This window comes from Lepisosteus platostomus, chromosome 12 (genome assembly GCF_059453375.1).
Source record: "Lepisosteus platostomus isolate fLepPlt1 chromosome 12, fLepPlt1.hap1, whole genome shotgun sequence".
Classification (NCBI taxonomy): Eukaryota; Metazoa; Chordata; class Actinopteri; order Semionotiformes; family Lepisosteidae; genus Lepisosteus; species Lepisosteus platostomus.
Window position 1 is genome coordinate 8,386,773 of NC_142622.1, and position 114,669 is coordinate 8,501,441.

Genomic DNA, 114,669 nt, shown 5'->3' on the forward strand with positions numbered 1-114,669 from the left:
GCTGTGTGCACCAGTGGAATTTCAGCTGTGGGCATAAGACCCCCATAGTGGGGGTTGGGGAGACACAGGGGGGGATTTCCAGTCGCAGTCAGCTAGTGCTGCAGCCCAGACTCGAACCCACAACGCCTGGATCACAGCCGAACCTGTACTCGGGCAAGTGCCTGTACTAGCTGAGCTACCCGAGAACCCTGGGATCATTTTTTCACGGTCATTTCTGTCCAATGTTGGGAAGCTTTCTCTGAAGACCTGGCCCAACTCAGAATAAACATGAGCCGACGGTTGAGGCTCAGTCACTTTCTTTGTATTTTGTGTGTCAGGTGCTTAGTGACAATCATACGTTGACACAGGAACTTGTTCACAATGTTGAGCTTTGCTTGATTGAAATGGGTCTTTTTGCTTTCATTATAACCTAATGACTTATAAACAACCTGATGTTTTTCGCAGCAAAAATGATCAACCATCAGCCATTCAGCAGATGGCATGTTATATAAAAAAAATGCTCTTGATCTCTAGCAAACGTTTGATATAGTTGTTTCTATCCATAATTTTACCAGTTGCGGGATCATATTTCAAATGATGGTTGACATGTAGATCCCTTATTTCTGTGGGGGGAAAGAACTGTAAAAATGAGCTCTACTCTTTCTGCAGACTGCACTGAGCTGTGAAATGGGCGAACGCAGTGCTTCTGCACTCTTCCATGGCAGCTGCCTGTAATTTGCCCGTGAGCAATTACTGCACAGAACAGTTTATAGCCACACAGTGCATGAGCTTCCACTCCATTTGATGATGTGCATGATAACTGCAGGTTTGAACAGTGCACGGAAATAGTTCTGGCCTATTTCTGAAGTCAGGAAATCACAATGGGATCTGGGGGAGGTTTCTTTTTCTCACTTCAATCAGTGATTCTCATTTCTGTTTACTTGGGATTCCCCTGTGCTGGTTTTTGTTCCAGCTTAGCCGTCAATCACCAGTATCGGTGATGCCAATAACTGACCTGCTCGCTGATTCTGTTTCTTTTTTTTTCTGCGCTCAGTCCTTGGTTTCAAAAATGCTCATGCTCAAGTGTGTGATTTCCAAACGCTTCTGCACGCAGAACTTTATGTAGTCTCTCCTCAGCCTTCTAACTAATCCATCCAGATATCCATGTGATCTTTATCCAACCCAGGGTTGCGGGGGAGCCTATCCCAGCAAGCAATGGGCGCACGGCAGGGTACACCCTGGATGGGACACCAGTCCATTGCAGGGCAGACACACAAACGCAAAAAACACACACCAGGGCCAATGATCCCATATGCCAATTACAAATCTCATTCAGATTTTCCAAGAGCCCAAAGAAAATTGAGAGATAAAGACGAACGGAAATAAATCAGCCTGTGATTAAGAACTCAACTGGAGCAAAAATTAGAAGACAAAGGGGGCCTAAATTATGTGTCCTAAAGTTTTGTGTGATTTAGACCTCACACACGCCGCTCACAGCTCCCTCCGTGTTGTGCCAAAAGATGCAACCAGGTCCTATGAAAGCTAAACGCCTAGGCGAGAAGTCACACGTGTTGTTTGTTAGCTGGGCGAAACACCCCTCATCACAATGCAGAACGTTTACCCTGCGTGTAAGTAGAAGAAACAGCCGTGCAGGTAAAGGAATTTCCGGTCGTCATTCCTAGGCTTGCCCGGTGACGAACTACGCGTCTCCCTGATCCCGGTTTAAATCGGCGGTCACGTGTCCCGGGATGTTTGTCAATTACTGCTGAGGAGCTTGCGGCGCCCAGGAGGACTGCGCACAGGAAACATCAAACGGATTGAGGACAGCTCCGCATACATGCCCTGCAGCTGAAGTGGGAGAACCGCCGTTGTCGTTTTTCTACATATACGATTTCTTTAAAAAAAAAAATTCGAATAGATTTTTTTTTTTTACATGAAATAGTTCGTTCCAACGCCCGGTCTTCCATCATGATTTCCCCTTTGGACCGGTGGTACTCCACGAACTGCTGCCTGTGCTGTCATGTTCGGACTGGCACGATTATTCTCGGGATCTGGTACTTGGTGAGTAACCCCCCTCTCTGAGTTTTTATTCCCGAAAACGCCACTGTGTCTCAAAAGATATCGACGTGGAAAACGCGACTTCGCCGTTAACGGGAAAACGGACTGTTTCAACTTTTTCGCTTCAAATACGCAAACTGCGCGTTGTCAATTGAGAAAATCCGTTGTGCGCCCGTTGTTCGAAGTACGTTTGATATCAGCCCTCAAAATGAAATCTTAATGTGCGATACTTCTGTAGCTTCTTCTGATAACGTAAAGTTGCATGCGCAGAGCATATTTGATTACGTCTCGTAACATTTTCAATTATGTCAACTCGGCCAAATTTGTGCCAAGACCCCAAATTGGTCATTTTCCAGGGGTGCTGTCTGGAACATGCGCTCTTCTCTTTAGCTTTTAATTTGCGTAATGGATTTTGACCTGCAGAGAAGGTTATTTAGATATATATGACCTCAAAGATTGCTATAATGTCGTATATTTTGTGCGTTGTGATTCTGTTTTCCCTCACAGACATGCATGGCATTCCTTGAAGTATATGAGCATACGCTGTGGTTAAATATGACCGGACGCTCACTCGTTTATAAATAGAGTTCTTACTGAGATAAACCCTTGGCATTGTTCCTTCTCGGATACTGCAAAACATTTCCACTCACGAACTTGCTCGCTGAAAACAGCCGGGTCCCTGAACTCAAACAATGACAAATGAAAAACATGTAAAAATGAAAATCAAAAACAGTACAGAACTTTCTAAAGGACTTTCTTTTTTTTATCAAATGTGTCAAGAAGACTTTTATATGTGGATCATGTAAAGTAACTTTTTAAATGAGACTCGTGTACCAAGAACTTGGTGTTTTTGCCTTAAAGGTTAATTTTTTCTAGAACCCGCGCTGTGTAGACGGGGTTAATGTCTATTACGTGCTTACACACACACACATAGTCTCTTGAGATTGTATTACCACCATGTAAAAATAAAGCGTTTAGAGCAATTCAATCATTTAATTATTAACGGGTCTGGCTCACCGCATCCTACATCAACTAAATCAAACGTCGTATCGATTCACATTAATATTGACCCTGTCTTGTAAACTGCTTCAGTCTGAACTTGCAGACGCAATACATCTCCTCCAGAGGCATCCATCTATATGTACCATCAATTTCTTTTTCAGCAGACATTTCTTAAAGTACCGGTGTCGCATCTAGTTCGGTATCCCCTGGAAATGTGTGTCCCCCTCCGAAATGCGCAGGCGCCGCCAAATCGGGGATTTATATGCAAAACGTGAAGGCAAAAAGACGCACATCGCCTTTGTGTGCTCGTGTGCCCGCTTTCGGGTCCCCTGTCTTGTGTAGAGATAACTTAAGCTTTTGTTCAGTTAGTGGCGGTTCAAGTTTTGCACAACAGGTTAATTCAGTACACCGAGAAACCGATATAAACACACACAACGTCTTTTTTTTTAATCCATATCGTAACAAGCAAAAGCAAGAGTCGCCTCTATCGTGAAGCATCCAGGAGAGTGCGCATTTCGGAGGGGGTAGAGATTTGCAGGAGATACCGAGTTGGACACGACGCCCGTCATAGCCCTGTTACACGTGTTTATAAAGTAAATTTCAAGTATATGTTCATTCTGTTGCAGCATTCTATCAAGTCCTGACGAAAACCCCGGAGTGCGAGCGCTAAACAGTTAATGAGAGCAACTTTGTGGTGTTTTATTGCGACGGCTTCCAAAAGTTTAAGACCATAGTGCGCTCTGATGATCTCAAAGCATCTTACAAAATTATGTCAAAAAACAAAATTCCCAATTTTAAATAAATAATAAGAAATATTGCATTTTTACACAGACATATCACACACTCGTATGCCTAAGAGCAAGTTGAATTACCTATGATACGTTTACAAATGCGTTAGATCATTCACCAGATATTGTAACTGCAGACATAGGTGTCGATGCCAAAAATGCTTTTCGTTGAAATGGACATGTGTCCTTCCTAAACTATTCTGCGATACTTTGGCAATTAATAATTAACCGAGTTGATGATATTTCCTCCCCCGGCCGCCTTCAACTACTGCATAGCGGTTTGTTGACGCATGTTTAATCCCAACCTCATCTCCAAACTCCTATTGCCTTTAACTCACTCCAGTGAAAGGAAAATACACACAACCTCACCGTTTAAACGTTCGCAGGGAACTATTAAATCGAGTCGTAATGCTGTAATCCGATCTCATTTCCTGAGTACAGGATACGGTTCCACAGGACAATAGCGGATTTTCCATTACCGGCGTTAGTTTTCAGCCGGCGTTTGGAAACGCGCTCGCCGTGCTGCCCGGAGGAGCTGTCCAGCACTTCAGCGACCGGCTGTTGGTTTTCTCTTCGTTTCCCCGCAGTCAGTCCATCTGTCGTCTTCTGCCGATTGTGTTGGAGGCTTGTTAACCTTCCTTTGTTTCCCAATTTGTTCTTGTTTGTCAGCCTCATTGCAGTTCCAGCGGTTAACTAACTCGCTGTGAACGAGCGTTAGGGGCGCATCTCTTTAACATCTGAATTTACCTGTTGTTCCATTTTGTTATATGCGTTCCTGTTCATTTATTCTTTTTATTTATTCCTACTAAACAGTGCAGTAAAATATTTTTCCTGAGCCATTTGAAAGGCTATTCCCAGAGAAGTAGTGTTCCTTAACAGTAAAGCAGTGTGCCTTGAAATCCAAGACACTTTTTTTTTTCCCTGAACATCAGCTTAATCAAATTGGAATTTACATGGAATTCCATCTATCCTTTGTTGTACATAGAATAACTTCCAATACAACATGGAAAAATGATGGATTTCATAATGATGAATGATAATGGCCTGTACATATGTAACTATATCAATTAAATAAATTGTGGATATGTTTTTCTGGTCCAAAGCAGATAAATCTCTGGAATCATGTTGAGGCCCTGATTCAAGTTATATTTTCCTACAATATTTTGAGTAGGTCTGATTGTAATTCAGGATATCGACAAAGAGACGCTGACGTGCCTGTGCTTTCAATAAGCCTTCATTCTGTGCTTCAGCGCCCTTTACTTTCTAGGACAGTCTGACTAACTGAGGACCTGGGAGTTTAATACGTTCCCCTTCTGTCTGAGTGGTGCTATAATTCTTCATTACAGTCATGTATCCAAGGGCTAACAAGGGGAGATTCAAATCCACAGTGATTTATTTGAACATAATAATGAGGCAGCTATAATGGTTTTGCAAATTTCCTTATTATCTCTAATGAGTTTTTTTCAGGGATGTTATAAATACCTTGTGTCTGAAAAGGCATACAGATGTGTTGACACAGTACAGCCTCTGTGCACGGGTGTCCATGTCTCTGTCATATTTGTATTGAGCCCACATAAGGGTAGATACGATTGTGCTTCTTGTTAATGGTGGCCACAGACAGCCCACTGAAAAAGTTTTCTGACTCTGTGTCAGTCTGAGAGTCAGGCCTTCATTTTGTGACTCCCTCCTGAAATGAATAGTGGTTCTGATTTGAAACTAAATAAACGGATAAATTAATACAACAGTTTGGATAAGTTGTTATTGAATTTATACACAGATATTCATGTAAGAAATCTTTGTTAGATGCCATTTTATCTTCATTAGTATTGTCAATTTCTGTACATATACGGCCCAGTCCTTGTGAAATCTCACAGGTTTGTCAGAATAACTCTTTTGGAACAGCAAGTTTAGGATTAAAACACTCATAAAGAGTTATGGAATTAGGACAATGTCTAGCAATCCATTTGTAGCCTCTGGAAGATTATGCTGATAATTCAATCCAGCAAAAGTGCAGCACTGAGCACAATAATTCTGCAACTGTGTGCAGCTTTCTTGTCAGCTGCTGATGCTTTGCTCTCTGTCTGCAGATTATCAATGCGGTGGTCTTGCTCATTCTGCTTACTGCCCTCAGCGACCCAGACCAGTATCACCTGAGCAGCGCTGAGCTGGGGAATGACTTCGATTTCATGGATGACGCAAGTAAGGACAAGTGATGTTTTGTGTGTTAAAACCTTGGAAAAAAGGAGGACTGCCTTCTTTCTGCAGTGTTGCTTGGTATGGTTGCTTGGTACTTTTACTCAATGGTCTCCCTAACACTATTCTCAATATGTCCAAAACTCTGCAGCTAGAGTTTTAACTCACACCAGACTAATTTTCCTGACTTTCTTGGAATCTAAACCTGAAACTCACCTTTTTTACTAGGGCCTATATCTGATTGCCCTGCACTATACTGTATCTGTCTGAATCTGTATATATTTGTTTAATTTATTTTCTTATACTTGTGGTTGTACTTTTTTTGCCTTTCTCTTTATCATAATGTATGATGTATTTGGGTTTGGAGAGGTCCCTAACAAGTAAAATCCATTATTATAATAACAATAACTGAACTAACGGTCATAAAATATTTGTGCAGTAAAGAGAAAGTGCACTTGTGTAGCTCAAACGCAGTGGGAAATTGACAGTGTTTGGCACCCCTTGCAATTTAGAAATTTGAGAGCTGTACAGGAACACCCCTTGATTCAGTTAAAAATACAAAAATCAGGATTCTTGATGAAAGATTAACCATTAACGTCCTCAGGAATACAGACCAATCCATTGTCTGCCCATTTTTCATTTATGCTATAATGTAACTGCATTGAATGCTGAGATGAAGATTCTCTAGGTACAGCTACATATCTGTTTTTTATATTGTCAATGGTTTAGTTGTAAGAAACTGTAACTGTCTCTTGGGCCCCTTAAGAGCATAATTTACTTTGTGCTTTTTTAAAATAAAAATAATAAACAGCACTTCATCCCAAAAGATTCTGACTGAATTGGTCGTCTGTAAACTGCATTTCTGCCACTGGCACTGGTGACATCTATTAAAACCGACTGCCCTGTCCTAATTCTCAAGGATTAACCAGCTTATGGATGTCTGCTGCTGGCTCCTCTTATCTGACGTAAGGCCCCAGCCTGCGAAGGGTGCAGCAGAGCTGCGCACTCGTTGTGAGAGAGCTGTGGAAGCACACGGTGTACAGTGTGGATTTTCCCCAGATGCAGAGGATCCTAGCGTGGGTGTGTTCTGTTTTACAGCACATCTGCCATGATGATTAAACAGTGCAGAGGAAAAAAACGAAAAAACCTGTAACAGATGTGGTTTTGAAATTCAAGAGTGTTTGGTTTTAATATCAAACCTCCAGGCATGTGATGTTAAAATGTTACTTTATTACAATATATTGTATTTAGTAAAGTTGCTCACTTTTGCCTATATTTACCTATGTTTTATAATTTCCTAGGGATATTATCCCTATAGTTATTAGGGAAGAATGGATGATTTGTTCATTAATTTATTTTTCTTAAGGAAAGAAGTTGATCAGAGATTGATGTACAATTTAATCAATTTTAAAAAAAGATGCCAGGAAATTGGATGCAGGCAGCATTTAGTAGAACGTGGAGTCTTGATAGAATATTGCAAGTCTTCCTACCAGGGCTGTCCACTTTCACTGATACGATGTTCACATTGACACCATGTCCGCTAGGAAATATGTTTGATGCCCTACTCAAAAACTCCTTCAATGGTGGAGAAGTGTTGTGCTACCTTTTAACTCACAGAATATTGCTTAGTCGTTAAGATTTTTAATTGGAGCATAAATCGATTTTAATGAATCAGCACGTGGTTGTTATAGTGCCAGTTAAGACCTAACGATGTCACTTCTGCATTCCAATTTTCTTTCAGTCAATGGGACACAATTATCACAGTGCTTTCTTCCTATTATGGCACATTGGCAGTTCCAGAAACTGACCTTTCAAATCATTAATATCTGATGGTCTAGGCCATAAGTGTTATTTTGGGTTTACTCCTTTCAATGAAATGCACTGAAGTGATTATTGGAAAGGAATCTGCCCATTATCAAAGGCAGAGTTTCAGATAAGCCTTCCCTTCTAAAATAAACTGCCACATTAATCAGTTTATAACTTCAAAAATGTTAGAACATATTATAATAAACAAGGTCACTTGCTTGACTGCTCAATTCTGTGGCTTTTCAAGGAGCCGTTCCCCTGCATTTGTTTAACCGTATTTCACAATGTTAAGCCAAAGCAAGATCAGAAAAAAACAATTAGTTTGCTGTCTTAACCTTTATTGGGTTATTTGGAGGCATAATGGTTGCGTGTTAGTTCTCTAAGCAATGTTAAAATTTCACAATATCTAATATTTGGTGTCACTTATTTGCAAAAAAATAATGAAACATTGCAATTTTCAGGAAATCGGCATAACTTTAACATAACTTTAACAATTGTTTCATTTTAAAAGAAGAACATGTGTTTTGGAACTGTTAAGTCTGCCAAATACCATCAGTCATGGAACTAGATTTGTTTCTTTCCTGCAGATATTTTAGATGTTTTCAACGTTCATAGGTATTTTTATAATATAAAAGCTTCAATGTGTTTATGCTTATATTTGTAGTTATATTATTATACTTGTATTTGTTTCTTAAGAAGTACAAATATTTGAATACCCTATCAGAAAACCTGATAGCTGCTTAGACCTGCTGTGCACAGCTGCCCACACTGAAAACTAAGTAACACCATTTGAAAACTTGCAAAAAAATAGGAAACATGGATACACCTTGAGGTAAGGAGAGCCACACTAACTTTAAAATAAACGAGTGTGCATTCTCCATTTTGTATTACCCATTCCTTATAATTTTGCTGCCGGTATGAAACAAGTATGACACTCTCCCACTACTAAACTTTTCCTCTGACACATTCATTCACTACTCTCCAGAACTGCCTGTGATTGTAAGGCAGGAGAAAATTATTCTTCTTTTTAAAGATCATGTGCTTTGAATTGTTTTAGTACACTACCAAACTTAGAAAATAAAGGAGGCTTTTGAATTAGGTGATGAAGCAGGAACTCAGAAGTCATCTTTGTTACTGGGCTCGGCCAGAACCGGTCAAACGTGTCTCCAGAGAGATTCTGGTGGAACGGGGAGTTCAGGTTTCCAATGGTAAAGCAACTGGCAGAGAAAATCGGAGGGGAGCTCTGTGGATCATATCTCAGGGTAGGCTATGATCCGGTGAAACCTCTAGTGTGAGACGGCCAGACCCTTCCATCACTCATGAATTCTTTAAGACATAATGAAAGGAAAAATAAACCTGCAATCGACACTGAAGCTGCATCTCCCATTCGTAAAAGAGTTTTAAAGTAGCAGTCAGCCTATTGCTTGGCGGGAAGAGCAGCCTGCTTTGCACTGATAGAATTTGTGTCTTATTCACATTAAAGGCCTACAGTCTCTCCATCTTTTCCCCCAGTTTGGATTTGTCTTGGTCTCTGACATCATTTAGGAATGACGCATGGTCAGGTCATTAAAGAGTTTTTTGGCCAGATCCTGTCTGATGCTCAAAATCATACCTTGGGCAAGTGCAGCAAAAAAAGAAAGATTCAAAATGTAATTGTCATTTGAACCAAGGCATGGGTGCAGTTACTGTACATGGTGAATTTTCATTCAAGCGAGCTGAACTGAAAAATCAGTCAAGGGGCATTAATAAAACAGACTCTATTTATGGAATAAACTAAATGAACTGAAGTCCTTTTTGTTTGCTCTTTGAAGCTGTGTGTAATTGCACTTAATTGCATATTTTTAGGAGTGTCTTATTTCCTTACAGATATCTGCATTGCCACTGCAATTTCCCTCCTCATGATATTAATATGTGGAATGGCAACATATGGTGCTTACAAGGTAACTGTTTACATTTATTTAAAACATTCCAGTTTTCCATCTTGCAGTGCTCATTGATAGAATCTACTGGGGTATTTTAATTGTATTTTTAGCCATGTTGAGGTTAAGTGGTAATTAAGACCTGTGTTTCTGATCGCATGCCTCAAGGACCTTTGCACATGAAAACACTCCACTCCACCAGGCATTAATCACACTTTTGGAACAACTTAAAAAACAAACCTAACTAGACTTCTTCAGTCTCTCTCAGTAAATACAGCTGGGCAGCTAAGCTATTATCCAGGTCCATAAAACAAGTCTCTCTCCGAGACCAAAAGAAAGTCTCAGTTTTATATCTCTGGGCTTCTTGGTTGGTCATTTCCTTCTGTGCTCCCTTATCCCTCTTATTATGAATTGCATAACAGAGGTTCTGATGGCTTTCTAGAAAGCAGAGTCTATGATCCCTTGGAAGCCTCAACTTCCTGGTTTTAAATGTCACCTGACTAATTGTCTTCCACTAGTTGGTCAGGTGACTGAGAATGCTGGTCATTCCCCTTTGCCTTCTGGGGAATGCAGTTCAAAGAAGAGTCTCCATCTTGTTTGAACCTACCACCCTCTCACAGTGGTCAGTTTAGCCCAGTATATTGCACTGACGATGTTTGCTGTGTATTAATTTACTCCCACCTTTTAAAAACATGCTGCATTGATTACTTGATGTAAAAAATTGATGCCGTTTGAGTGTGCCTTGTAGTGGATTTGAGCCCCATGCAGATTGTAGTTCTGCCTTGCACCATGTGCTTCTGGGATTGGTTCCAGGTTACTGTGATCTTTATCCACAAAAGAGAGTTTTTGATAATGGATGGTGTAATTCAACTCATGAGAGAAGAAAAAGAACTAGAAAAGTAAAAACAAGTTTCACATTTGTCATCAATTTTAAAATATTTAAAAATATAGATTTTCCACAAAGTTGTTTTTTGCATTAGGAAGTGTTTTCTTACCACATCTTCCTGATATAACAAATACTCTGGGGTAGAAATTGTGAGTATTTTAGAACTTGTTTCTTTATTATTTGTGAAGTAAATCCCATCCAGTGGATTAACAACAGACAAAGAGATTCATGCAACTGTTTTTAAGAGCTGAGGAGATGGTCAAGCCCTAATCTCACCCATGTCCAGCTGCCTACATATTAATATCCCTCTTCTTACTTCACTACTCTATTGTGTGTTTGCTTTTCACATCCCTCCCTCCAGTCCAGCTCCCTAGCTTGTCCTTTATTAAAGGGGGGTTCAGATACCCCCATTCTTACAGATGGGGTGTTGTTCTCTAAACCAGGTGAGTAATCCCAATATAGCTCACTATTTGTAACACATTGTTCCACCTTAATTAAGGTTCGTCCAAACTACTGAACCTCTGTGTCTGAAAAACAGCTCTGTGAAGGCTCACCTCTGACGTGAACAGAAGATGGCTTTCTCAAAGGTGATTGTTGTGCTGATGAGCGTTTACACTCTCTCCTCTTGTCTCAACAGCAACATGCCGCTTGGATCATCCCATTCTTCTGCTATCAAATCTTCGACTTTGCTCTTAACACCTTGGTTGCAATTAGTGTTGTTGTTTATCCCAACACCATTCAGGACTACCTCCAGCAGCTGGTAAGTATGGCTTTCACTTTTTGAAAATAAAATCGTTTTGTGAATAAAATGCATGTAAATTCCTATAGTAATCAGAATCATTGAGTGAAAACATCAGCAAGTTCTAAAAAGGATCTATTTCAGATGTTTCCTCTTTAAAGTTCTGTTACCAGTTAGGAGTTTCGAAAATGCAAATGACCGAGCAGATAAATCAATAAGTAAATCAAAGAAACATAACTCCCAATTCGTAAGGGTTTTGCCAAGAATATACCTGAGCAGTTGGTATGATTAGAGGTGCATGCCTTCCTTTTTCTCTGGCACAGCTTTGGTGAGAAGAGTAATAATTCAGACACACTGGGTTAAGTAGTTTAGTGTGTCACGGACATTTTATATATGACACACAACTAAACTACACACAACAAAAACCTACAACACACAAGTTTCACTCTTTTCAAAAATTACAATAAAAATAAGGTGTTGCAGTGGCCATGTTCCAACCATCCAGAAAGACCTCAGACTGCTTCCAAGAATTCGACTCTTAAATGATGCCTACAGAGGCCAAAAGACGGGATAAGCTGCATGCGGCACTAAGCAGAATGCAATCTGTGGTTAACATGGAGTTACGTGGGGAGATAGGTTCACATCCATTTGGCGAATGGCAACCTATCTCCCTATTGTAAAGAGGGATTTGTCACCAAGCGTCTTTCAGGACCCTATGCAGACAGCACAATCCAGAGAGGAGTGAGAAAACATGGGGAAAAAGGCTAGGATAGGGACTGGAAGGAAAACGGGGGGCGTGCCCAAGTTGCGCTGGTGTTCGGGGGGGTGTGTCCGAGGCAAACAAGTCCAAAGGAGTCCATAAGAATGTCCAGAGTGAAGCCAAAGTCCAAAACCGGGTGATCCATCCTGACAAAGACAAATGTAGTTAAAAGCCGGAGCGGGATCCGGTGAAGAGCCAGGAGAATAAAAGGGGGGTATGACCCAGATGGTCAGGATGCCCTTGTGAAGCCTATGCCGTCGATTTGCTCCTGGATTCGCGGGGGGCCGGGCTTCTGGGCATCCATCTTCCAAAGCTGAGCCCAGATAGGCAGGAACGTCTGGCTTTTATAGGATGGGGGCAGGAACCGGAGGCAGGTACAGGTGATCAAGAATAAAACAAGGAAGGGCTGGAGCGTCCTTAAGAGGAGGGGTTTACGATCGTGACAGGATTCTTCACTCAGGAAATCAGTTCCCTAAAACCACAGAATAGCAGGCTCTCTTAGCAAGGTTCAGATACTTAGCTCCAATTGGGTCTTTTTGGTTGATCCGGAACACAGGAAAGGAAGACGCCCAAGGCAAGACCTCCTCCTTCTCATGTCTTGTCCTTTATCTTCTAATACGGTGTCTTTCTGGACTATTGATTGACACTTAAATAATTTCCCCAGAACTTACTTAGCTAAGTTAAACCAAGGTAAACTTTATGATTGCTTTGATCACAGACTCCCTTTGAGAGCTGGAAATGTTTGCAATGCCAGATGTTACACATTTTATCTAGATTATTTGAGGTGCGTCCCTAGTCACCTACAGCTGTAACAATATAGTAAAAAAGTCCTTTGTCAGAAGGTACTGTGTTTTGTGATAGTCAGTATTTGGCAAGGGTCTGTGGAACCTGTTTTTCCCAGTGGGTTAGCTGCTAGGAAGAGCAGGTATTGTAAGCATAAAGTGTGGTGTTCTCGATATCACAAGGGAAGGCTATGTGGAAAAGGCCTGGAATTCGAAGTGGTCCTGCAACATCATGCTCAAGCTCTGTGCGTAGAGGACATTACTTGAGGAGTCCAGCGTGTTTTCGGCAATCAAAAAGACCATCATTCTGGCTTCCACAGGGGGGCTCCACTCCTAGTTTGGATTGACAGTTGCTCTGTGTCTTCTCCTTTCACAGCCAGGGAACTTCCCATACAAGGAGGAGATCATGTCCATGAACGCCATGTGCCTGGTCCTCATTGTGCTCATCTTTATCGGCTGCATTCTGGCCTTCAAGGTAACGTTGGTGGCTATACCTTGTTACAACCCATTCTTCATCCTGTCCAGCCTGGAGCAACATCATCTGAGCAGTGAACAACATAATAGCCAGACTTTAAAGTATAGAATGAGGAAACTTCCACTCTCCATAAAGATGTGTTGATCAATAAGGGCTCTTGAAACTGGAAGTGCTTGTTTAAGACCCATACATTTCAAAGTATAGTGTTTGTAGGACTGTTCGGGGAAAAAAGTTAAGACAAAAATCCATCCATTCTCTAAGCTCTTCATCTAATTCAGGGTCTTGGGGGTGCTGGAGCCTGCCCTGGCAAGCCTGCCCTGGTGCGAGTCCATAGACACAGACATAGACGCAAACACACACACACACACACACACACACACACACACCAGGGTCAGTTTTCCCAGAAGCCAGTTTACCTACCAGTATGTCTTGGGTCTGTGGGGAGAAACCGGAGTATCCAGAAGAAACCTACGGTATGTGAACACGAGGAGAACATGCAACGGACATGCAGATAGCGCCCCAGGTCTGAGCGTGATTCCGGGGCCACAGATCTTCAAACCACGGCACCACCATGCCATCTGTCAAGACACAAAAATCCATGTGACAGATTTTAACTTAGAAGCAAACAACTATTATCATTGCAATTGAAAGATTATGGTGTTCTATAATGCCGAATATATAATATATCATCTAGGAATAGTTATGTATAAACTTCATCCACGCTAGTGTTTTCCACTAGTGTCATCATACATACAAAACTGAAAATGCAAAAATCCTCAGCACTTCTAATTTCAGCAGACCTCCATCCACTCATATGTCTGCAAAGTATGAGAAGAATGTGTTTTCTTTTTAAAAAAATAACATTAGGAGTACAGGCCTAATATAATTTTTACTTTATGATGTATATGCTTCCATTTCCAGTAAAAAAGCATGCATTTGCATTAATTATTCTCCAGAGTGCTTTTTACTATAAATTTTACATTGTCAAAGAAGAGAACCATGGTTGTCTGAAGCATGAGTCAAATTAGTTTTATAATGGAGCTCAGGGGATATTTTCTTAAACTTCAAATGATGTGGCTAGCCCAGAGCCTTTAAAAAGTGAGCTCTTCCAGCACATTTGTTTCTATAAAGCAATAATAGAATCCATTGATAGAGCAGCTCTTTAATGTTGCTTTTGGCTGTTTCAGCACAGGGCTGTCATGTCACCCTGAGAAATGGTCAAACTGCTTAACATCCTACTGTGCAGTTATATTTTTATTTCACAGTGACAACCAGAATATAATTTTAGTGAAGCTTCAAGTTTCAATGAAGGTTCGACCACAATGTTGCTATTGTTTGATTAGCTTGTTGTGTATGCTAAGTAGAAAATATAATAATATTTTATTATTATATTTACGTCCCTTGGAACATTTGCAGTTTTTGTTGTATCAAGTGCAATAACAAAATCAAAGCAACTGATCGTTCCCCTAAAAAAAAGACCAATAGGAACTGTAGACTGGAATTAACAGAAGCGGTATTTTTCATATTTACAGAAATAATACATCTGTCTCTTCTTCCTCTGGTTTATTGTCTTTCGTGGGGATTACTGTAAACATTTGTCTTCCTCTGAATGTCCATAAGGTTCAAATTTACAGCATTTTTAGTAAAATGTTCAGGGTCCGATTACCGGTGAAGATGACAGAGTTTATCATGGGATTGAGTGAAAACAATGTGGTAATGGGAAGCAGACAGAAGAACGTCAGGTAGCTGAGATGTGCAGGGGAAGCAGTCGGATCTGGGCTGGAGACAGGAGGGGATGATGGGTAGTTAGCGAGTGGTAACGTTGCAAACAGGAACCGGAAGGCTATGAATGGGAAAAACTGTAAGTAACTACTGGATTACTATATAATTATCAAGTGAGACTTATTTTGTTATTCCATTGCTATTTCCTTTGTCTCCCTAGGCGTACCTGATTGCCTGTGTGTGGAACTGCTACAGATATGTCAGTGGAAGGGGCTCTGCAGACATTTTGGTGTACGTGACAACTAATGACACTACAGTAAGTCTGCTCCAGAAAGCCTTCATGCAAATGCAAAACTTAAATGGGGAAAAAAACTTTTCCTGTTTGTACAAGCCCTCTGCTGTCTGAATGTATGTTCGGTATGCTTATATGTCATATGTTATTTACTTATTCTTAATCCATTTTTGTTTCTTCTCGGTCTGAAAAACCCAATTGAGTCTTTTTAACCTCAGCTGCAGCTCGCAAATGAGTGAGGAAAAAGCGAGTCTCCTCCAAACCACTGACAAGACCAGTTTGTGCAGGTTTACTTTTCCATGGATACCTGCGTATTTCCAAGAATCTTTTCCTTCACATTTCCAGAGAAAAGTTCTGACGGGCAAAGAGCTTTATGAAAATCACTCATTTACCTAACAGAGAGACAATTATGAAGGGAAAAATCTCTTGGCAGGTTTTTAACAGAAACAACTGGGAAACTGTCATGCTGGAAAAGGAGAGGAAGCACAAAGTCTACAGTTGTTTAAAGACTTTAACCCAGAAGACACACACTGACAGGAACATTAGCTTGGCCAGTTTACGATGACTGCTGAAGACTGCAGGCTTTGCCCTCACCCTTCTAGAGCATAGATTCAGCTTCCCAAAATATTCCTCTGAAATATGCTTTTTGTATACTGCGTGAAACCTCCATAGGAGGCGACATCCATAATCCATTTTCTAACCACTTTATTCAGTATAAATGTATCCACAGTGCAGCCTGAGCCTTTACTGGTAAACTACAGGCACAAGACAGCAGGCACCCTGGATGGGATGCCAGTCCATTGCAGGGCAGACACAGACACAAACGTACGCGTGTTCAGACTCTGGGGTTAGTTTTCCCAGAAGCCAATGAACCTGCCAGCGTGTCTTTGGACTGTGGAGGGGAAACCCACACGAACACGGGGAAGAGAACATACAAACTCCACACAATAGTACCCCAGGAATTGAACCCAGGGTCCCATCACTGCGAGAGAAAAATGCCAACCACAACCACTGGGCAACCATTTCTCGCTAGAGGCTACATAAGATACAACATTCATAACCCTTTATGACTGTTGTTCTGAAAGACATGACAGGTGTTCATTCCATTTGTGAAAGTGCACATTCCAGTATGTTTTAGGTTCAGAACTATGGTTAGGGTTAGAAGTCAGTGTCAGGGTTAGCATTAGGATTTGAGAAATTGTGAAATTTTTTGCAAATATTGTCTTTTGCAAGGCTTATGAACCTTGTTATGACATCTTAGGTATCCACTAAGTAAGTATTGTGAAGGTATTATGCAGGTTCCATAAAGCTTAATTGAGAAATAAGAAACCAGCACAAAGATACCATTCAAACACACATTTTTAACATTACCTCAGTTTGTAATGTGACCATGGCTGTATCAAGCCAGATTGAATGCACCTTAAGAGCAGCAGAAGCCAAACGGGATCTGTTTTATTAATCACGCATAATTGCAGCTCTCTGTATACTCTGAGCAGGCTGTAGCAAATAAATTAAGTACTAAGCTAATGAGAAGCAGTTCAGTGTGTGACAGCAGCAACACTGAACACCTGTCTCTTTTCGGATGGAGTTACAAGGTGCCGTTCACTAGTATCCCATGAGGGTTTGACCTCGGACATGGTTATAGTCCTAATGCGTATGGCACAATGGCAATTTAAGCAGTAAAAAAAAAATACCGACTAGATCCTCACCCAGCACCACCATTACCACCCAGTCAGTAAATCCTATTATATGTGCTCTCTAACTCGGTGTCTTAGGCTGTGTGAGGCACCAGTAGCCCCAGTAGCCTGAAACATCCCAAGAACCCAACCCAAGAAATCCATCTTTATCGCAGTGTGCTTTTTCCCTGTTGCTTCATTGGCGTCCCACCTGCTTGCCTGATTTACTCTTGTTAAGGAAAAATCAGGGTGGCGCTGCGATTGGTGAGCTCCCTGTTGATTTTCTTTTGGCGTTAAACTTACATTCACTAGAATCAGCCATCATAAATCCTTCAAAAGACATCCCACGCTTGTGATGTAACAGATTTCTGCAGCAGGTGTGTCCTTGACAGCGGAAGAGAGTAATAATGGTCTTTCTATAAGCAGCCGTTGACCTCTGTAATCCCTTGCTGATCCCTAGTGTTCTAACTCCCCGCTGCAGAGATCAGTAGCCCAGCCTCTGCCCGGCGAGATCTCCAGCCAGAGTCCAGTCCTCAGGGTATCGCTGGGGCTCTTTGTTTTCTGCCTTTGCTTTCCCCCCCCTCAATAGTACAGAGCTGTCCCATCACAATGATCTTGGAATCCCATGATCTGGCATCAGGAAGCAGGAGTCAGATGAAGCATGTTAAAGAAATAGGCGTCCGATTTTTCTCGTTCAAGTGCGTGGGCACAGCCTTGAGAAGAACAAAACAGAGACACAGAAGTTAGATTTCAGTAGTTGGACTCTCAGAAGCCCAGAATCTCCAGCTGTGAGAACTTAATGATCCCTGGGTGTCATGTGAGGTGAGGCTGTACTGAGAACTGTATGCCCAGACTACCTTTGGAGAAAAGAGAATGAAGTCCATGTGGATTAAATGTATGAGGCGAAAAAATGTTTTTTTCAGCTCAGGCACAAGAAGCACAATAGCAGCACAATTAGTTTAAAGCAGACGTTTGCACTAAATCTTGTTGTACTGTCCAGCAGAGTCCTGGGAAATGGTCTCTTACTTTGCTGCTGTGCATAAGTGTAGAGCTATGGAAAACATCTTTCGGATTTGTATTTTTATATCCCACTAAAGAAGAAAAGTAAGTCACTTTAATATATTATTCCCTGAAGGGCACTGTTCTTCAAAGACGTCTTCACCTTGGAATTCATTTTTACAGTATTGCCATAGGTGTCTACAAAATTCCCCTCAGAACATTTCAGCTTTTCACTACTTTGTGGCAGGAACACGCACTGACCATTGCACACCTATAAAAGGGATTTCCTCAAAATAACTCTCTCCTAATCTTACCTTACGCTCTTCGGACTAAATGCGTTACGTCCTGAATTTGTGACCTGGCACGATTCAGAGCACGTTAACATCTTAGAACTACGAACCTTAATTATACTTCATTCCTTCAGGTTCTAAGGTGGCCAGTCTCGATTGAAATATGTTTTAAAGAATGTTTTCCAGGGCTGTATTTCAAGAAATGACCTTCAAGTCTTTAGGATAGTAACTGTTCGGTGGTTAGTGACCCAGGCTGGTCCAACACATCCACCTCTGAACATAGTGTCGTTAACTGTGATAGATTTGCTGGTAATGAAAACAACGCCTGCAGATGCCTTCTCAAGCTAAGATAACACCGGGACGTTCTCAAGGTTTCAATTACTTTCACTGCTTAACGTAAAGACTTAACGTCTTTACTTAATGCAACATTTTTGATCAACAGAGAAGAATGTCATTAGTAATTTCATTAAGAAAATATAGGTAACACAGTTAAGATAAACATTATTGGCAACCAAAATGAAAATGGCAACCTAATCCATGTGTTATATTGGCTGCTAAGTAGTGTTTATCCACAGGGGTCCCTTATATCTACAAAACAAATGCTGTAATGAATTCTAAGTGTGGTGCGGAAACGTCTTGAATATATGGCCCTTAAGCATTCAGCTGCTTCCGAAAATGCAAATCAAAACAAAAAAACATAGTTTCTCTTCCAGCTCATTGCGTAACATTCCCAATGATTCAGAATCCCTTAATCTGCATTAAGGTGCTTTTCCAGATTTGTAGTTCTGTTAGCTCAAATTTATCTTGAGCCGAAATTAGCATGATCAAAATCTGTAAAACATTTTGGGATATAGATAGATCGATACTTTATTGATCCTGTGAGGGAACTTGCAGAATGCAGTTCTCTATAATGTTTTACTGTATATATTGCTGATAAATACTAGGTGCTAGTGACAATAACTGTATCACTGGGAGTTTTTCCATTTATCTCTGCCTATACACTCCAGTCCCAGATTTATTGCTATCCACTATCTCTTCATGTTGATGTTTGCTAATTCCCCCCAATCTGTGAAAAGCTCTCTCATGTGATCTCCTCTGGGTAAAAATGACCACCTTCTTCCTCTCTTTTACTTGAACTTAGTGTTCATAAAAATTGAAAATATACACCAAGGTACTGTAGATTTGTGGAATTTTTAAGCCTAACTGCAGAAGCAGACGATTATCTGTTGTATAATTCAGGCGTCTTACATAAAAGTAATTATTCTTGGCTCCTTTCCTCAAAATGGTTGAGTAAAGGCAATAGGGGGCATTTGAATGTTTTTATTAAAAAAGACTAGCTACTGTGTGGGTCAACAGCATCATTGTCCATTATTGTGAGCATGAACTTACCACCTCTCTGATGTAAGAAGGCCATATGCAGACTGTCAAATAACTATACCATCTAATATTTGTAAACTACAAGAAATTTCTTAAATCGGAGAACAGGGGTGTTGTGCCAAGCAAAATAACATCTGTGTTTTTGGAAAAACACAGACGGGGAAGAATGGATTTTGAATCGCCCTTTCATGAATGTAAATGTTCAAAATGGCTTTTTTACGTTGCAAAAAAATGGCAAATCAATTTGTAGAGCAGAGGTGGGCAACCCTGGTCTCTGGGGTCCGTGTTTGTTTCTGTTCTTATTCCATTTCAGTCCTTAATGACTTGAAATAATTAATTAGGTGCTTAATTATTAGGTATTAGGTATTAGGTGCTGATTAAAAGGTGCCCTGAAAATCTTTCAGAATCCAGTACCAGAGATCCAGGCTTGTCTCTCCCTGTTGTACAGTTACAAGGGCTGCATTCTCATTCATATTAGACTGGGTTTCAGAAATTGTATGCAATAGTCTGACATCAGGCACAGAAACAAAACAAAAAAAACTTTTAGGGTCAACCATACCAGGCCAAAGCAACCTCTTCTGACTTTGACACTAGCTACTTCCAGAACTAGTCTCCATACCGAGTGGGATGCTGAGATCCCAGAGTGACTCTAATGATCCTTAAACACTCTTGCAGATGGCAGCTATACTACAGAAATGTTTGAATATGGAATTCCACATTATGGATGAAAATAAGAAGCAACGGTCCCAGCAGGCTGTCAAATGAATCAAATCAAACAGTTCATCTGGCTGTTTGTTTTTGAAGGAAGCCAGGCTGTCAGTTTCACCAACGTTGGCTGGGTAGCTTGTTCCATACTCCCACAACCCTTTGGGTAAAGAAATACCTACTGTTCTCAGTTTTAGATGTGCTTCCCTAAGAGAGAATAGATATGAAAAATAACCTTACGAATTAAATAAAATTAAACAGAAAATGGGATTACTTATTTACTTTGTAAGTTGATTTTTTTTACACTTCTCAAAAGTACAAGCTTGCCACATAACCTGAACTTTTAAGGGTTAAATGTTTCCAGTGAGGTAACAGCATGGACAGAACAGCCCTTCCCGCAGAGCTGAGGTGTTGTGAGAAAGGTGTAGAGCTTTTGTCAGAACAAATGGATTCTCTCCTGCAGAGACCACTTGAGGTTTTCGTTGTTTAGTGTGTGGTTCAAGCGCGGACTGTGTCTGAATTAATCTCTTTCCTTGTTCTTTCCCCTTCAAATGTTTTCTTCAGTTGCGCTGAGGTGCAGTCGTTGTACTCTCTGCATTTTGATGTTCACTGTCAATGAGGCACTTTCTAATTAGATTTAGTTATAATAAACACCAGTTCTTGATTTGCATTTTGTTACAGGTTTTTTTTAAAGATAGTTCTAGTTCATTTCTGTCTAGGCAGCAGGGTGAAAGAGTTGTTGGGATTCTGGCTCTGTAAGTAGAAGGTTGTGAGTTCAAATTCCAGGTTAAAGTGCTTCTGCTGTACGCTTGAGCAAGTTGCTTCACTCAGCTTAATACAATACAATAATGCTGCTTTCACATTGACTTACCAATTAGCAACTGAAGTACTTGTGTCTCAGCAGCTGGTAAAACATCTGACTAAGGATCAGCTAATGTCATCTTTACTTGCTCCAGAAGAAAAAGTCAGACATTCAGGCATCTGTTTATGTGAAATTAGTCAGATAATTACACAATGCTTTCTATAGAAGGGATAATATTTCCCTATTATTTTATTATTTTTATTATTTATCTTATTTATAAGATAAGATCATTTTATTAGCCATATACAATTTTTTGCATTAGGAATTTGTCTTCACATACCCCAGCTTAACACTCCATGAGACATAGACAGGGAGAGAAGCTTGGGGTTAGAGTGGAGAGTCAGCCATTGTACAGCGCCCCTGAAGCAGTTGGGGTTAAGGGCCTTGCTCAGGGGCCCAACAGAGTAGGATTCCTCTGCCAGCCACAGGATTTGAACCAGCAACCTTCCAGCCACAGCCACAGTGCCACCACTCCACCCCAGTTTAAGGCCTGAACCTGGCCTCTACTGTCTATACTTACAAAGTTATTCCAAAATGTTTAAGGTGGAAACTGCTTCTGGAGGTCTGTGACACATGGCCATGTTAAAAGGCTAAAGGGGGAACTGCACTATTTTCATATTTTGGGGTTAGATACAATCGGCACTGATGAGTGCGTTTCAAACCAAAATAAAAGTAAAATGTATTCAGTAACTTGTAAAGCCTCCAATTTACACCACAAAATAGACAAACTTTCCAAAATATGCACAGCAACATCTTAAGCGATTCAGAACGAGGCAACAAAACTTCCAGTCTGTCCTGTTGCAGCCCTATGACACTGTAAACAAGCAGGCTTGTGAATACATCTCTTTAAATCCAATAGAAATATTGCAATCGGTTTCAATACGGTTTTGCCGACAAATACTACTTACTTGTTAATTATACATGGGACATTTCTGTGATGAAATGTCTGCTGCACCACTTGTATGTATTTGCTTGTGCATCACATTACATGAGTCATTACAGTGACTAGTGAGCGGGAAGGGCCGAATCACGTCGATATGCGAGTTTGCGACAACATGGCAACTTACGGTACTTTCACAAGATTCACGTTTTTGCGCTCAAATAACGTCAAAGAATTTATCTTGTTGCCGATGTAATAACCAGTCTGAGGATTTGGGACTGCAGTGCTATTTAATTTAAGTGAAAAGTCAAACTTTGGTGTGAATAGAATAATGACCTCTGTGTCCTCGTTCCAGGTTCTGCTCCCACCATACGAGGAGACACTGGGGGGTCCCGAGAAGCACCTGCCTCCTCCCCCCTACGTCTCTGCCTGAGAGGAGGCTCGGCCCTCTCCACTCTCTCCTCCAGCAGCTCATCTGTCATTCCCAGAAAACAGCTCCTGCACTACACTACACTTACTAGACTCGATTCGGCACGTTTGAGAGTTCCAGTCATCTCATTGCTCTTGCTGTGCTCTCCTGGGAGCGTGCTATGGTTAGCTTCATGATGCAAATCCTGCCTGCAGCGTGTGGTAGTGTCCACTTGTTACCTTTCTAGTGTAAGACTGAGTCCGGCAAAGAATCCTGGAAACTGATCATTTAGCAAGGGGCGAAACCTTTTAAATACGAGCACTTTTATAAGTACACTGTCCCCCATACCCGCTGAATGTAACCCTAGGTAAAGGATTTTTATGAACGTTGTGTAAAAATTAAACTTTCACATTGAAAACTTATTTTTTTCCATTCAGAACAGAAGACAAACATCAACCCCTTCAGCAATTCAAAAGCATGCAGACCTTATTATCGCTTTACATTTGAATCCGGTCATGTTCGTGGTCCAATCTTTCTGTTTTTTTATAGATTAGCTCATAAACAGATCAAAGATCAAGATTGCCTTTCCAAACAATTTCTTTTCTGATTGGATGCACTTTATATATGTAGTGTTTCTGAGGCGGGAAATGTTCCAAAGAACCTGCCTGTATCCTGGCTTGATCTGAAAATCACCGAAAATATGTCATCATCATGATATCTCACTTGTAACGTGTCTTGTGTATTTTGCATTATGTTTGCAAGATTGTGTACGTGTTGCCAGTTTCTTTTTCTTATATGTAAAATTGATCTCTCGTGTGTGTAATGGGAAAGGAAAAGCAAAAGAAAGAAATTATTTTGAATTAAAAAAACGTAGTCTGTTTTGCCTGACATTGTCATGTGCCGCCCATTTAAAAAACGGGGCCTGTCCTTAGAGGACATAGGACAAACTGTTTCCTAGTCTAAGTCATAAGTTAATAACTAGTACTATGTCAATGTGATATCATCTTATAGCACTGCCTGTCCTTTTATTTCGCTCTGCATTTGAAATGATCCTGGCGTGGTAAGTTTCATGGGAAGCAGCTGTGTTGTAATACTGTCACCAGACACGTCATGTCCATGTGCCTCCAGAAACAGGCTGGCAGCATGCACTTCCAGTAACAAGATGCCAGTGCGGTTCGGCTTCACTTACTGTAGTTTGTGTTTCATTTCACTGTTCCTATTATCTTACAGGGATCGGGATCTAGTGTTTAGGACTTATTCACACAGTGCACATGCAGTAATTCACCCAGCACCGGGCTTGTTTGTGTGGCTACAAATAATAATAAAAAAAGATAAACCAGCAGTACGAACGGTTTCGTTTACTGTAAGTCAGTGTCGCCCTGTTTGTTTTTCTGTTAGAAATAAAACAGTTTTGGGATCTTCTGAAACATGTCTAAATACAACCAAATTTGTGCATGATGGAATGTTTTAAAGCCCTCTCTACAAAATGAATACTTAAAGACGCATTACCCTGTATAGTTTGCTTTATTATTTGTAATATCAATACAATCTTAATGAGTCTAATAAATCTCTTCATATTTACGGTAATTATTTCGTCTTAAAATTACACCACAACACAAAATAAAAAATGCTGGTATTAACCAGTTGGTATTAACCCATCTTTATGTATAGTGATCCTTGATTATATCATATGCAGACAGCAGAATCCAGAGGGGAGTGAAACAAGAGGACTAGGATCGGGGCTGGAAGAAGAACAGGGGGGCGTGTCGACGGTGTGCTGGTGCTGGGGGGGGGGCGTGGTCCAGGCCAACAAGTCCAAAGGGAGTCCGAAGGGTAATCCAGAATGAGCAAGAGTCCTTGGCCGGGTAATCCATCTAAGACAGGGACATGACAAAGTTAAAAGCTGGAGCGGGATCCAGCGAAGGTTCAGGGGAATAAAAAAGGGGTAAGGGGGCCAGGCACTCCCAGCCCCGGACCCAGATGGTCAGGACGCTGTTGTGAAGCCTATACCGTCAAGCCACTCCTGGACTCACGGGCAGGCGGGCTTCCGGGCGTCCATCTTCCAAAGCTCAGCCTGGAATGGTGGGGGCATCCGGCTTTTGTAGGGAAAGGGCTGAGACAGGAGACAGGTGGAAAAAATCAGGACAAACAAGGAAGAGCCAGAGCGTCCTTTGAGGGAGGGGCTTACGATCGTGACAGCACTGCCATCTTTATCCTTCGGGCAACATAGTCAGTTCTATCAAATCTGTCCTGTGTTTCTACTTTGGCAACAAGAAGTTTCAAACAGTTTCTCCAACATTTATTTTCAGACTTCCTTCAGGACCAAGGAAGTAGAAAAACCACATCAGCATCAATCACCTTTAGAGTAGTTGGTGTGTTTAAAAGGGGCGTCCATCTCCAGTCCACCGTGCAGCAGGTTGTACAGGTCTCTTTAAATCTCCAGCTTCCTAAGAACAAGAACATAAAGCCAAGTAATGAGCTCAATTATGTAATTAAGGGTCCAGGTGGGGAGAAAACCAGACATTTCCTGATCCTCCAGGGCTGGAGTTGTCAGCATCTCCTGTGAGGATGAGGGTTAAGTCACAGAACAGGCAGACAATACTGCATCTGCATGTGTTGTTGCTTAGGGCTTTGGTTTACAATATACTTGCGAGCAGGGCCAGATTCAGTTCGAAAAACACACGGTGTAAAAATGCCACTCTCATGGGCAGTCCTGATCCTGGAATGTCGCCATGTCTGCAGGTTTTCGATTCAATTCACCTCCTAACGAGCTTAATTAGATCATTGTTGACTTAATGGGACCAGTTTCAAGAGCTTCTCCCAGCCCTTCAAGTGCTTCTGCTTTGAGGAGACTAGGAGAATTATTCAAATTCTTCTCCTATGAAGAATTTGAATAAAACATCTGAGGGTATTTACAGTATCGCCCTCCAGTCTCTTTTGGCCTAACCCTGAAGTTAAATGCAGAGGGCAGGATCACCGACAGTCATTTTCGAGATGTGCTGTTTGACTCCGAAAATGTTAGAGCTGCTGTTTGCCGCATTTATTTTTCAGAAATTGATGTGGGCGGCTTCCCCTGAGATACGTGCGAGTTTTTCCAATATTGTATTCCTGAATCAAAAAGCAAATATAGGAAGACAGCCATGTGAGTGGAAGAAACAGGGCCTCTTCGCGCCGACTTGAGCAGCAAAGGCGTGAAACACCGCGATGGCAACCTAAAGAAACAAAATGACACGTAAATTAAAATAAATACTCCCAAAACATATTTCCTCCCCCCCGATTTTAAATACGACATAAATCAAAGAAGAGAACGGAGGAGAATGGCGCGGTAATTAATGAGCGCCCGAGTAATTAACAGTACGTAGTGCAATCTTTGTGGACCGGCACCTGCCCCACTGTCTGCTCTAGGAAGAGCTTTGACTGAGGGGAAACTCAACAGGGAGACAAACGTACCTTCGAAAATATTGGCCATTCCCTCCTGTCCCCAGAACCTGCTACCCCACACTCACTGTGCCCCCTTTTTCACGCTGCCAATAAAATGTTAGGAAAGGTTAAAAACGAGAGGACACCTCTGGACCCATCTAGGACGTTTGTAACAATGTAACGAGACGTGTTCTGCGTTGCGTTTAGATAAATTAGCTGGCATGAACTGGTTAAAGGGATTTCCTAACCCTCCACAGAAATCGGCGGGGAAAAGTCATTGAAGCATACATCACGTGCAATTAAGGTGAAAATAACCCTGAGTGGAAAAACGATAAATTGACGATTGTTTGTTTTGGCCAACGCTACCGGTTAGATCATTATTCCTTTTTTTTTTCCTGTTGGCATATATCACGTTTTATGGTCTTACTGGAAACTAACTGTGCCGTGGCTGGGTGGCTCATAACGTCTTCCTTGTAAGTATTTTCGGAGTAATTAAAGTTGCATGCCTATGTCGTTGGTCTGGCAACAAGACCTTTCCACGGACCTCGGTTTCTCAATTATTTTGAGTTCAGTCTGGAGCTTGGAGCTTGGTACTTGGTACAACGTCAGACTTTCAAGCATAATACTGCCCTTTTAAATTAAGCTGAGCCATCACAGCCTTTGCCAATAGTGCTGTTTATACAGTATAAGTGAGAACAAATACTTTTTAGTCTCATGCATCCATGCAACGGTGAACATTTTAATGCTCGGCGCCTCACCAAGAGTAACTTCAAACAAATAAGATGAAAGAGAGAAATATTCTATATCATTTTGATCCTCATTCTTAGGTTCTCCTGGTTTACAGTAGCAGTCCCTCACCCGTCAGGCGGGAGAGGCTGTTGAATTGGTCCAGTTTAAACCAGGTATTTCAGTTCGTTGGGAGCCAAGATTAAATGTAGACGCGCAGACAGTCTGATTGTCAAAGACCAGGATTGGACACCTCAGACTGTTTTCTTTTCACATTTTTAAAGCAACTATGACATTTGATGATAATAGTTCTCTCATTTAGTTTTACTAAAGTATTTACGTACTTTAATTTTAACCTTTTCATTCGTTGCGTGTTGTTCAAATCCATTCATCCATCCATTCCTAACCACTTCTTCAAATTCGGGGTTGGGGGTGACACAATAACCTATCCCAGAAAGCAACAGGCGCAGGGCAGGGTACACCCCGGACAGGACGCCAGGCCACCGCAGGGCAGACACAGACGGGAACCCACGCTCACCCCTGGGCCGGTTTTCCCAGAAGCCAATTAACCGGTAACCTACCAACTCTGAAGGCCTTCGGCCTGATGGCGAAAACCCACGCGAACACGGGGAGATCACACAAACCCCACGCAGGTAGCACCCCAGGAACCGAACCGAACTCCGTCCTCACGGCTGCGAAACAGCGATGCTGACCGCCCGTCTAAGCGCTGCCTCGGGGGGGAAATCCCCTTCAATCTCGTTACGTTTTGTAAACGAGTCTTCAGATTCACCTGTTTTAAAGTTGACTGCGTTGAACAGACGCGCTCCTGCTGATGGTTTAAACCGCTCTCCCCCCTCGCAGTCAGAAACGCCGGGAAAGCTGTCGAAGGGGGGGAACAAGTGGAATAGTGGAATGGGTGGATGTCTGCCCTGGAAGGGAGGGACGTTACTTCCCCTCCAGCCCCCCGGGAGACTTGTAACTTCTGCGTTTTCAAGTTGACATCAGCCGCTCCAGCAGCACGGTAGGTCGTTGTATCTCTCCAGCAGGTGAGAGTCTTTGCGAACTTTTTTCCGGCCGTATTTTTCTTAAACTTTCCCTCGGTGAAGAGTTTTTTTTTTTTAAATCTCAGGTAAATACTGTTTATTTTATCATGTGATGTTTTTTTAAAGCCAGGGATAGGTTATAAAAATATATTGCATGTATGTGGTGCGTATATACAGTCTTTTAAGTTACTATTGAGTACTTACTATGTATATGTAAGAAAATCTAGACATTTTTAATGAGGAAACTAATTTAATAGGAAACCAATGCAGGTGTCACAATATTTTAAATGAATAGGAAGTTATCCTTATATTCACATATTGCAGTGCTTGCCTTTTCACTGTTCATTTTAAGTATTGTCCAGTGTGAATCGTTACAGTACACACACCGCAAATGATGGCCAGTTAGACTTCACATTGCGCCTTCAACAGAATGGATAAAGTAACACGTCAAATAGCGTTAACAAATTTGCACTCCTTAACAATAAACACTTCTTAAGCGTTTAGTGCGCTCCAATTTTAATACCGAGTTGTTTTCACAGGAGGAGAATCAGATTTTCATTGCTTGAATGTTTCATTCACGAAACTGAGATTTCAGGGCTGCGTGGGCGTTTGTACGGCCCAGTTATATTGACGAAGAGGCGAAGTAATTCTTGGTTAATATGATGTAATTCTCTGTCGGTCTGTGCGAAGCTGCTCAAAATAAGGCCAGATACTGTATCAAGAATTGAAATTAGCAGCACCTCGACTTGTCTCATTGCACTGCTCAAGTAGTGGCTATTTTTTAAAATCACGACGCCTCGGTTGTTTTTGTCCTTGTGTGAACGCTGGGGATTTAATTTGTCACAAAGTGCAATATATAGTATGTTGTTCGCGTTTTCAATGGGAGTCCACGTGTACACGTATTTTAAAATCACTTTGAAGTATACATATTTTTTACAATTACCTGGACATTTTCTTGGAGATTTTGTCCGAGGAAAAGATGGCAACGATTAACACCGTTAAAAAAGGAGAGCGTAACAAGATCCAAATAACCTTACAATATCTTTCTCTCTTGTTTGATCGTCTTGCTATTGTACAGTATTTATTTGCTTGATCAAAGGGGAAAAAACCCATAACGTTCGAGCTTTGGTAAAGGACCGTGGTGTTTTAGCTAGTTTTATGAGTAACCAAGCACCTAAGCAGATGGACTTATAAATCAGGACCGTTCGCTTCATCTGGGTGACAGGGGTCACCGGTGGACGTTAATGTGGCCTTTCTCTGGGTGTAGCGGAGCTATGCGAATTGCCACATTACTCTTGTAAAGTACTCAGCCTGCCAGAGAGACAGAATTGTGTGGGACTAATGGAATTTCTCTTTCCTTCGGACTGAATTATTTTTTTTATAGACCCAGGGTTAACTGTAGCTACTTCTGTTCTGTAAAACTGGCAATAAACCCTGGTAGCACTGGGGCATTGCTGACTGAATCGGAGCCAGAAATGTATTGCTCTCGGAAGGCTGTGCCATTTGGTGGTGAAGTTATTTTTCATGCATTAACAGGTTTAAATCACCGCCAGCAGTCAGCGGTACATTTGTACATTTGAGTTATGATTCCCTTCTTTAACGTCGGCTCATTCACGATAGTTTAGCGTTACCCTGAATGCACGGTATTGTTTCAAGCATTATTAGGTAATGCATAAAAATCTGAGTTCTGTGCTTGTTTTCCAGTATATTGTTTGACAAGAGTCACTTTTAAAAGTGTAAAAAAGATACTCACATTGTAAATTGCACTTAAATAGAGTTAACATTATTTAAGTAGTAATTCTCTCATTTTTACTATATACAGTGCCTTGCGAAAGTATTCGGCCCCCTTGAACTTTTCAACCTTTTGCCACATTTCAGGCTTCAAACATAAAGATATAAATTTTTTATTTTATGTGAAGAATCACCAACAAGTGGGACACAATTGTGAAGTGGAACGAAATCTATTGGATTTTTGAAACTTTTTTAACTAATAAAAAAATGAAAAGTGAGGCGTGCAAAATTATTCGGCCCCTTTACTTTCAGTGCAGCAAACTCACTCCAGAAGTTCAGCGAGGATCTCTGAATGATCCAATGTTGTCCTAAATGACTGATGGTGATAAATAGAATCCACCTGTGTGTAATCAAGTCTCTGTATAAATGCACCTGCTCTGTGATAGTCTCAAGGTTCTGTTGAAAGCGCAGAGAGCATCATGAAGACCAAGGAACACACCAGGCAGGTCCGTAATACTGTTGTGGAGAAGTTTAAAGCCGGATTTGGATACAAAAAGATTTCCCAAGCTTCAAACATCCCAAGGAGCACTGTGCAAGCGATCATCTTGAAATGGAAGGAGTATCAGACCACTGCAAATCTACCAAGACCTGGCCGTCCCTCTAAACTTTCAGCTCAGACAAGGAGAAGACTGATCAGAGATGCAGCCAAGAGGCCCATGATCACTCTGGATGAACTGCAGAGAACTACAGCTGAGGTGGGAGAGTCTGTCCATAGGACAACAATCAGTCTTGCACTGCACAAATCTGGCCTTTATGGAAGAGTGGCAAGAAGAAAGCCATTTCTCAAAGATATCCATAAAAAGTCTCGTCTAAAGTTTGCCACAAGCCACCTGGGAGACACCCCAAACATGTGGAAGAAGGTGCTCTGGTCAGATGAAACCAAAATCGAACTTTTTGGCCACAATGCAAAACGATATGTTTGGCGTAAAAGCAACACAGCTCATCACCCTCAACACACCATCCCCACTGTCAAACATGGTGGTGGCAGCATCATGGTTTGGGCCTGCTTTTCTTCAGCAGGGACAGGGAAGATGGTTAAGATTGAGGGGAAGATGGATGCAGCCAAATACAGGACCATTCTGGATGAAAACCTGTTGGAGTCTGCAAAAGACCTGAAACTGGGACGGAGATTTATCTTCCAACAAGACAATGATCCCAAACATACAGCAAAATCTACAAAGGAATGGTTCACAAATAAACGTATCCAGGTGTTTGAATGGCCAAGTCAAAGTCCAGACCTGAATCCAATCGAGAATCTGTGGAAAGAGCTGAAAACTGCTGTTCACAAACGCTCTCCATCCAACCTCACTGAGCTCAAGCTGTTTTGCAACGAAGAATGGGCAAGAATTTCAGTCTCTCGATGTGCAAAACTGATAGAGACATACCCCAAGCGACTTGCAGCTGTAATCGCAGCAAAAGGTGGCTCTACAAAGTATTAACGCAAGGGGGGCGAATAATTTTGCACGCCCCACTTTTCATTTTTTTTATTAGTTAAAAAAGTTTCAAAAATCCAATAGATTTCGTTCCACTTCACAATTGTGTCCCACTTGTTGGTGATTCTTCACATAAAATAAAAAATTTATATCTTTATGTTTGAAGCCTGAAATGTGGCAAAAGGTTGAAAAGTTCAAGGGGGCCGAATACTTTCGCAAGGCACTGTACTGTAAATTACACAAGCATACACTGAGCGTGTGTGGCTGCAGGGAAACATGGCCTACAGAGGTCCAGACTGGTTGCTGAAAGCATCTGGGTTCTGGTCCTGGGTGGAGGAGCTGCTGTTGTCCCCCTGACCAAGGTCTTTCACTCAGATCGGTCCAGTACAGTGGCCTGATATATGAGTGGGTACTAATGTAAGTTGCCCAGGATAAAAACGTCAACTAAATAAATTGGTAATAACAACATTAGATCTAACTAAATGAAGTAATCTCTTATTGTGAACGTTGTGTGATCTGTAAGGTGACAAGCTGTGAGTCACTGATACCATTCTTTCTCACAGACAGGAAGAGAAAATGAGGTGTGGCTGTCCAACGATGGCCAATCACACACCAGGTGTGAATTCTCTCTGTCTCCGTGGCTCAGAAGCTTGCTGAAGCCTGACGATGTTCACAGCACAGAATTAGGCAAAACGGTGTTTTGGTGAAATCAAAGAAAAACTCCAAATGTTTTTCCTGGTTCTCCACAGAAAATGAAGCAGGAGGTTGGGGTTGTTCGGACCATCAGTGTTTGTGCTTGGGCATTTCCTGCTTAATTTCTAAAACGTAGCATCTGTTACTCAACACCTTGTCTTTTCTGCTGCAGTGCTGTCTGGATATTTTGGTGAAGCCATGCCAGTCATAAACTATATGAAACCTTATGGGCCATGTAGCCTGTTGGGTTGTTAGTAATTATTTGACCCAAGGGTTTCATCAGATTTTTTCTTGAAAGAAGCCAAAGTATTGGCTTCCACAACATGGCTGGGTAACTTGTTCCACATAGTTTCCATTTTGCGTCAAATAAACCTGAGCGTTCTGTTCCTGTTTTGCTGCACAAGACGATAAGTGTCCACACAGTGCAGTGCCACCAGTGGCTGCAACCACAGTCCTGTCTAAACCCTTCAGCTCCAGAAAAGGCATGTTAACATGATTCATTCTGTCCTTACAGAAAAGATATGCTCATTCCTCATCCAGGTCATCTGTGGTCAGGGGTCATGTGGTCTTTGGTTATTCTCGTATCTTTCTGAAAATCAAGGAGTAGAGTCTCCCTTCACCATCGTTGATTTGTTCCAGTGCAATCAGTTGAATTGCTAAGGGGGGTGGTGTGGGTAAACTGGGTCTTGATTGAAGGAAAGGATGGGTGATGGAGAGAATAAGCGTTTCTTGGGGTAGGAAGGTGAAAGGTGGAGGAGGGGTGAGGGAGGAAGCTGTTTGTATTAGTGGCTGGAGAGTGACGAGGAAGGCACAGAGCAGTGTTCACTGGGCGTTCTGCTGTGCCTGGAGAGTCTGGACGTCGTGAACATCCTGACAGGAGCTCTCCTCCCCTCTCCACACAGCCTGGCTTGAGACTTTTCTCTCTCCTCCGGCAGGTTAATCGAGTGGATAGTCGTGGTCTGTCTCCTCGGGAATATGAAGGCCGCTGTGATAAGCCTGATTCCTCTACTCCTTTGTGGAGTGGCCTTGGCAGATTTCCAGGAGAGGCCCCGCTCGAGACCACAGTCAGGAGGAAGGAACGATACAGTCCCGCAGTCCAACTCAGTGGGTAAGCAGGAGGGACACACCACACACTGAGTCACTGACCAAGAAATACACAATCTAGTCTGTCACATACTATTTCTTCTTCATGCACATTCCTCCTCTAGAATATGTGCCCTTGAGCTTGCTGTACCTTGGAGTTGGATTCATTTTCTCACTAACAACAACAGGACTTCTCAAAATAAATTTTTATTGGTCAGGCAGACATCAGGAAGATGGAAGGTGGGCGGGGAATAAAACAGCTTTTCTTAATGAATTACTGACTTTTGTTTCTCATCCAAAGCCATTTGCAAACAGGAATATCAAATTAAAGTTCTTAATTGAAAAGGTTAACTTTAAAAAAAAAACAATTTGTTTAACATGACTAATAATCAGTACAATTTAAGGAATCTTGATTATCAATGATTAACGTACTCAACGTTCTTTTCTTCCGCATTCATCTCCCTTCCTTACAATGATGTTCTGTTTTGTTGAATTCTAAATGAAATATAATCTTTTTGTAAATGTGAATATTTTTAATCAAAACCTGAATACTTAAACTGAAGATGTTTATGGGTTAAAGAAGTTAAATGTCAGCAAAGTCCAAGATGAACAATCAAAAACTACAATTTAAATAGGCACTATATATAGCCTTAGTTATAACCATAATGCCAGATACCAATTCAGAAATAATTGGTAACACAAGCTCCAACACTAACCCTAACATAAGCTGCAATGCTTAACCCACAATAACCTTAAGCCTAGCTCTAACGAAGCTCCAACACTATACTTTAAAGTTTTTGGATTTAACCTTAAATTCCAAAGCTAGTTATAATTCTAATGCTAGGTTCTACTTTAACCCTAGCAATACATTACTTCTAACAATAATCCCAGATGTAAATCCGAATCTCACTCAAACCCTAAATTTAAAACAAGACTGAAACACTAACTCTAATCCTTTCACCCAGCCAAAACTTGATCCCAACTTTCACTCTGACCTAGTCTCCACCTTAACTGAATTTTTAACTAATTTCGACCCAGTTCTTAAACCATTCAGTCACGTAACTTGTTAAAATGAAACCCTAACACTAATGCAAGTCTAACTGGCATTTGTAGTTTTCTAACCCTAACCCTAGCCCAACCCATTATAAAATTGAATGCTCTCAACTGGTCTTTTATTAACACATTTCTGTGGCTATCCTATAACTTATAAGAGATTTATAAAAAGGACTAATGAAGGCAAAGGCTAACTCATTTACTCTGTAACTAATATCCTTTTATGATAATGTGCTGTAGTGATATACTTAAAATTTGGCAAATTCCATAATTTAAACACACTTAATCCAGGATAATTACTTTCTTACATGTATATAAATTAGATTTAGTGATCTGTGGTTTATATGCGGCTGCAGAAAGGGAATCGTTGTTGTTTTACGCCGATGTAACAGCACGTTTATCCATAGACTGTTTATGGACCCTCTGGATCTTGACCGGATACGACCATGAATCGTTTTGGATAAAAGCATCCGCCAAATGAACGAAGTCTTCAAAGTTTAGTGAGAACTTTCTACCTTTGCAGTGCAACTCATTTTTATTGTCATATCCTAGATAATTCTTTCGTTTTGTACACGGATAATTTTCTTAGCTGTGCAGACTGGACAAAGCCTGTCCTTTAAGGAAAGCTTCGGAAGCGAGTACCGTTTAGAGGCCTGGCGAAGCCGCCTCGGATCTCATCCGCTGCTCTTTGCTCTCCCAGAGAGCCCGTGTAGGGGGAAGCCGCTGGACTTCATGTTCGTCATCGACAGCTCCCGCAGCGTCCGCCCCCACGACTACGAGAAGGTCAAGACCTTCATCATCAACATCCTGCGGTTCCTGGACGTGGGCCCAGAGGCCACCAGGGTGGGCCTGATCCAGTACGGCAGCGTCGTGCAGAGCGAGTTCTCCCTGAAGGCCTTCCAGAGGAAGGCGGACGTGGAGGAGGCCGTGCGGAACATGGTCCACTTGGCCACGGGCACCATGACGGGCCTGGCCCTCCAGTACACCATGAACGTGGCCCTCTCCGAGGCCGAGGGGGCGCGGCCCCTGGACATGCACATCCCCCGCATCGCCATGATCGTCACCGACGGCCGGCCCCAGGACACGGTCGCCGACGTGGCCGCCAGGGCCAGGGAGTCGGGCATCCAGATCTTCGCCATCGGTGTTGGCAGGGTCGACATGAGCACGCTGCGCGCCATTGGCAGCGAGCCCCACGACGAGCACGTCTTCCTGGTGGCCAACTTCAGCCAGATCGAGACCTTGACCTCCGTGTTCCAGTCCAAGCTCTGTGGAGGTACGCCGCCGCATTCGGCGCGTTGGTGCAACCGATCGAATGCCTCGCGCTTCATCCCGCTCGCTGTTTATCCCACGGCCTCGGCTTCTCCCTGTGTCACCTTCTCTTAGGGTCGTGTCTTATCTGATCGTCAAAGAGTGGATTGTTTTCAGCTCTCTGTGTGAGTCTACGGCATGTAAGAAAATGAGGATCAATGACTAGATAAGATAAGATTCAGGCATGGTATCCAAGTTCAATAATTCACGTTTTGGATGTGTAATGGTGAAAAATATGATTTATTCTTTGTCACCGGGAAGCACATTTCTCCACAGGATTTGCTTGATTTTTGACCATCTACCCACGACATGGTGTCAAGATGACCTTTTGTAATTTGTATGTAATATGACATGATATCTCCACTGTAACACGGGTGGCACTGTGAAGAGCACCCACCCACCCTTGTGAAGTGGAGTGGCGAAGTGCTCCGATTTCTGCAAATTCTCAGCGAAATGTATAGAAGTGAATTATAATTCATACACCCTCTCTTTGCCCTTGTGCATTGAAATAATGGCATCTCTGTTAATTCATTTATATTCTTAAAATAGTTTACATTTTTTAATATTCATTTTTTTCCCCCCTCAAATTTTGGTGGCCCGTTTAACTTGGCGTCTGCTCCTCCTGGATACGGACAGGCTGCCCATGGTGTCTGCCAGCACGTCTCGCCGCTAACCTAACCTGACTGGTCGTTTCATTTCATGTCTGTTTCGTGCTTACTGGCCGGCACAAATTGCATTATGCGATTCCAGCAGAAATATCAGACTGTAGCTTAGCAAACTTGCACAGACGTCTGCTGTAAACTGGGGCAAAGGCATAAATAGATGATCTTGTTTACCCGGCAGCATAATGAAAATGCATCGGAGGGTTTATACTTAGGTCAGTGATTTCCACAGATCTGCATTGCAATCATAAACTGGGTTCTCCAACTACTGTACACGTGCTCCTAGTAAAGCTTAAATACTTTCACCTTACATATATGCTATTCATATGTAGGTTCAGGTGTCCCTCGTGAGAATAATTCAGGTACTTTCCTGTATTGTTGTTTAATTTGTGTATGAAGAGACGCAGTGCATCTAATTTAATTAATCAAATGACCAACCACCAAAACCTACTGAAAACCTTCCTTCAAGAAATTCCTCGGCAGTATTTGCGCTGCTACGTAAACTCCTTTAAAGCCCATGCGTTGTTTAACACCGTGCTTATCTCTGACCTCTGCAGGTAAAAATCTGTGCGCTGTTACGGATCACAGATGTGAACACATGTGCATCAATACCCCTGGCTCTTACATGTGCAGATGCAAGAAAGGATACACTCTGAACCCCGATGGGAAGACCTGCAAAGGTGAGTCTCCTTTCCTAGACCTCTGTACAGCTCAGGGAGCCCCAGCACACCCTGAAGTCACTAAACGGAATCATAGCATTGTCTCCTTGATTGGGGTAAGACAATTTAAGATAATGGAATACAGGTAAGGGCAGTAGAATGACATAAGGGCAGCAAGGTGGTGTATTGGTTAGCATTACTGTCTCACATCGCTGGAGCCTTGGTTTCAGTTTTGGACCTGAGGTGCTACCCATGTGGAGTTTATATGTTCTCCCCATGTTCATGTGGACTTTCTCCCACAGTCCAAAGACATACTGGTCGGTTAATTGGCTTCTGGAAAAACCAACCCAGGTGTCTGTGTGTGCTGGCGTCCCATCCAAAGTGTATCCTGCCTAGTGCCTGTTGCTTGCCAGGATAGACTCCGGCTCCCCCGCAGCCCTGTCCTGGATAAAGCAGTTTGAGAAGGGATGGATGTGAGGGTGGTTCCAAGGAATTTCAGCTGCATCAGGCGCATAATGGAGTTCTGTTTTCTGCTTCTCCAAACTTACTTTCCACTGTGGTTGTGCTTTAATTTAAAAAAAAACACAACAGTACAAGTATGAGCTGTGTACTGAACACCGGCAAAAGTATGATGGGGTGTGCTACTTAACAGATTTAATTTATTTTGTTCACTGGTCAGTACTGCTCTTTTCACTTAAGCTTGCAATGCTACATGAGAAGAACTGAACCCCTTCTGGGAAGCATTACTGTTGACTATTCCTGTGAAGAACAGATTAGGTACATTCCTGTTATTAAGGTACAGGCAAATATGAAACATTGTACCTAAAGGGTAACAAGCTATCTGCTGGAAACATGCTTGCGTTCCAGAGTTTATATGAAAGTGAAGTTTTATTGACCTCTTCAAACCCCGAGCTGGTCATTTCCATAGCCTGTTTGCTTTAGACCTTCAAGGCTGGTTTACTATTTCGTGAATGGCAGAGAAAACAAAACAACCAGTGCTGTTTCAACAGACATAAGAAGTCGGGGCCCCGAGAAAGTGGGACAGCAGAGGCGGTTCATGCGGTAGTAATGAAAGCGATGGTTTTGAAATCTTCCAGCTCAGGATCTGTGTGCTGTGGTGGACCACGGCTGCCAGCACTACTGCGTCAGCCTCCCTGGCTCGTATGAGTGCCGCTGTCGCGGAGGCTACCAGCTCAGGGAGGATGGGAAGACCTGCAGCAGTAAGTGTTTGAAGCCCTCTTTATTGTCAGGCTGAGGAGAACGATGCTCTTTTTTCTTGGTGTCCACTAACAACATCTTGTACATTCTTCTGCACTGTTTCAGAATGATCTTACAATGGAGATTTTGTTTTTTTCATAGGCTTGCTGTAAAGCTCAAGGCAGCACAACTGTATATTAGGAGAGATTTTGCATGTGTAGTGGTTTTCCTGTTTTGTGGTGGTTTTTTTTGGGTTCGGTAACATACAGTCCCTGTGGTGGCCATTATATTTAATTGTGTGGACCTCATTTCTGATAAGAACCCTTTATTTCGCAATGTTTGTCCTTGAGGCTTCATGTTTGTTTAATGTCATGTCACTAGCCGACTGTGACTGGTAGTGCCGAAGCTGCCTCTCAGGTGCTTGCAGGCATGCAAGGTGTAGGTAAAGGATGTACCTCTCCTCCACTCAGCACCTCCAGTATGGGCTGTGTTGCCTGTGATGCATCAAAAGACAATTGTCTGAAAGGTGGGAGGGATGGAGGAGTCTGTCTTCACTTCATTATCATCCCATCCAGGTGGGATTGTATCCAGACTGGGTGTGTATGACAATAATAACTGGTGATTTTAAAATTGAAAATGCAGTTTTATTCAATTCGAAGGAATGCAACACCCTTGACAACGCTACCTGCTTACAGACTCCAGAAGGCTCGAGCAAAAGGTAGAATGTATTTTTTCCAGTTCTGTATTGATTCGAACTGCATAAATACATACTGTATCAATTGTGGTTAGTTGTGATGCAGTCAGTTTGCCTAAAATGACATAGACTCTCTTTACAATAAGTGTGCCTGTGGTGTATTTTACTGTTTAATGAAGGACGCACATGTTTCTCATTTCACATCTCGGAACAAGTAGCACAGGAGTTCCTCTGGCACAAGTAAAATGTCCTTGAAGCTGAGCTTTTCCTTATGTTTTGTCTTCAGTTCTGGGCTGCTGGATAAGTCACTTGATACTTGTCTCTGTGTCTCTGACACTGGAGTTCAGATCTGATGCAGCACATTTGATTACAGCCTGAATTACACCTGGTCTTGTAAATGTTTACAGAATGAGTTCAGGAGATTTCATTTTGTTTATCTATAACTATGTATAGAGGTCTTAGACATTTTGTTTTTCTAAATCATGAAGTTTTCACTTTTTCACGTAAACCTCTGGTTTTAAACAAGCCCAGGAGCTGTTAGAAAGAGAGCAGGATGGCTAAAGCATGTGTTCTTTTGGAAAGCTCTCCAAGGTGTGAAATTACAGCAGTTAAATTACAAAAGCACAGCTGCTGTATATATACATCTGTATTATTACCACCTGTGTCATTTCATTTACTCCTACAATAACTAGCTTTTGGCTGTAAAATGGATCAAAATAAAAAAGAAAACCATGGCCAAAGGCTTAAAAACACTTTTAGCAATATATCTGTGGCCCAATTGGTGGGAGCATTCCTTGGCATAAGCATGTTACTTACTGTATATGTTATTACAGTTCTGAAATTAAAAAGTGCAGGACGCATATTCTCACAAAATAAATTAGGCTGATCTTCTGTTTATACTTATTCCTATTTGTTTTGTTTTATTTTTTATAGTAGCATTTTTATGAAAGTCTAGAGGACGATTCACAGGAGAAATATGAGCCAAGTGGTTTCCTCTCACATGACCTTTTCCTGTCTTCTTTTGTAAATGATCATGCGGGCAGAAAGCTACTTCATTGTTTTTTAATGCGTGTACACAATGTGTGTGTATGAGACTGAGCGGAGGTGATATTGTGCGCTTTGCATTCCAAGCTCAAAGGGGAGTGCACCATGCAGGACCAGAAACCCATGCAAGATATGGATCACATTTATCATCTTTATACACATTTATATTATATCACATCACCGTGATTACCAGTTTCTTGCTTTTGAACTTTTAAAATCAGTTGTTGTCGGTTTGAGTTTTATTTTGAGTTCTAAACGGGCTGCATTGAATTACTGTTCATTTGTCTTTTATCTAAAAGTGGCTGGCATTTTTCCAGGTTTATGCAGCCGAATATGTATTTTTTTACTGAAGCGATCTGAGTCAAGCAGCCTGCCTGAGGCCAGAGCAAGCTAAAGCAACCTTGCCCTGCAGCCTTTCGGTTATACATCAGCACATGGAACAGACTATGGTAGGAGGTGTGCAGGGTGTGCTATCCACCCCTGGCCTAGTATCTGTCTGCTCACTGGGGTAGGGGGGAGATCCCTCCTGGTCCTCCTGTTTACATTCAAGGATTCCTCTGCCTGCCCCGGGCTTAAGGGTCTTCGATCTGTTGATTTACTGTCTCAACATGTTTAATGGGTGAAAGCCTGGAAACAAGTGTTACAGAGGTATCCCTGGTGGAGTCATTTGATTTAAAGGTCATTCTGCCATTTAAAGCAGCGTGACTTGGTTTTCAGCAAATGGGCTTGTAAACCGGCAGCTGGTCTGCGCCCAGGAAGACACACACAGCTTGTGTTTGTTCTCTCATTGTCTCCTCCTTTTTCAGTGTCATTCACATCCTGTTCTTGCTTCATATTACGAATCTCCTCCACTGGTGTTACTAGGAAATGGAAATGCCTGCGGTTTAACAGCCTTTCCTACTGTGGCATGATTAAAGAATTAAAAAAAACTGATTGACTTGACCAGGTAGCTGATCGACGATCAAAGTGACAGTTTTTACGATCAAGTGAATTTCAAGATTTCTGTAATTGTCTCTGTGACCTTTTTCAACAATGGCATTAAATAAAGTGAGATCTAATGATCCCTCAGAACTGTGCTGAGACTGGAGGGGTTTTTAATGCACTAGGGTATGAGGTTTCCTTTGCCTGCCTGTTGGAGCAGGTCTGCGCTGTTCCTATTACAGCCCACATTTGGAGATTGTGGAGTTTAGGGGCTGGAGCTGGGGGATCTGTCCTAGAGCCTTCCTGTACACCCATGTGGTTTTTACATTGCAGCAGTGATGTCCCGCGGCTGGAGGGGTGGCAGGTTTCAGCTAACGTCTTTTTCCGTCCCTAAGAACTGCACTGGTTTTGCTCACATTGAAGAGCTCGTTTCATACTGGTGGGGAAGATTAATTGTTGAATACAGCAACTAAGCACACATGATCAGGCACTAAACTTTCATTTAAGATTAGGCCAACTTACAAATAATACATAAAGCAAATGCAATAAAGAAATCCTTAACATATTGCAAAAAACAATTACTGTAAAATATTTTTAAGGAAAGATTAAGTAAAAACAGTTGAGGACAAAAACAGTGAGGCTAGTACATGTTATGAGTGCAAAGCCTGTGCAGCACAGTGTACATGGAGGAGTAAACAGTATGTAATAATAATAATTATAATAATTGCTTACACTTATATAGCGCTTTTCTGGACACTCCACTCAAAGCGCTTTACAGGTAATGGGGATCCCCTCCACCACCACCAATGTGCAGCATCCACCTGGCAAGGGGTAGTTGATTATTTCAGTAAAGAAGGGATGCCTTTGAGCAGAGTTCATGGCAGAGTTAGAGAGATCACAGTGGTGGTCTATATTGATGAGACACAAAAGGATGGTCAGGACGGGACTGAGCAGTTTTGATTTCAAAGGGGTGTCCATTCTCCCACTGCAGAGCCAGAGACAGGAAGTCACCTGGAGGAGGGAGGGAATGGAGGGGAGAGGTTGGGAAAGACTAGGTGTCAGAGGTGTTAAGTCAGCGGTCAGTGAAAATAAGCCGCTTTGAAACAGCGGCATGCAGCTACAGTGAGCCAAGGGGGAGACGGGCGGGGCTGGCGGGAGGAAGGTGCAGCAGTCTGTCCAGGTGGGAGAGCAGCCTGAACCTGGAATTGTGCGCACAGGTTTGCGAGGAAGGGGAGGTTCCTTCTCAGGCAGCAATTACTCGAGAAGCAGTAGTGGGCTGGGGCAGACATGTGATGGGAATAGGAGAGAGAGAGCAGTCCAAAGGAACACAGATGGAGAGGTTTGACGGAAAGGGAAGAAAAAATGGAAGGAAGAGAGTGCATCTTGGCGGAGTTGGCTGTAAGACGGGCATTAAGACAAGAGGAGAAAAGGGTACCGGAGGAAAGAACTGAATAAGAAGATCATTTGCATTGAAGTGGTATGAAAAGCCGGGGAGAGGGTCCTGAATGCACATGGTAGGTTTGTGGCCCGGGAACAATGAGGAGATGTCAGTGTTGGAGAGAGGTCTGGAGGAAGAGAACGAGGGAGGGTCGGTGGAGGACTGAGACAGTGGAGGGTGAGTGGGCTGAGGGTGAGGATGGAGGAAGGGATGAAGCGTTTGCAGATGTCAGTGAATGTGGAGGGGATGAGGGCAGCAAAGTCATCAGCTGAGACAGAGGAAGGGGGAGGATGGTTGGAAAGGAATGATAATGTAGAGAAGAGTTTCTGCAGACTGCCAGTGGAAGACTGGGTGATTGGTAATAGGATGATTTGGAAGAAGCGAGAACTGAAGAAAAAGATAAGCGAAGGGAGTGGTAGGGGTCTAAGGCACATAGCAGGTTAGATCTCCTCCATTTACTGTCAGCTGAACGCAGATTGGATCTGGCTGTGAGGAGCAGGCAGGGCAAGAGACAGGTGGACAGAGGGGGTGACGAGATGAGGTGAGCAGCGAGAAGAGACTCCCGGCCAACATTTGCTGTCATTGCAGGGATTGACTACTGTGACCTGGGGACCCATGGCTGTGAGCACGACTGTGTGAACACTGTGGACTCCTACATCTGCAGGTGCCGCAGGGGCTTCATCCTCAACTCCGATGGAAAGACCTGCCGGAGTGAGTGTGGTCAACTCGTGCATGAAGCCCATGCTAACTGTGCCCACAGCAAATACATACTTACTGTCCCACCTTGAGGCGCAGGGTGCAGCAGGCACAGTTTTACACCTGTTGTTGGCATGTTGTATTTAGGTGTTATGAAGTGCATAACAATGCCGTAAACAGCGTGGAATTGTGTTGAGTCATGTCATTAACCATCTGCTAAGATGATGCACGTAGAGCCTGTATCTAATGCACCGCAGTCTAGAAAAGAAGGCTGAGGTCAACTCTTGGTCACCATTTTGGAAGGGTCCACTTTAAAACTCAGAGCCATCCCTTAGGCTGTACATGGTGTTGGAGGAGTTCTTGGCAGGGAAATGGTGGATCAATCCCATATCCAACTGCAAGGAATATTTGTCATGTTCTTGCTCTCCTTTTTATTTAGAACATGATCTTTGAATTTCATGTAGAAGATGTAAAGGCAGTTGCTTGATTGTGGCCATTTCTTTCAAATCCATTTGACCTGTCAAATCTCTGTGACCCTTCATGGGTTTTCCTGACGGACTAATATTACTCTGACACCAGTGGCAGGTTGCAGAGCTGCCTTTCAGTGAGAGGTTGTGTGTGGTGCACAGTGAGGCCAACTCGTGCAACATGATTTGACGTGTATCTGATTCTTCTGATGACTTGACCTGGGTGCTGCCCCTGTTCCCTCACCTTCAGGAGAAGACCTCTGTGCGTTGGGCACCCATGGCTGTGATCACAAGTGCGTTAACACTGCTGACTCCTATGTCTGCCGCTGTCGCCAGGGTTACAGGCTCAATCCAGATGGAAAAACGTGCAAAGGTAATTTTCTACTGCGGGGGATGGGGTGTGTCAGTTGGTTGGAGGAGGGGCAGGTCTGTGCCTTATGCTCACCCACAAAGCATGTGGAATTCCTGAGAAAAAAGCACTGTACCTTATCTCATGAATAACATCATAACATTTTGGGTCCTGAATTAAGCCCAGATTTCTCCATCTTCTATTACAAAAATACTTTTCAATTGAATGTCTATGTTTACTGATTCTCCATTGGTTGCACTACTAGACAAACTTCAGTATCTTCCCAAGGTTCATGTTTCACCGACTTGTAAATTATATCTAGTGCAAGATGGTTAAGAGAATTACAATTCCTATTATACTGAGGTGTTTATTGTAGTTCTATAATAGATTATCAATATATTGAAAAGTAATAAACAAAATTATCCAATGCAAAGAAACCATTGCAATCCACTGAATGGCACTGACCGGGTTTTAATGTTATCTTAAGGAGTGCATTCGAATGTACCTTTCACAGCATCTGCTGACTAATGTTTCCCACTTCAGAGATTGATCACTGTTCTCTGGGCACCCATGGCTGTGATCACGAGTGTGTTAACACTGAAGACTCCTTTGTGTGTAGATGCCATGAAGGCTATGTGCTCAACCCTGATGGCAAAACCTGTAAAAGTAAGTTTTTTAATTGACCACATTTCTGTTCACAACTGTACTGCAGAACACAAGCAATTGTAGCACCGTAACGTGTCAGTAAGTTGCCTGGAGGAGTAGTTTCTCTAAGGCTCCTCATAATTGAATTATACGAGCACTGCCAGAACTTTTGCAGTTCTGTATGAATTTTAACTCAACCATATGATCTTCTCAGAGTCACAGAGTACAAACAATGTCCATTAAAGTGCAAATGCAAAACCCATCCCTAGTGAATCATCCTTACAGTGGTATTAGAGATGAGAAAGCACCAGGTATCCCAGCAACTCTTTCTTTCAACTCAGTCTTTCAGGATGACCCTGGTTGTTCTAATCTTGTACCTAGATTTGAGTTCTTAGTGCTGATTTTGTTTAAAAAAAAACGTCTCATGTGGGGGACTTCTAACAGACCTGATGTTTTGCAAACTATAACAATACCACACAGAGCCTTCAAATGAGAAAACAACGGCCATTCAGGAAGCCCAATATTTTAAACTCATGTATTCGTCCTCTTGCCAAGTGGAGGTAAAAAAGTGGGAGCAGAACATACTAGGCTGTGACCAACACTGGCATACACTCTGCACTTTTATCCCAACACTGCGTGTTACCCTAGGTAATGCATACCTTCAATTAGAGTATCTCAGTAATAATAATAATAATAATAATAATAATTACCACCAATGTGCAGCATCCACCTGGGTGATGCAACGGCAGCCATAGTGCGCCAGAACGCTCACCACACAGCCAGAACGCTCACCACACATCAGCTATCAGTGGGGAGGAGAGCAGAGTAATGAAGCCAATTCATAGATGGGGATTATTAGGAGGCCATGATTGGTAAGGACCAATGGGAAATTTGGCCAGGATGCCAGGGTTACACCCCTACTCTTTTCGAGAAACGCCCTGGGATTTTTAATGACCACAGAGAGTCAGGACCTCGGTTTTACATCTCATCCGAAGGACGGCGCCTGTTTACAGTATAGTGTCCCCGTCACTGTACTGGGGCATTAGGACCCACATGGACTGCAGGGTGAGCGCCCCCTGTTGGCCCCACTAACACCTCTTCCAGCAGCAACCTTAGTTTTTCCCAGGAGGTCTCCTATCCAGGTACTGACCAGGCTCACACCTGCTTAGCTTCGGTGGGTTGCCAGTTGTGAGTTGCAGGGTGATATGGCTGCTTAACCATCATTATCTTAATTATTTTTTAATTCTCTAGTTTCTTTTAGATTGTGCACTATATTCCAATGTGGACATATTACAGGATCAGCACCAGATTACATTCAAGAGTTTTACTGTTTTGTTCTGAATACTAATGCAGTTATACAAGTATGACTATGGGATTTCTTTGAGAATGGTACAGTGCAATGTATTCTATTATTTCATACAAATCCGTTCCAATGGAAGCAGCTGACTCAGTGTAAAGACAGAGATTCACAGTCAATTGCTTTTCATTGAAATATGAAACTGGTTGCTATCAGGTCGTTAATGAAAGTGGTTGGCTGTTGTGAATTACTCTGACTGACTGTTAATTGGCACAGTGGAGTGCCATAACAGAAAATCCATTTCTGTGTTACTGAGGACTTTCATTTCCAGGAGTTATGTGAGGTGATGCGACTGTTGGCAGACTTCCTAAAGCAGATATCTATCCTTAAAATGAAGAGCAAAGCACAAAGAAACCATTAGATCATCTGTTGTACAAGTGGTACTAGTATGCAGATTGCTGCCTTGTCTCTTTAGGTGTGGTTATTCATTTTTACTCTTCAAAACATCAGAAGCTCCACTCCAAAATCTGCAGCCAAGGAGTTTAATCAAGAAAGTTGTGTTTAAATATTAGCTCTCTTCAGTGATGTCATGCTGGGTGAGACAAATATAGATGCTGTTGTTTCTCCAAATGCCACCTGTCCAGTGAAGTCTGGAACAGGAAGATTTCAAGAGTATAAATAAAAGCTGCTTAACATTATGCTAATTGGACATTTTTGGCAGTCCTTTATTTGTGCAGGAGAGCTGTTTAAATATATTAACTATCAAAAACATTCCTAATTTATTAGACTTGGATGTGGTATTTGAATACAAAAAGATACATCTACTGTATGTTAACTTTCACAATGGTCTCGCATTGTTTTCCGAGATGTAGTGTTGAGAAGGTGTAATTATTTCTGTATTTTTACTTACAGATTTTGCTTTTTTTATACCACGTTTATCCTAACGCGCTGCACCATGATTTCACTTCAGTTTGCTTCTCTGATGACATACCATAGGAAATATATGGATGAAAATGAAATTGGAAAACCTTTTCTATTAATCTGGGCATTTCAGAAAATGCCATTTATAACTCGGCAATGATGCTGATTTGCAGTTTCTTGTACTATGTAAATCAAGTGTTTTTTTTCTTTTTGTTCACAATCAAGTCCCGTTAGTTTTGTATTAACACAGATTGGCAGATTCAATCATTTGTGATTTTTACTTATAAAGCTGGATTGTATTCATGCTTTAAGTTGCATTTATCTTCGTTGTTCCTTAACAATTTTAAAGAGGAACCATTAAGTACGCTACTTCTTTTTTAAGTATTAAGTGTTTTAATGTACTTCATGCAACATATACTTCCTATGAGGAGGAGGAAGATTGTGTCAATTAGTGTCACTTACAGTGCAGACAGTGATGCATATAACCAATTACGTTTTGTGTTAAAAAAAGTACAATTAATGGCTTTTACTCTACACAGTTCTGTTCTAACCGAATCAGATAGTTATCCTTGTGACTAGAAGTCACATGTTCTGAACCGCAGCAGACTATATTTATTCCAATGTACACAAAGGATTAAGAGGATTTTACTACAGAGCAAAAGAAGAGGAGAGTGGTTTTAAGGCTGGCTTAATAGGCATGCCAGTCAAGGATATGAAAGTATCCTGTTTTATATCTCATTTTTTTGTTTTAATCTCATTTTCCTAGAACATTTACTGAATGAAAATTTTGTTTAGAATGTTTTTCCTGTCAAATGCGTACAACCTTTGCAATATTTTTAAAACTAAGGTAATTTTAAAAATGGTGTCTTTTTGTCTTAGCAGGAATGTACATTTTAAAACTATCTGGAAATCGATAATATACAGATTACTTTGCAAAATCACCTTTTGGTTTCAATAGCAATATATATAGTATGACTATGTTTAATGGATAAACCTCTTATAAAAAGCAAGGATCACAACATTAGAGCTTTGAGTGGAGTGTCCAGAAAAGAGCTATAGAAGTGTAAGAAATTATTATTATTATTATTCCAATTTGGTGATAGCTTTGATATTTATGTCTAAATGGCAATAATTAGCAGAGATTCTCTTCCTCTGTAATTGCACAATATTACACAGGCTGCCTAGTAATAACTCGGCTTGTCTCTGCTTATTAACTGTGCTGGTAGTAACCATGGCTGTGAGCACTTGTGCCTGAATGCCGACAGTCCTTCGTGTGCCAGTGTTATGAGAGACACCTCTTCAGTGATGAATTAAAAACCTGCAGCACTAAGAGAGAACGTCCCCCAGTAGTCCTGGAACATGGGACATGCTGGGCATGTGAAATGCTGTTATGGACACAGTGCCTAAGTTCTTCAGCACTTTCCTAAATCAACTACTGTGAAAGAAGAGGCTTTCTGGCCTTGTTATCATTGTGCCTCAAATCGGACGGAAAGCCACAAATCCTCCTAGCAAGGGTCTTGGGGAAACAATCACGTTTTTAAAGGATTGTAAATTGTGGAAAATGAGCTGATCTGTTTTTTTTTTTATTTTATTGAAGGATTACCTAAAGCCTCTCTTTCTATAGACTTCATGGGCACAGTGTCTTCCTATATGTTCCTTCAAATTCTTAATCCAGATACCTAATAAAATAATCTATTTTGACTTTTTGATATATAAAGTAGATATATATACTGTACATTTAATAACAAAATGTACTAGTAACATGATTTAAAATAAAATATATTAATTTAACAATCAGATTTTGTGAATTAAAGACATTAATGGACATTAATGACTTGTAATGAATTAAAATGTTTTTTTCCAAATCTTAATTTTGCACTGTGGCAACACTGTAGTAATTAAAGAATTAAGCATCTGTGTGATATTTATGAATACAAAGCAAAGATGAAATGCAAAAACAGAACATGCTTCTGCCTCATTATGAACCAATCGGTAAAGAGTGTAGACTAGAACATACAGATGCTGTAACCAAACAAACATTCTAACAGGATATGACATGAAAAGTGAACAATTAAGGGAAAAGCACAAAGTGTCATTAAAGTTAATAATACTGTATCTTTCCACGGCTACCACAAAAGGCCTTACTTGGCGGGAGAGATGCTTTTGGTGGTATAAAAGGTGAACGGTGATATAAAGATTTTGTAACCTTGGAAGAGGGTCTTTCAGAAATGAAAGTGTAGTTCACATCCACGAATCGGAGAGCAGGGAATGGATCAAAATGGCAGCTTTCAATATGACAGCCACATTATGACTATTATTACAGAGCTATTATTTCTGCAATGTCCAGGTTTTTTTTTCTGTGTCTGCTTTTTAATCTGCTTTGCTAAATGCTTCTGCTTTGGCCCGTAACAACCTCCAAAAGATGTGACTGCTTTTTGCTCTCCCTGGGCTGATGTTACTCTGATGCAGGAATGGATTACTGTGCTACAGTTGCCAATGGCTGTGAGCATTTGTGCTTGAACACGGACAGCTCCTATATCTGCCAGTGCTTTGAGGGCTACACTCTTAATGATGATGGGAAAACTTGCAGAAGTAAGTCACTGTCTTTCACAGACATCATCCATTGAAATTAGTGGTTTTTGAACACTTCAGGTAGTTTTAGAATTAAACATTATTTCCAATGAATTTTTGTACTACTTTTTGTTCACAGTTCTTTGGAAGCTTATTTACAGGTGCATATCCTGTGTATGACTTTAGAATTAAGAAGAGACTGGAATTTGTCTTCCTACTTGCAGATGATCAGAGTGGCTTTGCATTTACAGCATTTTGCAGTTACAGAATTTAACAAAGCAACCATAGATAAAGAATAACAGATAAGAAACTATAATGAATGTTCTAAAGAAGCAAAAAATGAAAATGTTTTTAGTAAATGTACTGAGGGCAATTAAAAGTGCAACAAGTGCTACGCTATTGGTCCCTACACTTGTTTGATGCCGCTGTGCAAAGCTAAGAATACAGCTGTAACATCAAAAAGCCAAATCAAACTTCCAACAAAAGAAGCTGTACATGAAGACATCACATCATTTCACATCAATAACAAGGATCTCAGTAATGTACTGCAGTTGAGTTGAGAATAACAAGGTACTCCAAGTGTGCTGTCTTACTGATAATCTGCATAGGGTAAAAAAGATGTTTGAACTGATGCATGTTTGGGAGTTTTTAGAAACCAGAAATGGCTGTTGCTGACTTGTTTCTTCCAGTCAGGGATGTCTGTCAGACAATTGTCCATGGGTGCGAGCACATTTGTGTCAGCACAGAGGACTCCTACACCTGCAAGTGTTTTGAGGGATACACCCTGGCTGAGGACAGAAAGAGCTGCAGACGTGAGTACCGCCCAGCTCACTTGCCGGTTTGGGACTTGTCCCAGTTTTGCTTCATGCACAACTGTGCTTTTCACTGCTGTCCTTCTACAGCCAGAGGTGTTTCTAAAACACTTGGCATCCTGAGCTTTCTATGACATTGTAGAATATTGCAAAGTACGCATGTTCGTTTTGTGTTTTTTTTTTAAATCCTGCACATGGCTGTAGCCAGGAAGAGCAGAGCATGTTCAGGTAAGAGATTACAAGCCTTGTATAAGTATCCTTAAGCAGACTGGTGCTTTATGTTTTTAGAACTGTGTTTTTTTATTACGCAGTTTGTCAGATGTTACAATCTGTCCTTTATCTCACTCGGCAGATGCTCTTGCCATTTGTCCTTTGCAAGGGTGTTCCATTTTCCTAAAAACATCCCTAGTGCCTTTGATGGTGGCACATATTGCCCTTTGAAGTAAAGTCACAAAGTCACATCTCATAGGTGATTCAGAGCTCAGTGGCTGTCTGGCGAGGACAGATGTGGGCAGACGATCTGTAAGTGCTGAAGTGGTGAACCGTGAGACGGAGACACCCTTCGTGTCAACCAGCCTCTTCTTCCCATCCGCCTCAGGGTGTGCCGAGGGTGTGATCGACCTGGTGTTCGTGATCGATGGCTCCAAGAGCTTGGGCCCCACGAACTTCGAACTGGTGAAGCAGTTCGTCGCCGGGATCGTGGGCTCCCTGGACGTCTCCCCAGCGGCGGCCCGAGTGGGGCTGCTGCAGTACTCCACCAAGGTGCGCACGGAGTTCACCCTGGGCCAGCACCGCTCCGGCCAGGAGGTGAAGGAGGCCGTGTCCCGGGTCAGCTACATGGGCCGGGGCTCCATGACGGGCAGAGCCCTGCGCCACATGTTTGAGAACAGCTTCTCCACCCGAGAGGGGGCGCGGCCGGCGTCGGCACAGGTGCCCAAAGTCAGCATCGTCTTCACAGACGGGCGCTCGCAGGATGACGTCTCGGAATGGGCGGCCAAAGCACAGGAAGCCGGTAACGTCTGGTCGGCATGAGCTTTTCAACAGCTTTTCTACAGATAGCATAACGTCTGCAGAATTATTAATGTTTTCTAACAAAACTTTGCTGGGTTCAGACTACTTGCAGGATTACAATGACTTTCCAATAGCTAGCGCTGTGGCCTCACAGCTCCTGTGCGTCTAAGCCATCAAGGTTACAAGGCCAGAGAGGGGCCTTACCACGGCCCTACTCTCCCTCAGCATGTACACCAACGACAGGAGGCGCTTCTTTACCCAGGGGGCTGTGGGAGTGTGGGACCAGCTGCCCAGCTGTGTGGTTGAAGCCGATTATCCCTGGCTTCTTGCAAGAAAAAGCTGGATGAGATCCTTCCATCAGAACAGGGGACACATTGTGCAAAGGGTTGTGGCAGTATGGACAAGTGACCCCGCCATGTTGTTGTTGCCAATACCAGTTCATGAAACGGCTGGCCAGGATCCCAGCATTGTTGAGCTCCTGACTACCAAATGGGCCAGATGGTCTGAATCCTCCTCTCCTTTGTAACCTTCATGTTCTCGGGTCGGTCTCCCATGCGCTTGCCTGTCCCCTTTAATTTCACCAGGCATCACCATGTACGCAGTAGGAGTTGGCAAGGCCATAGAAGAGGAGCTGAGAGAAATCGCATCGGAGCCCAAGGAGAAGCACCTGTATTATGCGGAAGATTTTGGCCACATGGGTGAAATTGCTGAAAAGCTGAAAGCAAGGATTTGTGAAGGTACCCGTGCATTAAGATGTTAAATGTTAGGTAGCAGGGTTTCTGAAGAACATCAAAGCTAGTGTGTGTCTGAAGTGCTGTTATGCCAAATGAGGCAGAACATAAAGAATTTGTGTGGTGTTTTGAGCTATTGCCCTGACTATGATCTTTCAAACTGAATTTCTTCCACCACTGGTCATTTTAATGTATTAGCTCACACAGGACAAATCTAATTATTTTTTTATTAAGAATTATGGAAAGTAATGAAATCATGACTCATCTTGCTCTATAACTACTGCAACTAAAGAACACAAAACGACATATTTTTAACCATTACAATTTTAAAAAATATTTTGCAAGTTTGTCTTCCATATTCCTTTCCATGTTTTTATTTGGTTTCTTAATGTTGATTTTGTTTTTTTTATTTAACCTGGTAAGTCAATGGTGATCAGATTCTCATTTACAATGACAGCCTTGAGCATTTTACATAAAGCACTTCTCTAAAACACTGTAATAATGCTGTTTTAAAAATCAACACAAATGTTCAGAGGATGCTGAATGGATTATCATCCTGCAGTTTTAAGTTCTGGGGAAAAAAATGCAGTTACTGACAGCTGTTTTTTCAGATAAAAAAAACAAGGTCTGTACATTTGTATCTTTGAGTACTTTTCCATTTGAGATCTCCCGCTTGAAGTTAACGTAATTCTTCTCAAATTCCCAGATTGCTACATACTCTATTTTGCTGCTGAAAACCAGCTTAGCACATGATTTATAGGTGTTCCTGGGGTTCTCAAGAAATGCAGCTCCATTATCTAACAAAATGTTTGTTTCCCCAGTGTCAATCACCCCCGTGTTCTCAGCTGTAGTCCTCTTCTGCCCTCTGCTGGTAAAATATCAAGGCTGAGGGAAAATTGTGCATTTCAGTTACAAACCAATCTTGCGATATTCTGCTGTAATACTAAGTGCTCTTTCTCCGGTTGGCCTAAACATATTTCATTTAAACCTCATTTCTGTTCTCAACTGAATGATACTGCCAGCTATAAAAATATATGTATTCGTAATATTTTCAGTAAGGCATACAGGCATCATGGAAGACCCTGAAATTGTGACTGAAATGTATCCGTTTTAAATCCCATCTCGGGCATCCATCTCTGGGGTTTTCACCCCATAAGATGTGACATAAGTTTCCTCCTATCGGCAGAAGACAATCTGGTCGGGCCTGACCAGTTCTGTCTTCTAAAAGTGTCCCGTTCTACACAGTCCTGGGACAGACTGGCGTCTCCTCTTGGGAGGGCAAGCACACCTGCACTGTCGCGTCTTGGGTATCTACTTGCAGCCAGTGTAAACTGAGTTCTGTAATGTTTGTAGGGTGGTTTTATTTTGTCTGAAGTGTGCTGTTGAGGTAAAAAAAAATACAGTAAAACCAGAATGAGTTCTCTTGCAGGAGTTGGAGAGAGAGGAGAGACTTTGAATGGGGATCCATGCTACATACACCATTATAAACTGCTTTCTTGATCGAGCAGTCCTAAAATATTACTGGTAGCCAGCATTGTATGGGATTGAATCCCGACACTAGGATAAACTGCTTTCTGGAAGCACAGTTTTGCAGTGACAGAGGATCCCCTCTAGTGTAACCTTTATGCTAATTTCTTACTGTTCCTTGGATAACTGCATCTAAAATGAAGCACCCAATTAAAAATGTTAATGATATTAAGATTCACACCAGCAAACTTCAGGATGATTGATAGTATTGAGAAACTATTGCTTTGCCTTCTCTTTTCAATGGGTTGCTTTCAGCACCTCTCAATGTTTTATTTTTGACAGAAAAGCCTTCTGGGGAGGATCAGTGTAAGTGTGACAACTTAATAGCCTTCCAGAACCAGGCCCGTGAGCAAATGCGGAAGCTGACGCAGAGACATATCCTTTAACAGGCAAACAGAGGAATAGGTATCGATTTATTCCTGTTCACCGTATCCCACAAGTAAGTATACTGAGGACTCGGATCTCTAAAGATATTTGCTTAGATTTCAGAAATACACAAGGCAGAGCAGATACTCAATGTGCCTGCAGGCGCCCACATAGAAAACACTTTGCTGACCTGTTCCCATGCAATAGTGCAGACTGACAGACCACAGGTTACCAAGTTTTAGTGCATGAAGCAACAGACTTAGAACACAACCCTGTAAGAAGAGAGCACTTAAGAACAGTATTGCTCTTATGCTTCATTTTTTTGGCCTCAGGGAAGCTGATGTTAGGAGGGAATGAATTGGGGCAAATGGTATGGTCAACCTAAGCTTTATGCCTAATCAAAGTGGGAAATGAAAAACAGAGATGAAGAGCACATGCATGTCTACTTCTCAGTTAGAATTCGAGACTTGAGACTTTAAACTCCTAAAGAGGACAATCAAGATTCAGAAATCAAACCACCTTCCAAAATCTTTGGTACAAGAAAACCAGAGCTGTTTTCTATGAACTTCACATCTTTTGTTACTTAAATTGTATTTTAATTGTTGAAGATGTAAGGTCATCTCCTTAACTCTCTTAATACTGGAGAAGATGATGCAGAGACTGGAATTTTTGGAAAACCGCCTTGGATACAACTAATCCCCAGGAGTAATACAACACTTTTATGCAACATTCAAACATTTCGATGCATTGTCTTGAGAATGTGACCTGCTTACAAGACTTCACGGTTAATCAACTATCCCAGAGATCAAGCTATTTGACAAAAATATGTATACTCCTTAAAGTGCTTTTAGTTATTACAAATTAGCAGGTTTAGGCAACAGCAATGATAAAAGGACTGCATTAACTGCAGCTACTGTAATCCATCTGAAATGTGCTTAAATATATGTAATGTAATTAATATGTGAAATCAATATTGGTACACCTGACAATAAGGAGAAACTCATGACTAATGTATTCCATCCGCACAGGAACCACCAGAATATGTTGGTAGGATAAGTAAAGGCATGTGATTAAATAATGCTGAGGATACTGATCATTTCTTGAAAGTTTTGGGTAATAGTCATTTAACATGCTTAAAAACTGCTTTGTTGATCTAGTAAATGGTTCAGAAACCCCACCTTTCCCAACACTTTGAAGAAGCCTTACAACCCCAAATGGGTAATAATATAAATTCCTCCTCACCATGGTGCTACAATTTTTATCTATATAGACTTGTCCTGAACTTAGTTTACAGCTTAAGCTTCTATTGAAATGTTTCATAGTTTTTGCTCTTAAATGTGGGTTTCCATTGATAGTGAGAATTTCTGAACTATTTTTCATATTGCTATATACAAATAAATATTTTTTTTATATCTACCTGGTGTACTGAGTTCTAACTTATCTAAAAATGCCTGCTTGCTAATTTCTATGTAATTGCCAGTAAAAGTGACAGTATTTAATTATATAAACAGTCTTTAAATCCCCTTTTCTTTCTGTCCTACAAGTGCCCTATTAGCACTTGATCTCACGTCATCAGTTATCCAATTTGGACTGGAATCAAAGATTCCAGTTAAGAACATCACTGGAAATCCACACTCTCCCAAATCAGAACATGGGAAACTAAAGGAATAGTGTGATTACAAAGAGACCAATCTGTCCTGCAGTCTGACCATCTTAGAGTATTTGTAGCAAACTGTACCCAACTTCTTGCACAGAAAGAAACTCACTGTATCCAGAGCTGAAAGGGACTATCCTCATGAAGCATCATCCAATTTGTACCAAACAAAATATTCAGTTTAACAAATCTAAGTCTATCTTGAGTGGCAGCACATTTTTCTCAAATTACCGTTTCAAAATGTAGTTTTTAAATAAAACTCGGCACCTCTTAATCCTACATTAGGATAACTGTTTAATAAAGATGCCTATAAAAAGCTACCTTTTGACATTTTAATTTTTCTGATATGTAATGTGGCCTTTTTACAACCCTCCTAAGCAAACTCCTACTTCAGATATTGGGCATAAAAGAATTAACCGGAGAAGAGCAGATATTAACATCAAATCCAAACCACAATAAAGTTTCTTTCCACTGGTTTTATTTATAACAATTTGGGAAAAGGTGACTTTACTTCTCGCCCTGCTGCTCTGGCATACTTCTGATGATGTCGGAGTCACCTATGAAGAATAAAAGCAAAATTAGGTAAACTGTGACCCAGTGTTTATCCAACTGTTATCTGCTATTATGCACAATAAGTTAAAATCTCTAGCAAAAAAAAGCATTCTAAGGTTTTCAAAAAGTGTACTTTAAAAAATCATGGTTGTATTTTGAAAGAATCATGAAAACAAAAGGACTACATAAAATTTAAAGGATTTTTTTAACATGTAGTGTCCTGTAGTACCTTTTTAAAAGTAAATTATTAAATTATGGTATGCAAATCCACAGCAGTTTATTGCTAAATATATAACTATCGAATATGTCTAGCAAGACTGCACATCTAAATGTAACCAGCAGTACTGAAAACAGAAAAGACACCAAGCCAGTTCTGTGGACACTCTGAAGGTGTTTATATAGCGAATGTCTAGCCCTGATCTGATCACAGACAGACCAAACAGGCGAGAATTATTCGCAGAGAATGGCAATTCCTAATCCAAGTGCAGGTACTGATGAGCTGAAAAATTGCTGAACAATGCTCCTATACTAAATTATTAATTTCATACTTTTAGCCTGTTAAGAGGTTTTGCCAGATTTATATTGGTTTAATCCTTTCTGAATGGCATTTCCATTAGTTGAGAAAGCCTCAACACCAATGAGAAATTTAATCCTCTTTCCTTCTGCTTTAAATTTGCTGCCATCATAACATCAGAGGCATTGGGAATGACAAAACACCTGGTTTAAGAAAATCCAATACCGATATGGCTAAAATTCTAATCAAAATGACAATATAGCCCAGAATTTCTAAATTGCTGCACTGATGGGTGTTGAGCCTACGATAATAGTGCTCTCAAATTATGGAACAGATCTTGTTGGGAAGATTTAAAAAATGAATGCTTTCAAACTTCAGTTTATGATCATATGTTCTTTGAACAGGCTTATAGCACATTTAATACCCTTGATGCATTTCAGCACATTCTAAATGAAGTATATACTTCAATAGCTAAAGTATTGCTGCTAGCTAAAAGCCTCAGCATTCCCACACAGGTCTCATGAGATAGAAAACATGAACTCACCAGGGTCGATGATAGCCAGTGTGCATACTCTGTAGTATTTACCACAGGCTGTGCCAAGTTCAATGTTGTTTCCACTGTAATGATGGACGCCAGTCTTGGCCAACATGGCATAGTACTCAATCTCTGATTTCCTGCAGGGATACAACATTAACATTACAAAACAAGCAAGATTCATGGTAAGAACAAAGCAACTGTAAAAAAAACAGCTCCCTGGGTTCAGTTTTGGCTTTTAAATCTTAGAATAGTGACGTAGAATGGCGTTCATGAAGAATTAAATTACCAAGGCTCAAGCTCTGTGAAGCCACACCAAAAACACTGCAAAAACCTTAAGATCAAGCTTCCTTAAATAACCTCATTAAAGCATTCCAACTTCTGAAGCAACACTATGAGCAGTAATTGAAGTACTAAGAAGATCAACAGGGCAACTCTTTGCTCTACACATCTTATTTTTGCTTTTGTGTGCAAGAAACACAACGACGTGGCCAGCTGTCTGTATTTAGAGCACATCTATCCTCTACCACCATAACTGGTCAGCACTTTCTAGTACAACACCTCTCCCTTTTTTACCTGCTGGAACTTGAGCCCAGCAAGAAAAAAATAATGAGAAGGCTCCACAAGACACAGTTAAATATTAACTGTTAAGAATAAATAAGAACCCCCCCCCCTCCCCATCATCAACTTCAGTTTGACCAGCATTAAAACACAGGAATGGAAACGGACTCCACAGGTCTCAGGCATGTGAGTTTTCAGACTACTACCACTATTCCTGTTCATGCATTCATGCCCTTTTTATATATGTGTCAATGTTAAAACATGACTACAACTAATGACAGTAATGTTGAAAACGACCTACTGCTAATGATCTATATTTGCCTTTCTTACCTGCATTTAACTTTGCTCTATAAATTCAATACCAATGAAAAAGCCAAACCGAAGCCAGATTCCTGGGTTAAACCTAAGTGACTGAGGAAGACTGACAGCCTTCAATCACTACTAGATTTTACCTGAGGGCGGGGCAGTTGTTGGCTAGGATGACCAGCTTGGCTTTGCCCTGGCGGATCATCTTCAGAGTCTGTTTGTACCCCAGCACATATTTACCGCTCTTCATCACCAGCTGGAGCCGGGAGTTGATGGACTCCAGAGACTTTTTCTGTGAGCAGGAAAATGATACATAACGTTCATGAAATCCTCAGGAAATGCAGCAAAGGGACATAAAGGCCATGAGTGAGAGGAAGCCCATCTGCCCCCTGGGTCTATTTCTCTATAGCAGGGGTGTCCAGTGTTTACACTGTGCAGATCATTACTTAAATACTTACCCAACTCATCACTGGCTTAACTGCACCAGGTTAGATTCTCCCAGTTCTTAGGGTGCTGGTCTTTAACAGGGACCTTGAACACCCACAAGGACCAGGACTGGACCTTATACTCTACAGAGTCAGAGGGCTTCTGTTTTTTCCTCCACCTGTGCTCTTAAGCTACCTAACTGAACTCGTCACTGGCCTAAGTGGACAAGATGAAGTTCTTCAAGTAGGGAGGTGCATCGGCTGCAAAGGAACAAGTAAAGGTTTATTCCCTGCTGAAAAGAGAAGGAACAACGTTTCAGCTGTGGAGCCTTCTTCGGGTGCCGGAAGACCCTTCCCATCTGAAGAAGGCTCCACAGCCGAAACGTTGCGTTTCTTTTCTTCTCTCTTCAGCACGGAATAAACCCTTATTTGTTCCTAAGCTGGATATTATTCTAGAGACCACTGAAAGCTGCTGGCCAGCAGCCCCTGAGGTGTCTCGCTCGGCTCCTCGCCAGTACCAGCTGTACTGGGAATGAAGCCCGCTGGAAACCCGCTCTGGGAAGAGGGACACGTTGGTGTGCCCAACCTGCCATCTCCCGAGTGTCCCTGAGAGGTGAGGGAACCAGGGCCCCCGGCAAACACAGGAAGAACATGTACTCTACTGACACTCTCGGACAGCTGAGCTCCGAATCGAACCCAGGGCCCGGAACACTGAGGCCCCAGTAATCAATGTGCTCCTTAAGCCTGACCGCAAGGCATTCCGCGATGATTCAGTAAAAGTACGATGCATTCCGCCAACAAATGACCTAGGTATTTAAACTTCACGCTTAACATGAACAGAATATTAGCACGTCCTTTTTTTCTGGGAATCACTCCTACACTCATAAATATCAAGTACCTTTTGACAAATGTAATTGAGAGATATTACAACAAACCCTTATTAAAGACGTGTAAATAGTAACAACCCATCGGATATCGATTATCCAAAATACGAGCTGGTCACGACATATAACCACACTTATATTTTATTATGTGACAATCTCTATCTTTCCATTAAAAGAACAGGTCCAGAACAAGCAGAAGCAATCCCCTTTACTGAATGTGTGCCTGCAGTCCCAAGGCAGTGTCGGGCACCACCGCAGCTCCGATAGCGAGCAGGCGTGCTCTTCCACAGATACGCAATTAATTGCAAAACATTATGTACTTTCAGTGTTTCAAGCCTTATTAACTCCCCTCGTTATTTCACACTATGTGTTCCACAGTGAAAAAAATAAATTCTAACAGAAAGGACAAACTCCCAATACGTGGCCTAAAGACATCGGCTCCACGTGAAGCGCCAGACATCCCCACCGGCTGCAGCTCTCAAACTCACCGTTTTCTTGGCGGCCACCATTTTCGCGGTTCAGTGCGTTCTGGCCACCCTAAACACAAAACACAAGAGGTAAGAAACTCGTTTTCGCTAAAACGCGGCATCAACCCCTCGGCGGGCTCGAAAATCCATCATAAATTAATAACAAAATCCGGAGCGCAACTTACCGAACTTGCACGTCAAAAATGGCCGCAGAGAGAAAGGAAAGATTTCCCAGCATGCCCAGCCCTTCTGCAGGCTCGCGCCAGCCTCGCGAGAGGGCGAGTCTGAAAGCAGGAAATGGCTCGAGCCACGAGACGTTCCCGACAGGAACTGGGCATCTGATTGGCCAGCATGTCGTGAGTCTCAAAGACGTCAGAGAACGCTTCTTATCCCAAATCCTAACGGAGGCTCAGGGACGCTCTCTGATGTGCATCTGAATTTTACTTTTAACGAAAATTACATAGTCTCTTCGGTTAATGTTGAGGAACAAGTCAAGATGTATTCGATGCTGAGAAGTGAAGAAAAGAAAAAACAGGTTTCGGCTGTGAACAGATTGTTTGTTTAGATTGATGTTTGAGAGTTAATCAGCGAATAGATCCGTGCGTGGAAACGTGCTGTGTATCTGCCGATATTATCAGAGCCAAATACTTGTACAGAAGTGTTCCCAAGTGATTAAGGGAAAAATACATTCCCTTGTGTATAATTACCTTCTGGAATACAAATGTCTTGAATTAAAAAGCCAAGTAATGCACACTTGTAATGTGGACCTTATGTGTCTATTGTATTACCATAGGCTGAAATGACTTTATGTGTTTAATGACTGGAGACGATGGCAGTTAAGAGCATGTTGATCACCTCACAGATCTCTCTGAGAGTCCTCGGATACGTTATTTACATTCATGCCCTAGTGGAGTAGTCATCTTGAGCAAGGTTTCCCAGTCCCGAGGTGCAGACACATTTTCAGCGAAGCTTCATTCTTCATGTCACTCGACAGTGCTTTCACAGCAGTTTTACAGCTTCTCCCAGCTCTGCATGTGCTGCTGTTCCCCACATTTCAGAGACGTATAATAATTGCATTTAGGTAGTGCTTTACATATGAGGGGGCACCCTCTGTATCCAGCACTCCAGTGAAGTAGATGGAATACTTCCTGGGTTGAACAAATCAGACAGGTTGATAGGATGTTCACAGCTCTTTCTTTTCATGGTAGGGGCCTAATAAACCACAAACACATGACCAATAAAGACCTCTGTATGAAGTCTCCATACATTTTGCCCCTTCAAACTAAAGAGTTTCAGTACTTTTGAAATTGGTTCAATTGGCCCAAATGATTACAACTGGATTCCTTCCATCCATTTTCGGCTTTTTCCAAGTCCGGGTCACAGGAGAGACAGCCTGTACAGGACACCAGTCCACCACAGGGCACACACAGACACAAACACACTCACAAAAGGGCCCGTTTTTCCCAAAAGCCAGTTAACCCACCAGTATGTCTTTGGACATCTGGACTGTGGGAAGAACCCATGCAGACAGGAAGAGAACATACAGACTCCACGCAGACAGTACTCCAGGCAGAGAATTGAACCCGGCACCCAAACACTGCAAGGCAGCATGACAACCACTGTGACACAGTGCCACCCAAGAACTGTACTGACCTTATCAAAAATAAAAATAAAAACTTTTGAGTTGTTCTTATCTGTCAGGATTTTCCCGGTATAGACCACACTGTTCCAATACTGTTGGGGGCACTCTTATACAGTATATCCTTTCATTTAGCGGGATACTTGTAAGCAGGTCCTATACTACAGTCCACCAGATGGCGTTATACCGTTTTCAGGTTAGTACACTAAAAAGTGATGATACTCTATTGGGTTGTTGCTCAATAGATTTGTTTTGCATTTGCGTTATGTGAGGTATTAAAAATAAACTGAATAGTGCACTAAAATGCACTGAAATTCTAACTCTTTATTTTCATTAAACAAAAACGTGAGGGTTTTTCAGGTTTTCCTCAATGTGTTCTCAATTTTTTAATTTTAATTTAAGTTCAGTAGGTAGTTACACGTATTTCTTGCTGACTTTGTCGGAATTCTGACCAATACACTCCGAACGGTATTGTCTTTACAGCTTCCCTTGTCTCAGAGAACTCGATTTTGATGTTAAACAGGCTGACAGAAACTGTCTCATGAAAGAGATTTGATATTAAATAGCACGTTATTACGTGACATGGAAAATGGCTGCTTTCAGAACATGACGAAATATAAGAACACGTACACTGATTTTATTCTGCGTTACAGTTGCCAGGAACTAAGGTGGATATGCACAGTACACAGCTCTAACTATATATCCAAAAATATGTTGTTTTTTTTCCTGTCGATTCTGCTGTTTTCCTTGAAGTTGCATTTAAATAAATAAGAAGCCAATTCAAACAGGAAAAAAAATGAAGGAGCCAGATGTTGTTCAGAACAAGACAGGATATTAATAATAACATCACTTTATTAACCCTTTACAAGGTCTTGCATTGAATCTGTCTTTTCACATACTGCAACTTGTGTGTCCATGAGACACACAGACAGGGAGAGAGCAGGGTCAATCATTGTACAGCACCCCTGGAGCAGTTGGGGTTAAGGGCCTTGCTCAGGGGCCCAACAGAGTAGGATTCCTCTGCCAGCTGCAGGATTTGAACCAACAACCTTCTAGCCACAGGTGCAGATCCTTATCCACAGAGCCACCGCATTATAACAAAGTCTTGTATTTATGTGTAGTGTTCCTACCGGCCAGCTCTCACCAAGAAAACAATGTCTGAGCTTTATGGCAATAAAATAGCACCTGTGAACTCTAGGCTGTTCCAAAATTCAGAAAAACTGTTGCAGCAAATTTGACATTAATCATATTTTTTAACAACAGACACAAGATCGCAAGCAGTTAGCCAAAATGAAATAGATGTCATGTATTGCACAGAGGAAATGAAAAAGAATGCCATTTCTAGTGGAACACCACAGCTGGTTTCTCAGAAAATCTGCGGAAATAAATGAGTCCTATAATGTTTGATTTATGTAACAGACTGGGATTTAATAACAACAGTCAGGTTATTTGGGATAACCTAGAAAATAATGAAACCTGTGTCTGCCTGCCTGTATGATATATACTGAAGGGAACGAAAGCAATCATTGTTTTATTTTTACAGCTTAAAAAACATGTTCTATTTTGTTTCCCTTCTTCCATCATGTTCCCCCTCGCTCTCTCTTGCTCTCTGCCATGACGTGCAAAGGGATCTGTTTTCTGCCCATTGCTGCAGTGCACTAATTGTACTGGACAGATGGATCTGACTGCTGGGCTTTAAAGTCTCCTGCTTGTTTGCACTCTTGGTTCACTTCTGTGATCGAAAATGACAGCCTTTGTGCAAAGACAATGAGAGGTATTTGGATGCTAAAAAACTCGGAGCGCCTAGCGTTTCCACACCCAGGTTACTGTCATGTCTGGTTAACATCTGTGCGCTGAGTGCTGCCTCCCGTGAATCCACTCAACAGCCTTTTCGACAGAGCAAATTCCCTGGAAAGGTGCATCTGTCATAAAAAATAACATAGTTGTGGAGCACAAGCTGAAGAGAAATGCCAGCTGTGCATTTATTCTGTGAGAAGTAGGTTTACCTGTTAAGGACCTGATGTGTTTTTCATTCCTTCCTACCACGGAGTTCCTGGAGACCTAGCTTGCTCACTTTGTGAGTTTTTCAGCACAACTCTCAATGCCTGACTCTCCTTAAGTCAGGCATTGAAGACCTGTCCCTCTTCCGTTTGAGAGAGGAGTATTGAGGTGTCCTTGTTGAAGGGGGGGTCCCCTTTGCAGATGGAGCTTGCAGAGCAGCTAAAGGCTTCCCTCACACAGTAGGACAGTGTGTGCTTGTACACACCTAGAGGTATAACTGTATGGTGTGAGAACTGGAACTGAGGAATCACCCCTGGGACAATGGTAACTCATGGGAAAAGGGTGTCAACCTTGCGATTCAAACGACTTTTATACTAAAATGTATGGAGGCTCCTTACAAACTGACACCTGTCAAAACTGTTTGTTTTTCGGTCTGCTTGCACCCTTTGTTGAGTTTCATTTCAGCAGAGTGAAGGCTCGTTAATGAATGAGGGTCGATGACAGTCAACAGCAGGTCCTTGAAAATGTCCACTTGGTGTGAACTGGAGCTGCCTGAGGGACTTGAGGCCTAACGTCTGCTAGGGGTTTGATGGCAACACGACAATCATTTGACACACCAGAGCCCCTCTGCAATCCAAGTGGTGAATGAAGATTGAGCTTTGCATATTATGAAATAAACCATAAGGGACCAATGTTACACTTGCAGCAAATGCAGGGAAAGCAAAAGGCAGGTGGGATTTAGGATCAAGAGGAAGCTCTTTGTTATTTCTAGTTCTATTGACCTCCCCATGGTTGTCAGTCAATAAGACTCATCCCAGGAATCGCGCATGTCTAATCTAATAATAATAATAATAATAATAATTGCTTACACTTATATAGCGCTTTTCCGGACATTCCACCCAAAGCGCTTTACAGGAAATGGGGACCCCCCTCCAACACCACCAGTGCACAGCCCCACTTGGATGGTGTGACTGCAGCCATAGTGCACCAGTACACTCCCCACACACCAGCTCTCAGCGGGGAGGAGAACAGAGTGATGAAGCCAGTTCAGAGATGGGAATTATTAGGAAGCCAGGATTGGTAAAGGTCAGGGGGAAATTTCGCCAGGACACTGGGGTTAAAACCCATACTCTTTTCAAGAAACGCCCGGTTTTAACGGGACTTCGGTTTTACTTCTCATCCAAAGGACGGCACCTTTTTACAGTATAGCGTCCCCGTCATTATACTGGGGCATTAGGACCCACACAGACTGCAGGGTGAGCGCCCCCTGCTGGCCCCACTAACTCCTCTTCCAGCAGCAGCCTTAGTTTTTCCCAGGAGTCTCTATTCCGGGTACAGACCAGGCTCACACCTGCTGAGCTTCAGGGGGCTGCCTGCTGTGAGTTTCAGGGTGACAGACCTGCTGGCAATCTGGTTTCTCAGTGAGAACTAACGCAGAACAACGTGTAAAGACTGGACCTTAAGTATGGAGTTTTGTTTTATCCGGGCATATGTTTGACTTCAGATCAAATAATACTTTTACATTAAAATGATAGGATTGAGAGGATGAATCCAGAATAATTACGCAGTTATTACTTAAGATACACGAGTTGCAACAGTCATCCTGTGAAAAAACTCATTAATAGTGTAATTATTGGTTCAGCCGCGTGATTATGTTCAAATATTGAAAAGTATTGAAAAGTGTAACTACAATGCAGTACCACCAGCAACATGTCACAATGTGGTTACACAAACTTCAAGATATTACACACTTCTAACATAATAATTACATAATCCACTAGCTTATTGGTTATTTGATTTCCATGAAAATACAATACCCTATTTTAAACTGTAAATACCACACAATTACGATCACAGTGTTAATATACTATAAATAATGTACCTGTATTACGAAGAGTGCCCCCTTCTACAATCACCAACGCCAAACTCTACTCCTCAGCGCTGGTTTGCATGCGAGTAGTTGTGAGAAAGCTCTGGTAACCAAACATTTACCACCCAAGGGTTTGAAGTTAAACGGTTTGTAGAAGAGCACGTGTAAAGAGACAGTGGACGCTGGGTCCAGTCCGGGGAGAGTACAGTCCGGGAGCACTACAGAACCGGACCTAAAGAACTACAGAACCGGAGAATAAAGATTAGGTGGCTTTATCAGCGGCTGTAACTGTTAAAAGCTCTGACTGGTCTTAAAACTTCACATTACCTGCACCCTGTTTGAATTATACTTTCGAATAATGACGGGGGGAGGGGGTCGTCACCTATTTAATGACGTATTCAAATATCATATACACCCACCGTGGTCTTTCTCCGTCATCTCACGGGTAACTTGACAAACACGACTTCAAATAATTTCACAGGCTAGCTTCCGCAGGGGGTTGGAATTCAACGCCATACGGTATTAGTTTACAAAACAGCACCACCGGGCGGGTGCTATTGGCCGGCCTCGGGTTCCCTCAGCCCTCTGGGCATTGTGAACTTCTAACTTGGGCTGAATTTGGATACGCCCGCTCGCCGACTCGCTGAATAATGTAAATGTCCTCAGGTTCTCAGAGAGACGCGGCGCAGCTTCCCCTGATCATATGGTAACGGATCGTAGCTATTCGCAGTCCGGAGGATGAGCACGCAGGTCATGCGTAAAGGAAAGGTTAATGGGGAATAAAGATGTTAAGCTTCTGCTAAAAATCGAGTCGAACCGGATGGGTTCGTGAACGTCAGGCTGCCGGCGTGTTTGCGCTAGCCACAGACGACGCTAGTTAACCTCGCTGGAGGTGCAAGTTGTTGAATTTGCTTTTGGTTTGTTGCCTTTTCGCTTCTGCAAAAAAATAAAATGGGATGCTCGTCAAGTACCCAGACCCTGTCGCAAGAAGGGAACAGACCGGGCACGAAAGCCGAAGAAAGTAACGGAGCTAGTAACACAATCGGTAAGTGTGAAAGACGTGCAGCTTATTTGACTGCAGGAAAATGCGTGTTACTTGTTATATGAAAATAGACCAAATATTCCTGTAAGTCTTAGCAAGTCAATTGTGGCATGAAAGAGTGACAGGTCTTATTGTACTTAACTCTTCTGAATTGTACTGACGTTTTATGCCTGGTTGTGGCGTGCTGCTCACCAACATAAAACACGCGTAGACGTCGTTTAAAAAGTTTGTTTTTGAAAAGATCAAATTGCCACATGACTTAGTAGTTACGAAACGGCACGGAAACGTGTGCCGTGTGATTTATGCCAGATCCACGGTATAAACTAGAAATCCAATACTTCAGTTCTCCTGCATTTTAAAATAACCAGGTTGATGGTTATGTTGAATAATTCAGGAAGTTGAACTGCAGGTTCAAAGCTTTTAGACTTAATGCATAATTACTGTAATTTCACCCATGCTTTAGCAGACAGTCTGATTCAGTATATTTTGGAAGAGGGATACATTTGGAAAGGGTCTTCATTCGTCTGGACTTATGGAAGTGTTTTCATAATAAAAGGTGTCAGGGCGTCTTTTTATAAGCCGTCGTGCACAGAAACGTGTTCCCGGTGGGGATGAACCATTAAATGCGTATGTGACCGAAACTTCTAGTTACATTCATTCTCCATCCCATTCGGTTTTAGAAATTATTCTGAAATGTAGGAAACTGATTCTTTAACAATCCAATATATGCGGGCCAGGCGACACAACCTTTTACAGTTTGTTTATTGATTTTTCCACGTTTCTTGAAAAAGATGTAGAAAAAGATGTAGATGACCTTTTGCTACTATTTAGTTTAACGTGCATACTCATAATCTTGATTTATAACCTGTCGATTTCAGTTACTCGTAATGTTATTCATAATTGTGTAGAACGAAGTATTGTGTAGTCTAATTATGAAAAGTTTGCATTACTTGTAAAACCTGTGCAAAGCCATTCATAACTTGATTGAGAAATGTGTAGTTCCTGCAAATTTTAAACCTACATATCGTATATATTTTTATCCGTATCACTTGTATTTTTTTAACTTGTGTAATGCATTATACAGTGAAAGCTGTTAAAAGTTACTTGATGATAGTTTATAGAACAACTGTCGATCTTGTTGTTAGTGTTTGAACATCAAGCCAGAATTCACGGTGCCAAACTCAGTCAGCCAAGCTCACCAGCGGCACCCTTGACTCCGGCCGGCTGGTAGCTGAGCTCAGCTTGACAAGACACCCTTCCAAGTCCTTTTGGTCTTGTCTTGTCTGTGACAGCGTCTATGCAACAGACCCCAGTAGCACACGGAACACCCGACTGAGCTCTCTACAAGCCCCGCCCATTACTGGGCGCGACCCGTTTTGTTAGGCGTGGCTTGGCGTGAAGGGGGCGTGACCGTGTGTCTGGGCGTGACCGGTATGTATGGGCGTGGCCATGCGTGTCTGGGCGTGTTTGGGCGTGGTCGCTGGAACACCGCACCAGCTGCTAGGAGCCAGTCCAGCTTCAAGGAACGCTACTGTATCTGCATGAGCTACAGCTCGTTCAGTACTTTCACACACACAAGTAACTGCAGTAAACATTTTTTAAAATTTAATTCAGAAGCTGTTTATTACAAAAAATGACCAGGAGTTAAGTCGCAGGAATGTAGGGGCTCTTGATTGGGCGTTTTGGAAGTTTTTTAATTTGTATAGTACGTAAAAGGTGCATTTGTTTAGTGTCAAAACGTAACTTTTCTTTGCACCTTGTTTCCTCTCAGTGTTTGAAAGCGTGGTGATGTGTCAGCGCCTAAGGTTTCCACCAGGCTTAGAGTGCGGAAGCATTTTGGAAAGTGTGATGTTAGACTTCACTGCTAACATTAACAAGGATCATCACGTTCACTCACAATAGTAATTGGCCAGGATGAGAGTTATAGAACTTCTTCTTGGATGGTCCAGAGTTTTGTGTATGTGTGCTTCCTTGCTAGTATCCTGAAGGCTGCAGGTCTGGGTTCGAGGCTGTACAGCATACTTGGCAGAGAGGGGTTGAGGCTCAATGTAGTTCTTGGGATGCTGGGCACCCGTGGCCCCAGAGCAAGACTGAGGCTTATCAGAATGAGTTTTGCCTGCCCTTTTGCATCGGTGTCACTGAACACCAGATACCAGCAGTTTAAGGTGTATAATTACAGTGAGTAAATAAAAAAAAACCCACTGTAGATCAAGACTGGGCCTGATGCACAATTCAGCACAAGCATTTAGTATCGTCATGCCTCCCAAGGAGGTGTACAGCTGTATGTACCTGTAACAACAAGTGAAACATTGCAGGGTCTAAAAGGGAATATGACGGCTGATCCTTTATCTGTTTTTTTGACACGAACCAGATGACACAAAATAAAGTTAAGGGGATGTGCATCTTAAAGCTGATAACAGGAGGCACGTTTTATACAAAGTGCTGTGGAAGAAGGTAAACAATCATGTTGTCAAAGCTGATAACCTGGTTTCTTTCAAGACATGGCTGGATGAGATATTCAGGTCAATTAGCTACTAGAAACTGGATGGGCTAATGGGGCCAGATGGCCTAATCAAGTACTGCAAGAAATACTGAATTTTTATCTGCATTAAAACACACACACTGTTATTTAAACAAGCAAATAATGTTTGAGTGATTCAACAGATTTTGTGGTGATTTTCTAAAGTGATGGTAAAACTGCAATTGTGTACTCTAACGTTATGTACAATATGCAGTGAAGGCCCAGTTATATTCTATTTCTGTAGCCCTTTGCATTGTCAGTATGTAAGAGCACTCTGAAAAAGTAGTTGATAAAAATAAAAAGAAAGTTTTAAATTAGTTGAAAAGACCGTGAAATTAAATTGAATAGTAGTTGTTTTTTCATCTTTAGCCTGGACATGTTTATAATGAACTTGCATCAAAACCATTAAAAAATTGTCAGAAAACATGTTCGGGGTAAGAATTGAACATTGGATTAATTAACTAATAATAGCAGTCTAGATAGATGAATGGCCGCCTCCCGTTTATCACCTTATTTTTTGTTTTTGTCCTTATGTTCTTGCATTTTTCAGATTAAAAGAGGGATATTGTAAAGTATTAAGTAAGGTAGTTTGTCTGTTTTGCTGTTTCTGAGAGAAAGTTCGCATAGCCCATTGATGTAAGCCGTTGCCAGAACAAAAAAGCAGTCAGAGCCGATGGAACTCTCCAGCAATACCACAGAAAACATGCTGGTGCTTTAAAAAAACGAGAAGGCTTTATTACGACAGTCTTGTGAAGCAGTTCTTTGGGCCTTACTTTCATACCTAGAAGATTGAGGGTTCAGATTCCACCAAGGGCCTTGTGGAAGTTCACAGGCAGCACAGATACAAATTATTTTGGATAAAAATGTTAAACCAATAAATTAGTAAGGATTGCAAAGAAAATGGAAGAGCAGCCTACTGCTTAAAACCCCTTGTGTGTTAAATGTAAGATCAAGGATTTGGTGTTACACTTATGTGCAGGAGTTACGTGCTCAGTGTGTTCCATTTGTTCAGAGATTCTTTGACACTGGTGGTAACAGGCGTTTCGGTTTCCTTCCCATTATTTCACCACTTTTGGTGTTAATTCATATTAAAACTCCAATCTGTTGATGCGATTTGAAATTCCATCTTATTGGCTTGTGTGTCCAGCAGGCACTTAGATGTGAACCAGGAGTAGTTGGAACAGAAAGTGCTCATTTGGACTGATAAGACAAACAATGACCACACTGAGGTCGCTGGAAGCTCAGGTTGAAGGAAATCAAATGGCAGCTGTTCATGTGAGCTTCTTTGGCCTGCAGGCACCACGCACCGCCTGCAGAATTTGATAGGAAACTGGGTAAGCAAATGCTTCTCAAATGTGTAACTTTTTGTAGCCGATTTTTCTTGTCACATAATCCTGAAAGACTGATAATTCAGTCTCAGATGTAAAATTATTCCCGGTCATTTGCTTAGCTTTGAATACTACTGCTTTCTCCCGGCCACAAGCCAGTATCTACTGAAATTTCCAACACAGGTTTATTGTCCAGTAACGGTAGTGTCCTACATTATCACTCACAATTGAACTTTTCAGGAATCCAACGGGAGGCAAACCGTATTGCCTTTCTGAGTGCAATAGAAATTCAAAGGAAATCTGTCACAAGTTTGCCACTTTCTTCACAGGAGTGCAGGACAGGCAGATGGAAAGCTCACCTGAACAATAGAAAAGGTTTAAAAACCATTGAGTTGCTAGATTAAAGACTTGTGCATACAAGTGAAATCGTCATACTTGTATTTTAGGAAACTGGTAAACGTGAATAGCCTGGGATTTCACACCGCTGCAGAAAACACCCAACCTCTTTTTTGTTTTGGTCAGGTTTTTCTGAGAGTTTCGGGTTGTAACATCTAATTTAGTGGTCTTCTACAGGCACTAGATAAAAGTTCTCTGACCTCAGGATCAGATAGGCAGCACAAAAACATTAAATCCAGGTCTGCCAGCAGAGACAGAGAAAATGCCCCTGCAATTCTACCTTCTAAACAAGGCCTCAATATACTGTATCCTTAATGATATCGGGTGTCAATCCTGGTGAGAAACACGACTGTGGGTTTAACACTTAACTTAGGTCCACTTCTAACCTGCAACCAGTTTAACCCCTGGAGATCATGACTGGTGGATGGGTGATTCATCAATCCCCATTGAGCTTTGCAAGCAGTGCCTTGCAGAGGTAACCAATGTGCGATGTGGGCAGAGAGTCACTCAGACAGACCCGCCGCTGTAATTGTTGGGAGATTTAAAGTTATTTAAACCCATATTTGGTGCTTCCACCAAATATTGAGTTCCTGGGTCTGAATACTCAAGCCTTCATCATATTTCAGTTTTTTTTATCCTTAGGTTTTTGCTGATATTTTCTGTACATTTCTTACCCTTTGAAGTCCTCAGTCTGAGCATTCAGGTTTTGAATAAAATGTTAAGTATAAAAATGTGCACCATTCTCAGGGGGTGGTGTGGTGATGGAGTGGCACATTGGTTTGCACTCTTGCCGTGCAGTGCTGGGGTTGTTGGTTGAATTCCGGCTCTGGGGTACTATCTGCACGGAGTTTGCATGTTCCACCCCTTTCACATGATTACCTCTGGGTGCTCTGGTTTCCTTGTATAGTCCAAAGATGTACTTGTTTTTTTCTGTCACAATAAGCTTTATTTCACAAAATAACATTTCACAATGGGTACGCACTTTAACAAATTATTAAACTGACATCAATTAAAAACTTTCTTAATCAGGTGATTGTCCATGATCAATCAGTGCAAGTGGATGATGAGGCTGGAGTTGCACAATGAAAGAGTCCCTCCAAGCTCTTCCGCTTGCTTTTGTCCCTGCCTTTTCCTTGTCCCATCTCCAAAACTGCGGTCGTCCAGTCCTCCGCAGGAGCTCAGGGAACAGGGATTTTTTCTTTAGTCCCTGTACAGGACCCACAGTCCCTTCCAGCGCTCCCACAAGGTGTGCTTGTAGGTTAAATGGCTCCTGGGAAAATTGTCCCTGCCATGAGTGGGAGTTTGTGCCTGTCTGCCCCGCAGTGGACTGACTCCCGATCCAGGGTGTATCCGTGCCAGGATAGATTCCAGCTCCCTGTGGCCATGAATTGGATAAAGCCATTAGAAAAGGGAGGGATGGACGGGACAATACTTTTGCAAGGAATTGTAACATAATTGTTACAATTGCAATATCGTAACATAATAATCGGTGCATTTGTTTGATTAAAATAAGACAAAAAAATCGATCGCTCATAACAATTCTTCTCTGCGAAAGTGTTTCCACAGACAGGACTGAAGGACATCTCACATACAGGCATTCGTCTGATAAGAGGTCCACACGATAGGAGTGAGGAGCTATCCCTTCTGTCAGGAGTGTCCATTTCTGAAAACGTTTACTTCCAGAAGCAGGGTTTTGTAGCCCCATTCCTGAGTCCTCTCATAATTTGACCAGGTCTACAGCCCCTTCCTTTCTACCTCCAGGAATGATGTATTATATATATTGCCTGCACAGACCATGCACTAAATGAACTGTTTCAGTCATTGCTTTTCTCTGTTTCCTTTCCCACGGTGATGGGGGAGTCTTTGTGCGTTGATTATCCATGGTTGATTATTTTAGTAAGCACAAGGACAGGAGCATGTTGGGATTCTCCTGACATCTCGTTTCCTCTCTTGGAATGGAGGGGGCCTGTGACGTGGTGAGAACAGCTCATGGTTACACTGCAGTAATTAGAAAATTAACGGCATTTGCAGGTCTGTGGGCAGCTGGACAGAAGTGCTTTTTCAGAAGTGCACATGTCACGATAAGTTTTCCCTGCACACCTTGTGTAACAAGTGACACACCACACCTTCCCTTTAGGTGAGAGCCTAGAGGACAGTATGGCTGCCTCTGTTTGAAAGCTTCATTTCGAACATGCCATTTTCACTTACCGTCTTCAAATTCACAATCTGCAGTTGGGCGACTTAAAGTTACATGCATTCTTTTTTTCTGCATGATCTACAGCTTGAAACACAGGATAGGAACACAGTGCAGACTCTCACGCATAATAGATATTTTACATCTCCTGTATATTCCCCTTTGATTTGTTGTATAGAACTATGATTTTTAGGAATAAGGCCGTACCCGGGAGATGACAATGTTTTTCTGAGCGATCCAGATACTGGACTACATCCTGTTCAGACCTCATATTCATCTGGCTTCAGAAGACTTCAGTCATCACAGGCAGACTGGACAGCAAACGCAAAACCAGCTGCTTTTTAGAAAGGAAATACTGGTATTTGACTTTGGAAGACAGCTGAATACCAGCTGTGTATTCAAGAAATAATCACTCATGAAGCTGGGTTTTGGGAAAATGCAACATTTTATTACCAGTAAATGGGAATAAAGGGAAAGGCACTAGAAAGGCTCATCTTCCCTTTCTAAATGCAAAAGCTGACCACAAAGTCAAATTACCTGCTAGTTTTTGTGATACGGCTTTCTGTTCACTATTAACAAGATACCAGACCTCATTTGGCTTCTGACCAGCGAGAGAGATTATGTACTCTGTGTCTGAGCACCCCTGAATGTGGCTGGTAGAATGGAAAACAACATTTGTCCAGAGAGTTGCAGCTATCTGAGGGAGCCTGTGGTGGTTAAAAATTCAAAGTACAGAGTTCATAAGAGCACGACAACGCTTAAAAACAAGAGGTCATTTGGCACTTCTGACCCATTTGGTATTTAGTAGATACGGGGTAACATCCTTAATGGTGACCATTAAACAGGCACATTAGGTAGGAAATTATTTCCTATAAGAATCAATGGAAATGCAGCTTTTTCTTAAAAGACATCCTGGTATCAGCTTCAACCATGTGCCTGGGCAGGCTGTTCCACACTCCCACAACCCTTTGGGTAAAGAACTGCCTCCTTTATGAGGTCACCTATGCCCAATGCCAGAAATCACCTGCTTGGCATTTGGGTTGTTCCTGAGTGGGGGGTTTGACTAGTGCCTCAGGCTTGCACAGCACAAAACTCTTTCAGAAGCACCCAGAACCAACACTGCTCAAATCAGACACAGTGTTAAAGGTCAGTAGCTTACTGCTGTCCCTCTGGGGCCATCTGAATAAGGCATAAGGAAGGTGAGCTGTTGTCATTGTGCTCAGAATGTGCAGTTTGGAACTTAAATACGGATTACGTAAAATGCATTTGAGAACTGTGTTTCAAACGAATCCTTTAAGGGCCTGATACAAACAGCCACATTTTATCTTCCCACTGCATGTTTATTGAGAATCAAATGCTGATTTTTGAAAAAAAAAACAAATAGGAAAATGCTCCCCCAAATAACAGCAAACACTGAGAAACCAATCTTTGTACAGCAAAAACAATTTGGCTGTAACTTTTCCTGGAAACCTGCTAAAAAAAATCATCAAAAAAGGCTTTTCTTTAAGGTCAGGCAAAGTCGTCGTACTTGCTGACAAAAATTAATTCCGCATTCCCCACTGGATTAGCAGTGATCTTTTCTTGCCAGTGCATGAAGAGCAAATGAAATTCAAAAGACCTAGAAAGAATTCAGACTGGGCACATCAAGCAGATAAGCACTTGGCAGACGACATTTAATATAGACACACACAGAATGTTACATGCAAGTAGCAAAAACAGTTCAGATACTACATGGGGAAAGCACTGAGCTTGATGAAGCTGTTGATTCATTATTTTCAGCTCCCAGACACTGAACAGAAGTAATACAAAGGGAAAATTATGGTGTTAACTGTTTACAGTTTAAAGCATTGAATTTATATAAAGGGGTGTTATGTTAAAATTGTACAATGCACAAGTACGCCTTCGTGTAGACTGCTGTGTACAGTTTTGTTACAAAAATGCTGCTGCTGCTCTGAAATCAGTCCCAAAAAGAGCCATTACCCTGCCTCCCACCTGTATGCTCTGGCCCCCCATGACCTTGAATTGGAAGAAGCAGTTAGAAAATGGTTCAAGTGCAGAAACAGAGCATTTGAAGAAAAAAAAAACGTTTTAAATTAGAGTAACTCGAGAGAAAATATTCATATATTAAAAGAGAAGCAAATAACACTACTTTTGTTTTTATATATTGCAGCATGATATGTAGAAAGCTAATTCCACCAATACTATTGAATAAAGTAACCATCTACACCAAAGTGACTGATGTGAGCATTAAAATCAGTTTTTCATTAATTTATTCACAATTGCATAGAGCACCAGCATGTTAGTACATAGCGAGACAGAGTGCTGCCAACAGTGGAACCATGTTTACTGGACATAATATACTGTCAACCTTTCTATTGCTAAAACTATTTCAAAACCCCCACAAGGCTGTTTTTTTCATCCTTTTATTTCACCCTGTAGCTCAACTGAGAACACTTTTATTTACCAGAACGCCCTGGGGACGCACTTACTGGAGCTGTATGAGAAAAAAAACCTCGCGGGGTTACAAACACAAGTGTCTGACACACTTGTAAGGATGTGAACCCGCACCTAGTCCAGAGACCCGACAGCTGCTCCACTCTGCTGTCTTGAAGTAGCGTATATGCTGTAATAAGGTAGTAAATAAGCTAATTTGAAGAATATTTCATGAGCCAGGAGCTAACAATCTGATGTTCCTTTATAAAATGGTAGTAACCTACGCAATTTCTTCCCCCCCCCTCTTTTCCCTGGGGCTGCTTATCCCAACAGTGGCTCAGAATCAGAACAGAGCCAGTGCTGAGGACTGTGAAACTATAGCAGACCAAGTTCCTCTTCCGATCCAGAGTTTCGAGGATATCCCCTGCTCACAGGACCAGCGGCACTGGTTCAGTGCGGAGCCCCCGGGGGCAGTCCCCGAGAGTCCCCATGACACCGAGCCCCCCCAGGATGACACAGCGGCACTGTCTGAGGCCCCCGCAGAACTACAGCTCCTTGCTCCTGCGCCCGCAGCCGCCGAGCAGCAGGCCGAGGCGGAGGAGACGTCCGCTACCCCGGGGGCCGCCGCCGCCGTCGTCTCTTCGGGCTGCGCGACGCCCGACCCAGAGGACGATCCAGACGCGCCCGGCGCTCCAGACGCCGAGCCACCCGGCGAACCCGGGGCTCAGGACGCCGCCTCAGAAGATGACCCCGCGGGAAGGGAGGCGGCAGACGCCAGCGCGGAGGGCAGCGCAGAAGACTCGTCCAGCTGCCCAGCCGGGGAGTCAGAGGTGACACCAGTGGAGGCCGACATGCCCCCCGCCTCCGCTGAGACCGCAGAGGAAACCCAGACCTCAGAGAGCCAGGTCGAAGGTACGAGCAAAGGAAAACGTGTCAGCACCTCTCAGCTAGGTTTCTAGCGGCAGTCGCCCCATTGAATGCATTTAAACCCAAGGTTTGCCAGTACAGAGAGTGAACACCACCAAATCAGGTGCTTTGTATTCAAGATCTGCACTGTTAACGGCGGCCCATTTTGAATCCGTATTTAAAGAAACACACGAAATACTTGTCAAGTAAATGAATACAGCTTTGTAAATCACTTATGTTTAAAAAACCCTCTACACATGCTGTCCGTTTTCTAATAGTTTTGACATTCCAACTCTAATGATGGGAGAATCAAACAATAACGTTTGTTTTTAGCTCAGTGTTGCTTTTTAACTTCATTCCCCAGTTACTGTTTACATTTTACCGTTATTGTGGTTTGAAATGCACTCATCAATGTCTTTCTAACCCTGAAATATAACATATAAAAATAGCATTGCAGCTCCCCTTTAAATGACTATAGTACCATAGAGGAACTGCAACAGTGGAAGAATTCTCCCAGAAGGGAGCCCACAGATGTGTACGGTTCAGTCAACCCCAAGAACCTGTGTAGTACTGGTGCTCTCGTTCCCTCTGCGGTGTGCTTCTAGGCGAGACGGGGGAGAAGGTGGAAGAGGAGACACAGCAGGAGACAAAGCCAGCAGAGCCGGCAGACACGGAGCAGGCAGAGGTGGAGGAGCTAGTGGACACCCTCTCTGGTGAGAAGAGAGCTCTTCCCTGTGCAGGAGATCAAGATGTCACGGCGCAGTTCAGGCTAGTTTTGATGTGAGTGTGTTAGAGAAGGTCGTGCGGAGAGCAAGGAGAGAGAGACCATGTTTTCTGATCTCTCTACTCTAAATCTCAAGCACTTCCAGGTGCGCTTTATATATATGGGGCCAGACACAGCCACCATCAACCACAGAAGTCGCATTTAGGACAAGAACACGGCATGTATTGAAACACAGAATGTAAACGGTCATGGTATAAGAATATTTTAAATACCAAGGCAAAATATAAAAAGGGTTTGAGAATGTCGCACATTCTTTTAGCCCACCACATAAATGTGGTCTGTCCTCTGTCTTGAACATTAAGAGAGCTATGTTTAGACCCAGACACAGACACACTGATTGAACCCGATGATGATCAAACTTGGCACACAAGAGAGCATGTCATTGCTCAGCAATTCCTGACAGGCCTTCTTGCCTCAGCTCCTGCCCAACAGCCATTTGAACAAGACGGGCCTCATCTCGTCTACAGTCGAACTCTCTCGTGACCCCCGGCTCCTATAGGACCCTTTCCATTATCTTAAAGAAACACACCAGTGAGCGTCCGCATTTTAAACCCCAGAGGTTTCAGGCATGATGATCGTTTGTCAGGAGCACTGTCACGTACCTGCATTGGGCCGCAAGATGCTGCTCAAACCTAATGGTATTCGTTATTCAGAAATATAAGAAAAGAATAATTCAGTGACTGATGTGAACGTTCAAGTGGTTTAGTGTCCATTGCCACTGGCCTTCAGTATTAATCTCCAATGAGGATTCCACCTCTGAGCTGTTTTGCTTGTGTTTCAGCTACCAGCGTGGAGTAAAGAAGCGAAGTCCTCCTCACATAACCATCCACTTTTAGTCATCAAGGAGCAGAAGAACCTGTCCTTCAGGAAAAGGAAGCAAAAGGGGCTTTTGGGGACATCGGAACTCCGACAAAGAAATGCAGCAGAGTTAAATGTGATCTTTACCTTTGCCAGTTGCCAAATTGCAAAGCAGCAATTCTCACACGTTTTTGTTACTGAAGACATCACTGTGCCTTTTTTTTGCTGAAAATGGGGGCGAGGGTGTTTTGAATCTTGTACATATCGTTTTTGCTTTATTAGCTGCATAGGTACTGTTTAAAAATGTTCGTGCTATTATTGCTTTTAAAAATCTTATCATTTTGAGAGTTCACATTTTATTTGGAATTAAACCGCCTGATAGGTTAAAGAACAGGGAAGAGGCAACTTAAGGAGCTTTGCTTTAATGTCCCTTCTGAATTAAATTTAAGGCAAAGCACCATCACAGTCATTTAAAAATAAAGAAAGACTGTAAATAGATTGAGTGTCTTTATCATGCTGGATCCACCTGGTTCAATGTACAACCTTTCACAAAGGTGCTTGGTCCCCCTATTATGATGTGAAATAAAATGTAATGTAAAGACAAATCTGAAACACGATAGGTTTTACATTAATATATTTGCATCTTTTATAAGGAGAGATTCCATTTTGAATGTAAGCCACCATGCTCTGTTTGATGTCTGTCTCTTCATGACAAATTAACCAGATCATAATTGGGAAAGTGGAGCTTCTGAAGAAACCATGAATCTTTTCAAACCAGGAACTTCGAGCAAGGAGTTTCAAGTGAGATTGTATTTAGGTCTGCACCTCAGAATATCTGCAGCCAGGCTTTCAGATAAAGAGTTCCACATTGTTAACTTGTGAAAAAAGCCCCTTTCACCTTGCTGTTGGCTGCCTGCTTCCCAGTTAAAAACACTAAAGCTTTGCTATTAGCTGTAACAGTTAGTTTTGGCTCACCAGTCTCTCAAGCTCATGTGAGAGGAGACACTGATCATGCAACATCCTGAGCACATGGGGGATATTGCAGCATGTTTATTTTTCCAGTTTCTGAACAAGATATCCTGATAATAGTCAACACAATGGCAATGTATAATTTTGCAACTCTGATATTTAAAATAAGCACGGTTAATGATGATAAAACATCCGACTTGAATACCAAGAGGGCAATACTTTTTGCTAAGCTGTGATCAAGTGTAGAGGCACTGCAAATCAGAATACTGAAAACAAAGAACACTGTTATTATCCTGGGCTGTTTTTATAATCTCCATGTGCTGCCAGTGCAGTCTGGACTGTCCCATCCACTGTGGTCAAAGGGTCCCAGGGGGACCCAAGGATCTTAGGGTGCAGTTTGCAAGGGGTAACTGATCCCCAGATACAACAACAGGGACCCCATTCACCAGCTGGGTGTCCCCTGTTTCAGCCCAATGCTGAGCCAGTGTCTTTTCCCCGATTTGGTGGCAGTGCTAATCCCTCCCAGTCTGGAACAGAAAAGGCTAATGCACACTTTTATCTTTTTTTCATTATTGGAATTCAGCGCTTGCTGGTGCTCCCAAACACTGATTGAATCTTAACTTACAACAAACTGCATGAAAAGATACCACCAGCAATAACATTCATAACACCACTGCTAAGGATGCTGTTAAGGGGGATGAAGGGTTTGGGTCCTGTAGCAGTGTACCCAGGAGCTAGCTCCCAACACATTTAGACTGGACTCTCATCTTCTTTTAGCTGTGTTCCCAAAACTGCAGGGGACACCGAGAGACCCTGCGGTGTGTTCCGTTGTTCCAGGACAGTGGAGTTATTTTCCAGCCGGTGTCAGAATCGCAAGTCTGTCAGCACTTACAAGTTCCATCTTAACACTCCCTTTTATATTTTAGATTTTAATGTTAATGTGCTGTTTTTAATTGGTGCCTACCAGTCTATATTCTTTTAAAGAGCCTTAAAATACTGTGTTGTGAATGGTGCTGTATATAAAATGATTTTGTCCTTTGCGGGCTCTGTGATAGGGGGCCGCAGGCAGCAAAGCAGGATGAACAATTCCCAACTGGGCGACAGAAGTTTAAATCCAGACATTGAGCAGAATTGGTTCAAGAAAGGTTTCGGAACTGTATTTATACTTAGTATGGTACAAAACAAAAAAAGAAATTCCAGCAGTTGAACCTAGGTTATTGGTCAAAACTGCAAACCATAAAAAATGTGGAATAACCTTGGACAGTGGTCTGGAATTAGCTGTTAACATTTATTCAGCATGAACCCCATAGATTAAATCTGCCATAGCCAGATACCTCCATTCCACACCACTGACGAATTCAGGACTTTCCCAAAAACCAAAACAAAACTTGTGAGCGTTTCTACTTAATTGCTTTTACTTTTTTCACTCCCCTGGTCAATATCAATACTAGGACCACTGATCAAGTGAAGAGTCAGATATAGATGAATAATCTAATATCGAATCTAATAAACTGTAGTGAAACTGAATCATCACTGTCAGTGATTAATTACCATTTCAAAACAGAACCACAACCATCCCCCTCCCCTGCAGTAAGTGTGTTTGCCTTGGATTCTCTCACACACCCATGTCAAGGACACCTGCACCATCCCACTATTCAATCTGACATGAATAATTGAGGCGGTGTTAAAATAATTATCAAGACTATTTAACCCTTTCCCAGCACCTCATTTTGCTGTCCTGCTTGCTGTTGCGTCTCTATGTGAAGGACGCAGGACCTGCTCATGGGTCTATTTTCATTACCATCTCTAACCTGACCGTAATGACATAACGGCTTCCATTTAGTATTACAGTTCAGTTAAGTCCAGCCAGTGCAACGAATATACTGGAACGGACTTTCTTTTCTTCTTTCAATACTGAATTTCCTTCTATTACTTCAGTTTCAATTCCCCAAACTGTATGGATATCCAGGCAAACATCTGAGCAACAGTGGGGACTCCATCAGGTAAATGGAAGGACAGTCTTATTATGATTGTTTTTCAGTAAATGAGAACAGACATTGGATCTTGTGCCTTTACTCGTACTGATGTTCATGATTCAATCCAGTGAGCATGATTAAAAAAATACTACAAAGCCAAAAACAAAACACTGGGATCGGCGTTTGACTTTCTCTTTCTAGCCTTCTGCTCCAAGCTCATAGTCTGTGCAGCTCCTGGCCGGTTTGTCAGGATGAGGCATCTGCAATGGGCCCCAGGACAGCAACCGCCTCGATCTCGACACGGCCACCCTGCCAGAGAGAGACAACCCGTTCAGAGACTGGACTGGCACAGGGCACAGCAAGCACTGGATCACCCCTGCATTACTGCACTGTGGGGCTCGTTCCTCTCTCTTCCCTTCTTCATGCAGAAACCATTTAACCACTGACAGTCTGGACATTTGTTAACAGTTTAGCCTGATAACATCTGTATTTCGAAGTACAAAAGCCATACAGCTTTGTAAAAAAGAATTATGCGTGGTTAATGGCCATCTGACTACCAAAACAATTACAGCGGACTGACAATTGGAATGGATTAGTTACTATAACACTTCCTATTGGCTGCTCCTGTATAGTTTACCTTCAGTTGCCGTGTTGAAGCTTTTTTTTTTAAATGTCCTGTTCCCTAAACTGAGCTGTATCAGTAACAGTCAGGGCTGTTGGAGTGGTAGAAAACACTGGTGGAGCCTTTGAGTAAATAGATGGGGAAGCTGTTGTAAATTGCTCATAGCATTCAGACACCCGCCTAGCAATCCAAGTGGCATCTGTAGAAGAAGCACGTCAGACATTTTAAAGGAAGGACGTGCCAGGCGGTAGCGTAGTCTATACATGTTGCTGCTAGCAGTGTGGAGTTTGTATGCTCCTGTGTTCTTGCACCCACAGTCCACAGACACGCAGGTAGATGGATTGGCTCCTGGGAAAACGGACCCTAGTGTAAGTGTGTGCACGTCCTGCAAAGGACTGACGTCCCATCCTGAGTGTATCCTGCCTGGCACCCAACGCTTGCCAGGATAGGCTCTGGCTCCCCTGCGACCCTGGACTGGATGAAGCCGTCAGGAAATGGGTGGATTGATGGGTATCTGGTGAGACTCGGAGGCTATCAACTTACCCTGGGCAAGGCAGCAACCTGGTATGCAGCTCTTGCTGGGAAATGGCTTCTGAAAACTGGCGAGAAAAAAATGCGAGTGAGCAGTGTGTTACAGTGTAATAACTTTAAGTTGTACCTTCCATAATCCTTTTTCAAACTATTTTGATCACAATCACAATCAAACTGAGATCAGAAGCATTTAGAACATCTGCCATTTTGGAACAAATCAAGGATTAAACTATTCACAGGAACACACCAGCAGAACTTATAATGATCTTCTGTTTGCAGGATTTAGAAATGGCACCTGTGGGTAATGCAACTGGAATGCAATTACTTTTTAACTTTTTGACACAGTTTGCTGCCATGTGTCAGCCAGAGTGGAATTCGTGTGCTGAGAGAGCCCAGGCAATCACAGCACTGCTTGCCTCAAGGATCAACAAGTTCAAACACATCAAAAAAGGCACCAAAAACATCTTTTGTACAGCTTTAGTAATTAACAGCATTTAACAACTGATCAGGGCCGGATTTTTGTGTTCGTAGGCCCTAGGCACTTTCACTCCGAAATGTGCAAAAAGAGGGGTCAACGCCAATTGAATGACGTCGAGGGACACGATGCGCTTTAAACTGTTCTAACGCTAAACCACGCGATTGATGGAGCAAGTCGAGCGACCATCACTTCCATACTTCTAGTGTCTAGAACAGCCACTAGATAGTATGTGATTATTGATCTGGAGCACCTAGAGTCGTTCGCAAGCACGTTGTTTCAGCTCGTTTTTCCATTAGAGTGTTTCCCTCCTTCGTAGGCCCTGATGGGAAATCCGGCACTGCAACCAATCTCCATTAGGGGAACTCCTTTTCCAACAGGGATATTCCTGGCAATCAGAGTCTGTGAGGGTTCTGTCAAGCCTGGTCAGATATTTTAATAATAATGGCACAGGCAAGAAATACCGTAAAACAAGAGCCATCGTGGTGTTAGAAAAAGATAAACGAGTGAAGGTTGGCGCGTGAAGAAACTGGTGAATTCCTAAGCAAAACGGATATAGGTCTAGGAGTGGTCCAAGCTGCTTTCCCCTTTACCATTCCAGGGCAAACTCAAATAACACTAAATTGTGTCCCTTGTCAATACACACAAGGGTTCATGGTCACGCCAGGCAGGCCATTCTCTGCCTGATCACACCACAGCTGTCAAGAAAACCAGTGAGACAGAAGCATGTTTTAGATCTCAAGAAAATGAAGAGGGCACTGCTTTTTGGTTTGGAGAAGATAACTGAAGGGGAACCAATGCTCTGGACAAGGGCTGAAATTCCGGATGTTTCCGTCAACTTCACCGAACCAAACCAGCCATTAGCATTCGACTGAAACTATGCAAAAACAGTGTGGTGCAGTGATTGGTGTTCTGGACTCATAGCTGGGAGGTTGCGGGTTCAAATCCCAGCTGCGACACAGTCGTGAGATGTTGTCATCTGGCATGCAAATATGAGCACAGGGTAGGTAAGCTTGTCTCAAGTAAACTTAGCTACGGTATCAAATCCAAGATCCTGTCCCGTTCTCTCACCAATACTCATCTACTTCAAAAGTACCCATTTTTATTAATAACAATTCGCTGATCTTTAGTTACTGAGTGCCTACACGGGGCTCTATTCATGCCGTAACTGTTCTATGTGCATCAGGTCATGGAGAAGTGCTATTAAACTGGAAGGAAGCACTTCAGCCAGGCTGTCTCAGCAGGGGTCATATTTCCATGCACTTCATGGTGTACCATTTCAGCAGGCAGTGAGGATACTGTTGCATTCCACATTATATTAAAAAGGAAATCCCAAACCAGGCAGATCTGCAGTCTTGCAAACAAATACTTGCGAGGTTACGAAACACATGACTTAGGGCTTTCTGAAGTTCAAACGCAACATTGAGGAGGATCAGCTGTAACTGGTTTCAACCCGATACAAACAAGACTTTTCAAGTAGTAGTGGAAGCAGTTTGCATCACACCCTTCATCAGACAGCAGCTTATTCCTTCTCCAGTTATGCATGGAGGAACTACTTACTCTTCACACTGCACATGGTCAAATGGAATGAGGTTGCAATATTGTGATAGTGATGAGAAAGTTGAATTTGTTCACTTAACCGGTGGGCAATAATTTGGAGGTGTGCTCCAGGCAGTTCTGCTACTGCATTGTCCATCTACACTCAACCTGGAGCTTCTCCAGAGAAGCTGCTGTTGTTTTCTGGCTGAAGTACTGTGGTAAACAAATCCACTGAGCTCTGTCGAGAACACCAGGACCAGAGGATGAACAGCAAACCAAAAACAGCACGTCTTTACAAAACTGATGACACGGCTTTAGAATACTTTCACCTTTTGGTTCTGCAAATTGCATTACCGCTGTGTCGGTCCAATAAAATGGTTTTGATCTGCTTGAAATCTAACTACAAAAAGTCGTCCCATTTGAAACGGGATTTGATTCGTTGCCATGTGGCTAAATTCCTTTCTTTTTATGCGGCCATGGAACTCTGCCACAGACACTGAATTCACGAGGTCAACTCTGAATGGCAGCCTTAAGGACATTGTACCCTCGTGACGTCAAATTGTTTCTTGAAGATTCCCTTTGACTGCTCTCGAGCGAGAGTTAACCTCTGACACGGGCCACGCATTTGAGTCAACGTTGTTTATTTCTTCTTCCTGGCGGTCTAGCAACCATCCCATTAACCCTGAACTACCTAATGGTGCCCAATGTGACAAATTTTAAAAAATATATATATTTTGGCAGCGGTTAATCCTAAACCTGCAGCCTGATTTTGCCCAATTTCAGAAACTGAGCAAGGCTTGGCCTGGTTTCAGACCTCTAAGAAAAGCCAGACTGCTGCTGTAAATGGTGTTGCTGACCTGTAGGTGGCACTCTTCCCTCCGGACACCAGTTTCACAAACCCCTGCACCAGTATGGTGACCAGGTATGCTGTGCTGTAGGTGTAGGAGTCATTGTCCTACAGAATACATGTTAACCCAAGGTCCTGACTACTTTTTCACTAGAGATCCTGTGTCACTTTTGGAAAAAGTAGGGATGTTAGCCCCCAGTGTTCTGGGTAAATCCTGCTCTGGGCTGGCCTATTCAGTGGTAGATGAAGCAGATCCCCTCCTATGACTCCATGTCAAGATCTTCAAGGATAAAAGACAACAAACAAATGCAAGGAATTATTCTCATAACACAGATTTGGACTTTCCCCATTACTCTGTGAAAATCAATTAAAAGCAACTATGGAAAAAAATTGAAGAACGAGCTCCCCAGCTGTGATGCTGAAGCTGATGCCCAGACTGCCCTGGAACAACAGCTGAATGAGATCCTACTAACCATCAAACAGGTTAGATGGGTCAAATGGTTTCCTCTCATCTGTGACCCCCTCCTGTGTTCTTATGATGTGCAGCTGTGTTATCTTTTACTGACAGTTCATCAAGGGTATGAATACAGTGGCACAGGAGCACCGAATAAACAGAAATCAACTAAAAACCCTTTTAGTGTCAATTCCTATAGTTAAAAAAAAGATATAAAATAAGGGATGACATTGGAAAATTCTCCCTGGCTGTTCTCCTTCCATTAAAAAATGCTAGCAATCTTTATTCAGACAAGAGTGACACCTTGTGGCCAACTGTGTGTAAAGGCTGGGATACCCAATACAAGAGTACAGTAACGCTACTCCTGCTTTGTGGGTTTTCATTTCTTCATGATGCAGTAATTCATACCTGATTTTTCATTTAAGAAGCAGATTTTCACCATTACGAACCGGGCTCTAGTAAAGCACCACCAAGATTCTTCTGTCCTCCTGTCCACTCTTTAGTTTTGTCATTTTTTCCCCCCAGAAAGTCAAGAATTTACTTTTTATTTTACTACATTCTTACTTTTTTTGGAATCAGGTCTTGTTTGTGTTAGGTGCATATAGTACAGTACATTACCTAACGTTTATGCGTTTGCTCACGAGTGTAAGAATATAACTACTGCAGTGTAAACGAGCAAGGGTGTTGCTGTTTTATTATTTATTTATGGCTCGGCTGATGATTTTAAGCAGGCTACTCAAATAATTAAGCAGGAATGGTATCGTTTTCATAGTTGGATACAGTTCTGTGTGGTACTCAGCTGAAATCTAGGTTATGAGGAAACACTTTTGAGTTGTAGAACCAATCGGAGATTGTGACACAGGACGCAGGGGTTGCCGTTACACAAGTTTTTGAGGAACACATTAAAACTCAAATATCGAGGGATTACTGCACAGTAAAAAATAAATTACTGACAGGGTATAAACAAGTTTTTTTAAAATAAAACCAGTATGTTCCTCCTTGTGCCTTTAGCACAAGTGCTTTTAGACAATAATATAAACATGAATAATTCTCTGATTCTTGCAAAATTGAAATGGCCAATCACACTCACAAACCCAGATTTTGACAGCAGCCTTCCATTAATACCCCAATTAATAGAAGGACATAGATAAAAATGTGCTACGGACTGCACACATTCACACAACAATCAAGATGTGATGCATCTGAAATCCAGTCTTCAATCTTTAATGTCACAGAACTTTCACTGACAAGCTTATATCCAATTACTTTCTGATACTTGGGCTCTTTAGAAATACATGAGCATTGGTAAGAAAGCAGGACGGGATCCTGGATTTGATGCTGTGACTAAGCATAACTAAGACAGACTTACATCTAAGTGAAAGTCATGTGATAGTAAAATTCAAAACTCATCCAATTCAGAGTCACAGAGGCCTATAGCCTGTCCTGGGAGGCACTGGGTGAAAGAGGGGACCGGAGGCCACCTCATCACAGGGCACACACTCACACCAGGGCCAGTTTTCCCAAAAGCCCACTGACCTACCAGTATGTCTTTGGAGTGTGGGAGGAAACCGGAGCATCCAGGGGAATCCCAAGTGGACACAGGGAGAACACCCAAACTCCACACAGAGAGAAGTGAACACTAAGAATTGAACCCAGAGGCAATGCTAGCCACTGTGCCACTGTACTGCCCATATTTAATATATTCTCATTCAAATCGAGACTGGAGTGGTTCAGTGCAACAGTGCGACGTTGTCGATCCCCAACCACAACTTTTTTCCATCAGCATGTTAGTTTGGAATCGTGGCTTACGTGCGACATTGCTTATCAGTGACTCACGGTACTTACACTGCTTGTAAACGTCATTCACACCATTGAAGTCATTTATGTCTGCCAGAAGAACAGTGGTCTTCACAACTGGAAAACAGAACACAATTCCACGTGTGGCGTCAGCCAACGCAGTGGCTGTTCAGGGAGCTAAAAGACAGGACTGGCAAGAAGTCATTTTAAATTTCTCCGATTAGGGCACTAGCCATATCCTGAAATAAACAACGGTCATTGCTTAGCAGAATTTCATTTACTCAACTTGAATAATAATAGCACCTTTAAAGGCGGCTTCTCAAAGCACTTTACAGAATGACAACAACTACACAATATAATACACAATGAGAGGAGACACTAGATGGGGGTATGGAGTATGTTAGAAGCAAAGGAGTAAATAACAGAATCAGTTAAGTTAAGGTCCTTCTAAAATCTAGATTTGAAGGAGTTTAGAGAAGGTGACTCTCCAATATCCTTGGGGAGAGAGTTCCAGAGCTTTTGTTGCCAGGTGGGGAGAAGGACGATAGTAGCTCAGACAGGTACCGAGGTGCCAAGCCATGCAGAGCCTTATAGGTAGGCAGGAGGATTTTGAAGCTGACACGAAACCTGACTGGAAGCGAGGAAACTCTGAAGCACTTTGCTTCCGGCCGGACAACAGAGGCATTCCTTACCATTGTTATAATCACATCCAGCAGTCTTCAGAATCTCTCCCATGTTTGCAAGAGCCTGTTATGAAAGGAAACACCTTCACTAAAGTTCTTGCAACTAGTTTTCCTCAGACAGAAACAGGATCTTTTAATCTCAGTGGATTCCAGTCAATTTTCAACAGCGGTCAATTATTTTCATTCTGCAATTACTAATAAAAAAATGCCAATAAAAGGTAAAACAGCAAAGATTGCAGGCTCTTGCTATTTCTCCGTTAGCACTGGAAAAAAAACTGGTGTGAAACTACCATTAAAAAAAACCCCAGCAAATTAAAAAAAACACAAAAGGAGGCAAAACAGCCTGTAAAAAAAACAACAACAAATCAGATGGAGGACGGAGGGACACATCTAGACCACAATTATCCCTCTTAATCTTGAGAGTTCAATGGTCACTCCTGGAAGAAATGGAGGATGTGGGTTTAGGGCTACCTGTCGGGCTTCAGCAGTCACACCCCCTGGCACAATCTGTCCAGTGGATGGGTCCATCCCCAGTTGTCCAGAGATGTACATGGTGCGGTCCACCAGCACCGCCTGGCTGGAGAGGGAAAGACAAGATCAGGGTGACAGGCAGGCAGGAGGAGGCCATTTCTGTGTCACCGTGGCGACACACTAGCGCACTGTGAGCATAGCCAATCCACTGCAAACACATTCAAGGGGTAACCCGCTTCTCAGTGGAAGACCACTCCTTTATTTTATAAATATACTCTTCCTGCGCAGTTTGTGGTTATCAGACCAAAGAAAGGTTTTTCTTTTAACAATGAGAGACAGAGAAATTGTCTTTATCATCCTCAAGGGGCAATTTCTTTTCCAGCAGCAGACAATATCAAGAAAAAACACAAACACACAGCACGCATGTACATGAGCAAGATAATCCTCAAATGAGCAGGGTTATGGCCATAGGTAGAAATGAGAACTTAAGCCTGTTTGTTTTTAAATGGTGAATTCTGTATCTGCTTTCTGAGGGGCGTAATTAGATTTAAACAAAGGGTGTCAAGGGTCCTCTAGGAAGGAATATGTTTTAAGCTCTTTATGCAATAATTAAATGTAGGTTGTGAGAGATGGGCAAGAGTAGAATTTTTTTTACCAAACAAGCCAGGTGGATCGAAAGGCCTTCACTTGTTTGTAACTTTTCTTAAGAACTTAGTATGGCTTTTTTAATGAACACCCAAATGGAGTAGTCTAATTAAAATGAATAAATTCATACAATTAGAAATCAACTGCTGCTACTGAGACACAGCTGCTCCTGGCAGGATCTCAGCTGTGCACATTCTGTATCCCTCTGCCCATGAGCACGTTACTGTACTCAGATCGCACCAATAAAGCGCACTGGTGCACAAGCAGGTATTGTCCAAGTGGTCGTTGTAAATAGAGGTCTCGATCGACCTATCTGGTTCAGACACTAAAAACGTAATAAAATAATGTGATTTTCACGACATAAAACCCCAAAAAAGTCTGTTTGGGGAAAGAAAAAAGTTTTCTGTATTATTTGTGGAGCTTCTGTAAAATTCTAAACATCAAAGTTTAAAGGTGCACAAAAACTACCAGAAAGTTAGACCTGGATGTTTTTAGTCCTCAAAAGGATCCATTCGAGAGGTAAGCGTCCACGGTAACTATACAAGAGCGAGAGATTGAACTCCCTGAACTCGGTCCGCTGGAAAGTTTCGACTCTGCACTTCGTGTTGAAACATCTTTTAGCGAAGGAGCTCCTGCTGTCCGATTGGCTGAAACAGCGACAACACCTCCGAGCAGGACAGTTCCAGCCGAGCTCCAGCTCAATAACGCCAGCCTACACTAGATCTTGTGTTAAATTAAAACCCACAGCTCTCTAAAAGACATCCTGCAATATTTTTACACAGTTGCACATGACGCACGACATCTTTATACAATATATAGCACCCTTGCAATCATTTTAGGGGAATTGTGGGTTTTAATAATACACTGGCTTAAATTGCGTGTTTACTGCTATGATCTGGAGATGCGTTAGAGTACAAAGACAAAAATGCAATTCTCATTTACAGCAGAAACCATGACGTAAACAGCAGGTGGATGACGTAAACCTGTTCAAACTTTCACTGGCGTGTAATTTTACTATTGGAACAAGTTTTTCCCCCACAGATATCTTCGTTCACAGGGGTTCAACCCTGCAGGTCTTCTTTTCTTATAAATTTACTACCTGCTCAAAGAGCGAGCGAAGGCGCTTCCGTGCCGGCTTCCACGAAACTAAACTATATCAAAACTCTACAGCTAAAACACCAGAGTTTAATTATTTAAAACAAACAAGAACTATTAATAAGATATGGTTCACAAAAATAATCTTTTATTTGAAAAAATACAGTAAGAGGTTTCGCCCATGCATGCTCGTACCTGTAAATCCCTTGTCTTATAGGAGCTTTAGGAGTAAAAGGAATTTTCCTAGTAAGAGCAGACATGTTGCTGATGTACTTAACTTCAGCTCCAAAAGATGAAGGCTGTGCAACCTTTGAATCCAGACGCAAACTATCAGTAGCCACCGTCACGCCCCCGACTCAAGCATGAGTAACTATTGGTCTTCTACTAGTACTGCTCATTAAGTACAGAATAATGACAAATATGTATAAATAATCCTGTGCACCGATTGAGAAGCATCCAGTAGAGTTTTGCACATACACGGGGAAAACAAAACAGTCTACACTTTGATATCACTGCTTCACAGTAACGTTACAAATGATCTTTACGAGAGCAAATTATTGTTGCCTTTTATCAGTGGATAATATTTAACTGAACTGGGAAAAGTGACATCTGTAAGACACGCGTGTCACACGCAGACACGCCACCCGTGATTTACAACTGTACGGTTGCCCCCGACTTGACTAGGGCTAAACTTTCTCACGCCGAAATAAGAACACAATAGACGGACGTACAGTACAAAGACCAGCTTGTTAACTTGTGTGTGTGTGTGTCTGTTTCTTACCTGTATGGTCCAATCGCTGCTGGAGCTTTGGCAGTACCAATTATTCGTCTAACAATCGCCGACATCTCTTTATATTTTTACTGGCTGGATAATAAAACGGCAGACACGATCTGATCCCTTAGACCAGGATTCAAGTAACCGAAGACTAGTTCGCGGCTACAAATGTCTAACTTGGCTTCGCTGTTCCGATCACAGGGCCAGTGGGCTGGAAAGCTCCTTTGCGCGTTTTACCGTAGAACCCGATATACAGGCTCCACATTAAAAAAAAGTCGGTCACACATGGCCCCGTTCGGCTCAACAAGTGCGCCACCATAAGACCAATTGCAACGAACTTGGCCGCTGAAACTAGTCCGCAGCAGCGCACTGAGCACAACAAATTCAGCTGGTCTCCAACTTTGCTCCGCGCGGTTTTCCGTTGCAATTGAGCGCTAAGCTGGCGATGATCACCGGATATTACCGTATTAACTAGTCCGCAATTTACGGACGCAGCTGCTTGCTAAATTCCAAAGTTTATCGCAATTGACCCTCCAGCCAGGACTTGGGGGGGTGGGGGTGGCGGCGGCGTGAAATCACGACAGCAGCTGTCTCTGGTCAGTTTTCGGCAGAGCAGGGGCTCGACTGCTGCCCTTTCCCAGTTTGTAATGAATGAAACAACACGGGGAAACTGAGACTGAGACTGGCTACACTGGAGCCGCTCAGTCTGTAACGCGGACGCATATTAAAAACGGAGTAAATGAGCTTTATTTCCTGTCTCATCTGATGATCATAAATTAAACTAACTTTTGAAAGGTCAGTTGCTGTCGCCTTAGCAGGACTGATTCCTCGGTGTCTCCACCAGAGTCACAAGTAAAAACCCCGTTTCGGCGAAAATACACAAGTATGACGGAAACTGGCTTTTCAAACGGAAGACGTCACGGTCGTGTCCATCTCTCAAAGAGGCACTCCGGACTCAGCTGTGATAATGGTCAATTTACAATTTCTTGCTTCCAAAAAACACTCAGGAAAAAGTTATGAAAATGACCCTGGCGTATTTGGAAACGTACAGAAGGTACGCTGTATAGGAAACCCATTATACTGTACCATTATCTAAGTATCTATCTATCTATTAGAGAGAGAAGTAAATAAAAAGGGAGAAAAAATTATAAACAGTGATGTTGCCATTCATAGGCTACGAATTTCAAAAGTACCTGTTTTTCAGATTCCCACTTTGATGATGCATATCGAAAGAATAATGAAGATGTCAGTATCAGTGTATAGTACTGAGTACTGGATATTTATATACATTTATAATCTATTTCATTCTTAATGCATCTCAATCCATTAATACTTTCCTGCATAGAGCACCTTTCATCTCAGAAGATCCCCAAGTATTTCAATCGCCTCTGTAACACAACACCCAGCTGGGTGACACTGCAGACCATCTGCCAGTAGCTCAGGGAGTGAAACTAGCCAGGACTCCCCTAAGCTTACAGTATAGAGCCATGGGATCTGTAATGACCATGTTCTAACCAGTTTAACGTCTCAATCAAAGGTCAGCACCACTGTGGAGGAGAAATCCCACTCTTGACACAACAGAGGCGAGAGTGGGGAAAAAAAAGACACTTTATTTTTTCAGCATGCGGGAGGGAAATAACCACAAGTGGCCAATTCTACACCTCTCTCACGCCAGCAAAGAAAGCAACATCCATGGTAAGAATTGGACTGGAATCGTGCTCTATTTCAGAGGGTGAAAAGGAACATTTTTCCATTGCAACTGAGCTCAAAGCTGGAGATGATCACCAGAGAGTACCGTATTAACTAGTCCGCAACTTGGGGTGAAGATGCACGCTAAATCCGAAAGTTCATTGCAATTGACCCCTCACGATATGGGGGAGGATGTGAGGTGTAATCATGACAGCAGCTGTCTCTGGTCAGTTTTGGGGAGAGCAGGGGCTCGACTGCTGCCCTTTCCCAGTAGGGAATGAATGAAACACCGGAGCTAATCGGCGAAGTGTCCGTTGCAGGGGGTTAGTGCAAGGAGAGATTGTGCGAGACTCCATTAGTGCACGACTACAATAACAATGTCCCAGCCTAGCCAGTGAAACATACCCACAGAAAGAGGTGCAATAACACACAATTTAAACTAAATTCACTTAACAAGGGTACCCACACAAACTTGCTGTACTGCCCTCGCTGCTGTGGCGCCTGCCCGTCCAGGGGACACAGTTCCTCGTGGGGTTAGCAAAGCCGAGCCTGTTGACTCCTTTGCCCTGACAGTCGGGGTAATTTACACCCCTCTTATGGCCTCAGCCATTCCCAATTGGAATGCCTGGAAGTCCTTTACATCCGATAATATTCCCCGAAACCTCGCTCTAGCCCCGGTGATGGGGTTACCTGTGAAATAGCTGCATGGAGTGACTGAGCTCCTGTATGTTAGACATTATTTTCTGATAAGACACGATAACAGGAACAAGCACTGAGGTTCCTGTGGTTGCCACCTGCCCAATTCCCCACCGTGTGTAGAGTAGAGAGCAACTGCGCTGTACCGACTGTACCAAGCTGTATCTGCACCAGCCTTTACAGAGCTTGTCAATTACCACACTACTCCATTTCTAGACTCCTGGAGATATCCTCCAGTTTCCTCAGATCACACTGATTTTCGCAACATTTGTTCCACCAGGGACTAAAGCACAACCCTACAGAAAAGTGTCCGGACGGGCAGAAGTCTCCTTGCATGAACTCATTTAACTTAGGCCAGTACATTTCATACACGGAAAATGCATCCCAAAGCCCTCAGGTCAGTGAATCAGATGCTGCACCTAGGATCAGTCTGACATCCATTCATTTCTCATCCTATCATTTCTGCAGCAGTTAGCGTAAACTCTGTGCTACACTCAGCTCCTTTGATTACTTTTTTAACGACCCATACAGGATATTAGTTGCTTTCAGCAATTACATTTCACTTCGAACCAGCACTTCCAAATAGTCCAACACTATCACCACAGACTTCGTCTCCCACGATATTGTTCTGTAGCTATACGTCTGAGACAGGCTGTCCTGTGATGGTTGTCAAGAGAGCACAGCCTAGGCTACTGGATGACCACTGGAAAAAAGTCTAACTATATTTACAGTATGTACTACAATCTCCTATGTCACCTCTACAGTCACCAATGTCACATGATTTAACAGTTTTTGGTTACATAAAACTTCCATGATCAGGCACTGCAACACACACAGGCCTCCGATTACACACACGTGGGTAAATTTAAACACTTTACATCAGTATATCACAAACTCTTTTTTACATTTCCCTCCTGACAATATTGCCCCCCAACCCCTCAGTCTGGGTTCCCAGATACATGGAAGCAAATCTGTCCAGCTGTCCGACTGAGAGAATCACAGTTTGGATGCAGCAGATGAGTCCTTCTTGGCGATTTGCTGGATGTAGGGTGATGGTCCCCCAGGGGTATCTGATCTAAGGGGCAGGTTTATTACCCATTTTCAGTGCCCCTGGCTGGGAGGCTGACTCTGTCCAGCTGTCAGGCAGGTGTCTTAATGTACAGTGTGCTACATCACTGGAGGCCCACACTCGAGGGCAGGAAAGGGCCAGGTTAGCGGAATGAGGACCTTCACTCTTCAGCTCAGCTGTCACACCACCTGGAATGAGATCATTTAGACACGGGCAGAGAAAGGTCAAATGCGACAAGGGAGAAACAAAACATTTGACAAAATCATTTGACTGCAAAATGTAGGTGTACATCAGAAAGACCTGAGTACCTGGTTTTCGGACCAAAACACTTCAATCAAGTCACTGGAATGGACTGTTTCTAAAGAATAAACATTTTCTTAACCACTTTATTCGGTTCAGTGTTGTGGGGGAGGCTGGACGGTTGTCAGCCCGTCACAGGGCAGACACAGACGAGCACAAACCCACACCACTGCCACTTTTTACAGAAGCCCATTAACCTACCAGTAAGTCTTTGGGCTGTGGGGGGAAACCCACACAAACTCGGGGAGATCATACAAACTCCACTCCAGGAACTGAACTCAGGGCCCCAGCTCTGAGGCTGCATTGCTAACCACCTCATCAAGTACTGGATTTTTATCTAAATGTAGTGACTTTTTTATTCTCAGAGCATGCATCTCACTCCATTAATAATCCCTGGTGGCCATAGAGCACCTTTCATCCTTTCGAGTGGATGCCCACTTCAACCTCCCGGGTGACACACTGCAGATCAGGGAGAGAAATCGGCTGAATCAGAGCGTCCAATAGGCAGGCCACCGGGGCTACCACACCCAGCCTTAGGGACATCTCAGAATCGCCTCCATCTAACCACAGCGCCTCTGTGAGGAGAAATACTGCTAATACTGCTTAGCCATTACACACTTCTCTTACTCCGGCAAAGAAAGCAACATGCTCGTTCGGAACTGGTCTGAGAACCCGTTACAGGCAGTAAGAAAAGAGAAGAGGCCTGTGACAGCCAGGGAGCTGGTATAAAAAAGGTAATCAAGGCTCAGTCTGGCTCTGATGATATTGTTCTGGCTTAGTCCGAGATATACAATGAGAACAGCTGCCAAGAAATCAGAGAGAGGAAACAGAAATCAAACAGACTTTTCTTCACAAGGCTCAGCAAGCTAAAACTAAAAAGCTTTCATACCAATACAAATTGATTTCTTTTCCACTTGACCTCTTACAGCAGGATTCCCACACGCCTCGGGGGCCTAGTTCTGATCTGTCTGCTTAATTGAACCCTTAGCTGAAGGAGACTGAGAATACCTGTCCCAGAGCACACTGTGCCTCAGCCCTCATGTTGAACATTGGTCTAGATGAGGTAACACCTCATGGTCTACAAATTCCCCTTCCAACACTATGCTGGTTTTCCTTTCAGGTTTCTCATCCCAGAACTACCCAAACCCAGTCCTGCTTATGTAATTATTATTATTAATAATAAAATAAAAATAATAATAATAATAATAATAATAATTGCTTACACTTATATAGAGCTTTTCTGGACACTCCACTCAAAGCGCTTTACAGGTAATGGGGACTCCCCTCCACCACCACCACCACCAATGTGCAGCCTCACCTGGATGCAATTAGGTGGATGCTGCATTAGGATGCAAAGTAGCATCACAGAAGGCTCACATTCAGAAACAGCCCTGTTGAACAATAAAACATTAATATAAGTTGTCTTGAATATAAGACAACTCATATATGGGCATATTAATCGGATATGATGTTAAAATTACGCTGCCCAATAGTTTGGTAACCATCCAGAAACGTGTCTGGTCCGTATATTGAACTACATTTCCCACTCACCTTAGAGCGCTGGAAAACCGGAAGTGCTTGAAGCTCACGTGTTTTATTAAACGGAAGCAGAAGCAGCATGGTTTGAAGTAGTACCGTGGCGTCTCCTGGATAATTGTTTATGTATGCGACGCAGGTAAAATTTGTTTTTTTATATACAGCTACCGAACACCTTCTTTTAAGTTTGCGAGTAGCATGTATTTTCATAGTCCTATTATTCAGAGAAACGCAATGAAGTCACTTGTGTATTGGGTTCCAGAAACACCATCGAATTGAAATGACCACATTCTGTAGGTAATTGTAATAACCGCTTTTGCAGGTTTGTCTTATTTTTTCTTCCGAAACAACGGTGCGGGCGCACACTTGCCAGTCAGGTGTATCTTGGCCAGCTCGACTCGCCTCTTCCTGGGGGTCTTCTTGGTAACCTGCCCTCGGATGCCAAATTCATGCAGGCGCCGCCGGATGGTGGTCTTGGACACTTTGTATCCGGAAGAGGCCAGTTTGTGTTGGAGATCTCCAGCTGTGGTCTTCGGATTGATGGTCACCTCCCGGACCACCTGTCTCACAGCCCGCCGTGGCAGAATACACTTGCGTCCTCTCCCCGGCAGAGTGGCCACTACACCGGTGGCCTTAAATTTCTTAATAATGGACACCACCGTGGACAGTGGCAGACTGAGCTTCTTGTGGATTGTTTTATAGCCATTCCCCAGCTTGTGGAGGTCAATGACCTTTTGCCTGCTGTCTTCGGAGAGCTCTCTGACCTTAACCATGATGATGCATGCTAATGCCTTCTGAAATATCTTTCTTCTTTGTCTTGACGGCTATCTGTGCACATCGCCGGCGCATTACCGCCACCTATTGTATCGGAGTAGGAAGTGCAATGAATATGGTCCCGTCTTTACACCGTACAATATTATGCATGATGTCAGCACCACTGAACGTCTGCTGTGTGTTACCTCCTTTTACACTGTTTTGCAAGACAACGGGGGAACTTGGAAAGCCTCTGTCTGATTCCAGAGGTTCCCACTGCCTCACGAGCATTACGAGTAGGATTTTCTTGCGATTATTTTGAAAAATTGTACTTAAAGGAGTACTTCAAGGTAGGAGTAAATGTGACTCGTGTTTTCTGGAATTCAGTGAATTATGACGTGACTTTCTTCTGTTCAGTGCTTTTACCATTACTGTATAACGTTTTTTAGAGAATTGTCTTAAGCAAAATGTGCTCCATAACCCCTTCTTTTAATGATGTTTTCTGTTCCTGTTTTATCAGGAGTGTGAATTTATCTAGAGGGCACTGCGTATATGTTGTTTATATATTTTGCATGGTCCTTTTCTGAGCACAGCATCCTGCAGAGTCATGTTGCAAGACTGCAGCACCTAATGCCGGGTATTATTTTGTCTCTGTGGCTTATCGTTGGCTGATTGATTGTACAATAATAGAAGCCTGTTAGCACACATTAAAAGCCTTTTTTTTTCTGTTCACCAGAGATGTCTGGAGCCAAAGAGAGGATGCACCGCAAGAAAATGAGGAACCAGCCCAGCAACATCACCTTCTCTTCCCCTGGCTGGGCGCCTCCGCAAGACGAGAGGCGCTGGAGGAACGGGGGAGAGGCTCAGCAGCAAGGTACACGCTCCACACTCTCTAACACTTATTTATAACCGCTTTGTTGGCCTGATCACTGTCGCTGTGCGCTTTTATACCTGCTCCAGAAATTCTGAGAGAAGAGTCCCTTTTGTCGTCCTGGAAGTGGACGTGTTCAAGAATGGAAAGGCCATGAGCTGTGATGAGGAGACTGCAGCAGGCCTCCTGCTCAGCAGTTGACATGAGAGAACCATCACTGCGAGCACCGAGTGTTGCCTGTTGTGCCGTTTTCCTCTTGCCGTGAGTGAATTGAGGTCTGTTTCTAGGTAGAAGTTATGGTGGCCCCCAGCAGCCGGGGGGGCCACGCCCTCCTTCCTCGGCCCCCAGCCCCCAGGGTCATCCGTCTGGGGGGGTCAGGGGACACCAGTGGGGGGGCAGTGCAAGAGGAGTCCAGGGATATTCCCAGAAGCTCCCCAGATACATCACGGGTAAGTCTGGGAACCCCGCGCAGCTTCAGTGAGGGTGGGTGGCTTCAGCCCTTGTGCTCTCCTGCGGCCTGCAGCTGCAGCTTCGGCCCTGCAGGAGTCAGGCAGTACTGCCGACTCGGCGCACTGGTGAAAACCAGAGCGACTCCTCACTCCTCGCATCTGTTCTGGGTCGGTTTAAAAATGTCAGAGGTAAAAAAAATAAATAAAATGCTTAGAATCTCTGAAACTGGACAGACCAGAAACAAAGACCCAAGTCAAAAGTTACACCAGTACGTTCAGTGACATGGTGGTAACGTGTCTTTGCTTCTCACCAGCTGGTATGGATTATAAGGTTACTAGAGGGCCTGTTTGAAAGTAACAATGCTCATGAAGCTGGGCTTTCTAAAACAAGCAGAATGGGTTAAAGTGTGTTTCAGAAATGTAGGTAGGGAAAAATATGAAGATGTGTGAGCAGCTGTGTGATTAAGTGACAGCGAGTGGCGTTGACGCAGCCCAGTATGTAGAACAGAAATGCTGCTACAGGAGTGGTGGGGGGGGATCGTCTCACTTTCTGCTGCTCTTCTCCTCTCCTCCTGCTCCCCGGCAGCGTCGGTGTTTGCCCAGGCCCGGGCCGCCGAGGTGGGCGCCATGCTGAGGGCCGTGACGAAGACCACGGGCAGCTCGCACGTGTTCGGCGCGCTGCCCAAGCACATGAGGCGCCGGGCCATGAGCCACAACGTCAGGCGGCTCCCCCGCCGGCTGAGGGCGGCCGCTGCGCGAGTGGTACGTTCGAACCCGCGTCCGCCCCTTCCTCCGGGCGCCGCCCCGGCCTGCGGGGTTTCCTCACACTGGAACGTGTGGGAGGCTGTTACCAGCAGTTTATCTGGGTGTCCCCCCTGCAGTACGCCTTTGCTAAAACATTGCATATAATTAAATAACAATATTGAATGTGTAAATCACAATGTTTAAAAAGTTGCTTACAGAGTAGTTCTCAGTTTAAGGTGGGGGGATTATTTGTATTTGAGCTGTTGTTCTGCAGCCTGCTCTAGGTCAGGGGTTTACTTGTGTGCTACACTGGGGCATTTTGCTGGAGAAGTCTGATTGAAGTACGCTTATCCTTGCCTGTGTACACAACACAGGTCCCCCGGCCAGGGAGCCTTGAAGCCCCAAAATGACATTTTTAATGGAGTTAGGTTTTTGTCATGGCCTGAACCATTTTAGGTTAAGAACCCACAGTTCTTGGTTTAAGAGGAGTAAGAATTAAGACAGAATAAGGAAAGTACCACCGAAAGCATGTAGTAAAGTCACAATCTGGTTCATCTGGTGTTGTTTATTAAACACTTGCCTTATGTAAACAGAATACTTCCCGTGTTGAATGACTAAAAATGAGAGGTCATTGAGGCCTCCAGAGTGGCTCAGCTTTTAAAGGTGCTCATCGGAGTACAGACTGTTCTGTGGTCCCGGGTTCGAGCCTGGGTCATCTCCCTAGCCAGCTGTGGCTTGGATTCCCAGAGCGGTAATGCACAATTGCCTGGAAATTGCCACGGGGAAGGTGGAATGAGCCAGGCAGGTCTCTCGGCAACCCCTGCAGCCTGCCAGGTGCCTACAGGCAGGAGTGGCTGCCGGTGAGAGGCGTCTTGAACCTCGCATTGTCCCCGATCCTGCGGTACAGGGCCGTCTTGCCTGGTGGCGGGTTAGAGGAGCTGGGCCGACATGTCCACATTCCCTCCCGTGTGCGGTCACTGGGTTTGAAACTGCAAGCTAAGATGTTAAAACGAAAAAAAGAGTTGACCAACTGGGTGAGGACAAAAAAAATTGCAATGCCAAATGTCTGTTCTTTAAAAAAAAAAAACACTTGAGAAAACGGTGCGTACGATTCATTTTCAAGCCAAGTGATTCCCCCCGCCATGGATGGAGCTGCTGTTTTTGCCTCACCCTGCCCCCCTGTTTGTTTGCCTCCCGAGCTGGAGAAGACGAGCCAGCAGAAGAAGGAGCAGTCGAAGAGCAAGAGCCGGCGGGCCCGGCGGAGGCACGGCAACCTGCTGCTGGAGTTCAACCGGCGGCAGCGCAAGCACGTGTGGCTGGAGACGCACATCTGGCACGCCAAGCGATTCCACATGGCGCGGGCCTGGGGCTACAGCCTGGGGGACAGGCCGACCTCCAAGTGCTACAGGGGCTGCTACAGGGCGATGACCGGCCACTGCCTCCTCCAGGTGCGTGCGCGGGCATGCGCGGGAACACGGGTTCGAGAGTGGGAAGGCGAAAGGGAGGGGGGCAGTGCTTCAGCCGTCTCGCTCACTTCGACGCTCGGAGCTGGCCGGGGGGAAGTCGGGGGCGGCACCCACGATGGCTGGGAGAAATACTAAAGGCCAGAAGTTTCTTCCGTTTGTTGTCCTGAGGAAAACGGGATGTTCTGGTGTGCCGTCCTCGTTTTCTCTCAAGCTTTGCCCCCCACTTCCTTCATTTTACTGAATGTGCTCACAGTTTTATGCCATTTTACAACGTTTTCTGATGTATGGTGCTCAGATGTCATAAAGGTGAAGAGACACTTCTGGTTCCTGATGCCCACGACCTCCTCCATCTGTTTCTCAAACGAAGCCAGGGAGGGTACTGGCTTCAACATATTGTGGTTTACATGTGCCTCCTTTGCCCCCTCATGACAAACTGTTAGGGCTGCGGCTAAATATTTAACAAGGGCATATAAAAAGACATACAGCATTAGAATTAAACCACAATTGATTTTATCTTTAGTGAACACGTTACCCTGGCAATAGCATCCAGAATATGCACTGGCATACTTTGTACAGATGTTTCATAAGTTCCAAAATGCAAAAGGCACGACAGAAAAAAGTAAAATTGTGCCCTTTGGCGACTGTTTTTCCATCTTTGCGAGATCCAGTCCTAGGTGTGACTGTAGTGCAATTGGAAGATTCACAAAACAGAGAGTAAAAGGCAAATTCTGTTGTTTTGTTGTTCAATCTCATTGATAAAAACCAAACGTGGGCACTATACAAACAGTGTAGATTTGTTTGATGTTTAGACCCCTAGATTTCTATGTTTAAGTGACTTGTTCTTGTCACAGGACCTGTCCTACTATTGCTGTGTGGAAGTGAAGGGAGAGGAGGACACGCTGTTAAGGGCTCTGGCTCGGCTCACCAGTAAGGAGACTGGTGAGTGTCTGAGAGCTACTCTACTTCCACAGGGATTCTGATCCACAATCCTCGCCTTGAACCACTCAAGTCCCAATTGTAATTGTGTCGTTATGACAAATGCCATTCAGTGACGGTGGGCTTGAGATAGATCCCTTATTGATCCTCTGAGGGAAATTGCAGTGCAACAGTGCACAGTGTAGCAAAATAATACAACAATACAATGCATACAAAACCATGAGTACAGTCGATGAGAAGTGCACTAAAAACAAAGTTGCTCACTGTACAGAGTATACAAAAAACAGAACAGTACACAAAAAGTTGTGTTGCACATTATAAATATAGCAATATATGGAGGCCCTCACAAATGGAATGACAGCCACATGGAGAGCTGCTCCTGATGAAAAGTAGACTTGGGCTATCGTTCTGGCAGTGCTGGTTGCGTGACGCTGGTTCCTCTCCGCAGGACCGACGTTCGGAGCCGCGGTGTTCCTGTCGGGGAGGCGGCAGGGCTCCGTGGTGGTGCACAGAGCGGACCGGTACCCCGCGGAGCCGCTGGGACAGGTCCTGTTCATGTGGAGACCGAAGAGGGGGCCCTGCAGTCCCCGGCAGCTGTGGCTTTGGGTCCATCCCACCCTGAAGCAGGTCTGGAGTTTCCCCGGAGCTGTCGCCTAAGAATCCAACCAGCCTGCCCGTCTGGCCGGGCGCGGTCTCCTGACATGAGGAGCGTTCTCGTTTTCAGTGTTTTTGTTTTGGTTTTCCCCCCTGTAACCCACTTGGTGTCCCTGTCTGTTCCAGGACCTGCTGCCCGAGCTGCAGCTCGTGTGCCAGTGCTCGGAGCCGCCGGAGCCCGGGCCTCCTGTGGCCCTGCCCGTCCTGGCACAGGGCTCAGCGGGGGAGGAGCCCGTGGAAGCGCGGGAAGCACAGCGCCCTGGGAAGAAGCGAAAGCGGAGCGGCGCGGAGGGAGAGGCAGCGGTGCCCGTGAAGAAGATCATCGGAGACGGCACTCGGCAGGCCGTGAGCCCACTTTCCTGGAGATCGGAGGCCACTGGGATTGTCATAAGGTAGCCTTTTCTAGGGTGACGGATCACCTGTGAGGCCTTTTCAGCTAGATTTCGAAAAGGTTGAAGTTTTAACTGCGATGATCCTTCCAGAGGGGTTCATTCTTAGAATTAGCACTGTGTGGGTTTTGTGAGCTCCAGCACAGCGGTCACTTGGAAGTGTTTCATCAGATGGTTTCCAGTAGCCGCTGGTATAAAACATCAGTTCAGTACCTGATATCATATTTGAGTTTGCCACCGTATATAGTCCATATATGTCAGATTATTATTCAATCAAAATCATGATCGGCATGGCCAGTGCAATCTTCAGTCGGCACGAAAAAAAATCTTTAGTTTCAAACGCTTACTTATGTCAGATGTTTACATGCGTGCTTTTTTTGGTTTCCTATCACAAACTATTTAACCTTGCCCTGCACATGTGATAATCTAGGCTGGTGCTTTCTGAGAATCTCGCAAGCATTTTGCAGAACTTGCCCAGTGAGTCTGCGATGCTGCCATCCACTTATTGTGGTAATATTGTGTTGCCTTTTAGTGACCTCACCATGGAAATCTTGAGGTTTCGACTCATTGGACCTCTTTCCCACTGCGTTCTCACGGATACCCTGACACCTGCTACTGACTGTGAGGTAAGGAGCCGTTTCCTAAAACTGTCATTGTAACAGAGTTACTGGGTATATCTGAGAATGGGTAAAGTTTGTTCCTTTGGAGGTACATTGGTACGTGTTTACCTTTCATGCTGTAGTAAGATTTTATCACATAAGCTGCCTGCTCACATTTGTGTTGTACTGTCAGAAAAGGATTCTTTTTCTGGCATGCTGGGTTTCTTCTAGTAAGCTAAGACTAGCCGTACAAGGTCCGTGTTGATTGTAATCGGAGTATTTCAAGGGGATTGAGGCAGATGGGTTTTTTTTTCCCCTGTGTCCTCACAATGGACCCAAGACAGGTTTCCATTTTTTCCAGCCGGAAGGCATGACCGAAACATCTCACCTCTGGTGGCCTGAGCAGTGCAAGGATGGAGACAACCTCTCACTTCACCATCGCCAAGCAGACATCTTTCGGCAGCTGAAAGGTTGGTCTCTCTTGTCTTTCTTGCGTATTGTTTTCCATTGTTGTCTGAAGCCTTTTTTTAAGTGGCTGCTTGGGGAAGCAAGGCTGTGCTGTCTAAGGGTTACCTTACCTCTTTTTCACCTCTTTAGGAATGCAGGTGGGCTCTCGTGACATTTCTTCACACTACGCTGATGCACTTTGGACTCTCAAACAAAATAGTACATTTCCCAGATCTCCCAATACGCATATCAGGAAGCGATCATACCAGTCGATCACACTGCTCGATTTTAATTTCGGGTTTCTGAATTTAACTTGACCTCCAATATCTCAATTGACAGAAAGAAACCGTCTCAGGTCAGCAGCCTGCTAGCCATGTACGCAACCTGGGGCCGCAAGATCAGAAATAAAGAACAGGAACATGATCATGCAGCTGTTTGTTTTAGTAATTATTCTCGGGTGTTCCAAGTGCTTACTTCAGTAAATCTGTCCCTTTGCGTTCATGTGGTTGATTATGCCCTGTTTCTGGAGCACGTTGGGTTATGTGCCAAAGTGAAAAGATGGCGTTTCAGCTCGTTTGGCTTCACAACTGCCTGAAATGCATGTGGATATTCCTTCCAGGGGTCTGCTCTTCTGCGGATATCCCAGCAGGCACTATTCTTGGACTCGCTGTTGATGACCCCAGGCTGACTTTACCAACCAGGAGGAGCAAAACATTGCCAGATCTCAAGCAGATGCAAGGTACCCCCGAGAGACAAGGCCGCACGAAAGACGGCCTCGATTTCTTCAAGTATCGGCACACACGCTTGGCAGACTTTGCGTTCGTAAAGCAGCCATTCCCATCCCATAGCGTTTTCAGTCGACGAATCAGTTGATTAGTAGTGACATTAATGTAAAACACTGAAGGTTTCTGTTGGAGAAATTTTCCCGCTTCCCGTCTCGGAAGTTAAAAGTTTTTATTTCATGCGGGCGGGAGCGGAACACAGAGAGATGCTCAGTGTATTTTCCTCAAAGTAATTAAACTTGAACAGCCCTTAAATAGTTTTTCAGTGATGCGTTATGCTAGTGTCTCTTGTGTCCAGCGTTCTTCTGTTCCAGTTCCGTTTGTCCATTATACAATACTGCAGCTACAGCAGGAAAAGTACGTCCAATGTTCACAGAGATCCATCCAACATGTCTGTCACGAGCGTGGTATCGGCATGTTTCCACTGGCCTTGTGCTCCTGGGGAGCCTCTGCTTGTCCGTGCAGATGATCCAGGTTCGAATCCTGGCAAGACCCACAAGGTGCTGTGCTTGGACCACGCCTCGGCTCCAGGTTTAGCTTTGTCATCGTGCTGCTTATTCAAGTTTCATCTCTGTACTCTTGTATGATACTTGGCACCGTTTATTATGATGGCACAGTGTCGTATAATCTTTTTTGTACAAAATGCTGCTCAAGGCAGTTAGCTTTTAACCTCTTCAGACAGTACTTAACCCAAGACCTAGAATTCCCATCTTCTTTTTGCTTTTGTAATTTTAAATAACCATGCATAAAATACAAAACTCATTACAGAAAATGCAACTCTATTTGTGTAGTGCCCTTCCAGCAAAGGCATCTCAGGTTGCTTTGCCAGATTAAAATGGGCACGAGTGAGCAAAAAACACCCCATGTATTGTTAAAAACATTCAGGGTTTCAGCATCGCTGATGTCGACTGTCTGAGGTGTTGATGTATTCTGTCTGAACTAGAAAGAGAAGTGTTTCCATTATCATTCAGTAGAATTCCTTCTTCAGTCAATGCACTTATTCCACTTAAGTCCTGTTAATGATCGCACCAGTGCGCCCAGATCTGGATAACCTAAGGCACCCAAGTGCAGTTATTGATTCAAGATGGGTATCAACACACAGCCTTCTCAATAGCCTCACCCTGGCAGGGAGGGAATGCTGAGCCACTGCAGGCATGTCCAGGATTGGAGATTGTGGTTTAATTACTCCAAGTGCTTCTGCTATTGAGGGAGCCCATGGGCCCATCGCCCATTGCAGAGTGAGAGTGCTGGTACCATCCTTGCTGCTGGTGAGACAGAGGTCTGTTTTTCGTCCCTCGGTCTTCCAGGGGGAGGGGAGGAGACAAGATTGCTGACCCTTCAGGGAGTCCCGGCAGAATGCTGCGAGAGCCCCTTGTGGGAGCAAGCTGTCCGGCACAATGTCACGGAAAATAAAATTCCAGAACAGGTATTTCTGCATCCGCCTTGGGTGCATGTGCTCAACTTTCTGTATATGATAGTATATTGAGTTTTTTTTTTCCAATCTGTTACTAATAATGTTTATGCTCTAGTTATTATTAACTTAATAAAGTTAATAATGCAAAGAAATAATGGTAATGAAAGAAAAAGAATATTAAACTTTATAGACTTAAATGCTTTTTTTCCCCATTTTCAGTGGCTAAGAGATCTAAGAATGCATATTAAAGCAACTTACACTGGACCATTTTATATTTTAGTTTATATCTAACCTGTCAAAGATAAGACTGCATGAGTTGCCTGTAAATACTTCAGTTTCTTCTTGAACGTCACTGCTGATCAGGACCAGATAAGGCAGGGAAACAGGCCCTGCAGGTGTGTGGTGGGGTACAGAAAGGGCAGGAGGTCGATGCCCTGGTTCTGGCTGGCCCTGACCGCTGTGTTTGCAGGAACTGAACCGTATGAGGAGTGAGCTTCTGGTCCCAGCGTCCCAGCTGAGCCCCACTCCCCCTCAGTCCAGGGTCCCGGTCCTGCTTGTGCATCAGCCGGGGAAGCAGGTCGGAGAGGAGAAGTCATCCTGGGGTACGGGGTGGGACCTTCTGCTCCCCAAAGGCTGGGGCATGGCTTTCTGGATACCTCTGGTACGTGCAGCTGGTGAAGGGGTCTGATCCCGTGCCCGTTGGCCGTTTGTCACGGTGCGTGTGAAGAGACGTTCTCCGAGCATGAATATAGCAGCTCCACAACGGATGCAAAGCACTGTCTGTCACCTGTGCTTGTGCCATGTGGTCCGTTTCAGGTTTTCTTAACGGACTGTAGCAAGTCCAGCATCAAAACCCTTCTCAACAGCTCCGCGTCCGTTCTTGCCTTTGGATACTTCATGTAACGGCATTCGTTTTTAACCAGTTTGTTTAAACCGACCTTTAACGCCTCTTCACATTCAAAATCTGTGATACATGGAAGCAATGTGCTGCTACTGAACTAGCAGACAGGCTTTCAGTGTGTTTTCAATTGCCTTTGCAAAACCTGGGGTTTTTGAATATGACAGACTATTGTTTCGGGGGGGGGGGGGGAATGTTTTTTTGTAAAATAAGGGAAATATATATTTGAAAAAAAATGGGGGCCATTAAACCTTCATTTATTGTACTCTTGACTTAATCCTGCTTTTTATTCTCAAGAAGATTTCCTGAGCTGTCGAAGTAAGAATAGGATTTTGTTCAGCAACATTCCTGAAGGAGTTTGGGATTGATGGGGAAAGTGTGTGAGGTGGTGTTGTAGAACAGCAACCCTTTTACTCAGGGGGCCGTGTAGTCTGTGTAGTCATGGTGGTGTCGTCTACCATGAGCTTTGTAATGTGGCAGGTGGCACAGTGACTAGAGAGCTCTCCAAGTGGAGCCTGGACATCTAACGTCTCCTCATAGCAAGTGTTGAAAACCGATGTACAGTAGTTACTGCCCCTGTGTGAAGCCCCGTCTGGGCCTTCCCTGTAACCCCCTGTGAACTGGAGCGCCGTGTCTCCCTCTCAGATATTCCGCGGCGTCCGTGTCGGGGGCCTGCAGGAGGCGCTGAAGCACTCCCAGAACAAAGGGGCCCCGCACTTCCCAGGCGACTTCCCAGACTGCCCTGCCGGCGCCCGATTCCTGCGGGAACAGGAGACGCAGCTCATGGACCACTACAGGAGGTAGAGAGTCACGTCCCTGGCTACTGTGGATCACGTGGCTTCAGCCGGCAGATTTCCTGTGATGAATCGTTTGCGGGTGTAGAGACCAGTGCGCCTACGTGCTCGGAAGAGGAGCTGTCTAGTTGTCGTTCGTTTCAAAATAATGATAGAATTTTCACTTTCAAAGTTTAAGAATCAAATGAAAGAACCAGATGATGATGATGTTGCTGTTATTTTTATTAAAATACCTGAAGGCATCGGTTTCCGCAGTTCGGAAGACATTTGTTGTTGAGGTTTTTTTCACGACATTCATTTTGCTCTAAAAGCTGAAAAGGTTTAGCTAGATGAACTGCACACTACTTATTTAACAGTGGGGGGGGAAATGTTTTTTTTTTCCCCAGCAAAACGCTGGCAAGTTTTTCACACACCCAACGGAGTTCTAGAAGCAGGCGACGCATGTCTGGAAATGTCGTGAGCTGTGAGAGGCCCTAAATCTTGCGTTCTGTTCCATGTAGGCGTCCCCCTGCCAAGAGGCCCAACTACATCAAACACGGCTGCCTTGCGCCCTTCCGCTGCCCCTGGCAACAGCTGGCGGAGGAGTGGGAAATGATCGTGAAAGAGGCCGCGGAAGAGGAGCTCCCTGCCTGGGAGGGCCACGCCGGACCTGCTCCCGAGGCTCCGGGCCCTGAAGAGCACCGTTCCCAAGCTGCAGGCAGAGAGGAGGGATCGGCACCGCGGCCAGAGTTTCCAGGAGGCCCGGAGTGTGGCAGCACTAGTGCTCTGAGCGACGGTGCGGTGGCGGTGGCTAAGTTCAAGGTCCTGAGGTTGGTGGGATTACGATTACGGACAACTGGAGACTTGTTACCATCAGAATTATGTTTAATGAGTAATGAAAGGGAGCGGCAAAGTGTCGTGGTGGTGAGCATTGCTGCCTCGCAGCGCTGGGGCCCTGGGGCCCTGGGTGCAGTTCTTGGGGTGCTCTCTGTGTGGAGTTTGCATGTTCTCCCTGCGTTTGTGTCGGTTTCCTCCGGGTGCTCTGGTATCCTCCTACAGTCCAGACATGCTGGTAGGTTAATTGGCATCTAGGTAAACTGGCCCTGCTGTGAGTGTGTGCGTATCTGTGTGTATCTGCCCAGCAACGGACTGGCATCCCGTCCAGGGTGTACCCTGCCTGCCGCTTGGTACTTGCCAGGATAGACCCCAGTTCTCCCGTGACCCTGAATCCGATAAAGGGCTTAGAAGACGGATGGATGGAATGAGTTCATTGGCAATACTGCAATGCCCATGATGCTACACCAGCATCAACGTCGCCTTCTAGACTCCGGTGATCGGCATTGTTCTTCCCGCAGTGCCCTGTCTTGTCCTCTCTCAGGCACACATATCCCATCTTCTCCTGTGCTTTCCCCCAGCGCCCGCTAACCTTCATCCCACTTCTCGCTGCGTTGCGGCTCAGTTGTGGGAGAGAGACTCTGTGTTCGAATAGAGACATCCCTTAGATGACTCATGGTGGGTGATTGTGTTTATTGCAGGGGTACACAAACAGTCCTAGTGAGCTGGTCTTACAAATCCCCCTTTATCTCCAGCCCCTGAACGTGCTGGAGTGGGGGAAGCGAGTAATGTTGGGCCCGTCAAGGGATTTAAGTCAATAATGTAGTCTGGAGCTCTAGTGAAATGAAAGCACTATAAGACACTACTTTCAGTCTTACAGGCCTGGAGTGGTGGTTGCGCAGCAGGCAAATGTTCTGAATGCAGACCTGCTTTTCTTTTGCGTGTTGAAGGTTGTAATTTAATTTTAACGAGACCTCCTTACTCTTGACAGGAATTATTTCAACATTTTTTCTGCACCGATGTTATGTAACCTTGAAATTAGACACATTCCGTGTACAAAATGGACAAACTGTGCCGATAATTACTGTTCAGTTCAGGTCTGCTCTGTTGGGGCTATGCTTCATTCATTTTAAAACGAAATCACTGCTATTATGCATCATGGCTGCATAAACCAAAACTATAAGAGACTCAGCTGGGGATGTTTTTAGTATAAATGCTTATTTTAACAAGGTTACTTATCAAACACCAGCCAATTGCTGATGGAATAAGGGCACTGGCATGGTTTTTATTCACAGTGGATATTTAGTAAAATCCACTACAGTCTGTTTTTTCCATTGCAAGGTGCCTTTTGCATTAGGTGGGTTAATTTATTTTCCAAGTCAAGATATTTCACATCGGCATAGAAGCAAGAAATTATTGAATAGTAAGAATTTTTCGGGAGTAATTAGACATCACCGTGCATGTCAGGGTAATTAAGGGCACCCTGTGCTTTAGTTTGAAAAGAGATCTGCTGTGATTGCCTTCATCTGGGGGAGATCTTGTCTGTGAAAGTTATGCTAAAGTGACAGCCCTGGGCTAAGAATGCAGTTTAGCCGATTCTCAGCCCAGGAAATGAGAATAACGATATAGGCCAGGGTATGGAGATAAACTCCTTCTTTGTGCCATACTAGTAAATATTCAAGAGGACAGAATTTGTCGTGCCTTATTTGGCATTCTATTCCATATGCTGTACTTTCCACATTCATAAACATGTTTGTAATCCCAGCCTCAGACAGAGAGAAACATATCGCAGGGAGCAGAATGAAATGGGGAAATGAAAAACGCAAGAGCCTGTCACGCGTACTAAAAACGTTACCTTGCATTTCTTCGTAACCGGAGCATCTGAAAAAATGAATGCAGGACCTTTTCAGAATAAACAGCTGAACCAGAGCAGAGCACATGGGTAGAAGCTATGTGGACGTGCATTTAAAGGCAAGAGCAGGAGGCTCTTCTTTACCGAAAGGTGAGAGGGGATATGGCACAAGCTACTCTGGTCATTTTGCTGGGCCTGTACCTGGGCTTTTTTCAATGAACTACTGCTAACTGAGCAAGATGGGGAGAGTGGTCGTTTGTAATCGCTCTCATCGTGGTCCATATTAACAGACTGTATTGCCCAGCGCTTTATTGCAATTTCGCACCGCCGCGGGGGGCTAGTGTACAGGTGACCCCATCCGGCCCGAGCGCGAGACAGCTCTGTTGTGTTTGTGTTGCCCCAGGAGCAGGAAGGCGCTGCGGCGGGTGTCAGCCTGGTGCAGGCCCACCTCGGCGAGAGGTCAGAGGCTGCGCGGGCGTGCGCCGGCCCCCGCGCAGGAGCAGCAGCAGCAGCTGACCCCCGCGGTCGTGGCGTCCGTCTGCGAGACCCACGGCAGGAGTCTGGTCTGGACGAGGCTGTCCCTGCTGAGGAAGGGCCGCCCCACGCTGCACGCCATGATCTGCATCCCTGCCCCCGAGGACATCCAGCTGCTGCGCGTGGACCCGGCCTACCGCGGGCCACAGGAGCCCCGGCACAAGGACCACTTCAGGCACCGGCGGGGCAGGAGGAGGCAGGAGGAGGGGGGGGAGGGGCCCGAGGAAGGCGGCGGTACTCCCGAACGCCTCGGCCAGGCGCCGGCGGCCGGCCCCCCAGAGCCCCCCGCCGCGGGCCTGTGGCCTGAGCCCCTGCCCAGCGTGACCTCGCACTGCTCCCGGGTGCTGCTGGGGTTCGTCACGCAAGGGGACTTCTCCCTGGCGGCGGGCTGCGGGGAGGCCCTGGGCTTCGTCAGCCTGGCCGGGCTGCTGCACATGCTCTCGGGGCAGCCCGCCGGCTCCAGGGGCCTGGTGCTGGTGAGGGGCGCCGCCTCGCTGCAGTACCGCTTCGCCAAGATCGACGTCGAGGTGTGACCGGCGCTCGGTGTCTGCCTCCCTGGGGAGAGACCAGAACACAGGGACAAGGTGACGGCCGGTATCCCCGCTGGATGGACACGACGCCAAAGGCAAAAACTTTAAACCGACCCAGAAGACAATTCCCGAAGGTGGCAAACGCCGAGGAAGCAGAAGGTGCAGGCTAGGCAGGAGGGTTAAATGAGAATTAAAGTGCGTTTCTTTGCGAGACAGAATTATCTTATGGCCCGCAGAAGAGTTTGCGAGGCGTGTTCAAAGTCCACGTGCCAGGAGATGGACATTTCAGTTATGAAAATCGTTTCACAGTTTTGTTTATAGCTAAAATTTAATGTCGCCTTATCCGCAATAAAATAACCCTCACTGCCACCAAGGTGTGTAAATTTAAGATTATTTTTTCCAACTACGGTTTCATTTTCTTTGGTAGATGTTTGTCGGTTCTGCAGGTTGTGCCTTTTTTGGTCGATATGCTTTAAGGCGGTTTTAGAGGTATTTTAAACGCAGAACGCTGGGATCCAGCAACGTTGTTCCATGACATACGGTTAAAAACTGTTCCGCAGATTTTTATATAGCCTTCCTTCAGACATAATTTCATGGTTTATGAACGTGTGTGTAGGTGTTTGTCAGGAAAATCCTGTTGCCTAGCAACGGTAGAAAAGAAGGCACCTCATTGAGACCAACTACGTATACTGTGTGCGAGCAGCTTGGATTTTGTTTGAACAATAGAAGGTAACTTGCCAGACTGTAAAATATATCTATACATGCACAAAGAATCTTAAAGGCAGGATGATCCCAAAAAAATGAAACGGATACTGCAGGCTAGGTCTACAGTATTTGACACTACAGGTTTTAAAATCGATAGCCGATATGTTCAGACCTGCCAGCATGTCAACACAGAGGTCACCCTTGTTGAAGGGTGGACAGTATGTCTTCATGGTTGTTACTTTGTCGGTCAGTGTTTAAAAGCTCAGAAGAAAAGTCCTTGCTTATTTCCAGTTTTAAAAGGTAAGCCGAGTTAGTTGTCTGGCTAGACGTATCGGTCACTCAGTGGCTTTGATTTCTAACCCTGGCTTGTTCCTGGCTCTAAGTCTTAGTGAGTTGCTCTAAGTCTTAGTGAGTTGCTTGTGGTGCCAGAAAACTGCATACATTTGTGTTTTCTGCAGGTCCTCCTTTTGAATTTTCATTTTTAAGATATTTTTTTTTATAATACAGTTTGAATTAAATGCAGTAATGCAAAGGTTACTGGCCTGTTTGTAGTAATACAAAGTACTGACTAGCAATGCTTGTTGCATACTTTCAGTTTCAGTTTCCTGATCTTTATAGAGGGATTTTTATCTTGAAGCTTTACAGGGATGAGAGGGAGGCAGCCCCACTGACCCCCTTCACCAGCTCAGGTGAAGAAGTGAGACATTGCCTCTCCAATTGAATTAAAGGGGGGACTTGTGGCCAGCCCGCAATGGAATTGAGCCAAGACACCAGGGCTATTTTCAAAAATATTATGGAAACCCAGTACGGATCAGGACCAAGCCTTGCTGACAAGATCAGGCTACATGCATTATGGTAATTTCTCAGTCTTACAGAAGGAGAAGTATATTTGTTTTTGCTTCAGCCCCTGTTACTATCTCCTCCTGAGCTGCAGTTGCTGCAAGAGCTGTGCTTTGTGAGCATGCAGCCCTGTCATTCTTTCATCCGCCACTAGATGGCAGTCCAACCTTTTCATTGCGTGATTAAAACACCATGCGTTTTAGAGAAAACTACCAGGCGGCAGCGCGGCGCTCCTTCAGCGCAAGTGGCGCCGTGATGTGATGAAAATCATACATATTCGACCATAAACTACCTATCCCATGCCTTCGAGTTCGTAAGTGTCGTACGGTTTCCACATGTGACCGCTGCGTGATCTTAGCTGAGTATCTTCAGGAGGACTTGTCGTTACCACCTTGTTTTTTGAAAACAGGATTTTATCGTCTCTGTAGAGATCACCTGCACAGAATGCTCCATATTTGTATATCGATTCGTCCCCCCCAGTTCCCACTGCCAGTAATATAACTGAGAGTAACAGTTATTACGTGTTGTAACATTATCACAGCCTAGTCCTCGTGTTAAGCAGCAGGCAAGGCGAAGCAAAAGAAAGCTATCGCAAGCATATCTCTTAAGCACCCCTTCCTTTGTGAATTGCTACAACTCAGACAATGTGGACGCCTTATCAAACGTGACCTCCAAAACCCTCGTGTAACGCAGCGCCCGAAGTGACACCTATCTTAGAGTAGGGGTGTAACCCCGGCGTCCTGGCCACATTTCCCATTGGCCCTTACCAATCATGGCCTCCTAATAATCCCCGACTATGAATTGGCTTCATTACTCTGCTCTCCTCCCCACTGATAGCTGACGTGTGGTGAGAGTACTGGCGCACTATGGCTGCTGTCGCATCATCCAGGTGGGGCTGCACATTGGTGGTGGTGGAGGGGAGACCCCATTACCCGTAAAGCGCTTTGAGTGGAGTGTCCAGAAAAGCGCTATATAAGTGTAAGCTATTATTATTATTATTATTATTATCTGACCACGCAAGTCGAGTCACCTATCTGATCCTGACTGTGCAGGAAATTTCCATTGGGGGGGGTTGAAATTTCTTGCAGGAAAAGACGGGAGAAACGTGCTGCGCGTTAGTGGGTGGGCTCCATGGCAACCCTCGTGCGGCCAAACGGAGTGACACCGAGCACACGCGCATTTCTGAGCCCCTTCGCTTAAACAAACCCCCAGGGGCTGTGAAAAGTAGGAAAAAACGCAAGCATAAAAATAGCTTTCAGGTTGTTAAATTATGAAGCGTGGTTGGCCAAGTCTTTCCAACTTGTATTTCAAGCACAAATCTAAAAAAAAACCCGTAGTTGTTACTCTGCAACCCAGAGTGGAAGATGCTAAAAATGCTGAGGCGGTCAGAGCCCATGAGTATCTACCTACCGCGACACAACATCGGGGCGTCCCGTAAGGGGACAAATCTGAAAGCCCGCCCCGTGCTTTGGGATTTTGATTTTATGAAAAATAACACGCTACACCACAGATAAATAGTTGTAATATAAACGTGTAAAGGCGGACAGGTTTTGAAGTACTTCAGTATTTTAAGACGTCTTTGTTCGACGATGACAGCGCAGTGGAAGGGTAGCTGGCACCTCTCCGGGGCTCCAGGCCTGTGCGATCTGAGGTCATCGCCACACACTGTACCTAAAGCCATGCATTCCTGGCAAGGCTGTAAATTCCAGCACCCAAGTACATAAGATGACCAAAAGCTAAATAAATTAGTTTGCCTTTACGCGTCTGCATTCGAACATTAATGACGCAGAACATGAATACAAATTAACACAAACGTCTGGAGACAAATACCAGGTTTTGCCACAACTCGGTGATGATCGGATTCTCCTTTTCCCTTGTATTATCGGTTTGATTTGTGTTAGAGCGTCTACTGCATTTGCGGTAAAGAATAACGGTTATAACCGTTGTGAAATGTCCAGTTCCACTTGTGACAAATGCACAAATTGCCCTCCCCCAGACAAGAGTTACTAGCTTCATCTCGAGTCCGACCGTGCGCCCCGCACACACCCTAACGATAATGCAACGCAACAAATTTGATTTACACATATAATCCGAATTATGGACCGCATTAAAAAGCAAAACATTAAATACAACCCCGACTCAGCTTTCATAAAGAGGTTGATCCGTTGGGCACGTCTGCAGGGGCCTTCGCCGGTATAATTAGGTTTTTCTCGACGGCATTTGTGTTTGCTGAGGCATACAGGGGGTGTGCTGGACCCTGCGACCTGCATTCTAATACAGCGTTCAGGGCGACTCGCTGTCCTACGGGACGTGCCTCTCCTTTTCAATTCAAGATGTTTTATTGCCATGACCGATGAGGACAATCGGTGTTGCCAAAGCAAATAAAATTAACTTGAAACAAAAAAAAATTAAATTAAAATCTACCGACATTTACAATAAAGACAATCATAAAATAATTTACATATACTGTAAACGTATGGAGCATTATAGGGCGACAGACTCACTTGTTCCTCAGGCTGTGACAGGAGATCACATACTGGACTGCCAGTTCAACTGTGGGAACTCTGGGATTAGATTTCGGAATTTCGGGAAGAATGTTTCTCTAATCCCAGAGTATCTGTCACAGTGCAGTAGAAAGTGCACCTCTCTCTCTCTCCACCTTCAGGTCCCTGGAGATAAACGCCGTTTAAGTCCGAGCCTTTCTGCTGAAATGCCAAAGCCGGCAGTGTACCCTCCTCACTTTAATCGATACATGAAAAGCACGCTTTTCCGTCGCATTCCGATTGAGACACTCGCCTTGTCTGACTTGTATACCCCCTTCACATGAATATTTTTTGGGTAGAGTTTTACAGTTATTAATTTGTTTGCCCAATATGTTTATCCAAAAGACGATTACTGGGGTTAGAACAGTCTACTTTTTTTAAATCATAAAGATATTTTTTATGCCCGTTCACTAGGAATAAGAACTCCCAGAAATTAAGCAGCTTGAAAAGGTTTGAGGAGTGTTTCAGTCAATAAAACCTGGTTTAACCCGCTTCGCTGAGGGCTGACCTCCTGGCCAGA

At 43.4% G+C, this 114,669-nt stretch overlaps 6 protein-coding genes, 2 long non-coding RNA genes and 1 other non-coding gene across 15 annotated transcripts; 4 read left to right on the forward strand and 5 right to left on the reverse strand.

Annotated features, from left to right (window-relative positions):
- The first annotated feature begins 1,672 nt into the window (after nucleotides 1-1,672).
- On the forward strand, nucleotides 1,673-23,941 carry laptm4b (lysosomal protein transmembrane 4 beta). Its single transcript, XM_088600778.1, has 7 exons — nucleotides 1,673-2,040; nucleotides 5,915-6,026; nucleotides 9,693-9,766; nucleotides 11,269-11,391; nucleotides 13,289-13,387; nucleotides 15,330-15,425; nucleotides 22,546-23,941. Exons 1-7 carry the CDS (start codon nucleotides 1,948-1,950, stop codon nucleotides 22,621-22,623), a joined length of 675 nt encoding a protein of 224 aa, XP_088456904.1. The 5' UTR covers nucleotides 1,673-1,947; the 3' UTR covers nucleotides 22,624-23,941.
- Nucleotides 23,942-24,104: 163 nt separating this feature from the next.
- LOC148651011 (uncharacterized) lies at nucleotides 24,105-27,674 on the reverse strand. 2 transcript variants are annotated; one of them, XR_015925633.1, is made up of 4 exons: nucleotides 27,536-27,674; nucleotides 24,958-25,046; nucleotides 24,610-24,712; nucleotides 24,105-24,473 (listed from the first exon to the last, which is right to left on the reverse strand). It is a non-coding gene; the product is annotated as an uncharacterized LOC148651011 (long non-coding RNA). The 2 variants fall into 2 exon arrangements; XR_015925634.1 differs by lacking the exon at nucleotides 27,536-27,674 and adding an exon at nucleotides 27,327-27,529.
- LOC148651012 (matrilin-2-like) lies at nucleotides 27,627-54,573 on the forward strand. Of its 4 annotated transcripts, none has more exons than XM_088600774.1 (14): nucleotides 27,627-27,766; nucleotides 32,641-32,813; nucleotides 34,542-35,114; nucleotides 36,369-36,491; nucleotides 37,568-37,690; nucleotides 42,353-42,475; nucleotides 43,178-43,300; nucleotides 43,820-43,942; nucleotides 48,609-48,731; nucleotides 49,400-49,522; nucleotides 50,121-50,534; nucleotides 51,118-51,270; nucleotides 53,074-53,164; nucleotides 53,796-54,573. In XM_088600774.1, exons 1-14 carry the CDS (start codon nucleotides 27,666-27,668, stop codon nucleotides 53,851-53,853), a joined length of 2,424 nt encoding a protein of 807 aa, XP_088456900.1. In that variant the 5' UTR covers nucleotides 27,627-27,665; the 3' UTR covers nucleotides 53,854-54,573. The 4 variants fall into 4 exon arrangements, with proteins under 4 accessions (XP_088456900.1, XP_088456902.1, XP_088456901.1 ...); XM_088600777.1 differs by having other exon boundaries at nucleotides 27,718-27,791; XM_088600776.1 differs by lacking the exon at nucleotides 48,609-48,731.
- Nucleotides 54,574-55,272: 699 nt separating this feature from the next.
- On the reverse strand, nucleotides 55,273-59,347 carry rpl30 (ribosomal protein L30). The gene is made up of 5 exons (XM_088600779.1): nucleotides 59,241-59,347; nucleotides 59,077-59,125; nucleotides 57,426-57,571; nucleotides 56,422-56,552; nucleotides 55,273-55,368 (listed from the first exon to the last, which is right to left on the reverse strand). Exons 2-5 carry the CDS (start codon nucleotides 59,095-59,097, stop codon nucleotides 55,319-55,321), a joined length of 348 nt encoding a protein of 115 aa, XP_088456905.1. The 5' UTR covers nucleotides 59,098-59,125; nucleotides 59,241-59,347; the 3' UTR covers nucleotides 55,273-55,318.
- Nucleotides 55,691-55,823, reverse strand: LOC148651014 (small nucleolar RNA SNORA72). The gene has a single exon (XR_015925820.1). It is a non-coding gene; the product is annotated as a small nucleolar RNA SNORA72 (small nucleolar RNA).
- A 5,661-nt stretch (nucleotides 59,348-65,008) lies between the features above and the next one.
- On the forward strand, nucleotides 65,009-79,463 carry LOC148651015 (uncharacterized). The gene is made up of 4 exons (XM_088600789.1): nucleotides 65,009-65,610; nucleotides 74,813-75,391; nucleotides 75,991-76,098; nucleotides 76,951-79,463. The coding sequence occupies exons 1-4, from the start codon at nucleotides 65,517-65,519 to the stop codon at nucleotides 76,965-76,967; spliced, it is 798 nt and encodes a 265-aa protein (XP_088456915.1). The 5' UTR covers nucleotides 65,009-65,516; the 3' UTR covers nucleotides 76,968-79,463.
- A 530-nt stretch (nucleotides 79,464-79,993) lies between these two features.
- rida (reactive intermediate imine deaminase A) lies at nucleotides 79,994-90,221 on the reverse strand. Of its 2 annotated transcripts, none has more exons than XM_088600790.1 (6): nucleotides 89,853-90,221; nucleotides 87,332-87,437; nucleotides 86,870-86,924; nucleotides 86,226-86,294; nucleotides 81,078-81,133; nucleotides 79,994-80,221 (listed from the first exon to the last, which is right to left on the reverse strand). In XM_088600790.1, the coding sequence occupies exons 1-6, from the start codon at nucleotides 89,915-89,917 to the stop codon at nucleotides 80,159-80,161; spliced, it is 414 nt and encodes a 137-aa protein (XP_088456916.1). In that variant the 5' UTR covers nucleotides 89,918-90,221; the 3' UTR covers nucleotides 79,994-80,158. The 2 variants fall into 2 exon arrangements, with proteins under 2 accessions (XP_088456916.1, XP_088456917.1); XM_088600791.1 differs by lacking the exon at nucleotides 89,853-90,221 and adding an exon at nucleotides 89,267-89,415.
- Nucleotides 90,222-91,436: 1,215 nt separating this feature from the next.
- Nucleotides 91,437-95,287, reverse strand: LOC148651017 (uncharacterized). Its single transcript, XR_015925635.1, has 2 exons — nucleotides 95,152-95,287; nucleotides 91,437-93,488 (listed from the first exon to the last, which is right to left on the reverse strand). It is a non-coding gene; the product is annotated as an uncharacterized LOC148651017 (long non-coding RNA).
- Nucleotides 95,192-110,430, forward strand: pop1 (POP1 homolog, ribonuclease P/MRP subunit). 2 transcript variants are annotated; one of them, XM_088600781.1, is made up of 16 exons: nucleotides 95,192-95,275; nucleotides 96,626-96,763; nucleotides 97,048-97,209; nucleotides 97,796-97,971; nucleotides 99,153-99,401; nucleotides 100,271-100,358; nucleotides 100,804-100,982; nucleotides 101,136-101,401; nucleotides 101,931-102,024; nucleotides 102,359-102,467; nucleotides 103,064-103,183; nucleotides 104,534-104,652; nucleotides 105,110-105,301; nucleotides 106,184-106,338; nucleotides 106,833-107,141; nucleotides 109,401-110,430. In XM_088600781.1, the coding sequence occupies exons 2-16, from the start codon at nucleotides 96,628-96,630 to the stop codon at nucleotides 110,062-110,064; spliced, it is 3,018 nt and encodes a 1,005-aa protein (XP_088456907.1). In that variant the 5' UTR covers nucleotides 95,192-95,275; nucleotides 96,626-96,627; the 3' UTR covers nucleotides 110,065-110,430. The 2 variants fall into 2 exon arrangements, with proteins under 2 accessions (XP_088456907.1, XP_088456908.1); XM_088600782.1 differs by lacking the exon at nucleotides 95,192-95,275 and adding an exon at nucleotides 95,984-96,239.
- Nucleotides 110,431-114,669: the final 4,239 nt, after the last annotated feature.

Bases quoted from the DNA above. Each gene is read 5' to 3' on its own strand.
- laptm4b (XM_088600778.1), top strand. From the start codon at position 1,948: ATGATTTCCCCTTTGGACCGGTGGTACTCCACGAACTGCTGCCTGTGC. The intron at 13,388-15,329 runs GTAACGTTGGTG...TTGTCTCCCTAG, and splicing joins GCTGCATTCTGGCCTTCAAG to GCGTACCTGATTGCCTGTGT. The intron at 15,426-22,545 runs GTAAGTCTGCTC...TCCTCGTTCCAG, and splicing joins TGACAACTAATGACACTACA to GTTCTGCTCCCACCATACGA.
- LOC148651012 (XM_088600774.1), top strand. From the start codon at position 27,666: ATGTCTGCCCTGGAAGGGAGGGACGTTACTTCCCCTCCAGCCCCCCGG. The intron at 37,691-42,352 runs GTAAGTGTTTGA...CTGTCATTGCAG, and splicing joins GGATGGGAAGACCTGCAGCA to GGATTGACTACTGTGACCTG. The intron at 50,535-51,117 runs GTAACGTCTGGT...TAATTTCACCAG, and splicing joins GGCCAAAGCACAGGAAGCCG to GCATCACCATGTACGCAGTA.
- rpl30 (XM_088600779.1), bottom strand. From the start codon at position 59,097: ATGGTGGCCGCCAAGAAAACG. The intron at 57,572-59,076 runs GTGAGTTTGAGA...TCCTGCTCACAG, and splicing joins TGGTGGCCGCCAAGAAAACG to AAAAAGTCTCTGGAGTCCAT. The intron at 55,369-56,421 runs GTGAGTTCATGT...TATTCTTCATAG, and splicing joins ACTGGCTATCATCGACCCTG to GTGACTCCGACATCATCAGA.
- LOC148651015 (XM_088600789.1), top strand. From the start codon at position 65,517: ATGGGATGCTCGTCAAGTACCCAGACCCTGTCGCAAGAAGGGAACAGA. The intron at 65,611-74,812 runs GTAAGTGTGAAA...TTATCCCAACAG, and splicing joins CGGAGCTAGTAACACAATCG to TGGCTCAGAATCAGAACAGA. The intron at 75,392-75,990 runs GTACGAGCAAAG...GTGTGCTTCTAG, and splicing joins CTCAGAGAGCCAGGTCGAAG to GCGAGACGGGGGAGAAGGTG.
- rida (XM_088600790.1), bottom strand. From the start codon at position 89,917: ATGTCGGCGATTGTTAGACGAATAATTGGTACTGCCAAAGCTCCAGCA. The intron at 87,438-89,852 runs GTAAGAAACAGA...TTCCCTCTCCAG, and splicing joins GCAGCGATTGGACCATACAG to CCAGGCGGTGCTGGTGGACC. The intron at 81,134-86,225 runs GTAAGTACCGTG...TTTTCTCGCCAG, and splicing joins GAATGACGTTTACAAGCAGT to TTTTCAGAAGCCATTTCCCA.
- pop1 (XM_088600781.1), top strand. From the start codon at position 96,628: ATGTCTGGAGCCAAAGAGAGGATGCACCGCAAGAAAATGAGGAACCAG. The intron at 100,983-101,135 runs GTCTGGAGTTTC...TGTCTGTTCCAG, and splicing joins TCCATCCCACCCTGAAGCAG to GACCTGCTGCCCGAGCTGCA. The intron at 107,142-109,400 runs GTTGGTGGGATT...GTGTTGCCCCAG, and splicing joins GCTAAGTTCAAGGTCCTGAG to GAGCAGGAAGGCGCTGCGGC.